This window comes from Mytilus galloprovincialis, chromosome 2, assembly GCF_965363235.1.
Source record: "Mytilus galloprovincialis chromosome 2, xbMytGall1.hap1.1, whole genome shotgun sequence".
NCBI lineage: Eukaryota > Metazoa > Mollusca > Bivalvia > Mytilida > Mytilidae > Mytilus > Mytilus galloprovincialis.
In genome coordinates, this window is record NC_134839.1 from 111901443 (window position 1) to 112027985 (window position 126543).

Here is a 126543-nt window from a genome sequence, read left to right on the forward strand (position 1 = left end):
CATTAACATTGTGTTTAAATTTCATTGATTTCTATTTACTTAAACTAATGTTATTGTGCGAAAACCAAGAATAATGCTTATTTGGGCCCTTTTTTGGCCCCTAATTCCTAAACTGTTGAGACCAAAACTCCCAAAATCAATCCCAACCGTTCTTTTGTGGTCATAAACCTTGTGTCAAAATTTCATAGATTTCTATTAACTTAAACTAAAGTTATAGTGCGAAAACCAAGAAAATGCTTATTTGGGCCCTTTTTGGCCCCTAATTCCTAAAATGTTGGGACCAAAACTCCCAAAATCAATACCAACCTTCCTTTTGTGGTCATAAACCTTGTGTTAAAATTTCATAGATTTCCATTCACTTTTACTAAAGTTAGAGTGCGAAAACTAAAAGTATTCGGACGCCGGACGACGACGACGACGACGACGACGACGACGACGACGCCGACGCCAACGTGATAGCAATATACGACGAAAATTTTTTCAAAATTTGCGGTCGTATAAAAATGTCAGAAATCATTAGGGAAATCTGGCCCTAACTTGACTGCAATCATCCTTATGACATCTTGATTAAGATTTGCTTTGATCATATCTGACTGTGGCTTAAAAATTATAAGAGGTTCTACAGAACCCTGACTGTGTTTTGCCCGCTATTGCTTCGGTTTGAGTGAAATTGTTTTTTTATGACTACCAAAGTCGATTTATCAGTAACATTAAGGTGGGGAAAAGTTTTTATTATTCTTCAAATGCTTTTTCATAAGCTTGATATATTCTGCTAAAAAAATAAGTTTCAGAAAAAAATGTTTTCAAAACTTTGCTCTGGAAGTTGTCTTTTTATCATGAAAAATCTTGTTCCGAAGATTCATAAAATTCAAAAAAGCTTTGAGAAAGAAATTAATGTTTAAAACTCTTTAACCACAGACTGAAACTAAATGTTGACACAACCATGAAAACCGAACATTGACCAATGAAGCACCAAAATTAGGTCAATGTCAGATGATACCGGCTAGACAGACATATACAGCTTATAATTACAATCATTGTGTACAACAAATATAGTTGACCTGTTGCCTATAGTTTGGGGATGGGGGGACACAAAAACTTACATAGGCGGATCCAGGGGGGGGCCCTGGGGGTCATGAAGCATGACTGGAGCGGCCCCTCCCCCTTAGGTCAACCAAAGGGCCCCCCTTATGAAAAGTTCTGGATCAGCCACTGACTTAACACTTGGCACTGAACCGTGAAAATAAGGTCAAATAAAACCTACAAGACTGACATGTACATCATAAACTATTTCCATACACTAAATCTATAGTTAACCTATTGCATATTGATTTAGAGAAAAAGCCAAAAACCAATAAAACCAATAGAGTATTCTATAGCAACGTCAACAATGGACAATTATGACGTCACATACATGATGCCGTTTTTTTGTACTTCAGGGGTTCTAATTTTGTATACTTTGTCCTGATGAAGCCGATCTAATTGGTGAAACATGTCGACAATAAAAGATGCAGTTTACTCAAGTGTTGTTGTCAATGTAAGGGTATTTGATTTTTTTATCTGACAACCCTGCATACCATCTGGTATCCATTTAAGGGAACTCTACCAGCACAAAACATAAGAGGCGTTGGTTCAGCAGCTCTTTATTTTTCTTTATTTATAAGGCATCTATATACAAAGCATGAAGTATCAAGGTCTTCCACCTTTTAAAATAAAAAGCCGGATAACTACCCCATTGTCAAGCTTTTTGCGACAAAGAGTCGTATGCTCGACTAAAATCAGCAAAACAAGATCTACATAAGAGTCAACATAATTAAAAGTGTCCATGGTTTCCATTTTCCACAAGAGTAAATTTCTATGATTTATGTTTAAATGATGATTTTTTGACCAAACCCCTAGTCGAGGTAGGCATTCGGTGTTACCCTTGGATATCTGTCCAATCAGCTAACTTTTGTTTTCCCACGCTTTCCTCATCCTAATTTTATGATACTGTCTTACTTTTCAGGTAGTACTTTAAATTGTTGATACCACTGAATTACAGTAATATGTGTGAATTCTTTTCCTTTTCTTCTTTCTTTTGGAAATGATGTTGTCTGTCTTACTTTCTATTTATGGGTCTTGATAGCCCCCACATCTAATACTACTTTACACCCATAAAGTGACAATAATAGCTCACTATTGCAAGTTAACCATCAGAAAACTTCAACTCTCCCATGTTCAGTACATGCCATTCTATTTGCAGATAGGATAAGCTTTTGATGCAGTGTAATTTGATCAATATGTCAATGTTAACCAGATTAATTACTAAAGCAATTCTAGAAAGTGTAAAGGTGCCTAAAATTTGTGAACTTGTTATGTTGGCTTCTTGTCTCATTGACATTTACCTTATATTCAAGTGACTGAATTGTTGTATATTGATATTTTAAATGATTTATTCCATTTTTAGCCAAGTAAATAAGGTGGACACTCACTTCAAACCTAGAGGATATAGACTATGCAGATGATCTAGCATTAGTATCCCATACTGAAAATCAAATGAAAGAAAAAACAGAGAGATTAGAACAGAATGCCAGAATGATTGGTCTTAAAATCAACTCTAAGAAAACACAAATAATGACAGTAAACATGCTTAATACACCAGACATCAAAGTAAATGGAGAACAACTGGAATTGGTACAGTCCTTCACTTACCTAGGTAGTGTTGTAACATCAGAAGGTGGAGCTGAACAGGACATCAAAACTAGAATCGGCAAGGCAAGATCAGCCTTTCACAGACTAAGAAACATCTGGAAAACACCATCAATCAGAAAAAAGACCAAACTGAAAATTTATAACAGCTGTGTAACATCAGTTTTACTTTACGGAGCTGAATGCTGGAGAATGACCGAAAAAGACATTAACAGGTTATCCAGCTTTCATAACACCTGCCTACGTAGAATCATGAAGATATACTGGCCAAACAAAATAACAAATGAAGATCTTCATAAGAAAACAAAAAGCCAAGATATTGAAACCACTCTGCTACAGAAAAGATGGAGATGGCTTGGTCATGTCCTAAGAAACCCACAAGGAGACATGACCAAAGTTGCATTAAGATGGACACCAGAGGGAAAAAGGAAAAGAGGACGACCAAAAACAACATGGCGTAGAACAATAGAAACAGAGATGAAAGAGAGAGGTTACACCTGGGGAACTATTGAGAAAAAAGCAGGAAACAGAGAGGAGTGGCGGCAACTTGTCCTTGCCCTATGTGCCAAAAGGCATAACAAGGACTAAGTAAGTAAGTAACTGAATTACAGTAATATGTGTGAATTCTTTTCCTTTTCTTCTTTCTTTTGGAAATGATGTTGTCTGTCTTACTTTCTATTTATGGGTCTTGATAGCCCCCCACATCTAATACTACTTTACACCCATAAAGTGACAATAATAGCTCACTATTGCAAGTTAACCATCAGAAAACTTCAACTCTCCCATGTTCAGTACATGCCATTCTCTTTGCAGATAGGATAAGCTTTTGATGCAGTGTAATTTGATCAATATGTCAATGTTAACCAGATTAATTACTAAAGCAATTCTAGAAAGTGTAAAGGTGCCTAAAATTTGTGAACTTGTTATGTTGGCTTCTTGTCTCATTGACATTTACCTTATATTCAAGTGACTGAATTGTTGTATATTGATATTTTAAATGATTTATTCCATTTTTAGCCAAGTACATGTATTAATATAACTTAAATAGCAATATTTTAAAATAAGCAATTGGGTCTCCACCAACTTTTATTAAAGTATTTTATTTTAATGTTCACCAAGTCATTGTCAAAAGCTTATAATAGCCATGTATGCTAAAAAGTAAACAGTTTATAGACTTACAAAAATGTCAATGATACGAAATGCTGGCACTGTTATTTTAAGACACCCATTGTCATGAATCTAACTAATCACTAAGAAGTTGTAAACCACAAATCTTTTGTAGGGTAACACAAAATAAATGACATACAAAAAGGGTGAAATACACTTACATATTCTACCAGAGATCAGAATAATTCACTAAAATTTCTTTGGAGAATTTCTAAATACAGTCGAACCTCGTTGTGTTGAAGTCGAAGGGACCGCACCAAAGTATTCGACTCATCCGAGGTTCGACTCATCCGAGGTCGAGTGTGTCGTCATAAATTTTGAATGCATGAAATACGGTATGATATTTGTGTAAACTAGACACAATTAACAGTGTGCCTTTTCCATTCAATCTCCATTTTTGGTCCATCGTAATAATTAAAAACACAAGTATAGATACAAATCATGCACAAATAAAATCAATAGTCTACACAAATATTTACAAAGGTTAGTCGCTATAAATTATGAAATCATGCACGGCACGAAATAAATTCTGAACGGTCTCTGATGAGGTCGTCTGCTTTACATTAGATTATCATGAATTTATTATAATTGTCCTAATCCTTGTATCTATTGTAATTAATGAGTTTTAAATCATTTAATCTCGGCTTGGGTCATTTAAATTCGTTTCGTTTATCTCAGGTGAAAAATGTTCAACACACTAACATTCCGCTTGAACGATCACCAAAGGTGTTAATTAGCGGCCACCATAAACATGTCATTTTAACTGTTATACAAACAAGTATGTTTACTCAGCTTTAATCTCTTTTGAAAATGATTAGTTGACATAAGAAATACATCCGACTTAAATTTTTATCATCAAGATCATTAGGTCTGCATCTTTTGAAAATTCTTACTTTCGAAGTTCGAGACATCGGGGTCAATTTATTTTAATTTTACTTCGACGGGACTATAAAATTTACTCGACTTAACCGAGTATTCGAATCAACCGAGTTCGACTCATCAGAGGTAATTATGCATTGATCAAAAGGGAATTTTACTGGGACCGCGAAATTACTTCGACTCATCCGAGTTTTCGACACAACCGAGTTCGACACAACGAGGTTCGACTGTATATAAATGTTCATTGTGGCAAACCAGGATTTTATGGACAAATAGATGATTACTACTCATTTCATCTGAGACCATTTTTTTCTTCTCATTCTACACAAGTTCAACAAACAAAAGCAGATACAAAATAAAAAAATCAGTTAAACATACATCTATCCTTCAAATACACTAATGTTCAAAGACTATACAACATAACATTTGGTATATGGTTATGGGTTTTCATTTGATAGTTTACTTGACAACTATATTAAAGCTTCTCTTGTGTCTTATTTTATTCACTTGGATGTTTCTGTGAAAGTGTATGGTGGTGTTGTCACAGCTTTTCTCTGAAAAAGAAACATTAGAAATAACAATATACTCTTAAAAAATTCTGAAAATAATAGTCATGTGCATTATCAAGTTTAATAACAAGAGGCTCTCAAGAGCCTGAATCGCTCACCTGAATTTTTTTGGTTTAATCTCTCATCAATGATTATTTTGGCTTTTCAATTTATTTAAATGTTCTTTGAATCGTCCTATTTTCTTCAAAAGCAAAAAAAAATCATTTTCTCCTATGTTCTATTTTAGCCATAGGAGCTATGTTTCTTGACATACAAGGAAATGAAATATAAAATTTATACTAGATACTCTGAAACTCTGAAACTCATTTAGCCTAAGTTTGGCTGAAATTGATACAGCAGTTTCATAAGAGAAGATTTTTTAAAGTAAGTCAACATGATGAACAAATTGTGAAAAAAGTCTTTAAAGGGCAATAACTCCTAAAGAGGTCAATTGACAATTTTGGTCAAATTGACTTATTTGTAGATCTTACTTTGCTGATCATATTTGCTGTTTACAGTTTATCTTTATCTATAATAATATTCAAGATAATGACCAAAAACTGCAAAATTTCCTTAAAATTACCAATTAAGTGGCAGCAACCCAGCAATTGGATGTTTGATTCATTTGAAAATTTCAGGGCTGATAGATATTGACCTAATGAACATTTTTACTCCATGTCAGATTTGCTCTTAATGCTTTCGTTTTTGAGATATAAGCCAAAAAACTGCATTTGACCCCTATGTTCTATTTTAAGTAACGGCGGCCATGTTTTTTGACGGATCAAAAATCAAAGCACACACTTTGTGCAGGATAATCTAAGGAACAACCATACTAAGTTTTAACCAAATCCATTCAGTAGTTTCAGAGGAGAAGATTTTTTAAAGTTAGCAAATATGATGAACAAATTGTGAAAAATTGTCATTAAAGGACAATAACCCCTTAAGGGGTCAATTGACAATTTTGGTCATATTAACTTATTTGTAGATCTTACTTTGCTGATCTTTTTTGCTGTTTACAGTTTATCTTTATCTATAATAATATTCAAGATAATGACCAAAAACTGCAAAATTTCCTTAAAATTACCAATTAAGTGGCAGCAACCCAACAATGGTTTGTTTGATTCATCTGAAAATTTCAGGGCTGATAGATCTTGACCTAATGAACATTTTTACTCCGTGTCAGATTTGCTCTAAATGCTTTCGTTTTTGAGATATAAGCCAAAAACTGCATTTGACCCCTATGTTCTATTTTAAGTAACGGCGGCCATGTTTTTTGACGGATCAAAAATCAAAGCACACACTTTGTGCAGGATAATCTAAGGAACAACCATACTAAGTTTTAACCAAATCCATTCAGTAGTTTCAGAGGAGAAGATTTTTTAAAGTTAGCAAATATGATGAACAAATTGTGAAAAATTGTCATTAAAGGACAATAACCCCTTAAGGGGTCAATTGACAATTTTGGTCATATTAACTTATTTGTAGATCTTACTTTGCTGATCTTTTTTGCTGTTTACAGTTTATCTTTATCTATAATAATATTCAAGATAATGACCAAAAACTGCAAAATTTCCTTAAAATTACCAATTAAGTGGCAGCAACCCAACAATGGTTTGTTTGATTCATCTGAAAATTTCAGGGCTGATAGATCTTGACCTAATGAACATTTTTACTCCGTGTCAGATTTGCTCTAAATGCTTTCGTTTTTGAGATATAAGCCAAAAACTGCATTTGACCCCTATGTTCTATTTTAAGTAACGGCGGCCATGTTTTTTGACGGATCAAAAAATCAAAGCACACACTTTGTGCAGGATAATCTAAGGAACAATCATGCTAAGTTTTAACCAAATCCATTCAGTAGTTTCAGAGGAGAAGATTTTTTAAAGTAAGCAAATATGATGAACAAATTGTGAAAAATTGTCATTAAAGGACAATAACCCCTTAAGGGGTCAATTGACAATTTTGGTCATATTAACTTATTTGTAGATTTTACTTTGCTGATCTTTTTTGCTGTTTACAGTTTATCTTTATCTATAATAATATTCAAGATAATGACCAAAAACTGCAAAATTTCCTTAAAATTACCAATTAAGTGGCAGCAACCCAACAATGGTTTGTTTGATTCATCTGAAAATTTCAGGGCTGATAGATCTTGACCTAATGAACATTTTTACTACATGTCAGATTTGCTCTAAATGCTTTCGTTTTTGAGATATAAGCCAAAAACTGCATTTGACCCCTATGTTCTATTTTAAGTAACGGCGGCCATGTTTTTTGACGGATCAAAAATCAAAGCACACACTTTGTGCAGGATAATCTAAGGAACAATCATGCTAAGTTTTAACCAAATCCATTCAGTAGTTTCAGAGGAGAAGATTTTTTAAAGTTAGCAAATATGATGAACAAATTGTGAAAAATTGTCATTAAAGGACAATAACCCCTTAAGGGGTCAATTGACAATTTTGGTCATATTACCTTATTTGTAGATTTTACTTTGCTGATCTTTTTTGCTGTTTACAGTTTATCTTTATCTATAATAATATTCAAGATAATGACCAAAAACTGCAAAATTTCCTTAAAATTACCAATTAAGTGGCAGCAACCCAACAATGGTTTGTTTGATTCATCTGAAAATTTCAGGGCTGATAGATCTTGACCTAATGAACATTTTTACTCCGTGTCAGATTTGCTCTAAATGCTTTCGTTTTTGAGATATAAGCCAAAAACTGCATTTGACCCCTATGTTCTATTTTAAGTAACGGCGGCCATGTTTTTTGACGGATCAAAAATCAAAGCACACACTTTGTGCAGGATAATCTAAGGAACAATCATGCTAAGTTTTAACCAAATCCATTCAGTAGTTTCAGAGGAGAAGATTTTTTAAAGTAAGCAAATATGATGAACAAATTGTGAAAAATTGTCATTAAAGGACAATAACCCCTTAAGGGGTCAATTGACAATTTTGGTCATATTAACTTATTTGTAGATCTTACTTTGCTGATCTTTTTTGCTGTTTACAGTTTATCTTTATCTATAATAATATTCAAGATAATGACCAAAAACTGCAAAATTTCCTTAAAATTACCAATTAAGTGGCAGCAACCCAACAATGGTTTGTTTGATTCATCTGAAAATTTCAGGGCTGATAGATCTTGACCTAATGAACATTTTTACTACATGTCAGATTTGCTCTAAATGCTTTCGTTTTTGAGATATAAGCCAAAAACTGCATTTGACCCCTATGTTCTATTTTAAGTAACGGCGGCCATGTTTTTTGACGGATCAAAAATCAAAGCACACACTTTGTGCAGGATAATCTAAGGAACAATCATGCTAAGTTTTAACCAAATCCATTCAGTAGTTTCAGAGGAGAAGATTTTTTAAAGTTAGCAAATATGATGAACAAATTGTGAAAAATTGTCATTAAAGGACAATAACCCCTTAAGGGGTCAATTGACAATTTTGGTCATATTAACTTATTTGTAGATTTTACTTTGCTGATCTTTTTTGCTGTTTACAGTTTATCTTTATCTATAATAATATTCAAGATAATGACCAAAAACTGCAAAATTTCCTTAAAATTACCAATTAAGTGGCAGCAACCCAACAATGGTTTGTTTGATTCATCTGAAAATTTCAGGGCTGATAGATCTTGACCTAATGAACATTTTTACCCCTGTCAGATTTGCTCTAAATGCTTTCATTTTTGAGATATAAGCCAAAAACTGCATTTGACCCCTATGTTCTATTTTAAGTAACGGCGGCCATGTTTTTTGCCAGATCAAAAATCGAAGCGCATATTTTGTGCAGGATATACTAAGGAACAATCATGTTAAGTTTCATTCAAATCCATTCAGTAGTTTCAGAGGAGAAGATGTTTGAAAAATTGTTAACGACGACGACGACGACGACGACGACGGACGCCAAGTGATGAGAAAAGCTCACATGGCCTTTTAGGCCAGGTGAGCTAATAATACTAAAAATGCATGAAATATTTGCCACTGGACAGTTAACAAGCAATAACCAAGCCTTACATTTTGTTGTCAATGAGAATATTACCTTATTTCTGTATGATATACTAAAAAAAAAGCTTTTCATAAAAAAAGTGTAGAGATATTCAATATCTAATTCATTCATTGATAATTTTTTATGCTATGATAAGGATACATTAATTATGAAGGTCATTTTAAACAAAACTGGCATGAATAAAAATAAAAAAAGAACATTGAGAAAAGTTAATATTCTGACAATGATATATATTAAAAATGTTTTTTTCTGCCTGGTAGTCCAAAAAGCATGGAGATATAGGATATACATTGTATTGGAGTTGTGTAAATCATGACATGAAAATAATGTGTTGTAAGTGTTTCTCATTTCTACATCTTATACTGAGGAAAACAGAAACAGAAACTTCAATGGTTGACTGGAGTGTTACAAATCTATCATAAGTCCAATAAGAAAATAGCTTAAAACATCATTATATGACTAAATTTTCCATTTTCTTATTGGCTAAAAGCATAGGAAATGCTTTTTAATAAAACGTTATATTCACTAAGGAAAATATCACAAGAGGTTAATATAAGATTTGTACCCAAATATAGATTTTTGTCAATGACCTAGGTTTATGACTTCAATTAATTTCTGTTTTTTTGGAGGTTTTTTTTTGTTGTTTTCTGTGTATTTTTCTTTAGTTCTTGTTTTTGATGATATTGTTTTTAGTAAACTTTTTTTGACAATTTCGACTTGTGAACATTAGCAACTGCAAAAGCACATGATATATTACTTATAGAACAGGCAGCAGTTCTAACAGTATCACAAACAAGTTCTAGAAAATAGAAGGATAACAATTCATTCATAAAACAATTGTTGACTTTTGATTTCAGTTGATACAATGATTTATCAATGCCAGAGTTATAATATTCACTATCAGACGTTGGCCTCGGTGAATATCACATCTCTGGGTTAATAAATCATTGCATCAACCTCATCAAAAGTCAATAATTGTATATTGGCTTGTGTTTTTTTCTTTGCATTGTTTTTTTTCCCCTGCAAAAAATCTTTTTTTATTAAATAAGATTGAATGTATACTTTGTTTTGTAAAGTTGTGATTCAACTGTAGTAATGCATCTTTCAAGTGCAAACTGTTGAGGGATAGATGACAAATATCTAACTATGAAGGATGATGATGGATGGTCATTTAACATTCTCTAAGAAAGTATACCAGTCACTTAATAAACCTAAGCTTACCCATCTAAATTAAGACGATTAACAATATCTCTTATAGTTATTATAAGACTTTGATGTTCTTGTGGACTTTCTACTATTATGTTATGTAGTTTGGCCATGTAGGAATCAACAGTTTCTACTGATGGAAGCTCATTTGAACCTGAAAATAGAAATGATAAATTATTTAGAAGTTCATTTTTTTAGTGGTTACTTTTTTTTTAATGGATTGTTTTTACTTAGAGATTTAATTTCATGTCTTACATAAAGATTACAAGATTTTGTATGATTGCTAATTTTTTATGAATAATATTAATTAATCTCGCCAAATGCATTTTTTTCCAAAAATGTCATTATACAAAGTTTAATGTTAGCCACGTTATTACCTCCCTTGTAACTGTATTTTATGCCATAAACAGCAATAAGAATCTTATGAATACTTATATGACATGATTTTTTATAACAACTCAATTTTGAACAGTATAAAAAATATGTAAAAATAATATTCTTTTGTAAAAAGAAGTTTTAAACATACTTTTCACATTTATCACATACATGTATAAAATGATTGTCATAACATAAGAATGACATAAATACCTGGTATTGGAATGGCAGCAAAATGTGTAGATAACGTTGACCGTAATGAATCAAGATGTTGTGTTAATGCACAATTAGAACTTCTTTGTTGTACAGCATCTATTTCTAACTTATCAATGGCTTGCTTCATATTTTCTATATGTTTACTGAGGATGGCATTTTGTTCCTCTAATTCTGTAGCTTGTTTTCTAAACTGTCGTAGTTCTCCTTCTCTTGCTAAAATTTTAACAAAATTCTATTGTTACTAAACAAATCCTTTTTACAAATACAGCTAAATATGTAAATGTTTTATATATTTGAAAATAACTGCACTTATAAACAAGTTTTATTAATTTGTAATGGTTGCATTGATCTGTTTCATTTCAAGAAATACTGAATTTGTTACAAGTTGAATGAAGGTTTGAATTGATCTCGGCAACATGTGCTGTAGTAGGATTTGCCTAATGGCCCTGGCTTTACTGGCTTGTGTAGTGTTGGCTTCGACCTTAGATGCAGTGACCTCAAAATCATTAAGGATCCTATTCTCATTATACTACCATACATGTATATGAAAAAAAGCTTGCAATCAGATATTAAGTATTTCATGTAGCAAAACGGAAACCAAAATGACATGTGAAACAAGGGATTGACTGAATAATGGATGGACTGGAAAAAGACTATATCATCCTGCTACTTTGTTATGTTGTATAAATGATTTATCTTCAGCTTCACAGAAATTGTTTGTTTACCTACATTTATTATAATCAAGAAAGTCCTCTGTAAATATTGGGATATCAAATGTTCCTGGCTCTGTTTCATCTTTAATCTATAAATATAAAAACATTCATAGTATATGAAAATCTGCTATATTTTTTTATTATGTTTCAATGGGCCAATTAACCGTTTTTGCTGCAAAACTTATTTTTTAGTTAAAACTTTGAACAGCAACACACCAATCAAATCTTGGAAAAGTGTATTCAGATTAAAACTCTGGTGGGTCATTACCTGCCAGTGCCAATCATATTTACAATGCAAACATCCTGATAAACTTGGTGTCAAGTATTTGATAAATATATCTTTCTTTTCAAACAGCCAGTGTATTACATTGGTATAGAGAAAATAAGTATAATTGTACAACAGCTCTACTGCCAGTGGTATATCTTGTTATTACATTAGATAAAAGTTCTTTTATCATATGGTGTTAATTTCAGATACATAAACAATCTTTCATGTGATGACACACTCTGTTAACTACAAATCAATGAAAGTTCTTGGTACTAAAATGAATTTTTAAATTATTTGAAAAAATGTGACATTATTACGAAATTTTTCTGAGAATTTCTATTTTCAATAATAATTACCTCGACTGTATTGTTGTAACTATCATCACTGACATCCTCTGTAATATAAGGAAATATGTTTGTACACTATAATATGTTGGTCACAATATTTTTTCACAAAGTAAAAAGAACGTTAGTTATTTGAATTGCTTAGATTATCTTTCTTGTCAATATTCTTATGCAATTCTGATTTAAAACTAAGTATTTACAACAAATATTAAACTCTTCTAAAGCATTTCAGTACAATGTTCTCCATTTTGCTTTTGGTACCGTCAGAAAATCTTTGTAAAGTCAATTATTTTTCAGATTCAGACAGCTACTGGTGTTTTCTTAAGGATTTAAATTTTTATTAAATTTTGATGAAAATGATTTTTTTTATGATGATGGCACGATTTAACTTTTTAAGTAGTATAAAAATGTTTTCTTAAGGATTTAAATTTTTATTAAATTTTGATGAAAATGATTTTTTTTATGATGATGGCACGATTTAACTTTTTAAGTAGTATAAAAATACCGGTAATTACCGGGAAATACTGGCAAATACTGGGAAATACCGGCAAATACTGGTCGATTGAAATTTTGAGTGGTCATTACTATAAAAACCAATCTTTACCTGGTCAATTATAATTACTATTAATAATTAAATACAGAAAGTGTTCAAATCATTTTCAATGCTTTCAATTCTATTTCTATTGTAAGTTCAAACAAACAGGGATCTATATTGATTAATGTGTAGTAAAAGATAAAAACTTTTTGTCCCTGCTTCAAAATTTCTATTTCCAGCATGAAGAAGGTTTTTATCACACAGTTAAATAGACAGGAAATAATTTATTGTTTAAGGGAGTCTTCATATACCTTTTATTACTTTCAACACATGTACTGACAACTTTTATTGGGGGCTGTTGTTTTAGTAATTAAAATTTCACACCTAGCAATGCCAGGTGATAGGTAAAAAGACACATGTAACTCTTTTACCTGTGGTTTTATTTACCTTTAATTTTAATTACCTGTAAAATCATACATTTTGAATAAAAAATATATTGATTTATAAATGTTGAAATAATATGTACATTTTTATATATATCTTAAGTATACAATATCATAATTTGAATAACTAAATTTTAAATCAGTAGGAATAAGTGTTATAAATGAATAAAACATATCAAATTGATTAATTTTATAAGCTGACACATGCATAAAAATTAAAGTTTAAGTATATTTAACTTTTTATCAAGTTTTTACTTCAATTAATAGTAAAAACAACCATGAAAATGTCAATTGACCAATATTTGCCAGTATTGACCACTTGGAGAGTATTGTCCGGGGCGGTAAATACCGGTAAATACCACTGGTAAATACCGGGGGTGGTATTTACCGCCCAACCTTGTTAAGAACTAGGCTAAATTCATTACTCTTCTTTTTTTCAACTTCTTGTTTGGCAAAGAAAATTAGCAGTAGATATACTTCAGATGGTATGTAATGATTTTCAGGAGTGACAGAAATTTTAAAGAATTTACATGACTAAACCATAGTTGCTTACATCAGATAGTTGAAAACATTGCATTACTGTAACAGTACCTTTCATTCTTTTTTCTCTAAGTATTTTGAATTGTTTAAATGCTTCTGTTTTCTGATATGCCTCCATTTCTTTCCAGTATCTTTCTTTGTCCTTCTCTGCTTCATCAAGATATCTCTGAAAAAAATGGAGGAATTTAGTTTTTTTGTTTTTATTTTCATATAAAGGACAAAATACTATTTACAAACATAATTTTTCCCCTTTGAAAAACTAATACACATTTACAGCTTAAGATTTTGAAAGGTCATATAAAAACAATTGTTTTACAAAAACGTTCAATTCAGCTTGGAAATTTTACTCTTCGTGAAGAGAAACGAACAATATTTTTGACTTGATATATAAGGTAATCATTATGCCACATTCTTAAGTTATTACTATCTATCAACACTCTCAGGCATGTTTCACTTGTTATTAATTGGTGTGGAATGGAAGATAACTCTATATTTTCTGATTTACTCCCAAAAGTCACAAGACTGGCATATAAAAAAGTAAAATCACAAAAATACTGAACTTAGAGGAAAATCAATTCGGAAAGATAATCACATGTCAAAATCAAATAACAAAACACATCAAAAACAAATGGACAAGAACTGTCATATTCCTGACTTGGTACAGGCATTTTCAAATATAGAAAATGGTCGATTAAACCTGGTTTTATAGTGCTAACCCTCTTACTTTGATGACAGTCTCATCAAATTCCGTTATAACTGTGTTTCATGTTAAAAGTTTCAATTTTGAAGTTTATCATTCTAGCTTCTTTGGATTTTATTAAACTTAGATATCAATAAATACCAATGAATTTAGCTTAGATATAAATATACCAATTATTTGTTTCCATGGTTGTTGTATTCAATTTAGATAAAGTTACATTCTGTGTCAGTATTAATTGTTTTTCATACTGTTGTATTTGAACTTTAATAGACATTTAAATTACTTGTTTTTCATGCTGTTGAAGTTTGCTCCATTCACTCCCTAGCAGTCGTGTTAGTTCTGAGAAAGACAGGTTTGGGTTTTCTTTTCTCATCACTTCTCTTTTCTCGTTCAGGAAGCGTATGTATCCAGATAGTGCTGGTTTTGGGGCATTACGATCTTTCAGTTTCTTTCTTTTTTTCCCTTTTGGCCATCCTCCTTTCTTTGTTTTCTGAAAAAGGGAAATCTGGCAAATAACAACAATCATACCATTAAGTCATATAGTAAGAAGCCTGTAATTCAGTGGTTGTTGATGTGTTACATATTTGTTTTTGTTCATTTTTTGTACATAAATTCGACCGTTAGTTTTCTCATTGGAATTATTTTACATTTGTCATTTTAGGGCCTTTTACAGCTGACTATGCAATATAGATTTTGCTCATTGTTAAAGGCCGAGAGTGACCTATAGTTGTTAATTTCTTAGTCATTTGGTCTCTTGTGGAGAGTTAATAATAATAATAATAATAATAATTCTTTATTTAAAGAGGGTTACACAGTTAGCTGTAAAGCTAATCTTCCCCGAGGCCCTCATAAAATACAATGAAATATAACAAACAATTGCAAAATATCAAACAGACACACATACATGAATAATGAAATAAAAAATTGTTATGAAATATACAATTTTCAAAACAGGTAAAAGTTACAAATTCATATATGACATGTATAGTATTGGCATCAACAATATCATAAGTTTGAGTAAGTGTGTGAAAATTATTATGCATATAAAAAACGCACAGCTTCTTAATGTTCCATCAAGTAATTTTTTAAATCTTTTTTGAATGAGCTTGTACTTGAGGTTGATTTTTTCAGGGATATTGGTAAGTTATTCCATAAAATAGATCCTGAATATATAAAAGATTTCTTATAAAGCTCTGTTTTGGCTTTTGGAACTTGTAAATTTTTGCAAGAGGCATTTCTCAAACAATATTGGTTTATTTCTGGCATTTCTTTAAACTTTTCAGTGAGATATACAGGGGCTTCATTCTTAAGGCATTTATGCATCAAAACTGATTTGTGGTATGAGATTCTGTTCTCTACTGTCATCCATCCAAGCTGTTTAAACAGTGGCGCTGATGATGAAAGTGGATCAGCATCTAAAATAAGTCTTGCAGCCCTTTTTTGCAATTTTATTATTCTGACTAGCTCATTTTTAGCACAACCACTCCAAATAATACAACAATAATCTATCAGTGGGAGAATATAACCATTATAAAATAATTTTCTTAGATCAATATTTAGAAATTTCTTGATTTTAGAGAGTAAAAAAATTCTTGATGAAATTGATGAACATAAGTAATTAATATGGCCTGTCCAGGACAGATTAGAGTCAATTCTAACACCTAAAAGTTTTTCAATTGATGATTTTTGAAGAATATTATTCTCAATAGTTAGAACTGGATCTGCTTGATTTAAACGCAGCCTTTGTCTTGTACCTATAACCATACATTTCGTCTTATCTGAATTTATGAACAGGCTATTTTCATGACACCATTTTCCAACACATTGGAGATCATCTTGTACTTTTAATTGCATGTCACCAATAGTCTTTCCTTATGTATGCATAGTTGTGTCATCAGCATACAAGTCTGTATGGCAGTTTTTGATGTGTAATGGAAGGTCAGTTGTCTCATTGGCAATCCTACCACATCTTCTTTTTTAAATATACCCATGTCCAACGGACAAATGATAAAATTTTACAGTTATATATATATTAATTGCTTTATACTAGACTGACATGCTGAATCATATTTTATTTGTCCTTATTCATAAAGTAACGTGAAGAAATGTCAAATTACTAAGACAAATAACTCTTGTCTCTTAATTAAACATTCCTTTTTTTACGATTACTACAGTAAAAATGATAAACATCAAATATCAATTTGAACTTCTTTGGTATGTAATTACTAGGCTTGATACTAAACCCTCTCACACTACATTTAATGTTGTGTTTTCTTAATCATCATTTACAAGTAAAAGTCCTTTTAAATATACCATTATTACAGTAGTCATTTGTAAAATATGGTTGGCGCTATTCACATTCTATCATTTGATGAGTATAAAAATCCTATCAACAATATAAGTTTACAGAGAAACATGAGAAACATAGAATATAAGTCTTACCTCTGACTGTGTTTCATTTTCTGATGCTGGTATGTTGGCCACTGAAAAGACATTTATTATATAGCTATAAGGAATTAAGTACAACTTATAAAGATTTATTGATTGATTAAAATGTTTAGCTGACTTTATAGAGTTATCTCCCTGTAGTGTTAGGTACTACCTTAGTTCAACTTATAAACATTTTTTGATTGATTGTTGTTCGTTTAATGTTTAAGTTCAAAAAGTTCATGCATACGACAGATGAAAACACATTTAGGATACATTTTATTGGTAGGTTAAGCTAAGTGGGTCCACAACCATTATATTGTTTGTGGTGCTCATTCATAATCTTTTGGAAAGTTTGACAAATACTATGGCTCAAAGAAGATGTCTGCAATTTGTCTGCAGTTATTGGTGCTGAGAAAGTAAAGGGTCATTATTTGCAAAGAGGCATTTTATGGTTAATTGTTTATGATGATTTCAAATATCAATAGGATTCAAGACACTTCTCTGTGGTAAAAAGGGTGTATTTATAGTTGCTTTTGCCTTGACCTTGTAAAATGGAACCTTGACATTTGAGAATAAGTAAAGATATTTCCCCCCAGAGACCATTATGTATAAAAAAAAAAAAACTGATGTATGATAAGGATATTATCTCCAAACAAATTTTTTTCCTTTATTTTCAGTACAGTTGTAACGTCTGTCACCTTGGCCGTTAATGCATTGACGTAGTAACTTTAAAATTCATAAAGACTACATTTCCTAAAAATATCAATTAAATGTTTGGTAAATATTTAGTACTCAATTCAAATTTAATTTTCCCTAAAAAAATACATTTGCTGCAATTTTTTTATCTTTTTACCAAGAGCTGTTGATTTTCAAAATTAAACATAATAAAATTACTATTTACAACTCAAAAGACATTGTTTAGACACTTCAATGACTTTAAAGTTTGGAATGTGAAAAGAGGAACGATCATGATGATAGAACCAAAACCAAGTTGAGTCCAAGTAAGCATCATCATACTCTATATAGTAACATATTACTATATATTAAATTTTATGTTCCTTTATATATAATATTAGTTCATAAACATTTACCTTGTTGTAAATCTCCAAGCTGTGGATTTGGAAGAAAACTGCCATCTTGTGAAGCAAAACTAAAAGAAAAATCCTTCAAACTTTAGCAAAATCTTATTAATAATACATAGCTATATGCATATATCAAAAGACATAATAATTTGACATATATATATATATATCACTCGTCTTTACATCTAACACTACATGTATATTCTCATTTCTATTACATTACAAGTGTACAAAAAATCAAAGAATTTCATTTAAAATTAATTACTCAACATAATCAATAAAACATGACATTAGTGCTTAATTATAGTCACCATTACTTACAAGGATGTATCTGATGTTTTGCATATTTAGAACAATAACATCATTTATACAGGTCATGAAAACTCATTTGTACAAACAAGAACAAAATGTAAAGCCATTGTTTTGTGTTCTACCATGTTATCACAAACACGTTATTCTAACTGCTAGCAACTGCTGACAAATTTGCTCTTACTCTGAAAGCTATGCAGACAAGGGAAAACCATAATAGTGCACATAAATTAAAATTATGTCATTAGTTTTCTTATTTGAATTATTTTACATTTGTCATTTCAAGGTCTTTTATAGCTGACTATGTGGTATGGACTTTGCTCAGTGTTGAAGGCTGTACAGTGAGCTAAAGTTGTTAATTTTTGTGTCATTTTGGTCTCTTGTGAAGAGTTGTCTCATACCCCATCTTCTTTTTCAAATGCACCTTCTAATTATAATATTTCTGTAGTAAACAAATGTAGCAATAAGTTGTATATTTCATGTTGATATTTTAATGTGATTTTGACTAAAAAACTGTCTGGTATGTCATTCATTTCATTGGGTGAAGGTAAAGAAGAAATCAAAGTAGTATATTTAGTGGTACCAGTTTCAAGTGTACAGTTTGACAATTAATTCTATTTTGATATCCTTTCACAAAAATACAAAAAAGTAAAATCTAAATACATATTTATAACTTACGATGCATCAACAGTTAAATCTGTACTTTCTTTAGACACATCATCATCAAAGCCTTCAAACCCAAGCTTCAAACCAGACAGATTACCTGGCCCTGATCCGTAATCCATACCTGTAAATATATACATGTACTGAGGTCATGCATTTCTTACATTTTACTTTTCTTCATTTCAATTTTCCATATGAATAGATGATGTTAGATTAACAACCATATACCATATAAGGAATCTAAATGTTATCTATATCAAGACAGGGATTAAAAGTTGATACCATAAATTACTCAAAATTTGTATTTTTTTTTAAATTTTGCTGCAGTATCTGCAGTATCTGCTGAATTTTTCTGAAAATTGTGATATAGTTATCTTAATAACTACATGTACAATGTAAATGGTACATGTAATGTCGCTTTAAAAGCAAATTTATTGTTATATATTTTGTGTATGAGAAATTACAATGTAAATAAAAATAAGTTTTCATGCAAGGAACTATCTGACCATTTTTTTATCTGTTTTTTTTTTTTAGCTGGTAATACATTCATGACATTTCCATCATAGAATTGTCAGCTTTCCTCAGACCAGCAATGAAAAATTCAGCAGTTTTAATATTTATAAAGGGCATAGCTCAAAAAAACTTATTGTGACGCCACTAAAATCAAACTTGATCTGTATAATGTGGTAATAAGCATGGTGTACAAGTTTTATAACATTTGGTTGATGCAAACTAAAGTTTAAAAGAATGGAATCCACTTTTGGAACCTACATACATGTAACGTTGGTAGCCTATATATTGACTAAGAGACAAGCCATGTGTACTGATTAACATACTTTAATATAATGCTCGAGCTAAGTTATCAACACAAATACATAAAGCAATACGACATGTCCTTATCTGCTATGTCCATCAACACAACACATGCGTGAATTCTGCATAACTCTGAGAACTGTATAAATATTTAGGAATGAATGAAAGTTACAATATTACAATTCGCCTTTCGCCTTTACAGAATCTTAATGTCTATGTCAGGTAATCTCATTGTTCGTACACCAAAATGAAAATAACGTAATGCCATTGGCTCAATTTCCATTGTTTAGAATGTTTAAAACCAATCACTAGTTTCAGTGTAGGCTTGAAAATATTACCCAGAATGCATTAGATTCTAAAACGGTGAATACAGACAAGGGTAAAACTTAACCGAGTAAGGCCAAGGGATTTTCTCGCTGTGTTGATATGTTGATATTTTAATGTGATGTTGACTAGAACACAGTCTGGTATGTCATTCATTTCATTGGGTGAAGGTAAAGGTAAAGAAGAAATCAAAGTACATGTAGTATGTTTAGTGGTACCAGAATGCTTTCAAAAAGCTTTCAAAATGAAAATAATGTAATGCCATTGGCTCAATTTCCATTGTTTAAAATGGTTCAAACCAATCACTAGTTTCGGTGTACGCTTGAAAATATTATCCAGAATGCATTAGATTCTAAAACGGCAAAATATACAGACAAGGGTAAAACTTAACCGAGTAAGGCCAAGGATTTTATCGCTGCATTGAAGACCCATTGCCATTGGTGGCCTTTGACTGTTGTCTGCTCTTTGGTCAGGTTTTTGTCTCTTTGACACATTCCCCATTTCCATTCTCCATTTTATTTGAGGAAGGTAAACTTTCTTGTAGTACTACTTCTAGTAAGACCATTTATCTCTTCATGGCCAAGCTGGGGAACTGGGTCATTGTGGTAGTCAAAATAATTATGACGTCTTGCAAGGCTATTTTATTATTTTTCGTAGGAAGGCGTCCCAGAAAAATAAATAAAATAGCCTTGCCAGACGTCATAATTATTAGGACTAGGGAACTGGGTAGTCAAATGCACAGTGCTGAAAGTGACAGTGCAGTGTGTAAAGAACAAAAGGAGGGTAACACGCTGCATACATTACATGCACGTTCAGAGCAACGCAAATATGCATGTCATATCAAATTCTAACAGTACATACCTTTTTATAATAAAGAAAATTATGTTCAAAATAAAGTACGGGAACATATAAACAATGGCCAAAATGCTTTCTGAATAAAATTTTATGGTAAACCCCGAGACACCCCGTAAAAGGTATAACCAATATACATTGAATTTATAAAATGCAACGCACAAGAATGGCCTAGAAAAAAATGTTATCTCCCTTTTCCTTAAATACTTGCCATTATATGATTTTTAAAAAACATTTTTTCTTGTAAGAGATGCTAAAGTGAATTTCAGTGGTGCAGGATGACGTCTCCTAAATAAGAGGCATTGACAATGGTAACCCTGTTGTGATGTGGAAAACGAACAATGTGTAAATAAACTGTATATTAAACTAAACTCAATGGTATTGGACCTTTACCGCACTACATGTATATATAAAGCACGCAGGTGGAGGATATTACTGCACATGTTAGACATACTGGTGCCTATGAAGTCACTGGTGTGGTTCTCCTATATAGGAGGTTAAAGATACAGAGGTAAGGTAAGGTAAGGTAACCCTGTTGATAGAATTTGTATTAACCGGGCACTGGCTGCTGGGACTATTATACTAATAGTTCCAGCTGGCTGCAAGGTATATAAAAAAAATCAAATACAAAAATTTCCACCAACTTTTGTTGAATATAAAGTATTGAAATAATAATTTGCCTTTATCACCCAGTATTGGTTCAATTTGGTCAACGTAAGCTAAGGAACATCAATGATGAGTTATTCACTTGCAAGTGAAAAATTCAAGCTCATTGTATCTGTATTCATGTGACCTTCAATTAACACTTTCAGTGGCGGATCCAGAAATTTTCATAAGTGGGGCCCACTGACTGACCTAAGAGGGGCCCGCTCCAGTCACGCTTCAGTGATTCCCTATATAAGCAACCAAATTTTTTCCCAAAAAGGGGGGGCCCAGGCCCCCTGGCCCCCCCCTAAATCCGCCTCTGTCTTTAGCAAGAGATGGATTACTCATGAATTATGTGTGTTAGTTATTAAAAGGAAAAGAATGTCAACATTGAAAGTGAAACTAAGGTAAACTATTTGATTGACTGATTCCATCCCCCAAAACTCATTTTTACACAGGTAAAAACGATGATCAACATATTCTCTAAACTTCAATATGAAATTTAACAGACATAGAAAAATCCTATTATAACGACTTCATTTTCTTTTTATATCTAAATATATGTTTATATCTCTTCTATGACAATTGGCAGTCTTTGGAGGTCTTCGATAGTTAATAGACGAACTTCGAGTTCATCCGTCACCAGAAAAAACTCGCCAATTATACGCCCCTTTATGACGTCATTTACCAGATATATGGGAATCGCCTGTATCCCTGCACTATCAATGCTCATCAAGCATCTTAGTGATTGTGATTGTGCAGGATAAACTAGAAAAAATGGTTGTTCTGTAGGTACTTAATGACAATTCCCTAATGACAGCAGTGATGATTGTCAATTTTGAGAATTCAATTTGCCGAATAATTCGTACAATATAAAATTATAGTTTTCCAACCACTCGTTCAACATTGGAACGGAAGTGAGGACGCCCCTAAATACACAAATGACATCCACTAAAACCAGAGTTTTTGACGGAAATGTATCGAACTCGAAAGTTGTCTATTAGATGGCCTCTAGACTAAAATACAAACAAAACTATGGTACATATTATTGAGCCCATGCCTTGTAAATTGTTTATTTTAGACTTTTTACAAATTGGATATATGTTTCAAGAATGTTATAAAGAATATGAGAATTTGAGTCAAATTGGTGAACTTGAAATTGACAGCAAATGCCACTTAAATGAGTTGATCCAATATTCTTAAGTAAAATTATCGCATTTCACCATAATATACTGTTATGTATTAGTCCGGTATTAGTCCAATAAATTCTAATGAATAAAGGTTTTAAACATCTCCTAAAAATTGAAATATTTGCTAACAGAAAATTCTAATGTTTGCAACCGGGTGTTGATTTTGAATTTTGAAAAAGGGAGAGCAGGCTTACAAGCCAACGCATGGAGTGATAATTTAAAAAGGTGTATGTATTTATAATATAATCATGAAGCTCCATAAGGGGACCAAGTCCCTGCCCCCTTAAATCCCCCCAAGCTACCTTTGTACTTTCCTAACTTTTAATTTCTTTGCATCTGCTTTATATGTCTGTCTCTATGTTTGACTAGCTAGTTTTATCAACAATAGACTGGTGTCTTTACGCTATGCCATGCTCTTAATCATTAGTGGTAAAATAATTTCAAAAAATTAAAAGACATTATCAAATATCTATCATCCACTACAAATTAAAACAAAACAACATTAAGATAAGACAAAAAACAACTAGGTAAAGGGCAGATAATGAAGACAGGCTCAAAGGACAGCAACATCATAAACAAGAACACAGGGTCTTTTTCAAATGCCAAGAACAAAATTTATAAATAATATTACTTTTGAAAGACTACATAATATTTTTATTTTGCTTCAAACTACAAATTGGCAAGTTGTTTATCAGCAACACCAGACAAAACTAATGATCAACAACAGCCTCTTTACAGTCTTTGTCATAAGAAAATATGTTTTAAGCTTAAAAAAACAAGAGTGCACACACTGAAATGTCTCACCTTCTTTACTAATCATTGATATTATGTTGATACTCCTAAATATAAAGCTTTATTACGACTGTCACATAAACTTAACATGAACCATGAAAATGAGGTTAAGGTCAGTTAAACCATATGCCAGGCAGACATGTACAGCTAACAAAGCTTCCATACAACAAATATAGTTGACCTATTGCTTATAGTTTAAGAAAATAGACCAAAACACAAAAACTTAACACCGAGCAATGAACCGTGAAAACCAGGTCAAGGTCAAATAAAACCTGCATGACTGACATATAGATCATAAAATATTTCCATACACCAAATATAGTTGACCTATGACATATAGTATTAGATAAAAAGACCAAAACTCAAAAACTTAACTTTGACCACTGAACCATGAAAATGAGGTCAAGGTCAGATGACATCTGCCCGCTAGACATGTACACCTTACAATCATTCCATACAACAAATATAGTAAACCTATTGCATAAAGTATGAGAAAAACAGACCAAAACACAAAAACTTAACTATAACCACTGAACCATGAAAATGAGGTCAAGGTCAGATGACACCTGCCAGTTGGACATGTACACCTTACAGTCCTTCCATGCACCGAATATACTAGACCTATTGCTTATAGTATCTGAGACATGGACTTGACCACCAAAACTTAACCTTGTTCACTGATCCATGAAATGAGGTTGAGGTCAAGTGAAAACTGTCTGACGGGCATGAGGACCTTGCAAGGTACGCACATACTAAATATAGTTATCCTATTACTTACAGTAAGAGAGAATTTAACATTACAAAAAATCTGAACTTTTTTTTCAAGTGGTCACTGAACCATGAAAATGAGGTCAAGGACAGTGGACATGTGACTGACGGAAACTTCGTAACATGAGGCATCTATATACAAAATATGAAGCATCCACGTCTTCCACCTTCTAAAATATATAGCTTTTAAGAAGTGAGCTAACACCGCCGCCGCCGGATCACTATCCCTATGTCGAGCTTTCTGCAACAAAAGTTGCAGGCTCGACAAAAATTAGGACAATTTATGAACTTGATAGCTTTATAATAGCTTTGTAAGGTTATTGTTGTTAGTAAAACAGACATTTGTTAATAAAGAGTTAATGTGTACAGGGAAATGTAAAAGGTGTTTTAAAAAAAGAGGTGAAGAAATGTCTTTAAAACCTTTATAAATATCAAAAGCAATTTCTTGTAATGAAATCCTAGGCTGACTGTGTATTTGTCTAGCTTTTACAGGCTATCGTGTTATCTATGTTTCTGTGTAAAGTTTTGTTTATGATAGTGTTTTTGTCTTTTTTTTTACTGTCTATGGTATTGTCTGTGTAGTAATGTTTCTTCTTTAACTGATCTTTTTTATTTGGCTTCTTTTCATCTTTGCAATTATACTGTGAGCTTATTTCATCTTTACTTTTGTAGCTGTTATATAAATTGATATAAAACAAAGTCAAATTTATCTTAAAATATCATTTATTGTATAATAATCCATTAAAATAATTCTTTAATCATTTAAAGCAATAAATCAAATAAATATTATAGAAATACAATATCACATTTATTAGTCTTTCAGTAAAATATTGTTTACAATATAATATCACTTTGGGTCAGACAACATATTTAAGGTTTAACCAATTTTCTACAAGTTGAACTATAAGAGAATGTTTTTAACATATTTGATAAGTATTATTGGCACAAAAACAGAAAGATTAATACACATTTGTTTAAAGCACTACAACTGAAGTCCACAATTACAATACACAAAATATTAAATTAATAGCATGAAATCACATCTGGGGTACTAACAGTTATATGGATTTTGAGATTTCCATTAACCAGAAGTTGAAATGTTCAACTTAGTACAAAATAGTCTTGCTTGCAGAATTTTAGGAAACAACATAATCATGTATCCAGGACGATTCCATTTTTTTTTTAATTTAAGAAAACTGGTATTAACGAAAATAAAATAAATGAATCACAACATTTTCTAATTTCTTGACAATAAAAGTCCTGTAACTCTGCAAAACACATCTAAAAAGTCATCAAAGCAAGCCTGAATACCATACTCCCAACATAGTGATAATGAAAATTATAAAATTAATGCATATAGATTTTCACTTTTTGAGGAAACACAGAGTATATTTCATTTAAAGCATTTTGATATGATCCCCTTGCTCTTTGTTTTGTAAGTTTAAATACACATGGATAACTATTAGCCCTTGATTTAACCACGGTCATATTAAGATTTTTCAGCAGTATGATGTACCGCAGTAATCAACATATACAAATATATATAAATATAAAACATCATGTATATAACCTAAGTTAAGAAATACACATAATCATGGGCAGTCACTCTGTGACAAATGTAACAGATTTCAAGTACAAACATTAAACTAAAAAAAATAACACAAAAGGTTGCAAATCTTGTTGTGCTAGCTATACTCCTACTGTAGTTCAGAGTATCAGAAAAGAACAAGCAGATAGTTTTCTGATAGATACAACAAGCAAATGAGAAATGCCAAGGGGCTCAACAGAGAAATGTATGACAAAATATTTTAATTCATTTATCACATTGAATATAGGTCAACAAAAAGGCAGAGTGTGTCTAAAACATCCAAACAAACAGCTGTGCCAAGAACCACTGATATGCCTTGATTATGCATATCGAAAGCTTTGTGGAAAAACATGTCTTTCAAATTGAACAGTTTGTTATGTTTACCAATTCCAACAATTATGTAAAGTCATTGTACAGACATATCAAACATATTTTCTGGTCAAACAGAGGAACAAGGTGATTGCAAATTGAGTGGGGTTTAATATAAAAGACAATCAAGGGCTATAACAATTTCTTTGTTAAACATTCTATCATTATACATATTAAAAAATAAATAAATATTTTATGGACGGACATCCAATAACAAATTGAACCATGACACAGAATTTTATTGACGACATAAGGCTATCAGATACACACATTCTATAATAAATAAAACAATATTATAGACAGAAAATATCTAAAGACATATATTTTTCGTGCAAACTTGACTTCACTATCAAAATATAAAACTTAAGCATGGTAAGAACAGTGTATATTTCAAGAAAGTCAGAACAAAGATGTGTGGTCAACATACTTATATCATGTTTTCTCTTTTGTCAGAAACAGTTTCAGATAGGAATAATCTAATTGAAATTAATAGACATATAATTTTATAAAGTATCTTTTAAATACAGAAAGACAATTGGATAAATAAAATATAAGGTGCAATATGATATAAGATACTTGCTGGATTAATAGGAACCCAGTCATTCCTTAAAGATGAGTCTCCTTAAAATGGCAGACAATTTGTGATGAGCACATCCATGAATGATCATACAAGCAAATGAATGAAACAACTGAAAAAAAAACATCACTAAATCATGCTTCTCTAAGCAGGGGAATAATAAAGACAACATCAGAACTTTATTATACCTTTTAAAAAAGTAATGATTTTTTTTTAGAATTTGAATACAAACCCATCCTTCCTTCTTGTGCACCCCTTTCCCAAAATCATACAAATTGCAGTATTTCAAATTGTTACAATTTTAAAAAATATTTAAATAAACTCTGCTAGTAAAAATATCTTTACACAGGTATTAGTTCTGATAATTCTACCAATAAAGAGTATCAATATTTCAATACATTACTCTTAAGTTTACAAGGTTTTTTATTACATATTTAGCACAAAGTGTACACATGGAGGAAATATTGGACGTAAATTGAAAAAAATCTTTACAATATCATGTACAGTGGTTGACTTTAATGGAGGTTGAGAATTTGATTATCAAACTTCAGAGATGAAAATACACATGAATCAATTATCCTTAAACATGATCAATTAAATTTTTATTTTAAAGAAAATCAATGATGTGAAAAATTATTTTTTATTTCTTGTAAGTCTTGCAATGTTCAGAAAATAAAAAGGTTATTTATCAATTAATCAAAAAAAAACTTTCTTCCATCAATAAAATTGAGAATGGAAATGGGGATTGTGTCAAAGAGACAACAACACGACCATAGAGCAGACAACAGAAGGTCACCAACAGGTCTTCAATGCAGCGAAAAAATCCAGCACTCTGAGGTGTCCTTCAGCTGGCCCCTAAACAAATATATATACTAGTTAAGTGATAATGCTCGCCATACTAAACTTCAAATTGTACATAAGAAACTAAAATTAAAAATAATACAAGACTAACAAAGGCCAGAGGCTCCTGACTAAAGACACTCCGGCGCATGCATGTATTCCATGAAAATTCACCTTAGAAATAATCAGATCAGGTGATACACATGTAAAATTGTCCTACCAAACACAGTGACTTGTTTGTTACCTGTTACATTATTTGAGATATTGTCCACAAAAAAGAAAAGGATTTTTAATGCATGTGTAAGAAACTTTTCTTCAATATTGATTAGGGAAAGTTAGATTATATATCTCTTATTATAATCTGAGGTAATGAAATTCATGAGATAAGGTACTAGTGTACATATATAATGGGTATTTTTTTCCAAAGTGTAACATTGTTCTAGCACACAAAAATCAAATAAAAATGACTTTACACTCAGTTTAAAATTAGAATGTGGTATAAAAAAAGACAGAATCTGGTCATACTTTATATTCAATTATTGAACTAATATACAAAAAAAATATTTGAGTTATCTCCCCTTAGAAAAGATTTTTAAATTTTAATCATTCTTGCTTATACTGTATTTGTTGTTGCTATCATAAAAAAGCCTGACAATGACTTGCATTCCTGCATCCACAGGACAAGGTACATTTTGGGGCTAATTAGTAACTGTATCAATTACAGAAAAAGAAAAATGTTGCTTGATATCATTTTGTAATCTTTAGCATCCTAAGACACTTTAAAAGTAAATACCAGCCAAGCCATTATTACACAATTTTACTGTGACAAATTTATCAAATAGTCAAGTTTGTTAAAATATTCATCATTTTACAGAATTTACTGTCATTTCATGGCTGTCAAAAACATGAAAAGGTTAATTTTTTTGATAGATTTTTTTTTAGATCATTTTTTGTGAAAGTGCATACACAGTTTGAAATGTATTGGCACCTTGTTCTTTGCTTATAAAATTTTGTTAATATTCTTGACCTATCATTTGCTGTTATTTCTGATTCAAGAGAGTAAACAACTGTCATACTACATGTATCAGTATTTCACTAGTTAAAGGGAAACTTCGCAAAAAAATCAAAAATTGATATTATGTCCATTCTGTATAAAAATGCTCAAATTTATAGATATTAAAGTTTTATTCCGCTAAATAAGAGATCACCATCGATTTTAAATTTTGAGTATCAGTTCTCTACTCTCCGCCATCTTGTCACCTTCTCCGATGAAAAATCACGATATGTCAATAAACCACAAAGGAACAAAACTACAGTAAACGATGTAGTCGTAATTGCGTGTCGATATCTTGTCAATCGTACGGTTGTTTTATCTGACTGACTAACTTGATACGGAAAATGGTCTTATATTTTTAAATAACCATATAGTCTGTTATTTTTAAACTGATAATATTGTAATTAGTTAAAAAGTCAAAGTTCAAATCATAAAATGATAAATAAGTGTTCCGTGGAAATTGTTTTCGAAAATCTAATTCGTTCATAATTCTTTCAAGTAATAAACTTTATTTAAATAAATTTGGATCTTCCCTCATCTGATCACCAGCATGGCTAAAGGTATTACTCCCAAAGGTATTGGAAGGGGTGTAAGGTGACACGTCCAGGTATTCAATCGATTTCTTGTCCGGTGGGCTTGCAAGTTCATGCATCGTTTCACTTCTGTAGGTATTGATCAGTGTACACGACCGTTACTTATAACTTTCCATTTTGAACTATCAGGTGCATGTATAATATACATTTTTGTCTTGCGTGTCCGAAAGTGATATAATATACTAGTCATTACTGAACTCATACGCTTGTTTATAAATAACATTTCTGGTGTAAAGAATATTATTTATAAAAAAAAAATAATACAAAAAAAAATAATTGAAGAAATACAAATCTATTTACATATTTTTCCAAGGGTTAATTTGGGAAAATGTAATATATACTCGTTGTCAATAGTTTAGGACAGATTGGAACATACCAGAATTATTGATCTAAAAAAATGTGCGCACTTGTCGACGATTCGTGTATACATACGCCTGGTAGAAAGTTACGGAACTATAGTCAGTAGCGCTATTTAAAATATGTATACATGTATACATTGAACATAAGAAAAAAACATACATTTTGTGTAAATTGTGGTAAAAGTTTTGTAAATAGACTAGTCCACGTATGCCAACAGTATGTAATCAACGAATTCGGTAGACTATTGTATACCAAAAGAAGAAGAAGAAAAATAAGAAACAATTTGATTTAAATACAGGTCAATTTATAACTTGCTTTGGTTCATCGAAGTTAAGAACATAGTAAACTCACAGATTTATATATCAATTAAATTGTTATCGAATAAAGGACGAAATTCGTCATCATCACAATTGTTCCAACATTCATGTAAAATATATGCAACTGGACGTACACTAATAATCCCCAAGGAATGTGAATATTTTCTAGGAAAACTATTGAGTATCAATTTCGGGATTTATTTTCTTTCTTGATATTCAATGACAGCAATTTAAAGAATAAACTGCTTGTCGGATATTTGTCCGCTTTAGGGGTATTCTTGCAAGTTGAACAGACTTATAATAACATTCAAAAATAGGGAAAGATAACATTAAATTCGTTGTCTTTTAATTTTAAACATCGTTGATCAAATAGTTATTTAAGTATATATATACGTTGGGAGACGACGATTATTATAGTTGTCTCAGATTTTAATAAGGACGTTCCCGATTATGAATAAATTTGGTTGACGTTTATCACACTTGAAAAGAATATCTATTCGTAATTTTTCGATTCCATTACAAAAATATTTTTTTCTTTATTCGTACATATTATATTCCGCTTCGGTAGAGTTATCTTCAGATAGTTTCATATATTAATTAATACATGGCTTTCAAAAGTCTGAATGTAAGTGTTCTCGTACATTTTTTCGCCTAATAAAGACAAATAAAAATGATTTAGTAAAGCTATTTCTAATTTCTAAGTCCCCCTTTTTTATGAGACATAAATCAAGGACAAGACTTGTATATCATTTCATTCTGACATATGAATTAAGTTTCCCGTCTTTAACCGAAAATTGTGTATTTCTTAGTAAATTAACTTATTTGAATTCAAATAAATAATAGCACCAAATATAATTAAATAATTCCACGGCGACCAATTTTTATTTGTCACCAACTTGAATATGTATTTTTAATGTGTGTATTAAATGCTACCACTGATCCGAATAGACAGTCACACCTGGCAAGGTGTGCCCTAGAGGAATGGTTAAATACTGAAGTGCAAATAACAATTTACCTTTCAACAAGCCATCTACGAGTATTGCCACAGAACCGTGAATACACACATCGTATAAACCTAGCCATAGCAGAGATAGTAAAAGGTCAATAATAGTACACCAACATATTGTCTTTACAGATTATTGTACTTTAATTTGTTCACCTTATCAGTCCGAAAATGCATTTATTAAAAATAAATTTATAACTTTTTGTGTTGTCTACAAAAATAATTCGAATATATACGTTTAACATAGATAATTTATCTCACGAATGAGTACAATTGAACGTCTGTGCGTTTTATCTTCTTATTATCGGATGGTTATTAGATAAAGCATACGTCATCGGCGCGCTTACGATTACGTTAAAATATGATTAAAAACCAAGACTTTTAGTGATTGTATTTTAAATCCCGGCATGCAAAAATCAGGAGAAAACGTCACGACCTACAGGAAGTAGTTGATATTTTTTCATTAATTATTGAATTTCTCCTTTATTACTGCACATATAGCGATAAAACTTTGTGAATATGTATATTATGTCATAATGAACTTATATAAACCGTAAGTAAAAAATCGTGAATTTTCCCTTTAACATTCCCATTTGATAACTATGTTTTTTGGTATAAAGTTATTCCTTATTACTGAATTTTACAAATATATATATAGATGACACATTCATAATATAAATATCTTCTTCTGATTTATTAACTATGATAAATTAATCAATCCTTTTTATCAATCCATCATAGGTACATGTACATCCTGTGTATATAATTTTTATTATACTTCTACGTGCACTTTTACTCTACAATTTAATCTCAGCAATCAACACCTAGGTACAAGCTATCCAGCTAAATGTCTTAATCTCTCGTTCAGATCCTTTTCTCTTTGTAACAATGTCTGAGAGTGCTTTCTGTAGGCTTCAAATTCCTGCAAAATAAATTAAAATATGTGTTTAATTTGCATTATAGACAAAGTCTAAGGGCATACTGTGAAAGTTCTTTTATTCGTGGGTATCAATTTGCATGGTTTGAGCAAAAGTTACATGTTCCTGGGTTCTTAAATTCATGGATCTTAGTTAGTTGAAAGAAAAAATATCAGGTGAAGAATTTAAAGCCATCTGAAATGAAAAGTCGAGAAATTAAACATATACTATTTTATGAAAGTGGGACATTGCAAAATAAGGTGTTTTTTTTTTATCTCTCGCTTACTTTTTTTAAAATCTTTTATTACTGACAACATTCATAAAACTTTTAATAAATCATTTATTATAGAAAAAGATTGACTCACAAAAATGTTCTCCAGTGGAGGATATTGCAAAGTAAGCATGTTAAGTGTTGCACATTAGACCTATGATGTTTTACTACCTTACAATTCAAGATGGATTATCTCCCTCACTATCATACCTTTAAAATTTCCAAAGAAAGAATAGTAGCAATAGATAATATTACTTACTTTGACAACTTCTGTATATTTATGACCTGCATCTGATGCCTCTTCTCTCAGTCGTCTCACCTGTAGGTTGGCATTCACTGCTGTAGCCTCTCTTCTGCAAGAACAGATGATTTAAATTCATAAAACAATAATAAATGAAATTAATGATCAATAATTTAATTTTGGATGTAAAGCGTCTCCTGATTGGCTGACGTTATTTTATTATGAGCTCATAGACATAATTTAGTCCTATGACCGTGACGTCATCAACGTTTTTATGGTTTTCTACGGTTTAAAATGGAATTTAGAATTAAATTATAAGAAATGACTGTAATATTTTTTCTGTCTATTCGAAATAACATAAAAAAATTGGTGCACACTGAATAATGCGTGTAGCAGTCATTCCTTAATTAAAAAAGCCTTCACTCAATAGGAACCATCTTTTGTCAGTATAAGGAGACCACTTTGGAGGTCAATAATTTAATATGTTCCCATCATATTAATATGAAGATATATCACTGTTGGTGTTTAAACACTACTTTTAAAGGTCAATTTTTGGATATTTTGAGGTGGCAAGTTTTTATTGGTGGAGAAGGCCTTTGTCCCCTGAAAAAACTACCAACCTACAATAGGAAAACTGACAATCCTAGTCAATTAAGATTGGAGTTGAATGCACCTGTACAGGCAAGGTTTGAACTCAAAACCTCAGTGTTGACTGGCTAGTGTTTACAGTAGATCTACTAAGACCACTTGGCCATCAAGGCCTATAATATAAAGATAATAAATATTCTTTATGACAACAATAAAAATGTTATGTTTTTATCAGATTAATTAAGGGAATGATTTGATTTTTTTGTTCTTCATCTCAAAGTCACAGTGAAGTCGTCACTGTCAGTAATAACAAATAAACTGGAGGTTTTATTTCACTACAAGACTCCACTTACTCAAATTTTTCTTCCATTGTTTGAACAGCTTTTTCCATGTCTTCAATCCTTCTTTGTAATTTCTTATTCTCTGTTTGTTCTCGCTAAAATATGAATTAGATATATATATTAGTATGAACATAACAAAAAAAATCCTTTAATAAATTGGTTGACATAATGTGTCAATTCCTAGCTGTCTATTCCTTAATTATTGTATCATTGTCTCAATGACACTTATCAAATATCTTTTTTTTTATACATGATGCATGTCACTTATAAGAATGTTTGTTTCAGTTTTATACCTGAACTATCTTTCCTCGCTGCATAGCTAGATCTAACAATTCATCCTTTTCCTTGGTAAGTTGCTGTATTCTCTGTTGAGATTCCACATCTAAGGATTTTCTCCCTTCAATTTGATTCTGTAGTTTGTAATTAGCACCTTTAATAAAAAAAACATAAGTTTCAATAAATATCTTTCTATTATTCTATATTTGAAATATATTTACACCTTATGTAAGAATCCTGGGTTTTGATTGGTTGATAGCCAGTGTATTTTCCGCCAATTTACTGTGAATATCGTTCATTTTTTAACGCCGCCTCTCTGCTGTTGTATTTGCTAAAAATATTCTATCCGACTGGATACTTGTAACATCATGATCATCGATAAAATTGAGAAAGGAAATGGTGAATATGTCAAAGCGACAACCACCCGACCAAAGAGCAAACAACAGAAGATGCATTTTTGAACGTTAACATTAGGTGTAATAAAACAGATATAGCATGTTCTTGATCAAAATTTGATATTATGTCCATTCTGTATAAAAACGCTCATATTCATATATATTAAAGTTTTATTCTTCTAGATAAGAGATCACCATCGACTTTAAATTTAGAGTATCAATTCTCTGCGTTCGGCCATTTTGTCATCTTGTCCGATTTGAAATCACGATATGTCTAAGGACCAAAACTACAGTAACCTGATGTAGTCGTAATTGCGTGTCGATATCTTGTCAATCGTACGGTTGTTTTATCGGACTAATTAACTAACTTGATACGGAATTTTTTTTAAATTTTTTTTAAATAACCATGGTCTGTTATTTTTAAACTGTTAATATTGGAATTAGTTAAAAAGTCAAAGCTCAAATCATAAATAAGTGTTCCGTGAAAATTGAATTGTTTTCGAAAATCTATTTTGTTCATAATTCTTTTATGTAATAAACTTTATTCAAATAAATTCGGATCTTCTCTCAACTGATCACCCGCATGCCTAAAGGTATTACGTATACTCCAAAAGGTATTGTGAGGGTGTGAGGTGACACGTCCAGGTATTCAAGCGATTTCCTGTCGGGCTTGTAAGTTCATGCATCGTTTCACTTCTAAGGGTATTGATCAGTGTACACGGCCGATAACTTATAACTTTCCATTTTGAACTATTAGGTGTATAATCAGAGAAGTATACATGTCTCTGGTATAATATACATCTCTGTCTTGCGTGTCCGAAAGTGATATAGTATATTAGTCATCACTAAACGCATACGCTTGTTTATAGATAACATTTCTGGTGTAAAGAATATTATTTATAAAAATATAAATAATACAAAAAAAAACCCAGATTTGATGAAATAAAAATCTGTATACATACTTTTTCCAAGGGTAAATTTGGTAAAATGTAATATATACTCGTTGTCAATAGTGAAAGACAGATTGGAACATTATACATGTATACATTGAACGTAAGAAAGAAACATACATTTTGTGTAAATTGGGGTAAAAGTTTTAAATAGACTAGTCCACGTAAGCCAACAGTATGTAATAGACTATTGTATACCAAAAGAAGAAGAAGAAGAAGAGAGCCAGTTTGACTTAAATACAGGTCGATATATAACTTGCTTTGGCTCATCGAAGTTATGAACATAGTAAAATCACAGATTTATATATCAATTAGATTGTTCTCGAATAAAGGAAGAAATTCGTCATTATCACAATTGTTCCGACATACATGTAATATATACGCAACTGGGCGTACACTAATGTTCCCCAAGGGATGTGAATATTTTCCAGGAAAACTATAGAGTATCAAAGTTTCAAATTTCAGGATTTATTTTCTTTCTTGATATTCAATGACAGCAATTTAAAGAATAAACTGCTTGTCTGCTTTAGGGGTATTCTTGCCAGTTAAAACAGACTTAAAATTCGTTCTGTTTTTTTTTAAATATCATTGGTCAAATAGCTAAAGTATTATACGTTGTGAGACGAAGACTTTTTTAATAAGGACATTCCCGATTATGCATAAATTTTGTTGATGTTTTTCACACTTGAAAAGAATATCTTTTTGATTCCATTCCAAGAAGATCCTTTAATTTCCTAAATTTTTAAAAACATCTCTTTTTTTCTTCAAATAACTGAAATATTCATGCGTTGTGAGATTTAAAATATTTTGATGAGAACATTTATTCCTAAATAGGTAAATAAAGATCGCTTTGGAGGGACTTAATTATATAATTGCAATTGTTAATGATCTGTTTGATATATTTAAGGTTGCCGATTCTAATTTAAAATAGTACAATGTTTAGTTCATACACTCGTGTTTAGAAGGCTATTTTTATTTATAATAAATTTATTCAATTAAAATAATTCAGTATTTTATCATTACAAAAGTAATCAGAAGTCATAATTCATTTAAAAGTGATCTTATGCAAAAAATAAAAATATACAACAGCTATCCAGTTATTGTGCGACCTTATTATTCTCGTTAATTAATTTTAATTCTTTTTTTTTTACATTTCTGTGTCTAAAACTATGACTGACTCCCGTTTATCATTCCGATACTAAATGTTGTTCACACCTGAAATGCCAGTGAACCGTGACGCCTAGATTTCACTGAACGAAGATCAAAAGATTAGAATTACATAATGCTAATCTTTTAATTACCTTGAGTTTAACTACGCATTCAACATTCACTAAGTGTCACAAAACAATACACATTTTATTTCCACCGTACAAGCAAGTGAAAATTTTTGCTGGAATGAAGCAAAAAGGTCAGAATACAAACATGTATTTTTAATACACTATCGATCATGTCAGTTTCATATGTTTGTTTAAAGTATTTGTAGAAAAAAATTCATAAAAATGTTCTATTGTATGATTTACTTTTATTATTATAATTCGTTTAAAAAAATCCACACGATCTAATTTTAAAAGTTGCATGGCTATCACTTATTTTTCGTTGGTTAATAGCTACACCAGAAGTCATCCATGCGCTTTAAATGGTTAACGAACAAGACTTAAATGAGATTAATTTCACTCCCGGCATGCAAAAAGACTTAAACTACGTCACATAAGTCAGGAAGTTTCAAGAAATAAAATTAATAATTCCCAATTTTCTTCTTTATTAGTTTTCATATCAAAATAAAACTTGGTGAATATGTTTTTTATGGTATTATGAACATAATAAGATGAAAAGTGAAAAATCGCGAATTATCCCTTTAACATGATATATCTGTTCATTGTATTAGGTATATCTATATCTGTTTATCTCTATTAAAAAAAATAATAAATGGAAAAGCTGTTTGTCTGAGTCTGGCTGGTGTTTTTTTTTTTTTAAGCCATGGCATTGTCAGTTTATTTTTGACTTATGATTGTGAATGTCCCTTTGGTATCTTTCACCTCTCTTTTGGTCAATTCTGTAAAACAGAACCTTCTCAAATGTACAGAAATATCATGACATGTCTGAAAACGACAAATTATTTCACCCCTGTAAGCTTATTGTAAAGTGTTGATTACCCTTCAATCTTTCCTCTGAATCTTGTAACTTGCTCTGTAACATTTTAACTTCAGTTCTGTAGTTTTCCTGCACAGTTTTTATCTCATTTCGTAAACCGTCTTCTTTACCTTTCATATCTTGTTGTAGCTGTCTGAAAATTATAGGATAGAAATTTTTATAAATAATAAAATATCTAAAAGACATTGTTATTAAACTATGACTATGATGGACTATCTTTTAGACATACCTTTGATGTTTTAAAAGATAATCCAAGCGCATTGTTAAAAAGATAAACATTCCAATCATTTTCATTTAAGTTTGATCGTAATTTAAGTAAAATAATTTTATGATTTGATGTGTCCCTCAATTCATACAAGTCTTCATTTGTTTTATGTTGAAGTTATCAGAAACGTTTTATGTTCAGATAAGCAAATCGAAGGAGAACATAAGATACAGAAGTTAGCTAACCTGTTTTGAACTTCATATATTTGGGATTTTCTCTCAAAAATACATGTACCTATCTAATATCTATCATGTTTCAGATATGTAAAAAGAAACATGTGAAGTAAACCAATAAGTCCATCAACATACATGACATAGACATGCTTATGTAAATTTTATAATAATAAAAAGAAAATGAGACAGACAAACAAGTGCTCATGATGTCAAATGAAGTTGTGAACTATTGACTTGCAAGCTCGTAATACATTATAAATTATTTTGAAAAAAATAAACCAAAAGACTGCTATTACATGTATAACAAAATATTATTTCAAACTAAACAAAAGTCACTACATTTAAATTTATAAATATATGTATTGACTACAGTTTTTCATTACCTGTGCTTTTGTTCCAGCATAGTATACTGTTCTTTAAAACTTGATAATTTTCTATCCATTTCTGCAATTTGTTTGTCTTTTTCCATAACAGCACCTGAAAAAATTCTCTCATTTTCTTCCCTGAGACGAGAATTTTCTATTCGTAACTCTTGATTTGAACGTTTGTATTCATCCTTTATCTTAATTAGTTCTTGATGATTAGAGGCTAAGTCATCAAATCTGGCATTTAATATGTTATATTTTCTGATTTCACCATCCAACATTTCTTGTGCATTTTCTCTAAAGTCCATCATTTCTTTGTTAATCTTATCCAAAGTTTGTGATTTTCTTGACACATCATCAGCTCTCTGTTTTAATATCATGATGAGTTGTGACTGTTCATCTATACGAGACCGTAACATAGCCGTTTCTGTTTTGTCATCTTCTGACAAAGATTTCAACTTGCTCAGATTTCTCTGCATATCTGACATGTCCTGAAATGAATGAATAGTTTATTAACAATACATGTAACATTTATGCAAACTACATGTACATACATTTACATGTATGATTGAAGATTCAAATTAACTGTGATGACAAAGCTATACATTAAATATTATTGACCTATTATAAATGATTCCTGTTTTAATAAAAACTGACCTAATCCCAACCTGAACATGACGCTAAAGTTGCATGAACAATAGACCATGACTGAGGAAGCAGGTTAACTAATCTCCATGGAATTAAGATGTGCCAATGCTTAAAGAACTGCATATTAAATATCATGAATTTACAATTAGAATAGTAGTTCCCATCTATAAATTGACCTGAAGACAACTCTTAACAAAATCTTGACCCCCAGCTACATCACCTGAAATGGCATATACCTTAATCCATAACTGTGGCTGAAAAACAAGTTGCAAGCCATTAGTTTATGTGCATTTATTATTTGTAAAAACGTTTCATTTTAGGTAACAGAACGTATTATTTACATTTTTGTACATGCAGTTAGCTGAAAACAAAACACACAAAATCTTTCAAAAGAACAAACAGAAAAATGTTAAATTGACACACTTACTGTAAATGTACAAAACCTTACTTAGATATAGAAAGATGTGGTGTGAGTGCCAATGAGACAACTCTCCATCCAAATAACAATTTAAAAAAAGTAAACCATTATAGGTCAATGTATGGCCTTCAACACAGAGCCTTGGCTCACACCGAACAACAACCTATAAAGGGCCCCAAAATTACTAGTGTAAAACCATTCAAACGGGAAAACCAACGGTCTAATCTATATAAAATAAAAAAACGAGAAACACGTATAAATTACATAAACAAAGGACAACTACTGTACATCAGATTCCTGACTTAGGACAGGTGCAAACATTTGCAGCAGGATTAAACGTTTTAATGGATCCAAACCTTCTCCCTTTTTCTGAAACAATAGCACAACATCATAACATAGAAAAACACACGATAAAATATATTTTTACATAGTTTTACATACTCTTCACAACATGTACATGTACATTTATGTACCAAGACTTTTATTGCATAGGAAGGAGAACTAATTACAAAACCTATCTTTGTGTGACTGTCCAAAGTCATAATGTTTTTTCTTAATTTGATCATTGCATTATTGGACGTTGATAGCAGATCTTAAGATTGTTTGTTAAATTTATTCACAAATTTTATAGACTCTTGGTGATTTATAGCCAGACGTATTCTCGATAGCTGTCCACATTGGCTATTGTTGAAGACTACATGTATATAGCCAGACGTATTCTCGATAGCTGTCCACATTGGCTATTGTTGAAGACTACATGTAGATACATGTAGCCAGACGTATTCTCGATAGCTGTCCACATTGGCTATTGTTGAAGACTACATATAAGTTTCCTTTGGAATGTCTAAATTTTTTATATACATGTACTTACGTTGTGGCTTTTCCTTCAAAGTGAGTTTTAGTAACATGTAGGTGTTGATATACATGTACATGTAAAAATATTTATCTTCTTTATGTTCATCAAAAAGCATGGTAACAAAAAATATTTGTTACATGTACATTTACGGTACCACATACAGCAATTATTTGGTTAAGTGTAAAATCATAACCAAAACATTGCAAAAGATAAATCAATACTCACAGTAAATTTTCCATAACAAGATTTTGACTGTCAATCAAAAAGCAATACAAACCATAGTAAAACAAAATATGGTTGAAACTTTACTCAGTGCTTGGAGTGCAAAATTAGTGCTCGAAACACAAAATCCAGTCTTTTGATTGGTTGATTCTTGAGTCTGAGTACAAAAATTGTGCTCGAAAGTTTTATTACCGCAAGACCTGTACTACATGTACATTTTAAAAGAGGTCAATATAAAAATGAAGGCATGATAATGATTAAAGGCTAGAAACTTTATATACTTATGCATACAAAGTTTAGTCAAAGTTTACAAGAAATATGAAATGTATTTATGTAAGTCCCTAGAACTACGGGACTATTGAAACTTCTTTCCTCATTCCTGCAGCATACAATTGTTCCATAATTAACTGATAAATGCACTAATTAGCCTGTATGTCAAATACATATCTCAGGAAAATCAGACATACATCATTACATGGTTTGGCACAGACTGTCAATGTCAAATTATGTCAGATAGGACTACATGTACAGTACATGTACATTGGATCAGACATACAGGGTTTGGCACAGACAGTCAATGTCAAATTTATCGGTCTAGGGCTGGGCAATACTCATAAAACAAGCAGTTTTGCCAACCCTGCTTAGGTTCCTGTAAATGTTAATGTCATAATAAAACATGTCTGTTATCTTACAATGCTACATATTTTTACCAAGGAAAAGGGATTGTTGTTTAAAAGATGTCAATAGTTCAATTTTCAGGTAAAGTGTCGCAGATTCCCAAATAGCATGAGTTCTATAAGGTTCTGTGGTAAAAAGATGCATCCTTATTCCTAACATGATTTGGAAAAAAATAACTTGGGAAGCTTAAGACTGTCATGGATCTTTGAAATTGATATTGTACACAGATACATTCAATGGATATCATAAAACAGCACATTTGTCAGTGGGTTCAATAATACCCTATTTTTATTCAAATTCCTGTTGAATTATTAGATGCTACAATGTATTTAAAATGTAATGTATATAATGAAATTAATAATTTGATAATATCAAAATAGTTATATTTTCATGAATAAATATTTGCGAATTTTTCTAATGAATTTTTTTTTGGTGATAAATGTTTTGTATGACGACATCATTTGTTGTTCATAGGGTGCAAACGTGTGAGGTGGTAACATGAATGGGGGCGAATGCTAAATTGGAGCGAATTTGATTTAGGGAAATGGACCCAGATTCCTGTCACATAGTGATCATGGTGATAAGTCCAAATACCCCCTCCTCAACACATACATGTCAGATTAGGACTCAGATCAGGAGGTTTTTAATCGACATAAATTTTGTCGTAAATGTAACCAAATGTAACCGTAAGATGTAGAAATTGTTGTTTAAGGTGGTACCCAACACTTTCACTAACATTTATTTGTCTCGTTTAATTGTCATAAAATTTTGACAAAGTATTTACTTTGACCCTTTAACAAAACTATAAAAATTTCAAAAATTTTGAACCAACCGTTTTGTTAGAAAAATTACACTGGTTATATAGCAGTTTGACAAACACCAATGTTGATCATTGAGAAGCTTAATATTCCCTTTACAAAACAATGTGATTAAAACGTTTAGCTGACTTTACAGAGTTATCTCCCTGTAGTGTTAGGTACCACCTTAAAGTGTTTTTTTCTTCAATTTTTCATCAAAAAGTAATTTGTTTATAATACCCTTGTTGCCTTTCTATTTGAATGATATCACATTATCAAAAACAGATATTGAAAAGAATCTGTTTGTTTTGTTTTGTTTTTGATAAATGATTGTTCACTGCTTGCAAATAAGTCATTTTGACGGGAAGCACTAATGACAGGATGATTGCCCCCCGATAGTGGCAGGACAGTTGACCGGACGACATATAAATAGTTATAACTTTTTTGTTATTCGGTAGATTTGTTTAATATTTGTAGACCTTAAAGATATTAAAATATATATTATGAAAATCAAACAAAATAAGTGAAAAAAATATTTTTGAGTAAATAAAGTTGACCGGACAGTAGATTTCTCATTTTCATGACTTAAATCAGCTGCTTAAATATTGTTTATCCTTAATTTTTTTTCTATATTAACATACATGTATAATCAACGTGTACATCGAGGAATGTGAAGACCGTCCGGTTAATTTTTTTGGCAGAAAAACATGTTTGTTTATCATGAAGTTTATATTTTCGTATAATATATTTATAAATCTCATAGATTCCTGAATTTCATGGACGAATATTGTAAAACAATAGAGATATTAACACTTGTGTTGATCATTTCAATATATTTAAAGCATATATCGGCAAATGTGAATACCATTTGGTCAATTTTTTTAGAAGAAAAACTTTTTTTTTACTATAAACTTATATTTTCGTATAATTTATTTATAAATTTCACAGATTCCTGAATTTCTTGGACAAATATTGTAAAACAAAAGAGATATTAACACTTGTTGCCGACCAGTTGAATATATGTATAGCGTTTAGCGGCGAGTGTGAATACCGTCTGGTCAACTTTATTTGCTCAAAAATATTTTTTTTCTCACTTATTTTGTTTGATTTGTTTGTTTCATAGAATATAATTTAATATCTATAAGGTCTACAAATATTAAACAAATCTACTGAATAACAAAACAGTTATGACTATTTATATGTCGTCCGGTCAACCGTCCTGTCATGACTCGGGCAGTCATCCTGTCATTAGTGCAACCCCATTATGACCTTTTCTTTGTATATAGATTTGTATTCATATGTCTCCATCTCTTTATCATTGACATTGGTAACTGTCATGACTGTATAGACACCCTGATGAAAACAGTAGCTCCATTTAAAAGTTTATCACTATCATTACATACAAACAGATATTTTACCAAATTTAAACACTACACTTTCATTCATTGTTTTACTTTTTTTCACCTTGTTACTGTCGGAAACCATTTCTCTGATTTCTTTAGGATTCCTTGTGTTTGATGCCATGTCTTGTCCTAGTAAAATACTAGAAAAATTCTCATATAGAAAGGATGTTTGGTGAGCAAGAGATGACTCCATAATTAAAGTTAAGCAACATATTCCACTTTTCTGTTAAAAACAGTACGAAATAAAAACGGCGAAACGGCTACCACAGAAACATGACGCCGGAAATGCCAGAATTTTTTTTACGACAAACAGTTACGATATGATGAATGATAATATTGTAAAAAGTTATGTTGTTGCAGCAGGATATACAAATAAATACTATATTTTACATAAACAATTAAATCGTGTTATTGTTTTTTTTAAGTTCACCTAAATAAATATTACGACACTGCATGGGAGGTTACTCCATCTGCTTTCGTTTTCGGAAATAGAAAGTTAGAGATTTTTTTGGGGTAAAAACTAAAAACTGGGTCCAATAGGGATCAATTGAGTAAAAGTGGAACCAATATTGACAGCCCCAGGTAAAAATCACAAACTCAAAATATAAGCAGAACAAAATGAAATATTTACTGAAGAATATATTTCAGTCATATGACATTATATATGATTAAGAAAACTTACACTTTACAGTAATTATTGGCTAAAAAAGATTAAAATCAATCAAATAACACTTATTAAGCAATACTTTATTGACAGTGACTGCACGTACTTGCATGCTTGGGACGTGTAGACAAATAGGCCTTCGTAGGCTACGCCTATCCGCATTTGATTTTATGATAAACTGTCATATGATCCAGAATGAACAAACGTGAATGATACACGAAAATTATCAGTTGTTTTCAAATTTTGTGAATCTGGGAACAGTCAATATGTTCCTGTGTCAATTCAGTGAAGAGAATGGAAATATTGAAATTTGTAATATGAGGCAGGCATTACCTGTGAATGGGGACAAAGTTTGTTTAAATTATTAATTTATTTTTTTTGTATTTTAAATATTTGTTAAAAAAAAGATACGGAAATACCGTAACGTTTCCGATTTTGGTTCTGTTGTTAGGGATTTTACTTGTGACGTTATTTAAGTTATGATGTCATGTTCAATGTAAACAAAGAAACGCAATGCATCAGGTAGGCCTACCGTTTATTCATACCAAAGACAAAGAATGATTAAAAATGAAATATTGGTATTGTGTTCCTTGAGTTCCTATATTTTACTAGACTAATCAAAGTCTCACGACAACAAGACCGGAAGAAGGAAGTAGAGTTATGTGTTCTGCGCAGATCCAGAAATTAAAAAACACGACAATAAAAAATTGAACGATTTTGAGTTCATTAGTACAATGAAAAATTCAGGAAATTTTCCCGATTTTTTTTTTTTTTTTTTTTATTGAATTTTCTACTGTAATAGGGGACTTCGTCCCCATATTAAGGTGGTACCTAACACTTTCACTAAAATTAATTTGGCTCGTTTAATTTTAATTAAATTTTGACAAAGTATACACCTTATCGCTAATCCCGGCTGACCTGGCCGCTTGAACTTTTGACGTCAACAACAATCACTTTTCCATTGTGGCGTCAGATATTTTGTTTTATGACGTCAAAATTTTACGGGAATCTGTGTGATATCCAGTAATGGCGGACAAATAGTGATAAGGTGTATTTACTTTGACCCTTTAAAAAAAATATAAAAATTTCAAAAAAATTTTGAACCAACCGTTTAGTCAGAAAAAATACACTGGTTATATAGCAGTTTGACAAACACCAATTTTGATCATTAAGAAGCTTAATATTCCCTATACAACACAACGTAATTAAAACGTTAAGCTGACTTTACAGAGTTATCTCCCTGTAGTGTTAGGTACCACCTTAATAACTGGATTAGTAATCAGTGTGACGAAAAAGTTCAGTATGGGACTTAAACTAAAGTGTGTATCTGTGTGTGTGTGCTGTGTTGTTGGGTATATAAGTTTCAGGTCGTGCCTTTCACTTGTAAATGGACGAGATATGCCAAGTATACTCTTTGCCCTTGAAATCAACTGTTAGCATGATTAAGGGAATCCTGGTCGCATTTATGAATAAATAAATGGATCCTGGTGCAGTCTGAATGAAGTCTTGTAGTGTACATAAACACGAAGATGAATAAAAGTTCAATTCTGTGCTATTAAAATCACACGACTTTAACAAAGTTACAAGTATAACACAATGTACATCAAACAATACAGGTGTCCTCTCTACTATATAAACGTTACTGTCCTCTCCTTACTATAAATTCTCTCTCCCCCATATCTAACACTCTTTTTCTCTTTTATATGACTCTTACAAGCCTGGATACAAATATAGACTACTAGGGAAACGGGCTCCTTGTACTCCTTGCTCTGGAAATCCGTGGAAATCCTGGCTCCTAGTGTATTGTGCTCATTACAAAAATTTACTAGGGCACCATATGCAAATCATTAGGGCTCACTAGTCCAACAAAGAAATCTCTTAATTAATATAATCTCTGATGATCTCTAACTGTATTAAATTGGTATGTGTGAAAATACAGGTGTATGTAAACCTGATACAATCAGATAACACACTTAACATATAAAAATGTTACAGTAGTAAGAAAAATTGAAATTAAATGTAAATGCACATTAAAAGAATAAAATTATACCACATTTGAATAAATATATTTAAATAAAAAAAGGGGGGAGTGTGAAAGGTATTTTCTAATGAAAAAGGAAAAGTAACAAAAAATCTGAAATATATCTATAAGTAAAGTTTGGGTGTATACACAATTTAAAGTAGCCTATAAATATGATAAAGGCAAATTTGACTACTCGTCCCCACATGCGGGTATGCGCAGAAACTGACTTCTTTATTTGAGGCATGTTTTAAGATCTGGTGTCTGGAGCAATTTTCTGATTTGGCCGGCAAATGGGATGTGTGCAAAACATTTAACATGACAATAAGATTAATACAAATAGTATAGCTGTTTGTTCATTGTCTAGTGGTAAAGACCAATGGTTTACCAACCTTTTCACACACTTCTTTGGTATCCAGACTGCTGTTTTAAAATAGAATGGATACTTTGAGGGTCTCTGTTGGTCAAATTTGTCCCCAACTTTGACCTGGAGATCAATCTACTGATATCTCTTTGGTTTGTCTGTTCCCACTGACAGTCCCGGTGGTACTCTCCATGTACCTTGGCTTTCTTTGCCATGATAACAGACTTCCCAGTGTCCTAGCACCCTCTTTGTGTTGGGTTGGGATTGTCTGAGAACCCCCTCTGTGTTGGGTTTGGATTGTCCTAGCACCCCCTTTGTTTTGAATGGGAATTGTCCTTGTAAGTACTGTTGTAAATGCGCAAGTCCATTAATCCTGATAGAGAGTGTACATGAATTCCATTATTACTCTCACAGCTCTGGGAGTGGTTCTCTGGATAGCAGAGGAACCTATCAGTACAAATGTATATGCATACATGTTGAGGACTGTACTTTGACCTATAATGGTTTACTTTTACAAATTGTGACTTGGATGGAGAGTTGTCTCATTGGCAACTTATATCACATTATATCTATATATATATTGTTTTCAGATAACATGCTTTTTAAGTGTCTGATGTATGACCCAAATCAAACCTTTAAACTTTTATGTTTCCTTTGGATATTAATGTACAGAACATGGCTGAAATCTGTTAGAAATATTTTCATTAGCACTTTGTTACTTTATCTACCCTTCAACCTTTAAAAGATAGTGCTGTTACTGTACAATAAGCTATAGCAATGATGGCACCCTTAATATCCCTTTAAATAGAGTTAAGCAAATCATAAACAATCAGCAATGTGTTACTTCACAGATTTTATCAATGCATGTATATAATGTATGAGAGATTTTTAATAAAGCAAAACATACTTTATCATTTGGCCAAATTGAGAAATTAGTCAATAGTGTGCTTTATAATTTCAGAGGCAAACAGAAAACTGGCAAATCATGAGTCTTACAAAAGTACTTTGGTCACCAATTAATAGTGATAAGTTTCTGAGCTACTGTGGAACCAAAATAAATCTTTATAATGTTATAAAATATGAAGAAAAAGTAGGCTCTCATGGAACACAAGGTTTGTATAATTTACTTTTCTATTTGAAAAATGCTTTCTTGATGTGTTGTAACTGTTGTTGGGTAGTGATCTAAATGTTGTATGCTGCATACATCTTCTTTATTATAATTGACAGTAAATACTTTTTGCAGCAACAACGAATACTTATTATTTAAGGTATTACTATAATTAGGTATCATATTTGTTTTAACATTTAAAATATCTGAAGTTGTTTATTTGTAGGAAAAATATTATCAGAAGATTCAGTGGCTGTACCTCAAGGAGAACAGTTGGAAATTAACTTATTAAAGGTAAAACTTTACTATCCCCTGTGTAGCTATACCTCAGGGAAGACAGTTAGAAATTAACTTATCAAAGGTAAAACTTTACTATCCCTTGTATAGCTATACCTCAGGGAAGACAGTTGGGGATTAACTTATTAAAGGTAAAACTTTACTATCCTCTGTATAGCTATACCTCAGGGAAGACAGTTGGGGATTAACTTATCAAAGGTAAAACTTTACTATCCTCTGTATAGCTATACCTCAGGGAAGACAGTTGGGGATTAACTTATCAAAGGTAAAACTTTACTATCCCATGTATAGCTATACCTCAGGGAAGACAGTTAGAAATTAACTTATTAAAGGTACAACTTTACTATCCCCTGTATAGCTATACCTCTGGGAAGACAGTTGGGGATTAACTTATTAAAGGTACAACTTTACTATCCCCTGTATAGCTATACCTCAGGGAAGACAGTTGGGGATTAACTTATCAAAGGTAAAACTTTACTATCCCATGTATAGCTATACCTCAGGGAAGACAGTTAGAAATTAACTTATTAAAGGTACAACATTACTATCCCCTGTATAGCTATACCTCAGGGAAGACAGTTGGGGATTAACTTATTAAAGGTACAACTTTACTATCCCCTGTATAGCTATACCTCAGGGAAGACAGTTGGGGATTAACTTATTAAAGGTAAAACTTTACTATCCCCTGTATAGCTATACCTCAGGGAAGACAGTTGGGGATTAACTTATCAAAGGTAAAACTTTACTATCCCATGTATAGCTATACCTCAGGGAAGACAGTTGGGGATTAACTTATCAAAGGTAAAACTTTACTATCCCCGGTATAGCTATACCTCAGGGAAGACAGTTGGGGATTAACTTATTAAAGGTACAACATTACTATCCCTTGTATAGCTATACCTCAGGGAAGACAGTTGGGGATTAACTTATTTTAAAAAGGTACAACTTTACTATCCCATGTATAGCTATACCTCAGGGAAGACAGTTAGAAATTAACTTATTAAAGGTACAACTTTACTATCCCCTGTATAGCTATACCTCTGGGAAGACAATAGGGGATTAACTTATTAAAGGTACAACTTTACTATCCCCTGTGTAGCTATACCTCAGGGAAGACAGTTGGGGATTAACTTATCAAAGGTACAACTTTACTATCCCCTGTGTAGCTATACCTCAGGGAAGACAGTTGGGGATTAACTTATTAAAGGTACAACTTTACTATCCCCTGTATAGCTATACCTCAGGGAAGACAGTTGGGGATTAACTTATAAAAGGTAAAACTTTACTATCCCATGTATAGCTATACCTCAGGGAAGACAGTTGGGGATTAACTTATTAAAGGTACAACTTTACTATCCCTTGTATAGCTATACCTCAGGGAAGACAGTTGGGGATTAACTTATAAAAGGTAAAACTTTACTATCCCATGTATAGCTATACCTCAGGGAAGACAGTTGGGGATTAACTTATTAAAGGTACAACTTTACTATCCCTTGTATAGCTATACCTCAGGGAAGACAGTTGGGGATTAACTTATAAAAGGTAAAACTTTACTATCCCATGTATAGCTATACCTCAGGGAAGACAGTTGGGGATTAACTTATTAAAGGTACAACTTTACTATCCCTTGTATAGCTATACCTCAGGGAAGACAGTTGGGGATTAACTTATAAAAGGTAAAACTTTACTATCCCATGTATAGCTATACCTCAGGGAAGACAGTTGGGGATTAACTTATTAAAGGTACAACTTAACTATCCCCTGTATAGCTATACTTCTGGGAAGACAGTTGGGGATTAACTTATTAGAGGTACATGTACAACTTAACTATCCCCTGTATAGCTATACCTCTGGGAAGACAGTTGGGGATTAACTTATTAGAGGTACATGTACAACTTAACTATCCCCTGTATAGCTATACTTCAGGGACAACAGTGGTTCTCTGTCTGTAGCTTTACCACAGATATAGAACAGAGTGTTTCATATCAGTTTTGAGCTTAATTAAAGATAGAATGTTTTAAAACGATAAGACAATAACTAACCCTATTTTGTTGTACGAATTCAACAGATCACAATTTACAAAAAGAAAAAAAAAAGATTTTCCTTTATTTTTCCTGAACCTAGATTTTTTTATCTGCTCTGTTTAGTAGATTTAGGACATATAAACAATAATATTCCAGCCTTGTACTCCTTTCATACAAGTATTATTATTCTACTATTTGTCTACAAATCAATACAAATGTCAAAATCCAATCTGGAAAATAAACCCTTATATAAAGGTATATTTTATGTATTTATTTTCATGAATTTTTCATTAGGAATATTTTAGTGAAAAAAAATGAATTCGAATACAAATGCAGTAAATGTGCATGATAACCCAGTAAATGTGCAGGATAACCCAGTTTTATCAAAATTCACCAAAATAAAAACATGCAAAAAAAGATAAAAGAACAGTACTAGATTTGAAGTCAAGTTTATTTTCAGATGTTTAAAAAAACTGATTAAATTGATTAATTCTGCAGATTTTTATGCCTTACCTACGATAGTAGAGGGGCATTATGTTTTCTGGTCTGTGGGTCTGTTCGTTTGTTCGTCCTTCTGTTTGTTATTCCGTCTGTCTGTCTCGCTTCAGGTTAAAGTTTTTGGTCAAGGTAGTTAAATGATTGAGTTGAAGTCCAATCAATTTAAAACTTAGTACACATGTTCCCTATGATATGGTCTTTATAATTTAAATGCCAAATTAGATTTTTGACCCCACTTTCACGGTCCACTGAACATAGAAATTTATAGTGCAAGTGGGGCATCCGTGTTCTTTTGACACATTCTTGTTTATTATGATTAAAAATAACTAAAATAAATATTGTTTTACAGACAGTTGAATGGTGTCCAAAACCAGAACATGATGATGTTATAGCATGTGGACTGGTCAATGGTAAAGTCCAGTTAAGGAGGTATATGAAGCCTATTTAAATGTGAAAAGTCTACTTCTGATTATCAGTTTGACTGTAATTTAACATTTCTCATGATTCAAAATCTATATAATAAGAGAATACAATGCTCCCTGCATGCCAAGCAACTCTTGCAGCAGCCTTTTTTAAAAGGTCTCTTTAAATGAACTGTTGCAAAAGAAATCTTCTGCCTTATTCAACATCTCTCCTTTTTCAACTGGCAAGCCAAATGTCCTAGCCTTCCTCCAGGATAACATAATTTGAAGATCATACTTTTTGATAGTTGAATTATTATTTTAACTATTCACATACTAAATAGTTTCATATGGAATTACTCAGACGTACTTATATATATATATATATATATATATAAAGTGCCTAGAAAATCAACCTAACGATGTTAGAGTAGATTTGATTAGTAACTTCCTCCCCGGCGCCGGGGCTGGAACCTGTACTTTATTTTCTAACTTCTACGACAACACTGCCTAGCATTGCGCAGAGACCTTATCCCCTCCTCTAACTCTAGCTTATAAAAATAAGCTTTCGTTTCGGGAGGTGTTACCTGCTTGTAGGAATTAAACAAGGATCTCTGATACAATACACAAAGTATTTATTTTTAGTGTTCAGAAATGATCATCTACTCATCTCTTCAGTATAATTACAGGATGCTAATCTATTTTTAGAAGCATACAATCACTGTAAATAAATATATGTATATGTCTGCCTGTGTGTAGTGACAACTGCAAATTATACCTTGTCCATCAGATTTCTTATGATTAAGAAATACCATGCCTTATACAGTGCCTTTTTATATGCTTGTCAAAATTTTGATGAGACGTAAGATAGTTTTCAAATGTCCAGCATTCGTCTTTCCGTTGTAAACCTGTCGCACTGTAACTTTAGAACCGCTGATCGAAATTTCATGAAACTTAACATAGTTGTTTCTTATGATGGTCAAACAATCTGTATACTTTTTGGTGATAATAGGATTTAAAATTTTTGAGTTACAGGACTTTATAACTAAAACAGAGGTGTGTATTTTTCACATGTCGCGTCATATCTCATAAACGATTTATGATTATTGCTTAAAACTTTACACACTTCTTAATTATATTAATCTAGAAATCTGTATACTTTTTGGTGATGATTCAAAATTTTATTTTAGAATTATTGAGGTTTTGTAAAAAAGGGGGTTGATGTTCACATGTCGCACCATATCTCTGAAACAAATTATGATTATTGCTTAAAAATTTACACAAGATCTGTATTTTTTTTGGTGATGATTCAAAATTTAATTTTGGAGTTATTGAGGGTTTTTTTTGTAAAAAAGAGGTTTTTTTTCACTTGTTGCATCGTATATTAAAAACCATTAATGACTTGCTTTAAACTTTACACACGTCTTAATTATATTAATCTAAAGATCTATATATTTTTTGGTGATGATTCAAAGTTTTATTTTAGAGTTATTGAGTTTTTGGTAAAAAAAAATGTTTTCACATGTCGCGCTGTATCTCGGAAACTATTTTATGATTATTGCATAAAACCTCTCACACAAGACGAAGGGCATATCATGCGCTCATGGCGCAGCTGTTTATTTATTTATATTGTTTTCTTTTTCTTTGTAGTTTTGATAAGGACAGCAATAGTGACTTGGTTGACAAGGAATTTGGTAAGAACTATGACACTTATTAACTTTACTAAGCAAGTCCAACGTTTATAAAATTATCCTTTTATGTTACATGTACCTCCTGCAGTTCACATAAAACAATTTTTTTTTCAAAACCTACAAATGAAAATGCGTTTAGTTGTAGATTAGAACATAATTTAAGACAATGATTATTTGTTTTTCAGAACATTATTTAAGACAATGATTATTTGTTTTTCAGTACCAAGACATCCAAGGCATTGTTTATATTTATTTTGGAACCATATGGACAGCAGTTTGGTATGTATATGAATATAAAGTGAAAAACAATATTTATTGATTTTTTTTCTTCTATAAGATATTAATATGTGTTGGCTTTCTGCTCAAATATCTTGACAAAAGAACCATTATATCATACAGTATTCGTATATGAGCCTTACAAAAGTTACCTGAAAATGCATATGAGTGACACAGGCTCTTTAGAGCTCTAGATAAATTTTTCAGCAATTTTATTTTGTATGTGCCTCCCAAACATTGTGGATTGACAATATTTAGTGGAGCTTTATAACATAAATTTGGTCTTAATGTAGTATAAAATTTGATTAAACAGTACTGTTATTATTTTAGTTGGCTGAGGGATTAGACAAGTCAAGAAATGATAGTTGTATACTGATCTGGAATGTTAAGTCTGGAGGAGAATATGAACGACAGAGATATAGCTCTAATACTAGTGAATCTTCATCTATCTACAAACCATTCTTAGAAATAGGTAAACAAATTATATATTACATGAGATAGATTAATGTGTGTAGTACAAATATTCAAGATACATGTACAGTATGTTTAATCATTGTTATCAACCTCTGTCTATTAAATTTTATGTCATGGCATGTAAAAAAGTGTAAAATATGGTAAATAAACATATCAAAATCAAAATCAGGCATTTTAACATGTATCATAATTCAAACAATTTTTTGCTGCTAGTCCTTAAATACTGTGTATTTTTTCATAGATACTAATTTTCCTGGATTTAAGGTAATTTTTGTTGATATTGTGGATTCATTATTTGTTGGATACAAATGTTCATGAATTTGGTGGTTGCATGTGAACCATGAATTCAAACTTTCAAGGAATTGCATGTTTTCTAAAGGTTTGTATGCAGACTTTGGCAAAGTTATGAATTCAAATATCCACAAAAATACAGGCATTCCTCAATCCACAAAATTGTTAAGCATGAACAAAAATGAATCCACGGCATTTGATTTCATGAATGAAAGTCTGTATACAAGCCTTTTGAAAATATGTATTATGTTGAACATTCAGGTTGAAGGTTAAGCATTTATAGCCAAATCCTTGCAATGGGTACCCAAGAAATGATAAAGAATCAATAGTATGTAATGATACAATGGTTAATATATGATATAAATATTTTTTTCAGGTAATTACAATGACATGACTGCCTCATTTAGTTGGTTCCGTAAAGATAGCAGATTATTTGTATGTGGAATGAACAATAGACATCTCAGGATATATGACCTCAGGGGTAAGGCATATATATATTTTGAATTCTGTCAAATAATTTGTCTGTGGAATGAACAATATAATAATATCTTAAGTACAATATTTCAACCTGATTATAGGATACTGTACAAGATAATTGGTACATGTAATATGCATGTGAAATCAATAAAATTAAGAATGGAAATGGGGAATGTGTCAAAGAGACAACAACCTGACCATAGAACAGACAACAACCAAAGGTCGCCAATGGGACTTCAATGCAGGGAGAAACTGCAATTAACATATGGGTTTGATAATTGTGTTGGAGGTTCAGCCAGTTGTTTTTTTATCCTTTAATTGTATGTCTTAATAAATTTTTTCTATATATTCTTGAATAAAATTATCGTTTTATATTATATTTGTAGATGCAAAAGAGCCAAAACAATCAACAACAACAAAACTTATCAATGGTGTAGTTACTGATCCCAAAAATCAAAACAGAATAGCTTCTTTTCATGAGGTAATGTTACAGGGTTTGTACAGATTGCACCAATTTAACTTCCTTTTTTTAATCAGATAAACCTATTAGTTTGATGTAAAAGATAATTTGAACAGTGCAGGTTTGGGTTGATGGGTATAGTACTCAAATAATACTGGAGTAAAAATTATATACTTAATTTAACAGCCAGGTTTACAGATGACTGTTTTGTTTTTCAGAACAATGTGTCAGTTTGGGATACCAGACATTTTGATAAACCTGTATCCTTTAGAAATTACAGTGATTCACATAGTTGTCATATTGCAGATAGGTTTATGAATTATATGGAGAGTAAAATTTATAGTTATAAGACAATTAGGCTAAAGAACCAAGATGTGGACAACTTGAACAATGAGCAAACCCAATGTCATCTAGTAAGCTATTAAAGGCCCTTCACCATAAAATGTGGAACAATATAGATGGGGAAAACCAACAAAAAAAATCATTTTAAAAACAATGGAAAAAAAAATATATTACAGACAACTAACAACACTGAATAACAGGCTCCTTATTTAAGATAGAATATGACTAGATAAAATATGGTTGGGATTGCTCACCAAATTGTAACAGTCTAGTTTTAATGTATTATAATTGTCTGCTTATTATCAAGGTCTTTTGTTCAGCACTTTAACAGTTTACATGATTTATTTGTATAGTATACTATATTTCTTAACTGCAAAGATTTTAACATTGCAAGAACCCAAAAATATAGTTAAGCTGAGATGGTGTCCAACAAGGCAAGTATAGACTTATTTAGTTACAATCCAAACTTGATAAAGCTATTATTATTTTCTTTAAGACAAGTATAATCTATTTTGGTTCCAATCAGAACTTGATAAAGCTATTATGATTTTCTTTAAGACAAGTATAATCTATTTTGGTTCCAATCAGAACTTGATAAAGCTATTATGATTTTCTTTAAGACAAGTATAATCTATTTTGGTTCCAATCAGAACTTGATAAAGCTATTATGATTTTCTTTAAGACAAGTATAATCTATTTTGGTTCCAATCAAAACTTGGAAAAATTAAGATGGTGAACTACAAGGTATGTATAGACTTGTTTTGTTTGTTCAAAACTTGACAAAGATGAGACATAAATAGCTGATATGATTGGTTTTTATCATTCAAAGGTATAAAACAATAAATACATGTACTCTGTAGTCATGTGAGAATGAAACACACCTTCAGTTAGACACAGAAACAAACAAACTTCTTTATTCTAAATTCTCTGAACAAATTTCCCCATTTTCCACACAGTATTGTTATATGTTGTTTTTGATCTTTAAAAACAATTAGAATAATTTAAGAGTATATAGGAAGAACTTCTTCACCATTGCTTATTCATTTGCCAAATGTAACAAAGAATATAAGAATTTCCTGAGTGGAAGATGGCTGACTTTTTATTGAGGCTGAATGTTGTAATTATATACTGTATCTTTTTATTTTTCCCAGGAATGGTTTTCTAGGAGTTTTATATCGAGAAAGTACTTCAGTAAAATTATATGATATCAGACATACTCCACAAGGTAGTTACAAGAATGAAAATAGTTATTGGGTTAACAATTAAACTCTTGAGTCACATAAGATTTACTGATGTTTACTCTAATTATGATTAATGATGTACATATTTACACTGTAATTATAACTACTGTTGTACACAAATTCACTACTGATAATATTTTTTAAATGATAATATATATTGAAAAAAAGAATAAAAAATTTCCCCATTTTGAAATGAACCGAGCAAACAAACACAGATATGAATTTGGATATATCTGTATTATACTGAAGTGAAATATCCAGGTAATTTGATTCGTTACCTTGACATGGTATATGAACTTGTAATATACCCTGTAAACAAAAACTAAATTATATTAAATCAGGACAGTCCTGTATTATATAATTATTATTTGGGCTTCACAGAGGATGTAGGCCCATATTCTATGTAAAGATCCTGAATAATATATCTGCTACTGGACAATGTATCTGATTTCTATCTGAGCACTGTCTTATCATAGAAGTTTTCTGTTGCTCTAGGTATAGATGAACTGGAACCTAACTACATTGACAGGACTATATCTCGTAAGTAGAATCTATCATTACCGTTTATGCATTGTAATTTGTCATGTGTGCTTGTTGACATAATCTTTACCACTGCTTATTCATATTCTCAAGGTTTTGTTTATGAATCTGTTTTTCTAATGATTTTAAGAAATTATTTAGACAATTTTCTTTCTAGTTTCTTAATAATAAACAAAAAGATGTGTTCTTTATGTGTGATGTCATCAAGCTTAGTCACCTTTTTTTGCTTGTACAATAGGAAACTCATAGGAAAGCAAGAACATTAATGTAACAGTTGAATTTTGACCAATAAGAAACAAAAGAAATGCTTGTTTATTATGTTTATTATAAAAAAAAAATAATCAAGTTGTTTCAAGCATTAGAGAAAAGATTCTAAAATATATTTATTACTAGAAATTCTGAATTTATGAGAATATGATAAGGTTCAACTCAGATATCCGTAAAATTGAAAATCAATATGTTCATATAATTAAGTTAAAATTAACAAAAAAACACACAAAAAAAAACAAGAAAAAAGTTTCAATGTAACTTACTAATTTCTATATGTTGGCCTTTTTGTCTTTTAATTTTAAATACATAATTTTATTTCAGCTAACAATGGTGGACAATATGTCACTGCTTTCAACTGGCATCCCAAACAAGAAAACAGACTACTGATTGCCTGTACAAATGGTGCTATCAAAGATATGATTGTACATGAAAGAATTCCTGTGGTAAGTTAGACTACTGATTGCCTGTACAAATGGTGCTATCAAAGATATGATTGTACATGAAAGAATTCCTGTGGTAAGTTGAACTACTGATTGCCTGTACAAATGGTGCTATCAAAGATATGATTGTACATGAAAGAATTCCTGTGGTAAGTTAGACTACTGATTGCCTGTACAAATGGTGCTATCAAAGATATGATTGTACATGAAAGAATTTCTGTGGTAAGTTAGACTACTGACTGCCTGTACAAATGGTGCTATCAAAGATATGATTGTACATGAAAGAATTCCTGTGGTAAGTTAGACTACTGACTGCCTGTACAAATGGTGCTATCAAAGATATGATTGTCCATGAAAGAATTCCTGTGGTAAGATTAAAGATTTCACAGTAAACTAGTTTCATTTTCTTTGTATGATGGTCATGATGGTTTTTCCCTAAACTTGGGGGATACTTTACGAATGAATCAATGTTTTCATGCTCAATTCTCTGTAGTTATCTTAAAAAAGAACATTTAGATTCTGATTTTTTTCTCACATATATTTGGGAGCATTTTAGAGCTGGAAATAAATTTTTTTGGTATGACTTTTACGCTGAATTTTGTTCATTGATTCTCAGATTTTTATCTTTTGTCTTGCGATCTTTGTTTAACGTCTTTTTGTTTGTTATGCATGCAACATATTGATTTCATCACATTCCTGGATTGTCTATTGTTTTAACAATGAAGATCTTTCTAATGAAAATAAAGTTATTTGCTATTAGGTCAATTAGACAGCAAGACAAACATGTCTGTTAAAGAAGTTTACAATATGATTTAATACTTTTGGTGCTGCAAAAAACCTATTACCTTTCAGTACATAAGAGAAGATGATTGATTAACAACCTTGGTACATTTACTTCCCCTGTTGAGGTATCCCTTGAATGAAAATTAATAGATATGTTTGCATGTAGGTAGTAATTAGTGTTATATCCAAGCATATCCTATACACAGAATACTTTATACTCTAACAATGTTTTCAATCTATTTTGTAGATATTTTCTCCACAATTTCATATAACCTGGGGTAATGGAAAGAAGTTAGTAGACCAGGAACTAAAATCTACAGATATATCACTTCTGATGAAAGAGAGAGCTTCTAAAGGTTACGGGTTACAGGTATATCTAGTGTGTCTGTCTAAATCATACTTTAATCAAGTGTTACAACAGATCTGGAATTGATCTTATTTACTAAACATGACCTACATTTTGTCATAAGTGAAAAAATATATAATCCTCTAATCCGATATAAGAATATATAATCTTCTAATCCGATATAAAAATATGTAATCCTCTAATCTGATATATGGAGTGCCATCATTATACTGTATGTAATAAAATTGAGAATGGAAATGGGGAATGTGTCAAAGAGACAACAACCCAACCATAGAACAGCCACCAATGGGTCTTCAATGCAGCGAGAAACTCCTGCACCCGGAGGAGTCCTTATTATAATGACTTGTAAATGGCATTCACATCCATGATATATATATGAAGAAAGACTTTATGTAATTTTGTAATATTTTGATAGTCTTTACATTGATTTCTGTAAACTGTCATTTAGTTACAACTGTATTTTACATTGCCAGTCTGATCATGTTTTCCACAATGTACAACTAGTGAAAGAAGATGCCAAGCTGTATGGTATGTGGAGATGGTTATCATGTATCCTTTATACAGTCAGGGTATAACATCTATTAAACTTGTTTGAAACAGTACCGTTTAGGGAAGGTACTAAAAACAAACAAATGAAATAAAATGATAAAATAATCAGAAATATGATAGATGATAAATTGGATGATTATAATTAAAATGCATATTCAGGTCAACAACAGGTTAATGTGATATGAATATAATCCCTTCTTTCTACTAGACTGACATGCTGAGCCAAATATGATGTGCTCCCTATAAATTTTCTCCCCAAGAATACTTTTTCAGATCATTGATTTTATGGACCAATAAATATTGTGGCTATACATGTGTATAAGAACAAGAAAACAGGAAGAACATTTGGATGCAACCTGTTGATTACCTTTTAAATTAAACATGTTAACTCAAAATATTTACAAATTTTAATTGGTAATTCTTTGAAGACCATTGTTTATCATTCCTTTAACTAAAACCAGTGTCCCATGATATGGTTGAAGAACCCAAATCTCAGGGTCAATCCTATAAACACAGTGGTGTATATCATCTGATGGACTTCAACAAAGGCAGTACCATGAAATATCAGTCATTCCAGTATACAGATGGTAGTACTGGTACCAAATACTTTATGAGACAGTATCTCAGTGAAGAGAGGTCAGTATGGGATTATATGGCCCTAACCCCTAATCATGGTTCATTGACTTTAAAACTTTTGCTTAAATCAAATGTGTTAATAGGTTAGTTTAAAGAGAACCACTAATGATTATACAATGGTATTTGGTATGCAGTTCTATAAATGTGTTAATAGGTTAGTTTCAAGAAAACCACTAATGATTAGACAATGGTATTTGGTATGCAGTTCTATAAATGTGTTAATAGGTTAGTTTAAAGAGAACCACTAATGATTAGACAATGGTATTTGGTATGCAGTTCTATAAATGTGTTAATATGTTAGTTTAAAGAGAACCACTAATGATTAGACAATGGTATTTGGTATGCAGTTCTATACACATTGGCATTTCTCACTTTCATTGAGATAATTTGGCACTGCACCTACAAAAATGGTTCTAGGACATTGAATATTTTGCACAGTTAACATGTTTAAACAATGCCATTTTAATTTCAACATTTGTATTACACTATCAAATTTACATATAGGCGAGACATATCTTGGTGTCAACATTTTATTTAATCTTATCATGTGTATTAATACATATTTTACCTATTGTAGAGACAAGGTTTTACAGTTGTGTGGCTGGGGTAACAGTGATAATACAGAAGGGTTAAATCTTTTTCTTAAAGAGTAAGTGTATTGTTCAATATTGAGTTAAAAAGTTTTTTAGCATACCAGTAAGCCTTTTCATATCATTTTAAAGATTGGTCCCAAAATGCTTCATCAATTTGTTAGTTCTTAAATTATTTTAATTACAATTATTAAAGAAGAAGAAAGTAAATCTTTCTAATTTTCCAAAATCCTCCTGCAAATTTTAATTGAGAAGAGAGATAATGAATGTTTTGCTTTAAAGTTGAACGGTTAATTTTATATTCTATATATTGACCAATACTATTTCAGATTACATAAGAATGGACAGACATCCAAAGCTGCAGCCATAGCACTGTTTAACTTGAAGTTTGGACAAACTATAGAAATACTCAGTGGAAAATACAGGCATCAAACAGAAGGTAGGGTTCACTCTTCAAACAGGGTGAAAACTTTAGTTCAAAGATAGAATTTTTTTCTTCTATTTCCTGCCTCTTGCATAATGATCCAGTTACATTCCTTTGTAATAACTATAATCAGATCAAATATTTTGTGGGTCATATGAATCGGTGCAGTGCATGCTTTTTCAATTATTGTGATGTCAATCACTCAAGGTTCCTAATTGCACAATAATACAAGGATATTTCATCATTATATAAGACTAACATCACAACAATTCTGAAATTAGCTGAATTACATAATCATAAATGTGGTTTATTTTATACATTTATTTTGTTCTTGCAGTATTATTTTAGTCCTGCTTATATGAGGATATTTAAAATCAATTCTTTTCTTACCACTTTTTGTGCCTAATAATTGTCTAGAAATTAGCTCATTTTAACAAATTATTTTGTAACTCCAACCCAGACCCCCATTATAGATGGTGAAACTTTTACAAACAGAAAGAATGGGATAGAAAAAATTTTTATAAATTGTATAATTTTCTATTTTACAGACAGTACAATGATGAATGCTGTTGCCATGGCGATATCAGGTTACTCAGAAGATAAACAAACGTTATGGAGGAAAACCTGTTCCGCATTACTACACAAGTTAACCGATCCATACCTCAGAGCAATATTTGCATTTTTATCATGTGAAAAAGACAATTATCAAGAAATTCTGGTATACTTTGAATATGTTTCATGTTAAAAGGGAATAAGACATTTTTCTCATTAGGAATTAAAGTTACTAGTGCAAATGTACAATAAAAGTAAATGAATCGACAGTTACTGTTGATTTCCACAGTATTACTGTGGATTCATTTATTTTCGTGGGTACCAATTTTCGTGGACAGAGGGAAACTTGCATATTGGTGGATATTTAAATTCGTGGTTTTGACAAAGTTCACATGCATTTCTTTAGAAAATATGCATTTCGTTGAACATTTAAATTCGTTGTTTCCCGGTACCCACGAAATCCACGAAAATTGGTATCCAACGAATATTAATGAATCCACAGTATAGGTTAATTTGTTTTTCCAGATATGAATAACTATTCAGGTTTCTGTTTTTACATCATATTATATTGATATTTATTTCAAAGAGTGCTGAAAGTGGGCACTGGTGTTAAACACTAAACAACCATTCAAAAAATTCATTTCAAAGATTTGGGGATTTAAAGGTTGCATCATACTACATGTACTTACAACAGTCGTATAAAGTATCAATGATGAAAAAAAATATCACAGATTGAAACATTTTTTTTGTGTCTAAAAAGAATAGGATATAAGATTTTTAGAAGTAAACAAGTGCTCTTGAGAAAAGATATTTATGAAAATGACTTGCTGCTTTGTTTAGTATAACTAAAAAGTGATACATTTGGGAAAAAAGACATACATGAAACCCTCATATTATTATATGATATTTTAGGATTTGATTGTCTAGAAAGATTGTTTCCTTTATTTGTAGGACATGAAGGATCTTAATCTATGTGACAGAGTGGCTTTTGCTGCACTATATCTTTCAGACAGTAAGGTAGGCCATATAAATACACTACAAGTGATGTCTTTTTAAAACAAGTTTCAGAAGGCACCCTTTTGAAGAGGAAAACTTTTTGTGATGAGTGCTGCATGTGGAGCAGGATCTGTTTAGTCACGGGTGCAACATGTGGAGCAGGATCTGTTTAGTCACAGGTGCTACATGTGGAGCAGAATCTGTTTAGTCATAGGTGCTACATGTGGAGCAGGGTCTGTTTAGTCACAGGTGCTACATGTTGAGCAGGATCTGTTCAGTCATGGGTGCTACATGTGGAGCAGGGTCTGTTTAGTCACAGGTGCTACATGTTGAGCAGGATCTGTTTAGTCATGGGTGCTACATGTGGAACAGGATCTGTTAAGTCATGGGTGCTACATGTGGAGAAGGATCTGTTAAGTCACAAGTGCTTCATGTGCAGCAGGGTCTGTTTAGTCACAGGTGCTACATGGGGAGCATTATCTGTTTAGTCACGAGTGCTATATGTGGAGCAGGATCTGTTTTGTCACATGTGCTACATGAGGAGCAGGATCTGTTTAGTCACAGGTGCTACATGTTTTTCTTTTCTTGCCATGGTGTTGTCATTTTATTTTCGACTTGTTTGAATGTATCTTTGGTATCTTTTTCAATTTTAAATGTTGCAAGAGCAGTAACTCTGCTTAAAACGTTTTATGTTTCTGTGTTTATCTGTTATCAGTGTTAAATGGAAACCATACATTGACTGAAAAGTAAAATCGGTCCAATTATAAATTACTAGAGCCATTATAGTACAACTTTAAACAGAAATTTTGATGTCACAAAAGAAAAGTGATTTTACTTTTATATACTTATATCATAATTTACAATCCTATTAAATGAATAAATGATGATTTCTATGTTTAAGCTTCAAGAGTTTATGGAATCATTGATAAAGGAAGTGAAAGAAAATGGAGATTTGGATGGTTTATTGTTAACAGGTATAGTCATTAATAATCTGTTAACAGGTATAGTCATTAATAATCTGTTAACAGGTATAGTCATTAATAATCTAATGAGTTACAACTCTTCAGGCAAAAACTAACCTTAATCTTATGGTGACTTATAGTTGCTAATATCTTGAGATAGGTGAAGTGAAGCAACAGGCTAAAATTTCAGGCCGTTGTGGCAAATATGAAAGACACTAATGATTTTCAATTTTAGTTCTGACATCTTTTGTGCAAATGAACTATCATATATTATACATTGAGTGTTTTGATTCTAAATGTATATTGCAACATAAAATTATAGTCACAGATTGACAGAATTCTTCAAAACCAAAAAAATTCTTCTTACACTTATCTTTGCATACAGCTTGAGTGTTGTTTTTGCACAGTGTCCAATAAGAGTATTGTTGCTTTTTTCAATAAAAAAACCAAATGTTTTGTGAACTGCTGACAGTGAAGTGGATATGGTAGGAGAAAAGATTTCTGAAATAAATTCCATAGAAAAAGATTAATATTAAAAAAACATCATAAAGATTCTAATAAAATGATTTTTTATTTAATTATTTGGAAACATAAATAACTCTAAAATAAGAGAACACAAGTTGCATGCTACATTTTGGTTTATTTAGGTTTAACAAGTGATGGTATAGACCTATTACAAAGACATCTAGATAGAACTGGTGACATACAGACTGTAGCTTTAGCCATTGTTTATAGCTTGCCTTGTGATATTACTAAAGAAGACAAAGAAAAAGTGGTTATGTGGATCCAATGGTAAGACTTTATGTGGATAACTATTGTAACAAATAAGTAATGTAGATTCATTAGTAGATGTGATGTTGGTTTCTTTCTATTGGATATGTAATGTGGATCTAGTGGTAAGATGTTAGGTGGATTAGTTTTGTATCAATTAAGTGATGTCAATATAAAGGAATGGTGTTAAATTAATCACTTTTGAATCAAATGAGTAGATTTCTTTTGAATTGGATAATTTATATAGATCAAGTGGTAAGATCTTAGGTGGATTAATTTTATATTAGAAAATTTATATTGATTATTTTGGCATCAAATTAGTTTTATAGATCTGATTGTAAAATTGATGTAGAATTCTTTTGTATGACGTCATTTAAAAGATCTGACTCACACACAAAAACTTGTTTAATGTCAAAAGATCAGGATTTTGCTTATTACCATAAATAATACATTTTGACAATATAAAGTAGGAACAGTGCATTAAGGGCATACCATACAGTTATAGGGGAGGTAATGACATTGCTAACATAAAATGTTATTTTCGCGACTTCAAACTGTGACATATCAGGACAAATCTGAAATTTCGACCTCATTTTACTCAAACAGTAGCACATAAAGGTATATATTTTATTATATATTTGATTTAATCAGGTGAAAAATAGCCTTCAGCAAATTTTCATCAAAATTTCAATATGGGATCAAAACTGTATTGTATGCCCTTAAAGCTTCTTTTATAAGAATAGTTATCAAAGGTACCAGGATTATAATTTAGTAAGCCAGACGCGCGTTCTGTCTACATAAGACTCATCAGTGAGGCTCATATCAAAATATTTATTTAAGAAATTTGTTTTGAATTTTATTTGTAATATGAGCGTATATTTCTGTGAAAAGTGATAGTACATATAATATGATGAAAGATAACTTTGGTCATGCTTTTAATTACTACAAGATATCATTGAGTTTTTAATTACTACAAGATATCATTGAGTTTTTAATTACTACAAGATATCAATGAGTTTTTAATTACTACAAGATATCATTGAGTTTTTAATTACTACAAGATATCATTGAGTTGCTGAAGCATCATCTCCATCCATATAAGTAATCTAGTACTACAAAAAATATCACCAATTTACTTCCAGCTACAGAGAAATGTTAGACAGGTGGCAGCTGTGGCACTACAGGTGAGTTATATTTATTTATCTAGTATAACACGGGTGGTAGATGTGGCATTAAGGTTAAATATATTTAGTACTCCAGTCTTACACAGGTGGCAGATGCGGCAGTGCTGTTGCGCAGCATGGGATATTCAGTATACACAGGTTTAACAGGTGGCAATAATGGCAATACAGGTGAGTTCTAATGTTACATAGGTGGCACTTGTGGCACTGCAGGTGAAATATATTTAGTTTTCTTGAACAAGTATGTCAGGAAATGGAGAAAAACAAATCCTATTTTGGTTGTCAGGTAACATTGATAAGACGGAAATACTAGTAACAGAAAGTGTTTCTTCAAATTTATTTGTTATTCTGACATGAGATTTCTGATGCCATGTTGGAATATTTTTAGGGACCATTATGCTTTTGGTCTTTGTGTCTATCATCTGTCAGTCTCTGTCCATTGAGATGATTTCAGGCTTGTTTATCCATCCATCCATGTGTCTCCTTGTTTATCTGTACATTCCATATCATGATATCGAAGGTTAAAGTTTGGGTTAAATGAAGTTTACAATTCAGTTGAGGTCACATATATGTGGTTGCATATGTTAATTATGAAGTTAACTTCCAAGAATAGAAATAAAGTATTGCTTTTGCTGGGATTTCACAGTTCTTAAGACATACACATTTTATTGTGCTAACAAAGCAGGGTGTCCTAGAACAGAATATTTTTAATTTTCAGTTAAAGAATTTAAGTTCCAAAGATTTTGGTTTATAATTATAAAATTCCTTTATTACAGAGCCAAACTAGACATAATTTGGCACCAAAATGATACTAGTACCAGAGTTCCATCGCAGGCTTTCATCAGTTGTAATTTCTGTGGCAAAAGTATTGCCTGTAACTTGCCTATGGTGCAAAGATCTTTACCTTTTATGTCAGGTCCTATGGCAGCTAATTTTAACAGACCAAAGGTATGTTGAACTTGTCTCTCTTTTTTACACTGCTAAATTATCTATTGTTATTTTTTTTTATAGACATTTTTCAGGATCAAAGTTCATAGTCATGGACAATTAATTTTTGGTTTTATAAATTCTGCAGATTCTTAGTGCTGAAAGAGACACATCCATATCAGACTTTGTTTTCAAAGATGAAATTACACACATTGTCATATTATTTATTATTACACCTCCATCAGGCAATTGCATGTAATGGCCAATCTTTGCGTATACATGTATTAAATGTATATATTTCTCAGGTAACAGGTACACATTATATTTTACAGGTTACCTGCTGTCCAGGATGTAGGAAGCCATTACCTCGTTGTGCACTGTGCCTAACAAACTTAGGCACCCCCTCAGGTACAGGGTTGTACCATCATAAGGAAAAATTAGGTAAGTCAACATCCGTATCTAACAAACTTAGGCACATCCTCAGGTACAGGGTTGTACCATCATAAGGAAAAATTGGGTAAGTCAACATCCGTATCTAACAAACTTAGGCACCCCCTCAGGTATAGGGTTGTACCATCATAAGGAATAATTGGGTAAGTGAAACGACTGTATTTCCTCTGTAGTCTTTTGTTATTAAGAAAGTCTTAAATTTAGTTTTGAAAAATAACCTCTCGAGAAAAGATGGAGAAGATAATTATAGAACAATACAAAATTTGAAGGAGCACAACACCATGGCCAAAAGACAAAAGATAGTTTTCAAAACACCACAAAGAATAACAAAGATTTATTGAAACAAGACAAATTAAAAACTTGGTGAACACATTAGTAGATACTGATCGTATACAAATACTGTTAGTATCTTCAGATAATCCATATTTACTATGTTTGTAATAATATTATTTTATTACCTTGTGTATCTTTTGTGGTCTCCTAATCATAAAATGTTAGAACCAGTATCATCTTTGAAATAATGTATTTATAATTTCAGGTTTAGACAGTAAATTATCTCCCTTTCAAGACTGGTTTTCTTGGTGTCAATCTTGTCGTCATGGTGGACATGTTTCCCATTTATTTGAATGGTTTGATGAACATTCAGAATGTCCCGTAACAGGATGTACATGTAATTGTGTATCCAGAGATCATTTAGAAAGACTGAGTTTAAAAGCAGTGGTGTGACACAAAATAAAATTTTATATATTTCTTGCAATGTTCTCAATATGTCACAAGCTTTAATATCAAACAGTTGTTGTTATTTCAAAATAAGTATAAAGTATGGATACTTTCAATTGAAGTTTATGACTATAAAAATAAATGTAAGTCTATATTGTATGAAAGAGAAAACTATTCACCAAAGATCACTGACAGGATACATAACATCTACTTAATTACATTTAAAATTGATAGATGTTATAAAAAAAATCACCAATCCAAAAATCTGTTGTGCATTTGCAGAAGAGTCCTTTATATATTCATCCATCTCCCTCAACACAAAAATATTTGGTGGCTTTACTTTCGCTGTTCTCCAGTTATGTCCTTTTATTAATGGAAAAATGCTAAATTTGCGATTTTCATTTCTTACTTATTGTGCCTCAACCAAATCTTATATAAATTATACACAGTACTTTTTAACACAAAACACAAATCGTGTTTGAATCTAGTGGCAACTGTTTCACCATTCTCCAGACATATATGTCTCTTTGTTAATGGAATTTTTTTTGTTTACTTTAGTTTGCCTAAACCAATTGTTATTACTGGTATACACAATGCTTAATACAGATGTACCACCAAACACAGATCAAGTTATGTCCCTTTATAGATAGAAAAATTATGAATGTGTGGTATATTTACAATTAGAGGCATCTGTGTCCCACATTCTTCTTTTATTTTATTTTGAGAGGGGTCAGCTTGTTGTTTTTTTGCCTCTGTTTATGCATCTTTTTATTCCCCTTCCTCATCAGATTGGGTATTTAAAACTTACACTTATCCATCCATCCAAAATTGGTTTCCATTCTCTAACTTTTGTTTGCCTTAACCAAATATTATGTGACTTATACACAATGCTTATAACCACAAAATACAGATCTTGTTCGAAACATTAGTAGCAAATGAGATGCAAAAGATTTCAAAGGACATCAAAACTGATATAAATTGAAAGCAAACTTGACAATGCAAACAACAGAAAATGATGAAAAGGCAAACAATATTACACAAAACACAATACAGAAAACTTAACAACTGAGCAAAAAACTAACTCCACCAAAAACTAGGCCATTGGTTTTCTTCTTTGAATTGTTTTGCATTGTCATTTCGGGGCCTTTTATAGGCGACTATGCTGTAGTGGCTTTGCTCATTGCTGAAGGCTGTACGGTAACCTATAGTTGTTACTTTCTGTGTTATTTTGGTCTCTTGTGGAGAGTTGTCTCATTGGCAATCCTACCACATCTTCTTTTTATATCAGGTGCTCCACAAGGGTAAATGTCATCACATAAAGTACAAACCTGGTGATAAGTCTAATAGAAAAGGTCCATTAACGGGATAGTGGTAATCTCAATCATTATGTGCAACCATATTTATAAAAAGTGTGAACACACTGAAATGTCTTGCCTGCTTTAATTATCATTAAATTATGACATAAGTCTGTTATATGAAGATTTTACTACAAAGAGAAGAATCACAAAAACTCAACATTATCAATGTTTTATGAAAATGAGGTCACAGTCATTTGAACCATGCCAGACAGACATGTTCATCAAACATTATTCCATACTCCAAATATAGTTAACCAATTGCTTATAGTATCTGATAAATTGACAAAATTACAAAACATTATCATTAACCAATTAAACATGAAAAGTAGATAAATTCATACAAACCCTGCCAGACAGACATGTACACCTCAAAATTGTTCCACATAATTGCTGAGAAATAGAACAAACCTCAAAAACTCAAAATTGTCCAATGAACCTTGAAAATGAACCATGAAAATGAGGTCAAGGTCAGGTGAAACCTGCCAGACAGACATAACACCTCACAATTGTTTCATACACTTAAAAATAATTGATGTATTGCTTACAATATCTGAGAAATAGAATTACTGATAGAACCACAAAAACTAAAAACTAAAAATTGTCCAATGATCAACAAAAATGTGGTCAAGGTCAGATGAAGCCTGCTAAGGCTGCTAGACAAGCATGTTCCCCTGACAATCATTCAATTCATCAAATGTAGTGGCTTTATAGCTTAAAGTATCTGTGATATCAACCAAACAATAAACTAAATATTTTCCAATGAACCTAAAATTGAGGTCTAGGACAGATGAAACCTGTATGTTAAACAGTCACATGTTCACCTTACAATCATTCCATACACAAAATAAAGTTGACCTATTGCTTATTGTGATGTAAATTCAGAAATTATTGCAAGGTTTTATTAATGAAAATAGTGAGACTGGGTTAGTTTTGCAATAAATAGTAGTGGAATTTGGACATGCCAATTTTTTATTGAAGAAGTGGCCATCTTTTTTATTATCAATTCAAAACAACAGAATAATCAAATTTACATAACTTCGAATTCATTTAATTCAAAAGAGATCAACAGTGCAAAATCAATAAATAAGCTAAAACAGAATGGAAGACAAAAGATTGTTATATTACTAGGATTCAATCAGGATTTGTGGAGAACCTAACCTTAAAGTTGTATGACAACAGTATTGTAAATATGCCACTTTATCAAAATAATCAACAAATGTTTCGCAGAGCTTTTTATACAAACCTGCTTTATTCCTTTGAGAAAATGATTCAAATAAATACTACACTTCAAATAACAGTAGGAAAAAATAAATTCATGATTGCCTGCAATTGAAAAAAAGAAAACAACATATAAATAAATATAACATTGATTTAAATAAGAGTGCACACGCTGAAATGTCTCGCCTTCTTTACTGATCATTGATATTATATTGATGGTCCTAAATATAAAGCTTTATTTCAACTGTCACATAAACTCAACGTTAACCAAGAAAACTAAACATTGATCAATGAACCATGAAAATGAGATCTAGGTCAGATGAACCATGCCAGACAGACATGTACAGCTAACAATTCTTCCATACAACAAATATAGTTAACCTATTGCTTATAAATAAAGAAAAACAGATTAAAACACAAATACTTAACACTTACAATGAACCATGAAAATGAGGCCAAGGTCAAATAAAACCTGCGCGACTGACATTAGATCATAAAATATTTCTATACACCAAATATAGTTGACCTATTACATATAGTATTCGACAAAAAGACCAAAACTCAAAAACTTAACTTTGACCACTGAACCATGAAAATGAGTAAAGGTCAGATGACACCTGTCAGCTAGACATGTACACCTTACAATCATTCCATACACCAAATATAGTAGACCTATTGCATATAGTATAAGAAAAATAGACCAAAAAATAAGAACTTAACTATAACCACAGAACCATGAAAATGAGGTCAAGGTCGGATGACACCTGTCAGCTAGACATGTACACCTTACAATCATTCCATACACCAAATATAGTAGACCTATTGCATATAGTATAAGAAAAATAGACCAAAAAATAAGAACTTAACTATAACCACAGAACCATGAAAATGAGGTCAAGGTCGGATGACACCTGCCAGTTGGACATGTACACCTTACAGTCCTTCTATACACAGAATATACTAGACCTATTGCTTATAGTATTTGAGATATGGACTTGACCAACAAAACTTAACCTTGTTCACTGATCCATAAAATGAGGTAGAGGTCAAGTGAAAACTGTCTGACAGGCATGAGGACCTTGCAAGATACGCACATACCAAATATAGTTATCCTTTTACTTATAATAAGAGAGAATTTAACATTACAAAAAATTTGAACTTTTTTTTTCAAGTAGTCACTGAACCATGAAAATGAGGTCAAGGACATTGGACATGTGACTGATGGAAAGTTCGTAACACGAGGCATCTATATACAAAGTATGAAGCATCCAGGTCTTCCACCTTCTAAAATATATAGCTTTTAAGAAGTTAGCTAACGCCGCCACCGCCGGATCACTATCCCTTTGTCGAGCTTTCTGCAACAAAAGTTTAGGGACACTATCGTACTACAGATTCACCTGGCGTTGGTTTACTTTTGCTTGTAATTTATAAAATAATAATTAGTTAATCAGCCAGTGTGCTATTGTCACTATTGATTCAAGACAACAACAAAAAGTATATCTTGTATGTATTCTAAATTCATCAAAAGTTAGTAGTATATAATTGAAATGGTGTTTCCTACTTTCTGCATGTCATTTACACATCTATCATTTTATCATATACATTCAATTAAAAATTCTGCACCATCTTAAAAATCTAAATGCTGGATCAATAAAATCACTTATCTATGATATACCAAAATCACATTCTTTTTTCTAACTTTGTGAAAATGGTATTACAAATGAAACTTTTATTGGTACTATAAACTGGAAGGCTTCAAAAGGGAAATTTGTATTGGTACTATAAAACTAACTGGTTTAAAAAAATGAAACCTTTAATTGCACCATAAAAGTTAACAGTTTAAGAAATATAATTGATAGATTTATTCATTGTTACATACGATCAGACAGTTTTACCATCTATATAGGGAAATATTATACATAATCCAATGTCACATGTATTTCACATGAAAATAACTAACCATAGTCCATTACTACTACATGTAGTAGGTACTTAAAAAGTTACATGCAAATATACATGTATATATCAATTTCTATTACACAGTAATGATAAATAACATTTTTTAACCCAGATGCATCATTTTGAAACTAGGATTAGAAGAATAAAGCATGTGTGATGCATTAAACACTGCACAGTAATTGGTACATTTATTATACCAATTTAATCAACAAAATATTAAAGCTACAGAAATTAAATCATTTGCCGATTATTTATTTTTTTAAATATTCTCGTTAGATTTCAAATGCCAATCAGAATTATCTTTTGAATATAATTATAATAGACAACAATGTTGTCATTGGTCTTTGACGAAACAAATTATGTTGCTAAATTCAGAAGATTAGAATCATAAACCCATGGTTAAATTCATGTTTCATATATAAACAAAATACAGTATCTATGACTTAATGTAGGACTGTATAAATATTGACAGAAATCAAAATGCTAAACTTATGGAAATCAAAACTTAAAAATGCAATTGTTTACCTCAAACTCTTATGCATACAGCAATAATAAAAACATTGCAATAATTTCTGAATTTACAGTATAAGGAATCTGTTGGAATGTTTGTTTTTTTTAACATTTATATTATTGTTTAAATTCAATGAATCATGGTATTGTAATAAAAGTAGTTATTTTAAAAGTGTAAGAATAACATTTTTTGGTGACAAAAATTAATTTAAATTTATTCCTTTTTGCCTGTATGAACAAACTCTCTGATACAATTCTGTTTGATTTTTTTGGGGATTTTTTTTCTATGGGGAAAAGAAGTATCAAAATCCCAATTTTTGAAAAATGTTAGTATTGGGCCTTTCTAATCAATATAATCAATTAATTTAAATCAAAATTCTTATGCTATATTTTTTTTGCCAAATCAGTCTCTTAGGGGGGCTAATTTTTTTTTTTAATATTGGATTTCGCTATATTTTTCTATAAATAAACTTTATCTTATACTTAATAGAAAAAGAAAAATGGTGTCACCGTTAATTTATGCTCACATTCTGCCTTCGAAAGAAGCACACATTTTTGTAAAGGTACTTTTTTTCTGTTGAACTAATAGGAGAAATAGAGGTAATATCGAAATAAAAAAAGAACTTAATTACAGAAATCGCTCAAATTTTACAATAGCTAGTTTAGTACAGCTTATTTGACAATTATAATAAAAAATATAGGTCAACGATGAGTAACAAAAGATATTTCAATTTGAATGCCAAAAAATGTCATTTTTGCACCAAAGGAAGATAATTTGGAGCTTTTTTCAATGATATTCACATTTTAACAGTCATCTGGGGCCAACAGGAATTGATTTTTTTGAATGATTTTTGTACCATATGATAAAGTAACAGCTAATAAAGGTAACAAATAAAATTTGTAATGAAAAATAAATGTTTAATTTTTTTCTGAAATTTTTATACCCTCAAGCCTCCTTAATGCACCATCAACTTTAATGACAATAATTAAACTAATACTATGTACCACTACTAGGGGATGTTTAACGACCTTGACTGGCTATTATGCCCTCCCATGGTCGGTATGTGAAATTATAAAATACATAATTTAAAATCCTACCATCATCATAGTGTCACATGCTTTACTCTCAGCCATACTATCCTTATCAGCAGGATTTTATATTTATCATACTGATATGAAATCCTTTTTTTAAGCCTGGCCAAAACTAAAAACAATGTGTTTTAAAGGAACCATTTTGACTCTTAAAAGTTTGTTGACAATAACTATTAATTTCATAATTTCTAAAACTTCAAAACAAATTAAACATTTGAGATACATTGAGATAGAGAAAGCTGGTTACAAGTTCTTAACTTATGGTTCTAATCGCTCAAACACCCAACCATCTTCTCCTATATGGGTTAATTTTTCATCAACTTTTTCTCCAGTTGCTAGTCTTCTGAAACATATTCTGTCATGAAGTCTAGTTGTTTGTCCTTGCCAAAACTCAAACAGATCTGGAGTTACTAGGTATCCACCCCTGTAGAAATAATATATAAATTAACATCTATCTGATGTATTAATCTCCCATCCCTGTCTAAAACATTATTTAAACAACTATACTGAAAGTAATGCATGGCAATTCATAGTCCCCTACCAGTTTGAAAATTTATTGTACTGGAACATAATGCTAACTTGATCTATAAGAAATGGGTGTCTGACATAAATAACAAAATATATACTCCCGGTGTCTGTGAAGAGTCTATTTATACTGTTTACAAATCCAATGATCTTATAATTAATTTGGTATGGTAAAAACTGGCTTGACGATACTCAACTCTTTAATAAAAGCGAGGAGTCTATCGAAGAAACATTTAAAACTTTAAAACTATACGAAAATGCTTCGGGGGCTAAAATGAATATGGATAAGACTGTTGGCATGTATTTAGGCAAGTGGCGAAATAAAAAACCAAAATTTAACAAAATTAAATGGTCTAAGCGTCCTGTGAAAGCATTAGGGGTACTACATGGATACGGGGTGGACTTAGATCAAATTTGGTTAGAAAAAATAAATAAAATAAAAAGCTGTATGGAAGTTTGGAAATCAAGAGATCTCGCATTTACGGGAAAAGTCTTAATTATTAAATCCTTTGTACTGTCCGTCATTGGATACGAAATTGAAATGAGAGGTATCCCGGATATATACGAAAAACAAATAAATAATATTATATGGTCCTTTATATGGGATGGGAAAACAAACCAAGTCGCTAGAACAGTGTGCTGTTTACCGAAAGAAAAAGGGGGGATAGGAATGATAAACTTAAGGGACTTTATTAAATCAAAACAAGTGAAAAGTATGTACAGTATTGTCAACTCAAAAACACAAAAATGGAATGCAATAGGAAAATACTGGTTAACGTCACTAGACGAAAAATATGATACAGACTTTTTTATATGTTCTTGTTCGGACACTACATGTTTTAAGCAAATACAAATGTCCAAATATTATAAAGAACTTTTAATTTCCTGGACTGACTTACAGAAAATCCAAAAATCGGTCACGAAAGAGGACCTTTTAGAAGAAAATATTTTCGGCAATTGTAAATTGAAGTTCAAGGGACATGCATTATATTATGCAAATTTTGCCTCCAGTGGAATAAAAAAAATTAAAGATATATGGGACTTAAACAATAAATCCTTTAAAACATCCCTTGATATTTTTAACAGTCTTAAAGATAAAAGGAATTGGATTGCACAATATAGCCGCATTAAATCTTCGTTAACACCTCAACAAATTGACGTTTTAAAAACAGACTCTAGTATACATAGTCATTCTGATGGACCTATAAAAATAATAAATTCTTGTCAATTTATAAAAAATGGAGTTGTCGTTGATGCCAAAAAATTATGCCTTAAAGATATTAGATACTTTTATGAGAATAAAACAGCTCCAAATAGTCAGTTGAAGTGGAATTTACATTTTGGGAATGAACTACCATGGGATTACATTTGGGAAACTTTGAATAAGAATTTAGCTAACAGGAAAATTAAACAATTTCAATGGAAGTTACTACATAATATAATTTACACTGAAGAAAAGTTACAAAAAATGAATCGCTCAAACGGGAAGTGTCACTTTTGCAATGAAAAAGAATCACTATTTCATCTTTTTATTTATTGTAAACTGGTGGAAGACGTTTGGCGGGAAATTTTTGAGAAAATAAGGGAATTTTGTTCAAAATTAAATTTCCAAAAATTACAAAAATCGGAAACAAGTATAACTTTTGGGGTCATTAATGCAGATGCATCTTATACCCAAATTTTAGATACGGTGCTTTTAATCACGAAATGGGTTATCTGGAAAACTAGAAATATCGCAAAATATCAAAAGAAAGGGATAAGTAAATTGGTGATTTTAAATATGATAAAACATGAAATGCAATTTCTGCTCAAATATTTTAAACCGAATACAAAAATCGAAGCCTATTCTACTATGTGTGACATTTTTTGTATATAAATATATATTTTGCATTGTCAGGTCAGTTCAATGACCTCTTTGATACTGATTGAATAATAATATGTACACTGCTCGCAACTCCCTACATGTAATTTCTGTTGTGTATATATTCATGTATATCATCTAATTGTAACAAGACATGTTGTATCAACAGGTTCATATTATAAACAAATATTTACTCACCATATTTTTGATATTAATCCTTATTGGGAATCAAAATCATTAATCCATTTTTTTTATGAATGAACTACACATCCCTTTCACAAATCGCACGTGGTAAATGATCACTCGACCAGAAATTTAATGTAATCGAAATTAACATAACAAAAGACTTGATGTACGATAAAATTGAAACTGCTTAATAAATACAGGTAGCCTTTGTGAGAAATAAATGAAGATAAAAAACAAACTTTATTCAAATAATTATATATGGTGAGATGTATAGATATATAGATCGATATTGATTGCAGGTACATGTACATTTGTACAAGGATAGATAATATTTATAAAGGTTGATGTTAATAATTTATAGTGGGAGTTTTTTTCTCATTTGCTTTTTCCCGACAAATGAGACTGTAAAAATTGGGGCCCCCTTAGTTGCTTCCCTGGGCAACTGAGGGTTGATGTAACAGGTGATTGTTAATAAAATATGTTTAATATTAAAAAAAAAAAAAAAAACTGGCTTGAACATTGATATATAATCAGAAATGAGACTAAGGTATAATATCTGGGTAACTTACCAGCAGTCAGGTTTGGGTATTGTCTTATCTTCATCTTTATACGTTTCTGATAAGGATTTGAATCTATCACTTATTGTCTGCAAAACATTTATTCAAAATATTAATCATCAAAATATTGTTTACAATAGCATTCATTTACTCCAATTTTAGCTCAGCATATAACAAGATTACTACAGCATAGTGAAACATTCCCAGCACTATATAAATCAGGAGTCGATTTCACAAAAAAAAACTTGCGACGAAGATTGGTCCTAAGTCATGAACAAATCAGTATACTTATGATCAATGTTAGTCGTAAGTTTTTTTGTGAAATTGAGTCCAGGAATCACCTGCCATTTAGGTATGCTTTATAATATACTAGATTATGGAGTGTGTGTCCGATATTAAGAAAGGATATAATTATGATACTGTTGTCAAGTCATTAAAGATTGCATATTTTGGCGTTAATATTGAGTCACTGATAAGGTCTTTGCATCGGAACTAAACACATTTATTCTAAAAACAGTTATTGGCATGACACGGGTTATGTTCTTCTCATATATGTTATGATGGTATGATACTAAACCCCTAACGGGAAGGATTGTGTCTGATGTTCATATGATGAAATCATAATCTTTCAGTCAGTTTAATTGAAGTCTGGAGCTGGCATGTCAGTTAACTGCTAGTAGTCTGTTGTTATTTATGCATTATTGTCATTTTGTTTATTTTCTTTGGTTACATCTTCTGACATCAGACTCGGACTTCTCTTGAACTGAATTTTAATGTGCGTATTGTTATGCGTTTACTTTTCTACATTGGTTAGAGGTATAGGGGGAGGGTTGAGATCTCACAAACATGTTTAACCCCTCCGCATTTTTGCGCCTGTCCCAAGTCAGGAGCCTCTGGCCTTTGTTAGTCTTGTATTATTTTAATTTTAGTTTCTTGTGTACAATTTGGAAATTAGTATGACGTTCATTATCACTGGACTAGTATATATTTGTTTAGGGGCCAGCTGAGGGACGCCTCCGGGTGCGGGAATTTCTCGCTACATTGAAGACCTGTTGGTGACCCTCTGCTGTTATTTTTTATTTGGTCGGGTTGTTGTCTCTTTGACACATTCCCCATTTCCATTCTCAATTTTATGATAAACAAAATATGACAAAAGTCCATAACTACAAACAAAATGGTCAAATCAAAAAGATGGTACAATCTGGTGAATTGTACATGATAGCAAACAATCCTACCAAGTATGAGAACCTACTCTCATTTGGTCTCAGAGGTGAAACTCTGACAATACTCAAAAAAAAGGTCAGTCCCATAACTCCCGTTAAGGTGGCTCGGGCCTATTCGAAGTTTCTATCAGAAGTGTCGTATTTTTTGTTTTTATATTCTTTACAGAAAGTAAATCAAATTGGTCCAAAAAAAATAGGGGGTCACAGACCATTTAAGCTCAAAATTTTACTTTTAAACATTTTTACATTTTTCAATCAAATGATAGGGAAAATAGAGGTGTTGACATAATTCTATTGGAATATAAAAAAAAAACATTCTATGACACTTGGTCCAAAACTGTAATATAAAAAGCTGGAAATATAGCTACAAAGAATGGGCAAATAAAAAACATATAGGTCACCGATAAGGATAAAACATATTTTGCCTTAAAACCCAAATTTTGGCAGAAAAATGGTGAAAATGGGTTAAATGTCATTTTGAGCCTTTCACAGATACACATTATAATAAAAATATTCTTTTAGTCACATAACTACAATAATTTAACATTTCTAATCAATCAAAATATTTTTAAAATATAATATCGAACTTACGACACATACTTTTCATGTGCATTGTAATTCATGCGTGAAATTATGCGCAGTTGAATAGTCCGGATCCACCTTAATATGGTGGGATCAAAATGACAGTATAATATGATCAACTACTCAATACTTCAATAAATGGTAAAAAAAACCTTTACTTCATTTCAAAAACTAGTCAAATAAAAAAAAGTGCTAAGTATAAGTGCTTTCTGTCAAATGGTTATAAAGGAATTTCTTTCACAAGTTGTTGTTGTTACATTACTCCAACAAATAGTCAAAATACCATAACACCTGTAAAATTGGTCAAATAAAAATATTGGTACTATACATGTATGTTCAACTAAACATGATGGCAAACAATCCTTCCTAATACAAAATTCAGGTGCCATTGTTTCAATACCAAAATCTAATGGTTGAAGTCCATAATTCCTGTAAAATTTGGTTCATTCATGCATTGATCAGTCGTTAAAAGAAACTACCGTGTTTGCAAGTAAGATGAATAATATTTTGTTTTGTTATTTACCTTTCTGCTATCTACAATACTGCCCTGGTTACTACTTAAAGCACCAAGCTGACTTGGTCTTGGTCGGGAATTAAAATATTCTTCAGATTTTTCTTTAGACAATCTGGACACTGACCCTTCAACTCTTATCTGTAAAAAAAAAGTGTGAAAAATTAAACCTACAGGAGGATAAATTACACAATCGGAACTATCTTTGAATGTGTTGAAATTTATTAATATAAGAGTACTTGTCAATAATCAGTTAATAAAGGGACTGCAAGGTTTTTGTTATCACAACTTACATTCATTTTTATAATGCATATCTTCTTTAAGCAACATTATTGCAGTACTAATCATGCTCATAGAACTGTGAAAACCAGTTGATTCATTGTTACATTACAGCAATGTGATTATATATACACTGCATTGAGTGTGATACGATATTTATCCACTAGAGACAGTTAAATTCTTAAATATTTAAAATTTAACTGTCGAGAGTGGATAAATATCGTATTACACAAGATTTGGTGGTGGAATCTGTTTCTCTAATGATTTTCCAACAATTCGAAGGCAAACTTATTCCTTCTTTGCCACTGATCTGCAAAAAAATGTGGACTTTCTATGTGACGTCATCAGGCATAGTCGCCTTTTTTCAATGCCATCACAATAGGAAATTCAGAGGAAAACAAGAAAATTCGAAGTCAGAATTGGAATTTAACCAATGAGGAACTGAGATCAAAAGAACCACAAAATTTTTTTATACAATGGGTGCAGAAAATTGATGAAGAATTAGAGAAATATATATACACCTTCTTTACTAAAGGAGTGAACAGTTCAATTGACAAGAGACCCAAGAAGAACAAGATATATTTATATACATGTTTCCTTCTACAATTATTTAATACAAACTTCTGCAATAATTTCATGTAAATTTAAAATAATTCCATCAAACTCTGTAAACTTTGCTTTATATACAAATGCTTATACTTACACTTCTTTTCAATTGTTCCCAATAAAACATGCAAGAACATCTGGGGTTTTCTTCCTGAAACAAAATGTAACATTTAGACATGTACAAGTAGTTTCCATTTACAACAGCATTACAAAAATCTCTTGTTTGTATGTTAAAGCTTTCTTTAACTTAAACTTAAAACTTCATTTCTGTCTCAAGAAAATAAAAATGAAATACACAGATAAAAAGTTATGTGAATTGCAGTGTGGTAAGAAAAAGCATACCAGCTCTGACTAAGAATGTAGCAGAAAGACATACAAGCTCTGACTAAGACTGTAGCATTAAGACATACCAGCTCTGACTAAGAATGTAGCAGTAAGACATACCAGCTCTGACTAAGAATATAGGAGTAAGACATACAAGCTCTGACTATAAGAATTTAACAGTAAGACATACCAGCTCTGACTAAGACTATAGCAGTAAGACATACCAGCTCTGACTAAGAATGTAGCAGTAAGACATACCAGCTCTGACTAAGAATATAGGAGTAAGACATACAAGCTCTGACTAAGATTATAGCAGTAAGACATACCAGCTCTGACTAAGACTATTGCAGTCAGACATACCAGCTCTGACTATAAGAATTTAACAGTAAGACATACCAGCTCGGACTAAGACTATAGCAGTAAGACATACCAGCTCTGACTAATAAAGTAGCAGTAAGACATACCAGCTCTGACTAAGAATATAGCAGTAAGACATACAAGCTCTGACTAAGAATGTAGCAGTAAGACATACCAGCTCTGACTAAGACTATTGCAGTCAGACATACCAGCTCTGACTATAAGAATTTAACAGTAAGACATACCAGCTCTGACTAAGACTATAGCAGTAAGACATGCCAGCTCTGACTAAGACTATAGCAGTAAGACATACCAGCTCTGACTATAAGAATTTAACAGTAAGACATACCAGCTCTGACTAAGAATATAGCAGTAAGACATACCAGCTCTGACTAAGACTATAGCAGTAAGACATACCAGCTCTGACTAAGACTATAGGAGTAAGACATGTCAGCTCTGACTATAAGAATTTAACAGTAAGACATACCAGCTCTGACTAAGACTATAGCAGTAAGACATACCAGCTCTAACTAAGAATGTAACAGTTAGACATACCAGCTCTGACTAAGAGTGTAGCAGCAAAACATACCAGCTCTGACTAAGAATGTAACAGTAAGACATACCAGCTCTGACTAAGAGTGTAGCAGTAATACACACAAGCTCTGACTAAGAATGTAGCAGTAATACATTTAAGCTCTGACTAAGAGTGTAACAGTAAGACAAACCAGCTCTGACTAAGACTATAGCAGTAAGACATACCAGCTCTGACTAAGAGTGTAGCAGTAAAACATACCAGCTCTGACTAAGAATGTAACAGTAAGACATACCAGCTCTGACTAAGAGTGTAGCAGTAATATACACAAGCTCTGAGTAGGAATGTAGCAGTAATACATACAGGTTCAGACTAAGAGTGTTACAGTAAGACAAACCAGCTCTGAATAAGAGTGTAGCAGTAAGACATACCAGCTCTGACTAAGAATGTAGCAGTAAAACATACCAGCTCTGACTAAGAGTGTAGCAGTAATACACACAAGCTCTGACTAAGAATGTAGCAGTAATACATACAAGCTCTGACTAAGAGTGTAACTGTAAGACATACCAGCTCTGACTAAGAGTGTAGGAGTAAGACATACCAGCTCTGACTAGGAGTGTAGCAGTAATACATACAAGCTCTGACTAAGAATGTAGCAGTAAAACATACAAGCTCTGACTAAAAGTGTTAGTGTAAGACATACCAGCTCTGACTAAGAGTGTAGCAGTAAGATATACCAGCATTGACTAAGAGTGTAGCAGTAAGACATACCAAATCTGACTAAGAGTGTAGCAGTAAGACATACCAGCTCTGACTAAGAGTGTAGCAGTAAGACATACCAGCTCTGACTAAGAATGTAGCAGTAGGACATACCAGCTCTGACTAAGACTATTGCAGTAAGACATACCAGCTCTGACTAAGATTATAGCAGTAAGACATGCCAGCTCTGACTAAGAGTGTAGCAGTAAGACATACCAGCTCTGACTAAGAAAGTAGCAGTAAGACATACAAACTCTGACTAAGAAAATAGCAGTAAGACATACAAGCTCTGACTAAGAATATAGCAGTAAGACATACCAGCTCTGACTAAGAATATAGCAGTTAGACATACCAGCTCTGACTAAGACTATAGCAGTAAGACATACCAGCTCTGACTAAGACTATAGGAGTAAGACATGCCAGCTCTGACTATAAGAATTTAACAGTAAGACATACCAGCTCTGACTAAGACTATAGCAGTAAGACAAACCAGCTTTGACTATGAATGTAACAGTTAGACATACCAGCTCTGACTAAGAGTGTAACAGTTAGACATACCAGCTCTGACTAAGAATGTAACAGTAAGACATACCAGCTCTGACTAAGAGTGTTACAGTAAGACAAACCAGCTCTAAGAGTGTAGCAGTAATACACACAAGCTCTGACTAAGAATGTAGCAGTAATACATACAGGTTCAGACTAAGAGTGTTACAGTAAGACAAACCAGCTCTGAATAAGAGTGTAGCAGTAAGACATACCAGCTCTGACTAAGAATGTAGCAGTAAAACATACTAGCTCTGACTAAAAATGTAACAGTAAGACATACCAGCTTTGACTTAAAGTGTTAGTGTAAGACATACCAGCTCTGACTAAGAATATAGCAGTAAGACATAACACCTCTGACTTAGAATATAGAAGTAAGACATACCAGCTCTGACTAATAAAGTAGCAGTAAGATAACAAACTCTGACTAAGAATATAGCAGTAAGACATACAAGCTCTGACTAAGAATATAGCAGTAAGACATACCAGCTCTGACTAAGAATATAGCAGTAAGACATACCAGCTCTGACTAAGACTATAGCAGTAAGACATACCAGCTCCGACTAAGACTATAGGAGTAAGACATGCCAGTTCTGACTATAAGGATTTAACAGTAAGACATACCAGCTCTGACTAAGAATGTAGTAGTAAGACATACCAGCTCTGACTTATAATGTAGCAGTAATACATACATTTGTACCAGCTCTGACTAAGAGTGTAGCAGTAAGATATACCAGCATTGAATAAGAATGTAGCAGTAAGACATACCAGCTCTGACTAAGAATGTAGCAGTAAGACATACCAGCTCTGACTAAGAATGTAACAGTTAGACATACCAATTCTGACTAAGAGTGTAGCAGTAATACACACAAGCTCTGACTAAGAATGTAGCAGTAATACACACAAGCTCTGACTAAGACTATAGGAGTAAGACATGCCAGCTCTGACTATAAGGATTTAACAGTTAGACATACCAGCTCTGACTAAGAATGTAGTAGTAAGACATACCAGCTCTGACTTATAATGTAGCAGTAAGACATACATGTGTACCAGCTCTGACTAAGAGTGTAGCAGTAAGACATACCAGCTCTGACTAAGACTATAGGAGTAAGACATGCCAGCTCTGACTATAAGGATTTAACAGTAAGACATACCAGCTCTGACTAAGAATGTAGTAGTAAGACATACCAGCTCTGACTTATAATGTAGCAGTAATACATACATTTGTACCAGCTCTGACTAAGAGTGTAGCAGTAAGATATACCAGCATTGACTTAGATTGTAGCAGTTAGACATACCAGCTCTGACTAAGAATGTAGCAGTAAGACATACCAGCTCTGACTAAGAATGTAACAGTTAGACATACCAGCTCTGACTAAGAGTGTAGCAGTAAAACATACCAGCTCTGACTAAGAGTGTAGCAGTAATACACACAAGCTCTGACTAAGAATGTAGCAGTAATACATTTAAGCTCTGACTAAGAGTGTAACAGTAAGACAAACCAGCTCTGACTAAGAATGTAGCAGTAAGACAAACCAGCTCTGACTAAGAATATAGGAGTAAGACAAACCAGCTCTGACTAAGAATGTAACAGTTAGACATACCAGCTCTGACTAAGAGTGTAGCAGAAATACACACAAGCTCTGACTAAGAATGTAGCAGTAATACATTTAAGCTCTGACTAAGAGTGTAACAGTAAGACAAACCAGCTCTGGATAAGAATGTAGCAGTAATACATACCAGCTCTGACTAAGAGTGTAGCAGTAAGACATACCAGCTCTGACTAAGAATGTAACAGAAAGACATACCAGCTCTGACTAAGAGTGTAGCAGTAATACACACAAGCTCTGACTAAGAATGTAGCAGTAAAACATACAAGTTCTGACTAAGAGTGTTACAGTAAGACAAACCAGCTCTGACTAAGAGTGTAGCAGTAAGACATACCAGCTCTGACTAAGAATGTAGCAGTAAAACATACCAGCTCTGACTTAGAGTGCAGCAGTAATACACACAAGCTCTGACTAAGAATGTAGCAATAATACATACAAGCTCTGACTAAGAGTGTAACTGTAAGACATACCAGCTCTGACTAAGAGTGTAGGAGTAATACATACCAGCTCTGACTAGGAGTGTAGCAGTAATACATACAAGCTCTGACTAAGAATGTAGCAGTAAAACATACAAGCTCTGACTAAGAGTGTTAGTGTAAGACATACCAGCTCTGACTAAGAGTGTAGCAGTAAGACATACCAGCTCTGACTAAGAATGTTGCAGTAAGACATACCAGCTCTGACTAAGAGTGTAGCAGTAAGACATACCAGCTCTGAATAAGAATGTTGCAGTAAGACATACCAGCTCTGACTAAGAGTGTAGCAGTAAGACATACCAGATCTGACTAAGAGTGTAGCAGTAAGACATACCAGCTCTGACTAAGAATGTAGCAGTAAGACATACCAGCTCTGACTAAGAGTGTAGCAGTAAGACATACCAGATCTGACTAAGAGTGTAGCAGTAAGACATACCAGCTCTGACTAAGAATGTAGCAGTAAGACATACCAGCTCTGACTAAGAATATAGCAGTAAGACATACCAGCTCTGACTAAGAGTGTAGCAGTAAGACATACAAACTCTGACTAAGAATATAGCAGTAAGACATACCAGCTCTGACTAAGAATATAGCAGTAAGACATACAAGCTCTGACTATAAGAATTTAACAGTAAGACATACCAGCTCTGACTAAGAATATAGCAGTAAGACATACCAGCTTCGACTAAGACTATACCAGTAAGACATACCAGCTCTGACTAAGACTATAGGAGTAAGACATGCCAGCTCTGACTATAAGAATTTAACAGTAAGACATACCAGCTCTGACTAAGAATGTAGTAGTAAGACATACCAGCTCTGACTTATAATGTAGCAGTAATACATACATTTGTACCAGCTCTGACTAAGAGTGTAGCAGTAAGACATACCAGCTCTGACTAAGAATGTAGTAGTAAGACATACATGTACCAGCTCTGACTAAGACTAAAGCATATGCGTGCAGTAAGACATACTAGCTCTGACTAAGACTATAGCAGTAAGACATATATTTTCTAGCTCTGAATAAGAGTGTAGCACTAGCAGTGAGACATACCAGCTCTGTAGCTTTTCTACTGTTGTAGTTAGTATAAAATACAATTCCATTCTTGTCAAAGCCTTTCATAAGTACCATTCTGACTGATGGACTACCATTTCTGCAAAATACAATTATAAGTAAACACCTTATCCAGATGGTGACTAATATACACTAAAAAAATGCTGATATATATTGAGTCTATGCATGGAAAAGTTTTATTTTAGTAGGCTGTGAATCAAATTGAAGAAATTGAATCAAATCAATAAACAAGGATGTGAAAACTAATGACTGAAATTTTGACGTCATATACATGTAAATACAAAATGCCACAATGGAAAAGGGATTGTTGAATGATGGTAATAGCTCAAGCAGGACAGATCCTCGAGTCAGCCATGAATAGCTATAAGGTGAATAGTGCCTCTAACCATAATTTGTGTATTAGTGAGGTGACACTACCAAAATTCAATCTTGAACTGTGTTTTGTGGTAATAAGTATTGTGTATAAGTGTCATAACATTTGGTTGAGGCAAACTTAAGTTAGAAAACGGAAACCAAGTTAGGGATAAATGGACATACAGATGGACCTACTTAGTACTAACAAAGCCAAAGGGAGGTACAGACAGACGAATGTAGGACAGAAAGTCACAGGACAAAAAGTCACAGACAAAAAGTCACGGACAAAAAGTCACAGGACAAAAAGTCACAATTCAGTTTTTAGAGTATTTTTCTTTAAACAAGAAAAAATAGTTTTAAACACAAAGTTTTTGTTTTTTTCTTGAACTCTTATATATAAAGCAACTTTGTAATTAAAATTTATTCAATAAATATCAATGATGAACAAATAATTGTTCTGAAAACAAAATGTCAAAGTGACTTTGTACTTAAATGGCTTCATGGTGCCAAGAAATGTCCCCTTTGCATGATAAAAATTTGATAACTTTTCATTTAACAAAGCTTATGATCAATGTCCTACACTGAAAAATAAATAGATGTAATAAAAAGAAAATATTTCAAGATCTTTCTCTTATATATTCAAACAATTGTCAAAAAAATAATTGTGACTTTTTGTCCTGTGACTTTTCGTCCTATCAAATTTGTGACTTTATGTCCTGTGACTTTTTGTCCTGTGACTTTCTGTCCGTTTACCCAGACAGACAAGGGTACTATACACCTTATCGTCATTAGCCTTATCAGCCGGCCGACCTGGCCGCTTGAACTTTTGACGCATACAACAATCACTTTTCCATTGTGGCGTCAGATATTTTGTTTTATGACGTCAGAATTTTACGTGAACCTGTGTGATATCCAGTAATGGCGGACAAATAGCGATAAGGTGTATTGCACCCTCCACTACGTCAAGCCGAAGTGCATAAATAAATTCATGTTTACTTTGTTGCTGTTGCCAGTGCCATTGCATTTGCTTCTTCAATATTTGGTTCCAATTTGGCTTCCTCAAACCAGTTCTTAAATTGTAGAAATGGTTCTCTGGAAACAAGGTCGTCAACATCAAAAGCATCCCTATGAGTTCGATATGGAGCACGCATGTCTGAGACACCACTAACCTCTGCCATTGTGCGAGAAAGATAAATAAGCGGATTTGTAAAGTGAGTTAGAAGAATTTGTGGAGATATACCCCTAAACAACGCCAGTTTCATCCAGTTTAGAACGTTACGAAATCATCTGTCAAAGTTGAAGAGAGTAACTTCCCTTGTGAATTTTATTATAAAATATGGGGTCAAGTCAGGGAATAAATTGAACAATAATCCGAACTTCTATTCGAGTTTAAATTTTTTGGCATACTCTGATATATCTGGATTTGCGTAATTACACCTTCTTTTTTTTAGAGCATTTAATTTTTCCTTAAAAAAAATGGAATAAAACATTATGTAGCTATTTTAGTTTGACAGTATAATTGACAAGTTAACTAATAGTGTTTGGCGAAAGGTGCTTTATTATAATAATGAGGGCCCTCATGGGGTTTTTGATTATGTGATTACTTGGCCGTTTTTTTAATGATTATTTGATTATTAAGCCAAATATTTCATGATTATTTGATTACCTAGGACTGTATTTTTAGTTTATGATTATTTGATTACTAAAGATAAGCAAATATTTAATGATTATGTGATTATATTGGCAAAAAAATGGTGATTATGTGATTACTAGGACCCCCCCATGAAGGGCCTCAATAATGCAATAGATCTAATATACAATTATACCAAACATGGTATCAATAAGCAACAATGAACAAGTGTGAATATGAAGCACCTTAACCCAATCTGGGTAAGATTAAAGAAGGAAAAAAAAAAACACTTTTGCCGTGTCCCTTTTTACCACAATATGTACAAACTTCATTTTTGTCCCTCACGGCTGTCTGTTTTGCCTTTTTATAAGAGCTGCTAGCTGCTTGAACTGTTTGAGAATCGAGTAATCTAGATGCAGAACGTTTCCCTGAATCTTTTGCATCAACGAATTGAGTGACTTCTTCAAGGGTCATGTCTTGGTTTTTGTCACCGAGGAGATCTAGTTGGATTTCTGGATCGGAAATACTTCGTGCAAGAACGTCCCGAATAATGGTGTCTGTATAGTTCACATCTGTGTTACAAGTAGGGCACTGTATGAAGAATTTGCAAACACCGGCTTGTCCTCGCAAACGTGCACAAAAGCTACGCACTGGTTCGTCACGGTCTTGGCGCATATTATGAAGTGTGACTCTGGCCACCATCGTATTTTCTTCACGAACAGCAAGTTTCTTGATTGCGGCTAACACTTCTTGTACAGGTTTGTTCGTTAGACTACCCCCTGCTGATCGTGTCAAGTCCTTGCGTAGCTGCTCATCGCAGCATTCTAGAAGCTGAACTACCTTTTCACGACCGGCAATTTTTGTTGCTTCAACATAATCAGACCACCGTGATTCAAAATATGCCCATTCCTCACTAGTTCCAGCTGTTGATATAACCGGTCTTTTCACTTTTTCTACTTTCGCTGCTGTGACTGGTCATTGAAAAATAATAAATCAAGTGGTACAGATTTGATATTAAATGAATTTTTGAAAAAATTCATGTCAGAAAATGATTGATATATATGTAAAAATGTTTAACATTGTTTTTAAATCTGGAAAAATTCCTGACCTATGGTCATGCAGTTGGTATTATATGTCCAATTTATAAGGGTAAAGGTGACATGGCCGACCCTGATAATTATAGGGGTATAACTATTCTGAGCTGTTATGGTAAACTTTTTACAACTGTATTGAATAACAGATTAAATTGTTACTTAGAAAATATGAATGTTCTCTGCGAAGAACAGGCAGGTTTTAGGAAAAATTATGGTACTTATGATCACATTTTTAATCTTCAATGCTTAGTTGAGCTATATTTGTATCGTAAAAAACCATTGTATTGTGCATTTGTTGATTACCGAAAGGCATTTGACTCTGTTAATAGAATAGCATTATGGTGTAAATTGTTGCAAAACTGTGTTGATGGAAATATGTTTGTTATTATACATGCTATGTATGAAAATGCTAAATCCTGTGTTAGGCAAGGTTCAAAGTTATCTGAATATTTTCAAAGTAATATTGGTGTTCGTCAAGGTGAAAATCTGTCTCCTGTACTCTTTTCACTGTTTTTAAATGACCTGGTAGAGTTTATTTCCAAAGCTTATGATGGTCTATCTGATGTATGTGATGCAACTCACCTAGTACTTGATACTGATGAAATTTCTGTTTATTTAAGATTATACTTGTTGTTATATGCTGATGACACTGTTATTTTAGCTGAATCCAAGGTAGAATTACAAACTGCTCTTAACGCAATGTACTTGTATTGTAAGACATGGAATTTAGAAATTAATGCTTCAAAGACAAAAGTTGTTATATTTAATAAACGTAAAATTATTGACAAACCTGTATTAAATGGTGAAATTTTAAATGTTGTAGATGACTTTGTGTATTTAGGTATAATTTTTTATGTCAAATGGATCTTTTTCCAAAAACAGAATTAAATTGTTGGATCAGGGTAGAAAAGCAATGTATAGTATGTTGAGAAAATGTAGATCCTTAGGTTTACCTATTGATATCCAACTTAAAATGTTTGATACTATGGTTTCTCCAATTCTACTTTATGGTTGTGAAGTGTGGGGTTATGAGAATAATGCTGCTGTTGAATCGAGACGGGTCTAGATCACTCATCTGCTGATATGGCACCTGCTGATTTTGCACCATTAACCTGCCAATTTTACCCCTACGTAGAACAACTAAAGTTGCTTCCCTTTGTACACTAACAGGTTGTAAATTAAAAATTAATGCCATGTTACTTTATTAATTAAGTTAAATAACAGCTAGCATTAGTTATGTAAGATTGCTGGAAAGTGTGATTTAAATGGTTTGTAAAATTTGAATTTACTTTTAAGAGTTTTTGTCTTTTTTATAGTACATAAAATATTGATTTGGGAAACAATAAATTGTATTAATCTTGCAACGATAAAAAACAAGTGAAATGAAATTATTTAAACTAAAAGGAGGAAATAGGTTATTTTTTTCTTAAAATTTTATTGTTTGGACACCACTAAAAGAAGTTTGCCACACAATTAATATAATTTTATCTATGATTTTATAATGAATGCAAAACGATCATTTGAGTAATTTACAAGATGTAAAAAGGGGGAGGATAGTCATTCTAAAATTTGACTTCGTTCACAGTGAACATGATTATCATGATAAATGTAGGGTATCCTTACACTTTCAATGTAATCATGGTGTAAATGTATTTTATAATTTGTATCAATACATACAATTATTATGCATTTTATTCACATATATTTTTATAGAGTACTAACCTTGATATCACTATTTTTTCAATTATTCAACATAAACTGACTCTCAGTTTCGCTGTGGTGTTGTCCCAATACGGGTGGAGACAGGACGCTACGAGAGTCTTCCAATAGATCAAAGAACTTGTTTTGTTTGTGACGATATAATTGAAACGGAGGAGCATGTATTGACTGTATGTCCGTTGTACGACGATCTTAGAGACGAACTGTATAAGATTTTAAACTTTGAAAACGAAAATTTTAGTCTATTGCCGAATTCCTTGAAACTTTCATTTATTTTAGCGAGTGAAAATATTAATGTGATACAAAAATTTGTAAGGGTTCCGCGGAACCCAGTGTCTCGCCTACTTTTGCTGTTAATCGCAGACTCAACAAAATGAGGAAAAACATCAATAAAAATTTCCCTCTCGATACTGTCTTTTGATTGAAAGAAGCTTCCAAGTTTGGTAAAAAATCCAGGATAGTTTATGAATCTAATAAATGTTGTATAAACTTTAACTGCAGACTGTATGTAATGTTAACTGGAAGTCCATTGATAAGTAAAATACGGAAAAAGCGAATTTTTTTTTTACAAAATTTACTTCTGAATAATATCTTATGATCAGAAACAAGCTTCTGTCTAAGTTTGGTAGAAATCCAGGATAGTTTAAGAACATTATAAAAATTTTAAAAACTTAAACCACAGAGTGAATGTTTTGTTTCTGGCAAAAAAACTAAGTCCATTTATAAGTAAATATACGGAAAAGTGGAAATTTATTTTTTTAAAATTTTCTTCTTGATACTATCTTATGATTATAAACAAGCTTCTGTCCAAGTTTGGTACAAATCAAGGATAGTTTATGAAAGTTATTAAAATTTTAAAAACTTTAACCACAGAGTGAATGTAATGTTTCCTCGCAGAAAAACTAAGTCCATTTATAAGTAAAATACCGAAAAGTGGAAATTTATTTTTACAAAATATTCTTCTTGATACTATCTTATGATCATAAACAAGCTTCTGTCCAATTAAGTTTGGTACAAATCAAGGATAGTTTATGAAAGTTATTAAAATTTTTAAAACTTTAACCACAGAGTGAATGTAATGTTTCCTCGCAGAAAAACAAAGTCCATTTATAAGTAAAATACGGAAAAAATGGAATTTTATTTTTACAAAATTTACTCCTGGATACTTTCTTATGATCATAAACAAGCTTCTGTCCAAGTTTGGTAGAAATTCAGTATGGTTTAAGAAAGTTATTAAAATTTCAAAAACTTTAACCACAGAGTGAATATTTGTGGACGCCGCCGACGACGACGCCGACGACGACGGAATGTAGGATCGCTTAGTCTCGCTTTTTCGACTAAAGTCGAAGGCTCGACAAAAATGTGTCAAAACCTGCAAACTTATTTTAGATCGTAGAAGACGGGTTTTTATACCTATAATTGATGTAAATATGTTTTAATATTTAACTTGTTTTATAATAGCTTTTTGGAAATTTGTAAATACTATAGTTCCTTTTTAATCCGTCTCTCATAATTCTTTTTAAAATGGCATTAATAATTTTAAGGTTTCCTTTTATAATGTGAATTGTGTATACTATATTATTGATGGTGAGACGTTAATAAATTATTATTGTATTATTGTATTGTATACCCCCACAACACTAGCAGAAGAAATATATTTAATTTACACTGATACAGTAATATTAAATTAATTGATTGTGGTTTGTTTTACGTTCAGCATCAAATATTTCATGCATGCTCATGATGATATCAAATCAATAATCATTAATACAATCGGGAGGTCTTAATCGAAATCAATGTCGACAAATTTGAAATTACACTGGAAAATGAGGGTATATTGGATAGAGAAATTGAAATTTAGCCTTGCAACAGCCCACCTCCAGACCCTGCAAGGAGAAGTTCTTCCAAGGGCTATTAACGTACAGAGAGCCTGGCATTTTATCTCATCGTGAGACAAAGGATGCAAAATCTCCTTTCTGACTCGACGTGGCTGCGTATTTATTCATCCAAAGAACGCCCAACATTCTCAGGGACTTTACTGTCGGTTCAAAGACAAAAGTGATCATATTCCTGCAGTTCCTGAGTCACTTTTGGGGTTTAACACAAATATAATCATTCTTTAAAATATTAAAAGGGGTCTTACGGGACTTTGCTCTTATATCAGAATAAATTCAAATACAAATACAATACAAATACAAATACTTTATTGGCACAAACACAATTACAATAATTGGCAAAGGCCCATATTTCAGTACATTATACATTGTAACAACATAATTAAATATGTTATAGTTTTAAAAGAAGCCAAATTCACATTTCTATATACCAGATATTTATGTAGATAAGAACTTTCAGGACTTTTAAAGAATTACTATTCATGCAGCTTTTAATATTAAGCTGATTTTCACAACAACATGTAGGAAGTATATTTAATATAATAGTTTAAAGTTTATTCTGCATGTAGTTAAAATATTTTTTTTCACATTTCAATAAAAAGTGATTTTCATCTTCTACCTCACCCGATTTACATACATTACAAACTCGTTCATCGGTTCATGGGTAAAACTAAATGTCGCCCTTTCAATTTAGCAAGATTGTGTGCACTTAACCTTATTTTACACAGAAATAACCTTTCTAATTTATTACTTAGAACATCAACATAACAACTACGCTGACTTGAATTATGAAATTGTTGATAAAGTTTTAGTTTGGATGAATCGTGCATTTTTAACCGAATTTTTGTGACAAAAATGTCGGTTATTGATTTGGGGATGTACGGCGGGCAGTCGGGCGGTCGGTCGAACGGGCGGCAACCAAATGTTGTCCGTGCATTTACTCATGAACTGTTCAACCAAAGCTCGTTTCCATTCATGTTGTTGCATTTACTCATGCACCATTCAACCTAAGCTTTTAAAATTTTAATGTCGATTTTGACTTTTACCGTTCAGGAGTTATGGTTCTTGAAAGATCGAAAAATGGCGTTTCCATTCATGTTGTTGCATTTATTCATGAACCTCAACCATTCAACCTAAGCTTTTCAAATTTTAATATGTTGATATGATATGATGACAAAATGGAGGTCAAATTTGATATTGACGATTTTCACTTTCACCGTTCATCAGTTATGGTTCTTGTGATATTCACAGGACACAGATAAATGTTAATAAATCCGGCTTGCTGTCGTTGTGACAGCCTCATGCTGATCAGTGATTGATCCTGTGTGCACTGATTAATTAATCGTTGTTTAATACTAAGTCTGGTTAAACATTGTTTAATATAGACAACTTCCCCCCAGCTAGGTTTGAAAATCCTAGATTGTTTAAAATAGAATACATTTATTTGTGCACGGGTTCTTTTTTTTCAGTTGCCAGAAAAATTTGGATACAAGATTTAGTGTGTTTTCAGACCTAAACATTATTTTTTTATGTTAAAAAAAATTAATAAATAAAATGAGATTTTTTTACCACAACGGTAGCGTGCAAAGTTCGGCTCTAGAATAAAGCAGCATTAATTGCTTTGCAATGAACAGTTACACCTAGAATTTCTTTTATGATTTCATATGGATTTTTTCCAAAATGGAATTGTCTCCCGAATTATCAAAAACACCACAAATCTCACTACAATACAGCAATATGAATCAAATATTTTTTCTAAAAGTTTACAAGGATTATCCAATCATATTGTTTTCTTAATCTTAAAACATGCTTTTCTAGCTTTTTCCATTGGTAAGGATACCGCTAAATTAAAGTTGCCATTACGCTTTAACATTATTCCTAAGTAACAATATTAAATTGGGATAAAAGATGACACCATGATGTAGATGTGGTTAAATATTTTCTGCACAAGACATGATGAATATTTTGTAAAATTATACTAAATTCTTTCGGTATTTTTTTGTGAAAGATGGACCATATATATATATAAAGTGTCTCTTTTAGCCCTTTCTTTACTTCTAACCTCATCGGCTGATATGACTTCTTCCTATAAACAATTCTGAAAGTGTCTTTATTGATCCTTTCTTTATTTATAACATCACCTGCTGATATGACCCCTTCATATAGACACCATAGAAAAAGTGTCCCTGTCGACCCTTTCTTTACTTATAACATCATCTTTTCATATGACCCCTCGATATAGACAGCATAGAAAGTGTCTTTTTTTATCATTTCTTTACTTATAACATCACCTGCTGATGTGACCCCTTCCTATAGACATCATAGAAAGTGTCCCTATTGATCCTTTCTTTACTTATAACATCATCTGCAGATATGACCCCTTCCTATAGACATCATAGAAAGTGTCTCTATTGATCCTTTGTTTGCTTATAACATCACCTGCTGATATGACCCCTTCTTATAGACACCATAGAAAGTGTCCCTATTGATCCTTTCTTTACTTATGACATCACCTGCTGATATGACCCCTTCCTATAGACATCATAGAAAGTGTCTCTATTGATCCTTTCTTTACTTGTAACATCATCTGCTGATATGACCCCTCGATATAGACAGCATAGAAAGTGTCTCTATTGATCCTTTCTTTACTTATAACATCACCTGCAGATATGACCCCTTCCTATAGACATCATAGAAAGTGTCTCTATTAATCCTTTCTTTACTTATGACATCACCTGCTGATATGACCCCTCGATATAGACATCATAGAAAGGGTCTCTGTTGATCCTTTCTTTACTTATAACATCACCTGCTGATACGACCCCTTCATATAGACACCATAGAAAGTGTCTCTATTGATTCTTTCTTTACTTATAACATCACCTGCTGATATGACCCCTTCCTATAGACACCATAGAAAGTGTCTCTATTGATCCTTTGTTTACTTATAACATCACCTGCTGATATGGCCCCTTCCTATAGACACCATAGAAAGTGTCTCTATTGATCCTTTCTTTTGTTAAAACATCACCTGCTGATATGACCGCTTCATTTAGACACCATAGAAAGTGTCTCTATTGATCCTTTATTTACTTATAACATCACCTGCTGATATGACCCCTTCATATAGACACCATACAAAGTGTCTCTATTGATCCTTTGTTTACTTATAACATCACCTGCTGATATGACCCCTTCTTATAGACACTATAGAAAGTGTCTTTATTAATCCTTTCTTTACTTATAACATCACCTGCTGATATGACCCCTTCCTATAGACACCATAGAAAGTGTCTCTATTGATCCTTTCTTTACTTATAACATCACCTGCTGATATGACCCCTTCTTATAGACACCATAGAAAGTGTCTCTATTAATCCTTTCTTTACTTATAACATCACCTGCTGATATGACCCCTTCCTATAGACACCATAGAAAGTGTCTCTATTGATCCTTTGTTTGCAAATAACATCACCTGCTGATATGACCCCTTCCTATAGACACCATAGAAAGTGTCTCTATTGATCCTTTGTTTGCTAATAACTTCACCTGCTGATATGACCCCTTCTTATAGACACTATATAAAGTGTTTCTATTAATCCTTTCTTTACTTATAACATCACCTGCTGATATGACCCCTTCCTATAGACACCATAGAAAGTGTCTCTATTGATCCTTTGTTTGCTAATAACATCACCTGCTGATATGACCCCTTCCTATAGACACCATAGAAAGTGTCTAAATTGATCCTTTCTTTACTTATAACATCACCTGCTGATATGACCCCTCGATATAGACATCATAGAAAGTGTCCCTATTGATCCTTTCTTTGCTTATAACATCACCTGCTGATATGACCCCTTCCTATAGACACCATAGAAAGTGTCTCTATTGATCCGATCTTTGCATATAACATCACCTGCTGATTTGACCCTTCCTATAGACATCATAGAAAGTGTCCCTATTAATCCTTTCTTTACCGATAACATCATCTGCTAATATGACCCCTCGATATAGACAGCATAGAAAGTGTCTCTATTGATCCTTTCTTTACTTATGACATCACTTGCTGATATGACCCCTCGATATAGACACCATAGAAAGTGTCCCTATTGATCCTTTGTTTGCTAATAACTTCACCTGCTGATATGACCCCTTCCTATAGACACCATAGAAAGTGTCTAAATTGATCCTTTGTTTACTTATAACATCACCTGCTGATATGACCCCTCGATATAGACATCATGGTAAGTGTCCCTATTGATCCTTTCTTTGCTTATAACATCACCTGCTGATATGACCCCTTCCTATAGACATCATAGAAAGTGTCCCTATTGATCCTTTCTTTACTTATAACATCACCTGCTGATATGACCCCTTCCTATAGACACCATAGAAAGTGTCTAAATTGATCCTTTGTTTACTTATAACATCACCTGCTGATATGACCCCTCGATATAGACATCATGGTAAGTGTCCCTATTGATCCTTTCTTTGCTTATAACATCACCTGCTGATATGACCCCTTCCTATAGACATCATAGAAAGTGTCCCTATTGATCCTTTCTTTACTTATAACATCAACTGCTGATATGACCCCTTCTTATAGACATTATAGAAAGTGTCTCTATTAATCCTTTCTTTACTTATAACATCACGTGCTGATATGACCCCTTCCTATAGACATCATAGAAAGTGTCCCTATTGATCCTTTCTTTACTTATAACATCATCTGCAGATATGACCCCTTCCTATAGACATCATAGAAAGTGTCTCTATTGATCCTTTGTTTGCTAATAACATCACCTGCTGATATGACCCCTTCCTATAGACACCATAGAAAGTGTCTAAATTGATCCTTTATTTACTTATAACATCACCTGCTGATATGACCCCTTCTTATAGACACCATAGAAAGTGTCTCTATTAATCCTTTCTTTACTTATAACATCACCTGCTGATATGACCCCTTCCTATAGACACCATAGAAAGTGTATCTACTGATCCTTTCTTTGCTTATAACATCACCTGCTGATATGACCCCTTCCTATAGACACCATAGAAAGTGTCTCTATTGATCCTTTGTTTGCTAATAACTTCACCTGCTGATATGACCCCTTCTTATAGACACTATATAAAGTGTTTCTATTAATCCTTTCTTTACTTATAACATCACCTGCTGATATGACCCCTTCCTATAGACATCATAGAAAGTGTCTCTATTGATCCTTTGTTTGCTAATAACATCACCTGCTGATATGACCCCTTCCTATAGACACCATAGAAAGTGTCTCTATTGATCCTTTCTTTACTTATAACATCACCTGCTGATATAACCCCTTCTTATAGACATCATAGAAAGTGTCTCTATTGATCCTTTGTTTGCTAATAACATCACCTGCTGATATGACCCCTTCCTATAGACACCATAGAAAGTGTCCCTATTGATCCTTTCTTTACTTATAACATCACCTGCTGATATGACCCCTCGATATAGACATCATAGAAAGTGTCCCTATTGATCCTTTCTTTGCTTATAACATCACCTGCTGATTTGACCCTTCCTATAGACATCATAGAAAGTGTCCCTATTAATCCTTTCTTTACCGATAACATCATCTGCTGATATGACCCCTCGATATAGACAGCATAGAAAGTGTCTCTATTGATCCTTTCTTTACTTATGACATCACCTGCTGATATGACCCCTCGATATAGACACCATAGAAAGTGTCCCTATTGATCCTTTGTTTGCTAATAACTTCACCTGCTGATATGACCCCTTCCTATAGACACCATAGAAAGTGTCTAAATTAATCCTTTGTTTACTTATAACATCACCTGCTGATATGACCCCTCCATATAGACATCATGGTAAGTGTCCCTATTGATCCTTTCTTTGCTTATAACATCACCTGCTGATATGACCCCTTCCTATAGACACCATAAAAAGTGTCCCTATTGATCCTTCTTTTACTTATAACATCATCTGCTGATATGACCCCTCGATATAGACATCATAGAAAGTGTCTCTATTGATCCTTTTTTTGCTGATAACATCACCTGCTGATATGACCCATCCCTATAGACACCATAGAAAGTGTCTCTATTGATCCTTTGTTTGCAAAGGATCAATAGAGACATCACCTGCTGATATGACCCCTTCCTATAGACACCATAGAAAGTGTCTCTATTGATCCTTTCTTTACTTATGACATCACCTGCTGATATGACCCCTCGATATAGACAGCATAGAAAGTGTCCCTATTGATCCTTTCTTTACTTATAACATCACCTGCTGATATGACCCCTCGATATAGACAGCATAGAAAGTGTCTAAATTGATCCTTTCTTTACTTATAACATCACCTGCTGATATGACCCCTCGATATAAGGTGTCAGACCACCAATTAAAAGTCCCTATCTGTTCAACCAAATTTTGCAATTTTCATAGCTTTCTAAATTTTTTATCTTAAGTTTAACCTCTTACAAACCAGGTATGTCCTGAATCGTACAGATATCACCTTTCTTCGTGCCAATTTTCAGTATACCTTTAAAGCCATATAAGAAAGAAGAGACCTTCCGAATGGATGTACCACTAAAAATAACCACTGGTTTTCTTGAAATCTTAAATTAGTATACTATGGAGCGCATTAATCCTCAATTTTTAATGTCAACTCATAGACAAGTAAATTTGGGCTCAAAATGGTCTTAATATATTTCTCTTTCAACAAAAGTTTCATTTCTGCAAATTTGTTCGGTAGTTTAAGTAAACAATGACATCAAATGCGCTATTTTTTGTCCGAGTAGGCCTACTTTCACATACGTTCTAAATTTGAGGGAGTAATTGGTGGTGTGACACCTATAGACGGCATAGAAAGTGTCCCTATTGATCCTTTCTTTACTTATAACATCACCTGCTGATTTGACCCCTCGATATAGACAGCATAGAAAGTGTCTAAATTGATCCTTTCTTTACTTATAACATCACCTGCTGATATGACCCCTCGATATAGACGGCATAGAAAGTGTCCCTATTGATCCTTTCTTTACTTATAACATCACCTGCTGATATGACCCCTCGATATAGACGGCATAGAAAGTGTCCCTATTGATCCTTTGTTTGCTAATAACTTCACCTGCAGATATGACCCCTTCCTATAGACACCATAGAAATGGTCTAAATTGATCCTTCTTTACTTATAACATCACCTGCTGATATGACCCCTTCTTATAGACACCATAGAAAGTGTCTCTATTAATCCTTTCTTTACTTATAACATCACCTGCTGATATGACCCCTTCCTATAGACACCATAGAAAGTGTCTCTATTGATCCTTTCTTTAGTTATAACATCACCTGCTGATATGACCCCTTCCTATAGACACAATAGAAAGTGTCTCTATTGATCCTTTCTTTGCTTATAACATTACCTGCTGATATGACCCCTTCCTATAGACACCATAAAAAGTGTCTCTATTGATCCTTTGTTTGCTAATAACATCACCTGCTGATATGGCCCCTTCCTATAGACACCATAGAAAGTGTCTAAATTGATCCTATGTTTACTTATAACATCACTTGCTGATATGACCCCTCGATATAGACATCATAGAAAGTGTCCCTATTGATTCTTTCTTTGCATATAACATCACCTGCTGATATGACCCCTTCCTATAGACACCATAGAAAGTGTCCCTATTGATCCTTCTTTTACTTATAACATCATCTGCTGATATGAGCCCTCGATATAGACATCATAGAAAGTTTCTCTATTGATCCTTTCTTTACTTATAACATCACCTTCTGATATGACCCCTTCCTATAGACATCATAGAAAGTGTCTCTATTGATCCTTTCTTTACTTATAACATCATCGGCTGATATGACCCCTCGATATAGACATCATAGAAAGTGTCCCTATTGATCCTTTCTTTGCTTATAACATAACCAGCTGATATGACCCCTTCCTATAGACATCATAGAAAGTGTCCCTATTGATCCTTTCTTTACTTATAACATCATCGGCTGATATGACCCCTCGATATAGACAGCATAGACAGTGTCTCTATTGATCCTTTCTTTACTTATAACATCACCTGCTGATATGATCCCTTCTTACAGACATCATAGAAAGTGTCTCTATTGATCCTTTCTTTGCTTATGACATCACCTGCTGATATGACCTCTCGATAAAGACACCATAGAAAGTGTCCCTATTGATCCTTTCTTTACTTATAACATCATCTGCTGATATGACCCCTCGATATAGACAGCATAGAAAGTGTCTCTATTAATCCTTTCTTTACTTATAACATCATCTTTTCATATGATCCCTTCGTGAAGACACCATAAAAAAGTGTCTCTATTAATCCTTTGTTTGCTAATAACATCACCTGCTGATATGACCCCTTCCTATAGACACAATAGAAAGTGTCTCTATTGATCCTTTCTTTACTTATAACATCACCTGCTGATATGACCGCTTCCTATAGACATCATAGAAAGTGTCTCTATTGATCCTTTCTTTGCTTATGACATCACCTGCTGATATGAACCCTCGATATAGAGAGCATAGAAAGTGTCCCTATTGATCCTTTCTTTACTTATAACATCATCTGCTGATATGAACCCTCGATATAGAGAGCATAGAAAGTGTCTCTATTGATTCTTTCTTTTCTTATAACATCACCTGCTGATATGACCCCTTCCTATAGACATCATAGAAAGTGTCTCTATTGATCCTTTCTTTGCTTATGACATCACCTGCTTATATGACCTCTCGATAAAGACACCATAGAAAGTGTCCCTATCGATCCTTTCTTTACTTATAACATCATCTGCTGATATGAACCATCGATATAGACAGCATAGACAGTGTCTCTATTGATCCTTTCTTTACTTATAACATCACCTGCTGATATGATGCCTTCTTACAGACATCATAGAAAGTGTCTCTATTGATCCTTTCTTTGCTTATGACATCACCTGCTGATATGACCCCTCGATAAAGACACCATAGAAAGTGTCCCTATTGATCCTTTCTTTACTTATAACATCATCTGCTGATATGACCCCTTCCTATAGACATCATAGAAAGTGTCTCTATTGATCCTTTCTTTGCTTATGACATCACCTGCTGATATGACCCCTCGATAAAGACACCATAGAAAGTGTCCCTATTGATCCTTTCTTTACTTATAACATCACCTGCTGATATGATCCCTTCTTACAGACATCATAGAAAGTGTCTCTATTGATCCTTTCTTTGCTTATGACATCACCTGCTGATATGACCCCTCGATATAAAGAGCATAGAAAGTGTCCCTATTGATCCTTTCTTTACTTATAACATCATCTGCTGATATGACCCCTCGATATAGACAGCATAGAAAGTGTCTCTATTGATCCTTTCTTTACTTATAACATCATCTTTTCATATGATCCCTTCGTGAAGACACCATAGAAAGTGTCTCTATTGAATTGAATCTTTCTTTACTTATAACATCACCTGCTGATATGACCCCTTCCTATAGACACAATAGAACGTGTCTCTATTGATCCTTTCTTTACTTATAACATCACCTGCTGATATGACCGCTTCCTATAGACATCATAGAAAGTGTCTCTATTGATCCTTTCTTTACTTATAACATCATCTGCTGATATGACCCCTCGATATAGAGAGCATAGAAAGCGTCTCTATTGATTCTTTCTTTTCTTATAACATCACCTGCTGATATAACCCCTTCCTATAGACATCATAGAAAGTGTCTCTATTGATCTTTTCTTTACTTATGACATCGCCTGCTGATGTGACCCCTTCCTATAGACATCATAGAAAGTGTCCCTATTGATTAAAGGATCAATAGAGACACTTTCTATAATGTATATAGGAAGGGGTCATATCAGCAGGTGATGTTATAAGTAAAGAGAGGATCAATAGAGACACTTCAAGTTCTATGATGTCTATAGGAAGGGGTCATATCAGCAGGTGATGTTATAAGTAAAGAAAGGATCAGTAGAGACACTTTCTATAATGTCTATAGGAAGGGGTCATATCAGCAGTTGATGTTATAAGTAAAGAAAGGATCAATAGAGACCCTTTCTATGATGTCTATAGGAAGGGGTTATATCAGCAGGTGATGTTATAAGTAAAGAAAGGATCAATAGAGACACTTTCTATAATGTCTATAGGAAGGGGTCATATCAGCAGGTGATGTCATAAGTAAACAAAGGATCAATAGAGACACTTTCTATGATATCTATAGGAAGGGGTCATATCAGCAGGTGATGTTATAAGTAAAGAAAGGATCAATAGAGACACTTTCTATGATGTCTATAGGAAGGGGTCATATCAGCAGGTGATGTTATAAGTAAAGAAAGGATCAATAGGGACACTTTCTATGATGTCTATAGGAAGGGGTCATATCAGCAGGTGATGTTATAAGTAAAGAAAGGATCAATAGAGACACTTTCTATGATGTCTATAGGAAGGGGTCATATCAGCAGGTTATGTTATAAGCAAAGAAAGGATCAATAGAGACACTTTCTATGATGTCTATAGGAAGGGGTCATATCAGCAGGTGATGTTATAAGTAAAGAAAGGATCAATAGAGACACTTTCTATGATGTCTATAGGAAGGGGTCATATCAGCAGGTGATGTTATAAGCAAAGAAAGGATCAATAGGGACACTTTGTATGATGTTTATATCGAGGGGTCATATCAGCAGGTGATGTTATAAGTAAAGAAAAGATCAATTTAGACACTTTCTATGGTGTCTATAGGAAGGGGTCATATCAGCAGGTGATGTTATAAGTAAAGAAAGGATCAATAGGGACACTTTCTATGATGTTTATATCGAGGGGTCATATCAGCAGGTGATGTTATAAGTAAAGAAAGGGTCAACAGGGACACTTTCTATGGTGTCTATAGGAGAGTGTAATATCAGGAGGTGGTGTTATAAATACAGGAAGGATCAATAGAGACACTTGATGTGTGCCTTTATGGAGTAATCCTAACAGCAAGTGATATAATGATTGAAGAAAGAGTCGATAGAGGCACTTTATCCTGCAATCAATTCAGTCTTCTTTTGTACATATAACAGGTATACAAATATTTTTTTGCTTTATTTGTACATGTACAAATAAAGTCTCCTGTTACCCCTCTTCCATGGTGAGCAGGGGGTAATTGGGATTTTTCTTTTTCTGAACCAGTTCATTTTGGGTGTTCTCATCGCGGTCCGCGTTTAAACTGCCGATCTCTTTGAAACATTATAGGAGATATGATTTACATTCGACAACGAAAGTTTCGAGTGTTGGGTTTAAATTTCAGGATAAAAACAATATATGTACATTGTCGGAATATGTACATATATTGTATATATATATTAACATGGTGTCTATAGGAAGGGATAGACTCTATCCAGTTATAGGAGAGAAAAAATTAAATTGATATTCATCTCAAATGATGTACAGTATACTCATATCTTTCACAATATTGAAATATACAGCAATTTTCCACCATTTTATTTAAATAGCTATACATGTATACCGTATAGCGGGTTATTTTTGCGGGGTATGAATGTTCGCTTATTTACGCGGATAGAACAAAATCGCCAAAATAAATTCCGCCAATTTAAAAGTGTACATGGCTTGCAAAGGTATCGATAAAAGCTTTGAATCCGCCAAAATAATAACCGTCAAATTATTTCGTACACCTTATTTATAGAAATCGCGAAATTTTACATCCGTGAAAATAACCCGCTATACGGTATGTTGCTTTAGAGGGGAACCAAGAATATATTTACAAAATTTCAAATGCAGTATTTTTCACATGTTTCAGCAGGACATTTGTCATAAATTCGGTAAAAGGACAACAAGCCTTCCTAAATTTGGGTTTGAAAGCGGGTAAACACACGTCATTACCATATAACTTTGTAGGTTTAACTGCACGAGTTCTCGTTTAAAGTTTAAATATGAAAGTATAATCTATGTAGACTTTTCATTTCTGTGTCATTTGGTCTCTTGTGGACAGTTGTCTTATTAGCAATCATATCGCTTTTTATATATATATATCTGTTGCACAATCACGTAGCTTCTTTGATAACAGCGAAAAAATCTACAAAATCTAAATCAGACTCTAATTATATGCAATGGAAACTAGTTTGATTATTTTGTATTCGGTTACATACATGGTGCTTATCATAGTGGTCAGAGATGCGCACCTGTTACAGTTGTCAGCTAATGAAGACATTATTAATTACTTCAATGACATCTTTATTACATCTGTGTCTTGATATGCATAATATTGGACATTAGATTGCATTTTATTTACGATTTGATTGCTTTATTATTGAGAAACTTAACAGATGATTTACCCTCAGTGAAGTTAACGTTGTCCCATCATGTTAAGACAATATATTACGCTTATTCACCAATAGTTTTCCCTCTAATAAAATAACTGTTTATAAAACGTCTATATCCAATCCATACATCAGGGTGAAAAATTAAATAATAGTCCATGCGCGTATTATTTTGATATGATGTTAGTAAAATAATAATGAAGTATGACCGTTTATTCATACAAAACGTTTTTGTAAAGAAATAGAAAAAATCCAAAATAGTTGAGACACCAACTGATAATCTATTCAGTATATATTATTTTTAAAATTAATGTCTCAACCAGACATGTCAAACGATATTTGAGATGTTAGTCAAAGAATGACAAAAATAAAAATGAATAGATAATATTAAATTCTATGCTATATGCAGCACTTTCCCATTTAAAAAAAAAGACATATACGAATTTTCCAATTATAATTGTTCACCCTCGTAAACATAAAGTATGGAACGCCATGACTGCCTTATGTTAATGATCAGCATTATATTCAGTGCTCACAACATTATATGCAGTGCTCACAACATTATATGCAGTGCTCACATCATTATATGCAGTGCTCACAACATTATATAAAGTGCTCACAACATTATATTAAGTGCTCACAACATTATATTAAGTGCTCACAACATTATATTAAGTGCTCACAACATTATATAAAGTGCTCACAACATTATATTAAGTGCTCACAACATTATATAAAGTGCTCACAACATTATATTAAGTGCTCACAACATTATATAAAGTGCTCACAACATTATATTCAGTGCTCACAACATTATATGCAGTGCTCACACCATTATATGCAGTGCTCACAACATTATATTAAGTGCTCACAACATTATATAAAGTGCTCACAACATTATATTCAGTGCTCACAACATTAATGCAGTGCTCACACCATTATATGCAGTGCTCACAACATTATATAAAGTGCTCACAACATTATATTAAGTGCTCACAACATTATATGCAGTGCTCACATCATTATATATGCAGTGCTCACATCATTATATGCAGTGCTCACATCATTATATGCAGTGCTCACAACATTATATTAAGTGCTCACAACATTATATGCAGTGCTCACAACATTATATGCAGTGCTCACACCATTATATGAAGTGGTCACAACATTATATTAAGTGCTTACAACATTATACGCAGTGGTCCAAACATTATATGCAGTGGTCACAACATTTGTATGATGAGATTGATGTATGATGAGATTGAAATATGATGAGATCATTCGGTAAAGTTCGTTTTTAGCGGAAATTACCGAATCCATAATTGGTAAATTACGGTTAATTAATGCTCAGCAAACAAATTTCAACAGTTATTATTATATATGTTATCATTAAGGCAGTATACAATATTTAAAACTGATTGAAATAAGTAAATTAAGAAGTATGATCAATTTAACACAAATTTATTCCACACCAGGGCAGTTTAAACTTATTTTGAGGATCAGTTTCACCATATTCACAACTTAATATGTATATAAAATTATATCTAAGTCTTTATTAAATTGCTTCGCCGAACGCAGTTGGATACGACCGCAGAGGTCCAACCCTGAACCGTTCGGACAAAAATGGACACACTATTCACGCTTGATTCAGGTCTGAATTTGGAATGTAATTAAATATTTGACACATAATGGGTTTCTGACACAGAATAAGTGTAGTCAAAGAACTAAAAATTGGTTATATAATTTGAATTTATACTTAATGTTTTGCTCTTTCACTACGCTGTTGCGAATTGCCCCACCCCCTCCAAAAATTAAAAAAATACCCTCCTTTTTTTTGTGCAATATACTATGCTGTTGCATACTGACCCCAACCTCAAGAAAAGAAAAATGTATCCCCCACTTTTTTTCTTTTTAATTTCTGAAATCTGATATGGGAAAACAAAATCTTTACACATAATTTTAAAGCAGTGTAAGAGAGGTAATGAAACATGTCTGGATTACCTTAATATATTTGGATTACCTTCCTTACACTGGTTTCAAATTGTCTTAATTGACCATTAACCAAGAAACCCTTGTTTTCCCCTCTTTTTCATGTTTTTTGCCTCTAATTCCTAAACGGTTTGAGCCATAATACCTCCCCCCACCTACCCCTCCGAGCAAATCATAACCATCCCTTTTGTAGTTCGGAAAGTTGTGGTATAATTTCAGAGAGATTCATACACTTAATGAGTGGAAACTACAAACATGTTTATTTCGACCCCCTTTTTGGCTCCTAATTCCTATACAGTTAAGACCATAACCCCCTCCCCCCAAATCAATCCCAATCTTTCTTTAGTGGTTATAAACCTTGTGTGTCAAAATTTGATTGATTTCTATTTACTTAAACAAAAGTTATTATCCGGAAAACATCTATCTTCGGCGACTCTGACGACGACGACGTGATAGCAATATACGACCATTTTGTTTTTCATTTTTTCTTGCAGTCGTATTAAAACATGTAGATTTATACACATATATTGTGCATTTCTGAATAAATATATTCAGATTACTCGGAATTGTAATTAAGATATGTTATGACCAAGTATTTTTCAAGGAGAACCAAATATCTGTCAGAAGTATACTGTTCATTGCATTTTTTTTTATCAATGTTGGTCAGCAATTGCAAATAGAATTTTACTTAAACATTTACGATTTTCAATCATATTTTAAAAAGGCATGTCACAGCAATGTTTGGTGCAAAATAACAAGTTTGTGAATTTAAATTCTTTTAAGAATATAATTTGGACTATGCTATACATAAAAGTCAAATTAGTTTCGACAATTTTCCATTTTTTTCCCGTTATTGATCCATATCCATGAGAAAGAAGCCCCACAGAAACAATTAAGATCCGTCGTCAAAAGTAACTTTCCAGATAACGAAAAAAATATTCAGATATGAAATTTTCAACCTTTTACATTGATCCTAACATGGGATATGGAAAAAAATTAGTAGCAAAAATAACAGAAATCCCCAGACTATAGACAAGCTTGTATGTGAGAAGAATTAGAACGCCAATAACAACAACGAGAAGAATTCACAGTAAAACAATACTAGAAGATTTCCATTAATATAATTATATTACAATATTATATATTGACATAATAACGAGTATCGATTTTTTTTTTGTGCTTCTGTTACAAAATAAATTGTGTGGACTTGAAATAAAATCAAAGAAGTGCTCAGCAACAAATAGCATTCCTCTTTTATGTGTTGTGCTATCATCTGGACCTAACACAAATTTGATTCTTTTTTCGAGGTCCATTGTTATCAAAGAAATGCGATCTAAAAGATATTATTCTTCTATGACTTGTAGTTGATTAATGTATCTTAATGTACCTTAACCAGAATTAATTTAGGTCAAGTAGTTATCAAAGGTACCAGGATTATAATTTAGTACGCCATATGCTCGTTTCGTCTACATAAGACTCATCAGTGACGCTCATATCGAAATATTTATAAATCCAAACAAGTACAAAGTTGAAGAGCATTGAAAACGAATCTTTTTTCATGGACAATCGTTACTATCCAATAATAGTAAATCATTCTTTTTTCCTCACAGTTTGTTTCAATCTTTACCTAAATGCAAACTTAGATGCATGTTTTTTTATTAGTTGTTAGTGGCTTTGAACTAGCTGTCAGTAACTGCGAGTACTCTCAGATCAGTACTTATAGTGTCTTTTTGTTGTTGGGATATACAAGTACCCGCCCACGTCCACTATATTTTCTTGTTAGATGTATTTATATTTGTACCCATCTGATGAGTTAAGCCTTTTACAACTGATTTTCATAGTTCGTTCTTATGTTGTTCTGTTACGCCACTGTCCCAGGTTAGAGGGAGGGTTGGTATCCCGCTAACATGTTAAAACCCGCCGCACATTCTGTATATATGTGGCTGTCCCAAGTCAGGAGGAGCCTTTATTTCAGTGGTTGTCGTTTGATAATGTGTTATATATGTTGTGCATGTTGTGTACAAGTTATCATTTTGTACAAATTATAATTTGTACAAAAATATTGTACAAATTATAATTTGTATTTTGACTTTGTGCAAATTGTAATTTGTACAAAAAGTGCCTGTACAAATTACAATTTGTACAAAATTCGACTAAAATTCACTTATAACTTGTACAATAATTTATAGTATGGATTGTTTATAAAAAATAATTGATACACACTATAGAACCTTCTAAACCTTATTTACAAAATGCAAAAACACCCAGAGACAGCAAATGTAATTGGTACATGCATGCAAGGTAATTATTATAGCCGAATAGAAATTGGCCCCTGTGACAATTCTGATAGAATAATAAAAAATGGCCTCAGTGACAATTCTGATAGACTTATAGAAATTGGCCTCATTAAAAATTCTGATAGTATAATAGAAATTGGCACTACTCAGAATTCTGACAGTATTATTGAAATTGGCCTCTGAGAAAATTCTGATAATATAATAGAAATTGGCCTCGCTAAGAACTCTGATAGTATAATAGAAATTGGCCACATTGAAAATTCAGATAGTATAATAAAAATTGGCCCCACTCAGAATTCTGATAGTATTATTGAAATTGGCCTCTGACAGAGAAAATTCGGATAGTATAATAGAAATTGGCCCCAGTAAAAATTCTAATAGTATAATAGAAATTGGCCTCTGTGACAATTCTGACAAAATAATAAAAATTGGCCTCAGTGACAATTCTGATATCTGCTCCAGTGACAATTTTGATAGTACAATAGAAATTGAAGCAATTAGGATAACACTAACGTTGAAAAACAAATCATATGTGCCAGGAACCGTGCACTGTCTGACTAACAGATCCAAGACGAATCACCATGAAAACAAAACAGAAATTATAAGAACTTGTTATTGGGTATAATGTCAGTATGATCGTACCACAACTAACCCTCGACATTTTTGTCTAATACTTGCATCTGGAGAATTTTGGTACAGTATTTGAACTGCTGTAGGAATTTTTTTCACAGCAACATTTGTGCACTTCCATATTCGCTATAAAAGCAGGAAAAGATTTTTTTTTATTTTGGGGGCATTTACGAATGTGAAAAGCAAATGATTCTGTGTTATTCCCATTGCCATAAATCACTCACATACTCAAACAAATGATAAAGAAATATTTCTGTATTTTGTTAATAAGGTTGATTGTGTGGTCATGGAATACAACTTCTTTGGTGTGTATCAATGCTTTTATATAACAAGATCTATACCATAAATTATTGTACAAGTTATAAGTGAATTTAAGTCAAATTTTGTACAAATTGTACAAGCACTTTTTGTACAAATTACAATTTGTACAAAGTCAAAATACAAATTATAATTTGTACAATATTTTTGTACAAATTATAATTTGTACAAAATGATAACTTGTACACAACATATACATGTTAGTTTTTCGATCGTTTCTTTGTACATAAATTAGGAATGTTTTACGTTTATCATTTCGGGGCCTTCTATAGCTGACTATGCAGTATGGTTTTTGCTCATTGTTGAAGGCCGTACTGTGGCCGTTAAGTTGTTAATTTCTGTGATGTCATTTTGTCTCTTGTGGAAAGTTGTTTCATTGGCAAGCATACCACTTTTTAATATATATTAACCGTGCAAACTGACGAACAATCGTGTTAAACGTTTTATTCATCCCCACATACTCAGTTTTCATAAGAGATGATAACTTTAAATGAAGATGTTAAACTGGGTCTTGAAAGGGTAAATTTTTCTTATGAAAGTTTATATTTCTATATAAGACTGCTGATCATACTTAGAAGACAAACTACTTGACGTGCTAAAAAGCTCAGTGTAAAAAAATGGAAATTAATGTAAAGTTATGTTAAACACCTACAATGAAATGCTTTAAACTGCATTTTCCATATCTGTTAGATACTTATTCATGTAAAAATGCCAAATTCTGAAAATCGATGCCAAAAATGACTCTATCATGACATATATAAGCTAGCGTAAATTAATATGGCACTTATGTGTTATAGAAAGCTGACTGTTTTATTTAAAAGGTTATTAAGCTTTTTAAAACTGAGTACGGACTATAAATTGGCACCTTGCTAAAGTTCTTCAGTAGGAAATGACATCGAGGAATATATCATACAAATTTTCCTTCGATATTTCATTAAATAAACATTTTATTATTTAACTTACATTTTGCCATTCGTATTTCTTACGACGAACAGAACTACTTCAATCATTCACCTCTAAGTTTCATCTTTTCCTTACTTATTTCAATCAGTTTTAAATATTGTATACTGCCTTATGATAACATGACTTTAATAACTGTTTAAATTTGTTTGCTGGGCATTACCGTAATTTACCAATTATGGATTCGGTAATTTCCGCTAAAAAACGAAGTTTACCGAATGATCTCATCATACACCAATCTCATCATACAACAAAAAACGTATAATGTTGTGACCACTTCATATACTGTTGTGAGCTCAGTTGTGAGCACTTCATATAATGTTTTGATCACTTCATATAATGTTGTGACCACTGCATATAATGTTTGGACCACTGCGTATAATGTTGTGAGCACTTAATATAATGTTGTGAGCACTTAATATAATGTTGTGAGCACTTAATATAATGTTGTGAGCACTGCATATAATGCTGATCATTAACATAAGGCAGTCATGGCGTTCCATAATAAAGGATTAAGTTTTTATATTTCTATAGCTGGGTAAAATGGCGTTCTGGCTAAATGTAAATCAAGTAGGACTATCTCGCTCCTTATCTTTTATTTTAGCAGTCCGGCAAGATAGAAGAACAAACTCCAAACTAAATGTAATGTAACATGCAAACAATAACAATATATATAAGCACAAGCAATTAAAGGATTAAGAAGATGAATAGATGCCAAATTAGAAATAACCGTAGATTAAAAGAGTAATAAGTGTCTGACACCGGTATTTGTAAATTATAGTCCAAACTGCCACAAAGAATAAATAATAAACTAAATAGAGTAAATGCATTTAAGACCTTCGTCCAAGATTATGACACATAATCCGTGTAAAACGCTTTTGCCTAAATTTACGACAATGTCTAGAATAATAAAATAAATGCAAAACCTATATAAAAATTATATACATTAACAACAATTGAATTAATAAAATGTTGTTTAAAAACTAATGTCACACGTCTGCACAGTCCAAATAGTCCGGTCATACATGTATTTCTACGGAAACTTGCGATTTGTGTTAATGTTTTGGTGTAAAAAAAAACTCTAAAAAATAATTTTGACACAATGAAAGTATCATAACAAAGTACGCAAATCTACAGATATGATATAATAAATTACATAAAACAAACGATCAATAGAAATAGAACACTTTTACTGAATGAAAACATGGATAATAACTGCAAATTTGAGATTGTTCACATTTTTTTAATTAACTGATTTAGCAGTTGTAAAATTTAAGAATTTTCTGTATTATACACTGATTAGAACATAAAATTGAGAAATGATTGATGCAGGCTTTACTTTATTGTAGTTTTAACATGGGTAGGCATTATATTCGTGATTCTTTTACCCAAGCGATGGTGAGGGCTAAAATAACACGAATATATGTTGTTTATTCTTTAGTTTTCTATGTTGTGTCAAGTGTATTATTGTTTGTCTGTTTGTCTTTTTCATTTTTAGCCATGGCGTTGTCAGTTTATTTTCGATTTATGAGTTTGACTGTCCCTTTGGTATCTTTCGTCCCCCTTTTTTTTAATAATGTCTACCCATGTTATAACTACAATAAAGTATAGCTTGCATCAATTATTTCGATTCTGAATAGGACAATTAAGGTAATGTCTATGTCCGATAAGTATAACTGTAAAATCGCTCGTGTAGGCTCCTCCATGAACCTCCCTGTTTTGTTTGTAAAGAAGCAAACGGCTGGCACTGTGATTTTTCAGAGGGAGGAGTTTGAACAGCCAGCATGAATGGTTGTAGTATCTAGGCAGTCAAATATGTCAATTTCGGAATGCAACACATTACGGTCATAATAAATGAATTAGTAACATCATGTGCACCATTTAAGAGTTTGAAAGTGTTTAAAAGTTAAGGAAATATATTGAGTGCATGATAATTTGATAAATTCATTATTCTGAAGAGATTAACATACGCATGTGCAAACAAATTTTATTGGATTTAGAGCATGGGTTTGTTGACAAAGCGAAAGAAGCACGTCATATTAGAATATAGTATGAAGTTATATTACTAATGCCTGTTTATTGAAGCAGTCTTATGACTATGATAAATTCCGAAGGCCACCGTAGAACACATCAAACGTGTCGCAACCTAGAATATATCACAGTAATTTTCCTAAGTGAGGACACCAAAGGGACAGAAATTTAAATTACCAGGAATTATAACACTTAACTATCCTGTTTTTACGTATGTCCAACGTTTCATTTTGTTTGCAAAAGATCAGAGTTCCGTTTTTCCCTATGGTATTTTTTCTCCGATCATCGTAAAACTTCACAAGAATATTGCTATTGTTATAGATATTCGCGTATAAAGCAAAATCAATATCACTGAAACCGTTATCCGAAAAAAGTTATTTTTGTAAACGGTCTGAAAAATGTCCAAGCATAACAAGGTTATACATAACAAGGTCGATACCTCTGCTGGTGGACTGTCAGTCCCTGAGGGTATCATCAGCTTAGTAGTCGGTCAGTACTTCGGTACTGACATAATTTAACAAACTTTACTAAAATTGTCCGTTTATAAAATTTGAAATTATTAAGAAACTAAGGTTTCAACTCCTTCAGGCAAAGTTGGCTTTAGATGAATTTGGCTATTTATTTTTGGTATTTTTGACATATAGCTCTTCAAGACAACGGTTTCGGTACTTATACATCTTCGGATTTCAAATGTTTGGCTTTGGGCGTTCCTGATGAAGGTAAATCCAGAAAAGCGCTTCTGACGCAAGAAATAATTAAGCGTGACAGGGAATTCAACCTCATCGTAATAAGTATTATATTGTAGTAATACAAATCAGTATATTCTGGTTTGTTGTTATATATTAAATTAATATTTGTATATCATGGTTATTATCATGTATATAAAATTTTCATCCATTTGTATATCCTTCTATTCTACTATATACTAATCATAGTGCAGTGCAAGTGCATGGTGGACACTCTTCTGTAATAATTCGATTTTCTAATAGATTGGATTAGAGTAGGCGTTCATATTTTCCCGCAAAACGTTCAATGTCCCATGCAGAGTTATCGGTCTTTGAGAGAGAGCAAGGACCGATAACTCTGCATGGGAGATTGCAAACGTTCTTGAGATATTCTTCCGCATGCGTTAACACACTTTTTCTGTGCGTGTGCATAGATATTAAAGATTTGTTACTTGTGTATATATTTCTAACGACACAACATTTTCATATTCTTGATTTATGTTCTAAAAAAGTATTTTTTGGAGTATCCTTTAAAAAAATGAAATTATAACAAGCGATAGGGAATGTTATTTTGCACTTGATAATGTCCACGTATTTTTCATGTTTAATAGATCGGTTACAATCCCAACACGAAAGTTACGTAATGGAAATCTAGGCGACATCAATACACTGGAATGCCATCACGGTTATCCAATGTAAAAATTATAACAACACGTTATAAATGTATTTGCCTCCACTGTTATAGCGTATTTTATTAACTCACCGGGGCCCTTCGGGCCCCAAAGGACCCAATGTGAGCTTATTTCATTTCTTTGCATCCGTCGTCGTAAACTATTAAAAAATCATCTCCTCTAAAACTACTGGGTCAAATACTTTCAAATTTTAACTAAAATGTTCCTTAGGGTATCTTGTTTATAAAGTTTATCCGAAGTTTTTGATCCATCGACAAACATAGCCGCAATGGCTAAAAATAGAACATAAGGTGAAATGCAGTTTTTGGCTTAATATGTCTCTAAAACTAATGCTTTTAGAGCAAATCTTACAAGGGTAGAATGGTTAAATTGGTCAAGATCTATCAGCCCATAAATTTTCAGACGAATCGAACAACCCTTTAATGAAATTTTGCTATTCTTTGTTGATTTTTTGACTTTTATTATAGATATATAATATAATAACTGTAAACAGCAATATAAATGTTCAGCAAAGTAAAATCTACAAAAAAGTTAAATGACCAATATTTTCAAATGACCCCTTAAGGACTTATTGTCCTTTAAAGACAAGTTTACAAAATGTGTTCATCAGGTTTGCTAACATTTAAAAATCTTCTGCTCTGAAACTATTGTGCCTAATACTTCTTAACTTTAAAATATAAAAAGAAGATGTGGTATGATTGCCAATGAAAGAGACAACTGTCTACAAGAGACCAAAAAAACACAGAAATTAACAACTATGGGTCACCGTACGGCCTTCAACAATGAGCAAAGCCCATACCGCATAGTCATCTATAAAAGGCCCCAATATGACAATGTAAAACAATTCAAACGAGAAAACTAACGGCCTTATTTATATAAAAAATGAACGAAAAACAAACATGTAACACATAAACAAACAACAACCACTGAATTACAGGCTCCTGACTTGGGACAGGCAGATACATAAATCATGAATGTGGTGGGGTTTAACATGTAAGCGGGATCCCAACCCTCCCCTAACCTGGGACAGTGGTATAACTTTACAACATAAGAACGAACTATAAAATCAGTTGAAAAAGGCTTAACTCATCAGATGGGAAAAAATATAAGTGGACGTGGAAAGAATGTTACTTTAGTAATTTAGTTTATGAATTGTGTCTGAATATTTAGATCCATCAACAAACATGGCCACCAGGGCTAAAAATAGAACATACGGATCAAATGCAGTTTTTGGCTTATATCTCAGAAACTAAAGCATCTAGAACAAATCTGACATGGGGTGTTTTGTACGTCAAGATTTATCAGCCCTGAAATTTTCAGACAAACCGAACGCTCATTGTTGTGTTGCTGCCACTTAATTGGTTATTTTAAGGAAATTTTGCAGTTTTTGGTTATTATCGTGAATATTATTGAAGATAAAGATAAACTGTAAACAGCAAAAATGTTCAGCAAAATAAGATCTACAAAAAAGTTTGACCACTTAAGGAGTTATTGTACTTTAAGGACAGTTTTTCACAAGTTGTATATGTTTTTTTAAATCTTCTCAAATGAATCTAGTATAAATTTTGTATTTTATTTCCTTGTACGTCAAGCAACATAGACACTATGGCTAAAATGGAACATATGGGTGCAATGCATTTATTAATTTGCTTTTGAAGGAAATATGATAGATGCAATGAACATTTAAATGGCATTTTTAATCCACTCATTAATATATATTGAAAAGCAAAAATATTCATTAATGAAAGATTTAAGCCAAAAAATAACATGAGCGATTCAGGCTCTTGAGAGCTTCTTGTTTATTTAATGTGTAAGAACTGAACAAGTTGAAAAGATATAAAGGTATAGGTGCTTGAGGACATGCAGGATCCTATCTTGAGCCCCATAGTCCCTTCCCTTTTTTTTAATGAATCCCCGATTTCTACTTGGGACCATTAATGTTCGTCGATCATGCGATTCACTATAGTCTGTTCGACTTTTCTTATTAAAACAAATTTTAAATATGTTTGATAAACGTCAATAACCTGAGTCATATAATATGTCTCTGATTAGACAATAATCCAACAACACAAACAAATCTACATACGGCCTAAAAAGATTGAAATTCGCCGCGATTCTAGTTAGGTTGTGGAGTAATTCATTTTTGGGGAAATGTTTTTTGTTATCATATCAGTGTTTCTTTTTTTTAATGCTTCTAATTATGATTAGTGAAGTGGTGTATCTTGTATTTTTCTGAATTGGTGATTTTTCTTGCTTAATGAAAAGAAAACGTAAAAAAATCCCGATGGGAAAAAAAAGTATCGACAACAACTAATAAAAAACATTGGAACGATACATAGAAACTTGGATACACTTTATTTTTATGTAAAAAATGACCAAACCCCACACTTTACAAAGTCTTTCTCGTCTGATTACAATCATGACGAACATTGTTGGTATTAACGTCAGAAAAGCATTATCATATATGCTCTACTAGACTTTGATAATAATATTAAATACAAATTCAAAGTTGATGTGATAAAACTGGCGGAAAACCTGGAGCCTACATGGATATACGATTCGAACAATGCTCTTTTCAAGTTAGCTGTAGTCAAGTCCTACGGTTTCTCAAAATTAAATTGTCCACAAAGCTTTGAATATAACGCGCTTAATTCTTCTCTAAAAATTCAATCTTTTAGTCTTGGATTATTATTTTTATAATAGAAAGAATTGAAAATATCGTCACTCATTCAGCAAGCTGTTTTACTATAATTAAAAAAAAATAAGATACAAAAGATATCATAGGGATATTCAAACTCACAAATCGAAAATAAACTGACAACAACATGAAAAAAAGAAAAAATGACCAACAAACAAAAGTACACAAAACACACACATATAAAACTTAAGACTGATCAACACGAACCCCACAAAAAACTGAAATTGTTCCGTATTTAGAGTGCATTTCTTTCTAACAAAAACGATAAAAACGGTTCAGCGAGCACACGTTTATATCCTTTGTTTCTAACATACGTTTGCAAAGTTTGCATAAACTTTGACAAACTATAAATTCGCGAAAAATGCGTCTACAGTTTCACTGTTGACAAGCGGATGATGGTAACTGTAGTTTTTGTCTGAATAGAACTTATCACCCAGTTAGTAAAATTGTATAAGATACCGTGACAAAAAACCTCACAAGTGTTATTTCTAAGTGGTCTTGATTTATTTTCGATTGTCTTCTTATTAGACTATTTGTGGATATCCGAGTGTGTATTTGTTGATCAATCTAGCTTTAGAGGCAGTTATTTCATTGTGCTTTAAATTCAAATAGAAAAAAAAAATGCTCCTGCTCTATCTATAGTTCATTATATTTTATCCCATTATTCTCTTCTTTTTCCCCCAATATTATTATCAATTCATTTTTGTCCATTCTGTCTTCTATTTCCATTATTTTCTGTTATATCAACAACCCATCCAGACCTTCATGCATGTGTATGACAGGCACCATTGTTTTTCTAATTAGAACGAGGTTTACATTTTTCTCTTTAAGTTGATGTTTACATATATTATTCTCTATTGTTATCCTATTGTTTTTTATTCCTTTTTTTTGTGTCCATTCTGTCTTTGTCTATTATTCTCTAATATATATAAACATCCCATCCACAACTTCATTCATATATATGACAGGTCAGGCATCGTTATTGGTGAGTTATATGAAAAATATTAAAAACGAAAATTAAATCTTATTCTTTTAGCTTATAGTTTACATATTATTTAAATCTAAAAGAGATACTACAAAGCCAATTAAAAAATACATTTTCATAGTATTTATTCAAATAAATCCCGACAAAACAATTTAAATTATCTTAAAATGAGAAGAAAATAGTTGTAAATTAGATCTGTTTGTGAAAATATACATTTGTGGATATATGTGATTAAGTTTAAAAATGGTTGTGGAAGAACACAATGTTTTTTTTGGCAATTTGTTAAATTATATCAATAATAGTTTTTCTCTGAAAACTTTAGACACTGTGCAAAGGGAGGCAAATCAAATTTTCCCAAAAAGGTGCCGTATCGCCAGCTGATGGTGCTATTTCAGCAGGTGCTCAATCAGCAGGTGAGTGATCTAGACCTTACTGGTTGAATCTTTGTTTTTACAATTTTACAAAATTATACTTGGTGTTATAAAGTCTACTCCTAATTGTATTTTATATGGAGAATTAGGTAGGTATCCTACTGACATATTTATAAAGAGCAGAATGATAGGTATGTGGAAAAGGCTTGTATGTAATAAACAAGACAAGATATCTGCTATGTTGTACAAATTGTTGTTTAATATGCATAAGAAAGATTTTTTCCATTCTAAGTGGATAACATATATTGAAAATATCTTGAATGATTGTGGTTTTTCTGAATATTGGATTGCACAAAATGTACCAAAATGTATAAATTTATCAAAACTTGTTAAACAGAGATTATGTGATCAATTTAAGCAGAATTGGTATACAACTATTTTTAACTCACCAAAATGTCTTAACTACAGAATTTTTAAATATAATCATGGTTTAGAATTTTATTTACTTAATTTACCAGATGATTTGAAAAAAGCCTTATGCAATTTTAGATGTCTAAATCATCGACTCCCTATTGAAAGGGGTCGCTTTTGGGGTATAGAACGTGACGACAGAATTTGTGACATTTGTAACAAAAACCAATTAGGTGATGAATATCATTATTTATTTAATTGTACTTTTTTCAACAATGAAAGGAAATCTTTATTACCTTGTAATCTTATTACCAATCATAATACTGACAAATTTTATGAATTATTTAATTCTGACTCTTACAATGTTGTTCTTAAAATTGCAAAATTTTGTAAAATTGTACTATCTGTTGTTAATTAAACTAATATTGTTTCAACCATTAATATGTCCATTTGAAGTTTTATACTGTCTTCCTTTAAATGCATTACTTTTTCAAATGTATATATGTTAATGAATGTTTATAATGTTCACTGCATTACTTTGATACTTTGTTATTTGTTATATTATGAATACTTATGTAGTATTTGTTATTGTTCACATACCCCTGTTGGGGTCTTTGAGAAATAAAAAACTTGAAACTTGAAACTTGGTCCCGGAGCGTGTGTTGTACTATGAACAGTGATGAGTACAGCTACGATTGTTGCATCAAAATCGTCAGTGACATATTCACATCCAGGTATTGGACACTGTACTGCAGGCATTGTCGTATAAGTGTTGTTCCTCACAGGTCTTCAGTAATTACTGGCCATGGTCATAAATAAGAACAATGTCTATTTATTCATACAAGTCTTTAATGTAGAACAATGACCACGGTCATCTCTAATGAAACATAAAACAGTATTAGCAATAATAGGCACATGCAGTTCAATCCATAGTTATAAGTAGCAAATGTACATAGGCAATTATAACGTATCCTCTACTTGGGAGCTCCAGTAAGGAGAAGAAACTGGTGGAATGACATAAAATCTAAGAGGAGTACCCCTGTGAGATCCAATAGGGAAAAGAAACTGAGGAAATGACATAAAATCCAAAAGGAGTGCCCCTGGGAGCTCCAATAGGGGAAAGAAACTGATTGAATGACATAAAATTCAGAAGGAGTGCGCCTGGGAGCTCCAATAGGGGAAAGAAACTGATGGAATGACATAATATCCAAAAGGAGAGCCCCTGTGAGCTCCAAAAGGGTAAAGAAACTGATGGAATGACATAAAATCAAAAAGGAGTGTGTCTCGGAGCTCCAATAGGGGAAACAACTGATGGAATGACATAAAATCCAAAAGGAGTGCCCCTGGGAGCTCCAAAAGGGGAAAGAAACTGATGGAATGACATAACATCCAAAAGGAGTGCCCCTGGGAGCTCCAATAGGGGAAACAACTGATGGAATGACATAAAATCCAAAAGGAGTGTGCCTGGGAGCTCCAATAGGGGAAACAACTGATGGAATGACATAAAATCCAAAAGGAGTGTCCCTGGGAGCTCCAATAGGGGAAACAACTGATGGAATGACATAAAATCCAAAAGGAGTGTGCCTGGGAGCTCCAAAAGGGTAAACAACTGATGGAATGACATAAAATCAAAATGGAGTACATCTGTGAACTACAATAGGGCAACCTCTACTATACCTACAATGTGTAACAGATAGACAGATGTACTACTTTCCTTCTCCTAGTGGCACTATAAAAGAACAAAAGTTGTTGTTTATTTCCTTTTTATAAAAAAAAGTAAAGATAACTTTTAATTCAGAGTTCAGTTTAGTACAGTAGTAAATTTGTACAGCATATACATATCCAATAAAAAAATAAATTATCAACAACAACAAAACATAAGAAAAGGTAGATTTAGCACACTAATTGTATACATATAAACACCAAATAACAACAGGAGTCATACGAATATTTATTGAAGGCTTTTCTTCAACATCTCAAAAAAATAAATATTGATGGACTTTCAACTCATCTCCCTCAGTTTTCAAATAACAACAAAAAAGTAAGAAATTTGTATATTTAGTGACAATAATTTCAAAAATGAGTCATCTGATGAAATTTGGATAGAAATAGGGAGTAAGTAGATCTTGGCCGTAAGCAGTTTTGTTTTTCTCAGATTTCTCTTTTTACAAATTTTTTTCAGAAGTCAGAGAACAAATGCATTTTAGCCTGTTCTATTTTGAGTTTCGGCTGCCATGTTTATGGACTGACCAAAATAAAATAATAAATCAATCGATACCCCAAAAATCAATAATCACAAAGTTAGTTAAACTGTTCTGTTGTGTCAGAGAAGATCTTTGAAAAAGACTAAGAGCTACCATGACAGATGCAAAGTAGTAGACAGGTGCAGACATTTTATCTTGAAAAATCTTTCATACTTCAATCTGTCAGGAATTTTCTGAATATGCAAGAAGACATATTGAAATAATTTATAAAATATAGATCTAGCCTTTCGGGGTCATTTGCTCTTTGATCTATGCTACTGGTATATAAACTAGAGGCTCTAAAGAGCCTGTGTCGCTCACCTTGGTCTATGTGCATAATAAATAAAAGACACAGATGGATTAAAGACAAAATTGTGTTTTGGTGATGGTGATGTGTTTGTAGATCTTACTTTACTGAACATTCTTGCTGCTTACAATTATAGTTATCTATAATGAACTTGACCCATTAGTTACAGAGGAAAAAAAAATGTTAAAATTTACAAAAATTTACAAAATTTATGAAAATTGTTAAAAATTGACTGTAAAGGGCAATAACTCCTTGAGGGGTCAACTGACCATTTTGGTCATGTTGACTTATTTGTAGATCTTACTTTGCTGAACATTATTGCTGTTTACAGTTTATATCTATCTATCTATCTATAATAATATTGAAGATAATAACCAAAAACAGTAAAATTTCCTTAAAATTGCCAATTCAGGGGCGGCAACCCAACAACCCGTTGTCTAATTTGTCTGAAAATTTCAGGGCAGATAGATGTTGACTTAAAAAACAAATTAACCCATGTCAGATTTGCTCTAAATTCTTCGGTTTCAGAGTTATAGGCCAAAAACTACATTTTACCCCTTTGTTCTATTTTTAGCCATGGTGGCCATCTTGGTTGGTTGGCCAGGTCATCTGACACAGTTTTTAAACAAGATACCTCAATGATGATTGTGGCCAAGTTTGGTTAAATTTGGCCCAGTAGTTTCAGAGGAGAAGATTTTTGTAAAAGTTAACGACGACAACAACGGACACTAAGTGATGAGAAAGCTCACTTGGACTTTTAGGCTAGGTAAGCTAAAAAAAACTTAATGAGACTCTCTTATCTCTTATGCAAACGTGCAAAAACTATGAATTTAATGATCATATATTAAGGGGAGATGTTGTCAATTGACCTTGTAATTTCACAGGGAGATGTTTGCCCTATTTGTTTCAGTTTAGATACTGTAAATTCAGAAATTATTGCATACATTTATTGTTGTGATTTTGTCATTTTAGACTTAATGCGATTTTAATTTTATGATTTTGAGAAAAATCCAGTTAAGTTCATATAAAATATTTCAAAATGGGAGTTTAAATTATTGCGTTTACAATTGTGTCACATTTTTCACAATAATAAAAATCTCACAGAAATTTCTGAATTTACAATAGTTAAAAGTTGAAAAAATGCAAAGAAATGACAACCACTCTGGTTCACATCCTTTTGTGCCACATGAGCTAAAAATGTGTAACAGAACTGAAAGCCAAAATAAGACTTAACCAGGTGCTCCGCAGGGCGCAGCTTTATACGACCCCAGTGGTTGAACCCTGAACAGTTGGGGCAAATTTGGTCACAATATTCAAGCTTGATTCTGTCTGAATTTGGATTGTGATCAAATTTTTGACATAATATAGGTTTTTGTTACAAAATTAATGTGGTCAAAGATCTAACAAATCTATTGCACAATACATGCAATCCTGTGCAATTGGAGATTTCTTGAAACTTTTCAAAACTCGAAATTTGAAAATTTTTGAAAAAAAAGGAAGCCCTTCAAAAAATGGTAAACAAAAAATCCCCCCCCCCCACTTTTTGAAACCCCCTTGGAGCAATAACCCTTAAACTTAATCCCATGCTTTCTTTTGTAGTATTAAACCTTGTAGTACAATTTCAGAGAGATCCATACACTTAAATACAAGTTATTATCAAGATTGTTTGGAAACTAGAAACATGTTTCTTTTTGGCCCTTTTTTGGCCCCTAATTCCTACATATTTTGGGCAATTAACCCAAAACTTGATCCCAGCCTCCCCTTTGTTGTGGTACAATTTCAGAGAGATCCATACAATTACACACAAGTTATTGTCTTGAAACTAGAAAAATGCTTGTTTTGACCCCTTTTTGGCCTGTAATTCCTAAACTTTGGCCCAATACCCCTTTAATGATTCCAAACCTTCTACTTGTGGTTTTAAACATTGCAGTATAATTTCAGAGGAATTGAAATACTTCTACACAAATTATTATGCTGAAACTAGAAAAATGCTTGTTTTGGGCCCCTTTTGGGCCCCTAAGTCCTAATTGGTTGGGACCTTCGTCCCCAAAATCAATCCCAACCTTCCTTATGTGGTATTGAACCTTTTGAAAAATTTCATGAAGATCTATTCACTTTAACTAAAGTTATTATCCGGAAACCAATGTGTCTTCGGACGATGACGACGCAGACGACGACATCATACCATTAAACAATCCCAAAAATTGTTTGTGGTCGTATAAAAATATTAGCAATTCTAAACGTTAACGATATGGCCTGAAAATAAATATATTTAAGTCCTACCTTCAACAATGACACAGACACATAAACTATAACTTAAAAATTACAGACTTTTGAAGTGAAACAAAATTTACATATATTATCATATCATACTTTTAATACATGCAATTAATAATAAACATAGTGTAATTGAAATATATGTTCAAACAATTATGCAACAAAATTGTTAAATTACTAAAGAATATAGGTTCAACTGACATACTTATCACCAAATCAACTTTATATCTGAGTTATTGAGGTACACTACTTGGCACTAAATCTACTATGCTATTGAAGAACATCATTGAATCATGCATACAAGGATTATATTTTATATGCTAGGTCTTTGCTTCAGGTTTTCTTAATTTCTGTATATGACTGTATAGCGGGTTATTATTAGGGTTGCAAATTTTCGAGAATTAAACAAAATCGCCAAAATAAATTCTGGCAATGTTAAGCTGCACATGCAAAGGTAGGTATTGATCAAAGTTTTGAATCTGCCAACATAAACAAAATAGTTTGTATACCTTATTCAATGAAAATCGCAAAATTTTACACTAGGGAAATAACCCGCTATACAGTAGCTTAAGAGAAGAGAAGACTTGAAAAACAGAAGCAAGTACTGCCTGTAATAATCATACTTTTAACAAAATCAGAACAAATTATGAAATATAAAGAAGGAACTCTCTTCCAAAATTCCTATCAAGTTAATTCCAACTGAAACCAAGCAATTTCAGAGAAGAAGAGATTAATTCAGAATCTACTGGTCATAATAACTGCTGTCTACCACACATAATTTACAATAAAATAAAAGACTTTTCTTCAAGTATATTTTACAATATGTCCGTGTTTATTCAGTGGAGAAGATGTAAAATGATTAGTTTATCTATAGTATTCCATGTATTATGTTTGCCATATTGTTAAATTTTTTCAAATAGTATGGGAAGAAATAAAGAATAGATAAAAATGTTGCTAAAAATTTATCAATGGTATTAGTCAACACAAAATGATGGCAACAGCTCACAATGACTTGAAAGAAAATTACATCTAAAATATAACACAACAATTTTACACTGTTCCATCACTGTTCCATCACTGATTAATCCACTAATCATATGGAAAGTTTGTAATAATTTACCAGATCTCTGAACAATAATTACAGCTAAACCATCTATATCTAATAATCAAATAAAGTAGTACTCACAAAATAGACATATACATCTCTACAACATGACCAACTCTAATTCTGACACTTCATATTCATTATCAAACACATTTATACAACCAGATGCTCCGCAGGGCGTAGCTTTATACGACCGCAGAGGTTGAACCCTGAACGGTTGGGGCAAGTATGGACACAACATTCAAGCTGGATTCAGCTCTAAATTTGGATTGTGATTAAATAGTTGACACAGCATAGGTTTCTGACACAGAATGAATGTGTTCTAATGAACTTAATTTTTTTGTTTTCTCTTAGAGCAATTCACTATGCTGTTGAATATTAATCCTCTCAAAAAAATGTTTGAAGAAATTTTCTTTTTTATTTATGAAATTTCAAATGAGAAAAATTGAACCCAATTTTTTTAATCACATCCCCTTTCCCTTATTCGAAAAACTAATCTCAATTAAAATTTCTAATGGAGTTTGCAACAATAACTACTCATTTAAATACATCATAAAATATTAAGATGTAAAAAAACTGCTTGTTATCACTGAATGGTAAAGATTATTTTAATTTATCAGTTGGTAGTAAAAAGTGAATATACATTGTATATTGTATATAACAAAGATTTAAGTTGATTCTGGACAAAGAAAGATAACTCCAATTAAAAAAAAATCTTGCTATTGCCCAATATTTTGCAATTAGATATTTCTTGCTTATTATTCTGGACAAAGAAAGATAACTCTAATTAAAAAAAAATTTGCTATTTCACAATATTGTGCAATTAGATATTTCTTGCCATTGCGCAATACTGTGCAATTGAAAAGACTTGCTATTGCACAATACTTAATATAATAATTTTAGATCCTGATTTGGACCAACTTGAAAACTGGGCCCATAATAAAAAATTCGTAAGGGTTCCACGGAACCCAATGTCTCGCCTACTTTTGCTGTTAATTGCAGACTCAACAAAATTGAGGAAAAACATCAATAAAAATTTCCCTCTCGATACTGTCGTTTGATTGACAGAAGCTTCCAAGTTTGGTAAAAAATCCAGGATAGTTTATGAATCTAATAAATGTTTTATAAACTTTAACTGCAGACTGTATGCAATGTTAACTGGAAGAAAAACTAAGTCCATTTATAAGTAAAATACGGAAAAAGTGAATTTTTTTTTCACAAAATTTACTTCTGAATAATATCTTATGATCAGAAACAAGCTTATGTCTAAGTTTGGTAGAAATCCAGGATAGTTTAAGAACATTATAAAAATTTTAAAAACTTAAACCACAGAGTGAATGTTTTGTTTCTGGCCAAAAAAATAAGTCCATTTATAAGTAAAATACGGAAAAGTGGAAATTTATTTTTACAAAATTTTCTTCTTGATACTATCTTATGATCATAAACAAGCTTCTGTCCAAGTTTGGTACAAATCAAGGATAGTTTATGAAAGTTATTAAAATTTTAAAAACTTTAACCACAGAGTGAATGTAATGTTTCCTCGCAGAAAAACTAAGTCCATTTATAAGTAAAATACGGAAAAAATGGAATTTTATTTTTACAAAATTTACTTCTGGATACTTTCTTATGATCATAAACAAGCTTCTGTCCAAGTTTGGTAGAAATTCAGTATAGTTTAAGAAAGTTATTAAAATTTCAAAAACTTTAACCACAGAGTGAATATTTGTGGACGCCGCCGACGACGACGCCGACGACGACGGAATGTAGGATCGCTTAGTCTCGCTTTTTCGACTAAAGTCAAAGGCTCGACAAAAATCTAAGTACATTTTTGTATTCAGCATATCAAAGAACCCCAAGATTTCAATTTTTGTTAAAATCAGACTAAGTTTAATTTTGGACCCTTTGGACTTTAGTGTAGACCAATTTGAAAACAGGACCAAAAATGAAGAATCTACATACACAGTTAGATTTGGTATATCAAAGAACCCCATTTATTCAATTTTTGATGAAATCAAACAAAGTTTAATTTTGGACCCCGATTTGGACCAACTTGAAAACTGGGCCAATAATCAAGAATATAAGTACATTTTTAGATTCAGCATATCAAAGAACCTAACTGATTCATTTTTTGTCAAAATCAATTTAAGTTTAATTTTGGACCCTTTGGACCTTAATGTAGACCAATTTTAAAACAGGACCAAAAGTTAAGAATCTACATACACAGTTAGATTCGGCATATCAAAGAACCCCAATTATTCAATTTTGATGAAATCAAACAAAGTTTAATTTTGGACCCTTTGGGCCCCTTATTCTGTTGGGACCAAAACTCCCAAAATCAATA

General features: G+C 32.2%; 4 protein-coding genes across 6 annotated transcripts; 1 reads left to right on the forward strand and 3 right to left on the reverse strand.

The window, feature by feature from the left end:
- Window positions 1-5098: 5098 nt before the first annotated feature.
- Window positions 5099-21244, reverse strand: LOC143065392 (high mobility group protein 20A-like). Its single transcript, XM_076238937.1, has 11 exons — window positions 21131-21244; window positions 19148-19256; window positions 18170-18228; window positions 17091-17131; window positions 14932-15138; window positions 14000-14114; window positions 12443-12480; window positions 11835-11907; window positions 11103-11318; window positions 10530-10668; window positions 5099-5288 (listed from the first exon to the last, which is right to left on the reverse strand). Exons 2-11 carry the CDS (start codon window positions 19252-19254, stop codon window positions 5276-5278), a joined length of 1008 nt encoding a protein of 335 aa, XP_076095052.1. The 5' UTR covers window positions 19255-19256; window positions 21131-21244; the 3' UTR covers window positions 5099-5275.
- Window positions 21245-31803: 10559 nt separating this feature from the next.
- LOC143065393 (coiled-coil domain-containing protein 89-like) lies at window positions 31804-43470 on the reverse strand. The gene is made up of 7 exons (XM_076238938.1): window positions 43234-43470; window positions 38169-38641; window positions 37350-37480; window positions 33869-34005; window positions 33588-33670; window positions 32665-32758; window positions 31804-32139 (listed from the first exon to the last, which is right to left on the reverse strand). The coding sequence occupies exons 1-7, from the start codon at window positions 43363-43365 to the stop codon at window positions 32053-32055; spliced, it is 1137 nt and encodes a 378-aa protein (XP_076095053.1). The 5' UTR covers window positions 43366-43470; the 3' UTR covers window positions 31804-32052.
- A 156-nt stretch (window positions 43471-43626) lies between these two features.
- LOC143065394 (GATOR2 complex protein MIOS-B-like) lies at window positions 43627-66988 on the forward strand. 3 transcript variants are annotated; one of them, XM_076238939.1, is made up of 27 exons: window positions 43627-43754; window positions 47182-47332; window positions 47555-47622; window positions 50497-50576; window positions 52199-52242; window positions 52460-52518; window positions 52846-52987; window positions 53657-53761; window positions 54144-54238; window positions 54436-54477; window positions 54938-54993; window positions 55711-55784; window positions 56296-56340; window positions 56932-57053; window positions 58081-58203; window positions 58674-58749; window positions 59211-59385; window positions 59963-60034; window positions 60305-60414; window positions 60948-61117; window positions 61903-61968; window positions 62849-62921; window positions 63557-63701; window positions 64823-64864; window positions 65638-65809; window positions 66121-66229; window positions 66777-66988. In XM_076238939.1, the coding sequence occupies exons 2-27, from the start codon at window positions 47206-47208 to the stop codon at window positions 66962-66964; spliced, it is 2580 nt and encodes an 859-aa protein (XP_076095054.1). In that variant the 5' UTR covers window positions 43627-43754; window positions 47182-47205; the 3' UTR covers window positions 66965-66988. The 3 variants fall into 3 exon arrangements, with proteins under 3 accessions (XP_076095054.1, XP_076095055.1, XP_076095056.1); XM_076238940.1 differs by having other exon boundaries at window positions 43662-43685; XM_076238941.1 differs by lacking the exons at window positions 43627-43754; window positions 47182-47332; window positions 50497-50576 and having other exon boundaries at window positions 47602-47622.
- Window positions 66989-69281: 2293 nt separating this feature from the next.
- LOC143065395 (pyridoxine-5'-phosphate oxidase-like) lies at window positions 69282-86785 on the reverse strand. Its single transcript, XM_076238942.1, has 6 exons — window positions 86452-86785; window positions 85081-85180; window positions 79523-79576; window positions 78553-78681; window positions 76237-76313; window positions 69282-73519 (listed from the first exon to the last, which is right to left on the reverse strand). Exons 1-6 carry the CDS (start codon window positions 86715-86717, stop codon window positions 73354-73356), a joined length of 792 nt encoding a protein of 263 aa, XP_076095057.1. The 5' UTR covers window positions 86718-86785; the 3' UTR covers window positions 69282-73353.
- Window positions 86786-126543: the final 39758 nt, after the last annotated feature.

Coding starts and splice junctions, on each gene's coding strand:
- LOC143065392 (XM_076238937.1), bottom strand. CDS start 19,254: ATGGATTACGGATCAGGGCCAGGTAATCTGTCTGGTTTGAAGCTTGGG. Junction 18,229..19,147: donor GATTTAACTGTTGATGCATC/GTAAGTTATAAA, acceptor TTTTTCTTTTAG/TTTTGCTTCACAAGATGGCA. Junction 10,669..11,102: donor TGCTGCCATTCCAATACCAG/GTATTTATGTCA, acceptor TTCTATTTTCAG/GTTCAAATGAGCTTCCATCA.
- LOC143065393 (XM_076238938.1), bottom strand. CDS start 43,365: ATGGAGTCATCTCTTGCTCACCAAACATCCTTTCTATATGAGAATTTT. Junction 34,006..37,349: donor TTCAGAGGAAAGATTGAAGG/GTAATCAACACT, acceptor TTTTTATTAAAG/GTGCTAATTACAAACTACAG. Junction 32,140..32,664: donor AATATACAGAAGTTGTCAAA/GTAAGTAATATT, acceptor TTTATTTTGCAG/GAATTTGAAGCCTACAGAAA.
- LOC143065394 (XM_076238939.1), top strand. CDS start 47,206: ATGAGTCTTACAAAAGTACTTTGGTCACCAATTAATAGTGATAAGTTT. Junction 52,243..52,459: donor CTTGGTTGACAAGGAATTTG/GTAAGAACTATG, acceptor TTTGTTTTTCAG/TACCAAGACATCCAAGGCAT. Junction 54,239..54,435: donor GAATAGCTTCTTTTCATGAG/GTAATGTTACAG, acceptor TTTGTTTTTCAG/AACAATGTGTCAGTTTGGGA.
- LOC143065395 (XM_076238942.1), bottom strand. CDS start 86,717: ATGAAACTGGCGTTGTTTAGGGGTATATCTCCACAAATTCTTCTAACT. Junction 76,314..78,552: donor GTATTGTAGATAGCAGAAAG/GTAAATAACAAA, acceptor AATGTTTTGCAG/ACAATAAGTGATAGATTCAA. Junction 73,520..76,236: donor ATACCCAAACCTGACTGCTG/GTAAGTTACCCA, acceptor TTATTTCTACAG/GGGTGGATACCTAGTAACTC.